The sequence below is a fragment of the Vulpes vulpes genome, chromosome 7, assembly GCF_048418805.1.
Source record: "Vulpes vulpes isolate BD-2025 chromosome 7, VulVul3, whole genome shotgun sequence".
NCBI lineage: Eukaryota > Metazoa > Chordata > Mammalia > Carnivora > Canidae > Vulpes > Vulpes vulpes.
The window spans coordinates 27,571,073-27,715,251 of record NC_132786.1 but is presented as its reverse complement, the minus strand read 5'-3'; the positions used below and the strand labels follow the sequence as shown (position 1 = coordinate 27,715,251).

The window sequence follows — 144,179 nt, the reverse complement described above, 5'->3', positions numbered from 1 at the left end:
TGACGAGGGAGAGGACAGCTCTACAAATGTTTCTGCGACAAAGGCCTTTCCTGTCTCCTGCATCAGGGCCCCAACCTCACAAAGGCAGGTGCGGAGGCCCCGTTCTTGCAAAGGCACCCGATGTGCCCCGCTGAGCAGCCCCAGGAGCCAAGCAGACCCCAGGAGCTCCAAGGGCCAGGCCACCGAGCAACCCTCTCGGCAGGTTGGCCCAGCTGTTGCCGTCCTGATGCCCCTGGCAAGGATTAGGGGTTCCCTGGAAATCTCAGGCTGGTCCTCTCACTTCCACAGAGAGCATCTGGGCCAAAGGAACACGATCCAGATGGAGAACCACAGACGAGCTCGGAAGAAATGCCCCCAGCGATGCCCGAGACCCCGCTTCAGCTCTGTGGGTCTGCAGCCCTCTGCTCGGTGGCAGGTGACTCACAGTGCTCCCCGGGAGGGCCGACACCTGTATCCTCCCCGGTGACAGCTGCTCTAGCTGCAGTCAAAGGCAGGCTGTCAGCGCCCGTGATTTATATGCGCTCGGGAATGGAAATTTCTATTTGTTATGGCTCCTGTGTCAAAACCAGTTTGAGGTCCATAAATTTTGCTTTCTTTAAAAGGAAATCAAAGTGGCTGAAACAAGTGGGTCTTTGGCAGAATCTCAGAGGAAACATTCAATAAAATGAAAGATGAGAGGGGCATGTCGAGGGGAGACGGCGACTGCAGGGTGTCATCACGGAGCTGCTGTAAACAGTAGGGTTTGGTTCCGGGAGGTCAGGAGGTAAAGCTGAGGAGGATCCTGTCAGATGTCGGGAGCTGAGCATGGGGCAGCACCCAGAGGCAGCGGTGGAGGCCGGGAGACAGCCTTCTGGGCTCTTCCCTGACGGTGTGGCCTTGGCTGGGCCGCATGGCCTCCCAGCATTCTGGGAGTGCGCTGCGGATCCTGGACACCGTGTCACTCAGCCCCAGGAGACACCGTTCGACCTCTTCTGTGGGAAGTGCCCCTTCCAGAGCCACCCTGAACGATGGTACTGGGACCTCCTTTTCCAGCGGTGACAGCCTCAGAGCTCCTCTGACCCTGTGGCAGGTGTCTAGCCAGGAGCAGCTCGGGGAGTCCACGTGCTTCCTTCTTCAAGAATATGCGCTGCCTTCTTTTTTATTTAAACAAAGTAGATGAGGTTGTGTGTGACTTCATCAACCCAAATGCTGTGCACCCTATCTTGTTCCCCGGGCACATTCCATACCTGTGTTAGTCCATTCAGCCTGCTACCACAAAAATACCACAGATAAACAACAGAAGTTTATTTCTCCCAGTTCTGGAGCCTGGGAGTCCAAAATCAGGATGCCCCGATGGCCGGGTTCAGGCCTGGTTCCTGGCCTCCTAAATGTCCATCTCCTCATGTGGCAGAAGGAGAGGGGAAGCTCTCTGCGGTCTCTTTTATTCAAGGATGCGAATCCCATTCCCGAGGGCTTCACCCTCTTGACCCGGCACCTCCCAAAGGCCTTGCCTCCTAAAACTATCCCATCAGGCATTAGGATTTCAACAGAGGAATTTGGAGCACAGGCAGTCAGACCCCAGCACAGACGTATCAGGCTGTGCAAAACATGGGGGTGGGGATGAGGTGGGGGCAGGGCAGGGTGACAACAGATACTACTATGAAAAGGCAAGAAAAAATGAAAGAGCTGACCATGTCTCAATACATATTAGTTGGAAAATGTCACAGTGGCTTTCATGGACCAGCGCAGGAGTTGGGGAGCTAGGACGTGGGCATATTGGGCAAGCTGTGGCCGGGCTGTTCGGGCTCTGTGAGGGTGATGCCCTTTCATCCATGCCACTGCGTTCTCCAGCAGTAGTCTACTGAGCATGTGTAAAATTTTGGTGGGTTCTTTTTTTTTTAACTGAATATTTATGTTTCTAGTTCACCACTGACTTCTTGAGGCCCTTTCAGCCTTTTGGTGGCCTGCAGCCTCTTCCCAGGACAAAACAGGTTCTGCCATCTTTTGATCTAGACCCTAGGATGCAGACCAAACTGGGTCTGATTCTTTGCCCTCAAAAGTAGGGGGTGACTCCCGTGGTGATGGGGTACCCCACACCTGCCTGGAGTTCCAATTCCGAAGAAGCATGTTGTGAAGAATGAGTGGCTATCACGACTATAGCTAACAATACTGTGCTGTGTCCTTGGAAGTTGCTATGACAGTAGAGCTTTAATGTTCCTACCATAACAACAGGATGATAATTATGTGAGATAAAGGGTATGCTAACTAACCTTATTGTGGTAGACATCTGCTATATATAAGAGTACCAAATCATCACATTGTACTCCTAAACGTACACCATGTTACGCGTCAATTATATTTTAGAGACACTAGAAAAAGAAGGAATGCCAACCCATGAGCTCTGCATACATGGGCTCTGGAATCCCCTCGTGGAGGGGCGAATCTGCTTGCCTTGAATTTCCCTGGGGTGTTCTCCAGGGGGCCCACCTAGTTCTAGTACCCTTCCCCATTGGAGTCACCCTTCCAGGGGAAGTCTTCATCTGGTGACTTCATCTCCCCGGGTGTCGTGACATATATCATTCACAGGCTGTGATCTAGCCTCGTCTGGCCAGGCTCCCACCCTGGATGAACCTTGGAGGTGGTCCAAGCCTCCTCACAACTTTGGCCGGGGAAAGCCATCTGTGGCTGGAGCCCTCTGGGGGGTTCTACTTGACCCCCTCAGAGGGGGTCTACTCCTGGCAGATGCCTTGGGGGATCTACTCCTGGCAGTCTCTATGTTAAAAATGAAGACACTGAGGTTCAGAGAGGTCAAGTAATTTACCCAAAGTCACATGGCTTGTGGATTGCAGAGAGATGTAGGATTTGAACATTAGTTTTCTGGTTCTAAAGTTTAATTTTTCCTCTACACCACACTACATCATTTGGTACCTTAAGTCCAAACATCAAATCACTTGAAATGTTGCTGTATATTCACTGAGAAATAAAATCACAGGAAACACTGCCAGTTGCCATATTTGGGTTACATACAACTGTAGGATTATGTTACCTTTCCCCTAAATTATCCTTTATGGAAATGTGATTACAGTGGTTAAGATTAAATAACTTGCAGGTTTCTTTTATTTAAGATTTCTATTGATTTGAGAGGGAGACAGAGAAAGGGAGAGAGAGTACAAGCAGGGGAGGGACAGGGGGAAAAGCAAGACTCCCTGTTGACCAGGGAGCCTGAAGCTGACACAATTCCAGGATCTTGGGATCACACCTGAGCCAAAGGCAGATGCTAAACTGGATGAGCCACACAGGTGCTTTTTTTAATTAAAGATTTTTATTTATTAATAACTTTCAGTTTGTGTCAACCAGGCCCTAATCTACATGTGGCACACTGACAAAACTGGTTTCCTCATAAAGACAACTTGCAAAGATTTAAGGGTGACCTTTTGACATTTGAGGCAGACTGTAACTTTCGTAGGGAAGCTCCCAGACACACCATCCAATCCTCTAGGATTCATAACTGTGTTCAATCCTTGTGAAGAATTTGGATGAAGCCCTGGGGAGCAAGAAGAGTGCAGGGTTCATCACCCTCATCATCACCATCATCAACAAGTCTAGTGTACGCTAGCAGGTTTAGCTTTGCTTTTACTTTGATTCCTTGCGCCCTCTTATGGTCAAGAGTGATGTGCGCGCTCAGAAAGCCCCCTGTCAATTCCCGTACTCCATTCCAGAGGCATTTCCCAGTTTTTGGTGGAAATTCCTCATGGAGCAGTACTCCCCTTCTCATAAACCTCCGTACTTCTCCACCTTATGAAAGTGACCTTAGCTATTCTAATTATAGCCAAAAAGCACATTTCCAAATAAAAAAATTTTGCAAAATACAAAAAAAAAAAAAATAAAGAAAAAACGTCACATATACTTTGACCCAGCAGAGACAGTCACTACTAAATTTTTATAAATTCTCTCAATTTCTTTCTATGCAGCTACATATACACACATACATATAGCGTTTATTTAATATACAATATAGTTAATCTATTATCCGCTCCAGAACTCACAGTAGTTAACTAGCATTACTAATGTCTACACCTCTCCACGTGCACCTCTCCTAGCCAGTCTCCCTGTCTGCCTCCCAGCACTGATGTTGATGGTTATCATTCCACTACTTCTTCTTAAAATAAAATTACAACACAACTTGGGATTACATTGTTTTTACTTTTGCTTACTCCCCTTTTTTGCTGAACCTCTTCCTCAGATCATCAAATGTTAATCAGAACAGCGGGCTGTATCATAACCCAGAATATGAATGTATTATAGTTCATTTAATGAATCCTCTAAATGTTGATTATTTAGATTGTTTTTACATTTTTGCTATTCTAAATCATTCAAGTTGTTTAAGAGACGTCTTTGGACACATCTATGATTGTTTCCTCGAGATGAGCCCCTAGACATGGAATTTCGTGTATTGACGGCTTTGATCACTCTCTCCCTCTGTGCTGGAAGCCTGAGCCATTCTGAGACATCATTTCCTTGGAGTAGCCTTCAGCCTCCTCCCCTGGCTCACTGAGGCCCTCTCACCACTGGGTCCTCCTGTGCTCTGCAGCCTCTGTGTAGAACTAGGCCGAGGGATGAAGTTTGCACCTCCTCCTCTTCAAAGATGCCTTCAGCAGCTCAGTAACTAGGGAATCTTCACTCCTCATCAGAATTTTGAAGTCCTTGAAAATAAACAAGTGATCCCTTTTGCCTTAATAAAAATAAACAGGGAATGAAATAATACTGCTGGCTTCAGAATATTTTTTACATTTAGCATAATTGAGCTACTAAATCTTCACAGTGGGGCCTCTGCCCTCAGTTTTTCATTTCTAAGAGTAAAACTATTATTAACCTTCAGAGATTCTTCTATCAATAAGGAAGCTGAGGCAGATTATCAGGCTGTCTTGACTAGAGCAAGTGACTTGTGCTGGGAAACTGCTCTTGATGTGACATGGGCCTCTGGACCCAGAAGCACTGACACATGGGGCTGTTTCCTCTGACATCATCAGCTCTGAGCATGGTGCCCTGCACAGAGCAAGAACTTAGCAAATGTCTCACAAATGAAGGAATTTAAAATCCCTTGCTCTGAAATCCTGTTTCTAGAGATTTTATAGAATAATGTCACGTTACTAGCATTTGGATTGAAAAGGTCCCAAGGGTTTAGAACCCAGTGTGAGTAGGGGAATGGAAACTCGCTGTAGTTTCAAGGTGGTCAAGGTCAGGGTTTTGCTATGGACATTGAGCATGAACCTGGATCCAGCTGAGTTGACAGGGCCAGAGGGACATGAAGCAAAGGAAGGTTTTCTGCCGTGGCAGCTGTTTTCCTAACACTTTCTTTCATCACCTTCCTGACAAAGTCTCTCTGCATGACCCAGGCCTGGTATTGTCAGGTCCTTTCAGAAGAAAGATCTTTGAATAACAGAAGCTGGGGGAAGAAATGTTGCCAAATTCCCATTCAAGTGCTCTTTATAATAGTCTTTAATGGCCTGCTGTATTTGAGGAAGGTCAAATGGCCTGCCAAAGTACAGGGTGAAGTGTGGCTCTAATATATGTATGTGTGCATAGATGTATATATATGTGTGTGTATAAAATATCTGTATAACTGTTAAACTCTTAGAGCATATTTATTTTCATGTTACTAACTAATGAACATTTTCTATATGCCAGGTAGATTGTTATGTGCTAAAGAGACATTATTTTGTTTACTATCCACTCAATCCTCTGAAGTAGATACTATTTATTTATATTTCACAGAGGGAGAGACTGAGGCATGGTGAGGGTAAGTTGCTTGCCTAAGACCAAAGTCTTGGCAGATCTGGGATAGAAACAGCCTCTTTGGATTCTCAAGCTCATTTTATTTAGCCTACTAAGTTATACTGCTTTGTTTATGATATTTATCATATTCTGCTTTATTTGGCAGGTATTGTCCAAGTCCTACATTATGAGTCCTTTGGGAACATTCACCTTACTCATCTCTTATTAGCCTGAAATGCCTTAAACACACCAGGCAAATAATGATATCTGCCTATTGATTCAAGAAGCAACTTGTAGACTGAACGTCAATAACTCTGTGGGGCTTTTTTCTCCCCAACTTTTTATTTTGAAAAATTTAAAACTTGCAGGAAAGTTTCAGGAATAATGTAACGAACAACCATATATCTTCACCAACTGTTAGTGTTTTGTACATGGTATGTTTTTGTCTTTTTTTTCCTTAACCATTTGAGAGTTAGTTGCAGATACATCCTCTTTCACTCCTAAGTACTTAAGCATACCTCTCCTACAAAGAAGGCCATTTCTGCATCACCAAGATACAATTATCAACACCAGAAAATCATACATTGTTGCAATACTAATACTAATATAATAAAGTCAAATTTTCTCAATTATGCCAATAATGTTTCTCAACAGCGGTTTCTTGTTTTTCTGACCCAGGGTTCAGTTTAGGGTCACATTGCTTTGTGGTGCCAAAACTTTCCTTTGTCTCTTTTAATCTAGAACAATTCATTAGCCTTTTTCTTAATCTTTCATGACACTTACATTTTAGAAGAGACCTAGGGGTTGTTTCACAAAATGTTCATCAATTTGGATTTGTCTGATTGTTTCCTCATGAATAGAGATGCATCTTTCGTAAGAATATGACCTTTGTGTCCTCTGCATCACGTAGAGGAGCACATGATGTGGGTCTGTACCATCCCTGGTGATGTTAAGTTTGACACTTGGGTAAGGATGACTCTTTGATGGGAAGGTACTCTTCTACTTTATAAGGAATCTGTGGGCTGGTACTTTGGAACTGTATGACTATCTTCAAATGTCTAGCATCTATTGATAATTTTCGCCTGAAATCGGTGGATCTATATATCTATATTTCTATAATTTCTTCTATATTTATTCGTTGGTATTGTCCTCTAAAGAAGAGTTTTCTCTGCTCCATCTCCTAAATCTATTGCTACCTGTGTGATCCCGAATAGCACGTCATTCACCTCTGGGAACCCACGTTTACTCATCCTGAAGATGGGATGACCTAAGGGCACATTCCTGAACTGTAGTGGGTCGGGAACGAAGTTCCCTTAAAGATCTGCTGGGCACCGGAACGAATAGGTCTGACGTGCTACGCCACAGCAACCATCAGCTGCGTCCCGGGTCCTCTCCCTCCAGCCTCACCCGCGGCCCCTCCCATAGCAACAGTAACTAGTAAGCTCCGGGCGTTCTCGCGAGAGGAGCCCCTCCAGGCACGAGGGTGCGGTCCGTAGGCCTCTCCGCCCTCGTCAAGCCCCACCCCCGCCCCCTGCTGGCTGGGCCGTCCCGCGCACGCGCGCACTCCGAGCCAGGCAGTTGGGTTCGCTCCAGCTGTTCCCGTCCGCACTGAGACCCGCGGCGCGCGACCCCGGCGCGACTCTACGGCGCAAACGTCGTGCGCGGGGGGCGGGTAGGGGCGCGCAGGCGCCGCGGGGGCAGTGAGGCCGCGCAGGCGCGGACGGCGTTGGTTTGAAGACCTTCAGCGTTGCCCTGGCGGAGCGGAGACAGGCCCTCTAGTTGGAGGTGAGGTGAGCCGGGGCAGGGGCCGGGCGGCGGGGGCCGCGCCGAGCCGGGGTGGGTGGCGGTCGACCCCTGAGCGGGGGTCCCGCGGGAGGCGGGCCTAACGGAGGGCTCGGCAGGGTGAGAGCAGCGTAACGGGGCGCGGGCCCGAGGGGGGGGGGCGCGGACGACACGGGACCCTGCTCTCCTGGCACCTCCGGGGATGGCGCCGGCGTGGGGGCAGCGCTCGGGGCGCCCGCCCGCGGCCGCTCCCTTCCTGAGGCCCCACTGGACTGTCCTGCTAGGCGTCGGGCCAGAAGGAGGTTGGTTTCGAGGGAAGTTGGACCCTCGAACCCCAACCCCCCCCCCCCCCCCCGCCCCCAGCTTCCTCTCTGGAATTGTCCAGTATCGGGGAGCTCCTAGCACTCCTTGCCGCCGAGGGGAGGAAGCTGTAGGTGCACCTGAAAAAGGCGAGGCGAGGGACAAAGGGGGCCTTGACTGTCAAGTTAGTAACTGTGTCAAGCAGTATTAACCCAATTAACGCCCCCCCTTCGCCCTCGCATCTGAAGCCACCTCGGACGTCTTACATGCCAACCAACAAGTGCATTTGTAGAGCCCACAGAAATGTATGATGAAAGCTTTACTCTCGAGTGACCTGAAGTCTCTGGTCGTCTTTAGTTTTTGCTTGATCATACCAGCAGGGCATTACCCATCAGAACCATGGGCCTGAGAAAGGAAGCTTGAACTAGGCAGAATTGAGATCAGGTAGTAAACTCAACCGGCTGCACTTTGGCAGTGTCTAGCAGTGGTTTTGAAAAATAAAGCAGAATGCTAAAAGACTTAGTAGATGGATGTTTCTGAACATTTAAGTATATTTTTTCTCTTGTCAGCAGATGAAAACCCAAACCGTGAAGGCTGAACGTTTCTCTTGGAATATAGTGTTCCTGCATTTTTATACTAACCTCCCCACATTGAGACTTCTGGCAGAATTTCAGCAGATACCAGCATTGGTTGAAATAATAAACAGTAATATCAAATTGCATTTGGCAGTGTGTAAATAGTCTAGAATTGATCATTTGAATGTAGGGAATTAAATTGTAAAATAATGGCCCTGGAAGTGAACTCTGACACCCTATGGCTTAGAACAGTTTTATTGTGGTATGAGTCGACGTTTATACTGTCTTTCACCTCTACTCTACTCTTTTCTCTTTATATATATATATATTTATATTATACGCTGCCCTCTTAACGTATGTCTGTTGTATTTGATAGGTTTACACTAAGGAACAAATTTTAAATGAGTTTACAGTTAAAAAGTGCATCATAAGCGTGTGTTGTTTCAGATATTATGGTATAGGCAGAAACTTAGTAGAAGGCCAGGTTAAGAGCCAGGCTAAATAGAAGTAGGTGCTAGTTTGATGGTGTGGATAGTTCAGGCATAGTTATTGCATGGGCTAGCTGGTGCTCTGGGTTTTTCTGGTATATTAATTGGCTAATGTGACTGCTTGAGATGGTTCTATAGTTGGTTAGACATGGCCATTGAAGCCACTGCAGGAAGAGATTTCCCATTATACAAAGAGGGCAGAAGAGTGGTATGTTTATTCATGCTGTTAGAGCTCCTGAGAACTTTAATGTGAGGACCATATCAGCAGTAGAAAAACTGTGTGAATACCAAGTAGGCAAGAATGAAAAGTGAGGGGAATCCCTGGGTGACTCAGTGGTTTAGCGCCTGCCTTCCACGCAGGGCATGATCCTGGAGTCCTGGGATCGAGTCCCACATCAGGCTCCCTGCATGGAGCCTGCTTCTCCCTCTGCCTGTGTCTCTACCTCTCTCTGTCTCTCATGAATAAATAAATAAAATCTTAAAAAAAAAAAAAAGAATGAAAAGTGAAGGCACCTCTGGGTTTTGAAGGCTTTAACTTTAGAGTATACACCAATTTTTGGTAAGCAGAATTACTGCAGGTAGAATTTATCCTGTGTGTAGTTAATGGGTAAGATTATATAATTTTATTTTATTTTTAAAAGATTTTATTTATTTATTCATGAGAGACACAGAGAGGCAGAGACACAGGCAGAGGGAGAAGCAGGCTCCATGCAGGGAGCCTGATGTGGGACTCGATCCCGGGACTCCAGGAGCACGCCGTGGCCAAAGGTAGGTGCTAAACCCCTGAGCCACCCAGGCTGCCCAGAAATTTCTTTTCTTTGAAATGTATTCAGAAAGATGATCTCTGAATCTCGTGAAAAAAACCCTTTTATTATCCAGTGTTCTGGAAAGTTCTTTGTAAAGAAACAGAACGCCTTCTCCTAACTTTGCTTGCATTAGGGTATAAAGGATGCAAAGGAAGAGAAAACTGTCTACCTCTTCTTACTGAACTAAATACTGGGACTGTGGGTAAATATTAAATGGCTGTTTTTATTCCTTTGTCTTTATAAGAGATGTGTAACACACCGACTTACTGTGACCTAGGAAAGGCTGCCAAGGATGTCTTCAATAAAGGATATGGTAAGTATGCTATTGTACATTTCCAATTTTGGTAGGGTTAGTCTTGAATGCTTACTATATGTAGATGCTGTGCTAGTATAATGAGGTTAATGTTAATCTACTTCGCAAGATTTAAGGGGATAACTGTCAACAGGTTATTAGAATTGACTCTTTAGAGGTAGAATGCCTTACAAGCATTAAAAGCAATTAATTATATACATACATACATACATAATATACATATTTAATGTTATCTCTAAGATGAAGCAATATAAATCTGTAGTACTTACGTCTCCTCTGGCTAGCCCTGGAGACAGTTAAAGTGGGTGGTACGTTTTTTCCTCCTCCAAATAATGACAGTATTTTCATGAAACACAACTTTTGACTTCTTTGGAGTAAAATATTCTTGATCCTGAATGGTCATTTTTTAGTTTTTAAAATTTAATTTTTGTGTTATATACATTTGAATTTTCTTATTAACTGTATAATTACTTAAGTATATAGTTATATAAGCATGTTTTCTGATAATTTTTGTTCTTTGAGAGCTTAAAAATTATACTTATTTCATTATAATTCAGTTTTTAATGGAACTCTTACCTAATCAGGATACTCTGTAATTTCCATATGGAAGATAGTGTGCTATCCGAACTGCTTTCATAATCTCTAAGTTGGAAAAACTGGAGTGAATGTCACATTTTGTGCATTGTTTTTATTTTTATCTAGGATTCGGCATGGTCAAAATAGACCTGAGAACCAAGTCTTGTAGTGGAGTGGTGAGTACCCAATATATTTTTAAGAGATGTAGCATAATTAACTTAAAGGAACCTGTTAAAATTGTTTTGTCTAGTTATGTGAGTCAGTGTACATTTGGCACTATTCTATCTTCCCTAGCTTTGTCATACTCTTAGATTTCAGTGAGCCTCTTCCTGTTAGCCCTAGACAATGCAGTTAAATTTTGGTGGAGAACCTTGTGTCTTTCATAAAAGAATATACTGAGTCTTACTCCCAGGATATATAAAATATACATATATTTTTGACCAGTATATATCTTTATGCTTTCATGAATACATATATGGTTACTAAAAACTTTAGTTCTGTTATAATGGGTTCATGTAAGTTTTATTGCCCTTACAAAAAACAAATTAATTTTAGTCTCTATCCCTTCAGCATTGGTCAAAACAAATGTAGAAATAAAAATACATGTAAAAGATCAATCTACAGTTTTTATTGATATTCATAATGTCTTTTTTATTGAAAGTTAAGAATATAGTAAAGGATATAAGCATATTTTGAAAGTATCATTAACCAGGACTTTTATTCACTAAATCTGGCAGATAGAGTAACTTTACATTCACCTCATTCTCTTATTTCTACTCATTGGGAGCATATCTTTTTGGTATCTACCTATCCAAACCAATGCAAATTTTATTTCCAGATATAATAATTTAATTAGAAGGTCTAAAGGAATGTGGAAATTCGTATGATACTTTGTCTTTGTTTCATATGCCACGTAATCCTGGTTTGTCACTATCATTTTTTCCTGGGTTTTCTAATGGTAAATAAACATATATGCAGCTACCTACTAGGGTGGGCATATTGTTATATGTTCTGTTAAAATAGAAAAATTATACTAACTTTCAATAGGGTTTCAGAATTTGTTCAAGTTAGGTTTGTGTTGCAAAAATCGACTAAAATTTTATCTCCCTTCCATGCTGCTGTGGTGTGGGGCTATTCATTCAGATGGTAAGAAAAACAGAGCATATTTGTGTGCGTCTTTTTATGGCTGCTTTTGGTCTCTGGTATTAACTTAGGATAAATTTCATACATTGCTCCAAGCAGTTCTTAGATTGCACTTAATATTTTCACCATATGCCATCTATTTAACATATTTATGGTGGTTTTGTTGCTTACTAGCATTCATTGTAAAGCTGTAGATGTTATATGCATGTTATAAATGTATTTTGCACTGTTTGAGCTAATGATGAAATTAGAGGAAAAACTGAAGCAATTGTGAGCTAGTTCTAATTTTTTATTATTTTATTTTTTGAAGATTTTATTTATTTATTCATGAGAGACAGAGAGAGAGAGAGAGAGAGAGAGAGAGGCGGAGACATAGGCAGGGGGAGAAGCAAACTCCATGCAGGGAGCCCAATGTGGGACTCGATCCTGGGACTCCAGGATCACACCCTGGGCTGAAGGCAGGCGCTAAACTGCTGAGCCACCCAGGCATCCCTGATTTTTTAACTTAGAGAATATTCTGGGCTTCTCTTTTAAGCTTTATACCTCTGGTATTTTAGACTTTTGTAAGAGCTTCAAAGTAAGAAATGATGGTAACAAGGAAAAAGTGTAGACTAAATACACTTTTACCTTAATTTTGTGTGTGAAATTTTCCTGACACTAAAATTGAGGTTTATCTATGTTATACTTCCAAGTTTATGAGAGGTGTATGTAAAAAATAAAACACTGGATAGTTTGATCTACTAAAAGAAAGCAATGCTCTCATTAAATAATTGTGTGGACTGTTAAACACGGCTAGCATTCTGTCATTTTGTACTGAGGCCTTGCCCTAAAATGTGCAGCATGATACTCTCTTGGAAAACTTCTTGCATGGTGTTGATAAACAGATCATAGTTTCCCAGTTGTTTCATCAGCCTGTAGAACTAGAGGTAGGGAGCAGGCTGTTTGGTAAAGGGAGGGTTCATATTGCGGGCAGTGAAACAGAATTGCTTAGGCCTGGCAGCACTTAATGACTTTTGGCAGTGTTCTAGAAATGTTCCCTAAAAACGGGGCCAATCAGAAGGTTTTTTCCTTGACAGTTCATAGATTGTCAGTGACAGGTGTTGACTGTTTGCTTCCTTTTAGAGGGAGATCTGTTTCCTATTGCTCATTGTCATATGACTGAAGGGACACCTACCTATGAAGGAGGATATATTTTAAGGTGTTCATAGTAACTATTTGATAGAAAGCACTTTAAAAGGTAGATGGGGAGAAGGGAGAAAGGGGCAAGTTATAACATTCCATTTTGTTGTGAAAAATGGGTACATAGTTCCAAATATTGTGTATACCTAAAGTTCTACAGATAGTTTTGTGGACCAAAGCAATAAAGTTTTCATGACAGTGTAACTGTACTTAATGCAGTTGAACTGCACACTTAAAAATTGTAAATTTTATGTTAGGTGTATTTTACCACAATAAAAATAAAAAAAAATTTTTTCGATGCACTGAAGTTTTATTAAAAGAGGATAGGGCTGGGTGACTTAATTGGTTAAGTGTCTGCCTTAGGCTCAGGGCAGGCTCATGATCCCTGAGTTCTGGGTGCCCACATTGGGCACCTGCTCACCAAGGAGTCTGCTTCTCTCCCTCTCTCTCCCCGCTTCAAATAAATAAAATCTTAAAATTAAAAAAAAAAAAAAAAAAGAGGGTAACGTAGTCCTTTCTAGTGTTTGGGGATTTTAAATATCTTAAAATTAACTAATAGTTTGAAAGATATGATAGAGAATGAATAATCTTTTTCAGGTCATGAAAGTAAAATGTTTAAGATTCAATATTTTTGTGTTTTTAGTATAGGCATTTATTTTAAGTAAAGATATTTCTCTTTTAAAGGAGAGAATTTAAGATTCCCATTTTAGTAAGAGAGTACATGGAACCAGAAGTATCAATGAGAGAGATGGAATAATGGAAAGATTTGAAACTGGTTAAACTTTAGAAAGGAGAAAGCAGGAAATAGGTTGTGGTAAAAAGTAAACTGAATTGGTTTCTGATGGCATTGAACATTACTTTCTGAAATGAGTATTTTCTATTTGATGAGGTGATTTTAAAGTCAATATTTTTCTTGCTTTTCAGGAATTTTCTACTTCTGGTCATGCTTACACTGATACAGGGAAAGCGTCAGGCAACCTAGAGACCAAATATAAGGTCTGTAACTATGGACTTACTTTCACCCAGAAATGGAACACAGACAATACTCTTGGAACAGAAATCTCTTTGGAGAATAAGGTAAGAGAAAGCATTAGAAGTTATGTGTGGGTTAAATTTATCTTGCAGATAAAATTATCTGTAAACCCCAACTACAGTGTGAATGAGATCTTAGAACCTCTATAGTAGCCATAGTTTTTCTCTGCATGTGGCCTTCTTGATATGTCTTACATTTCTAGAAAGTAAAGCTTTATGAGTCCATGATTATCACCTTATATCTTTGTTCTGACCAGTTCTGCTTGTTAACTGAGCCTTTCCTAGGGAAACCAAGCTGTTTACAGTGAAGTAGTTTGATTTTAGTTTGTAATCGTTGCAAAACTGGCTCCATAGGAAAATGTTTCTAAATTCTATAATGTCTTCAAAGGGAAAAATGATCAGCAGGGATTTGTGAAGTATTTGCTATGCACTGTTTTTTTGAGGCATGTCTACATGCACATTACCATAGATAGATAATATATATGTGTAGCTGAATAAATTCCTTCGGTTGGCTTGTTAAATGTCAGGTTATCTCATTACAGTAATTTCAAGAGAATATCAAGATTACTTGGTTGTATTGGAATTTTATTGTTTTTTACTGTAATTAATATTATTGGCTGTGATAGAATTTGACCTACACATTTAAACCTGGTTTTTGGTGAGAGAGTCTGATGAAACCTGGGATAAGGGAGGATAAAGATGTAATTTAGTAAGTAACTTAATATTTGACTTTCTTTAATGACCCCCCCTTTTTTTTGTTGTTGTTAGGCAGTTAGAAAAAACTTTAGAATTGTTTTTTTTGGGTCAAAAAAATAGAAAATTACTAACTGTTTATTTTAAATCTTTGTTTTTCAGTTGGCTGAAGGGTTGAAACTGACTCTTGATACCATATTTGTACCGAACACAGGGTAATTATCCAAACCCCATTTTCTGAAATGTTTTTGTTGCTTGTAGGGATAGAGAGCTTTAGATTAGGGAATTGCAAATAAAAACTTAGGTGCAGGGAGAACTTAGGAGGTTGCTGTTAGGAATACCGGAGACCTTGTATATGTAGTAAAGAGAAAGGAGGACTCCTTGAAGCAGGTTAAACTTTTGATTTGAAAATTGAACAGATGAACAAAAATATGAAGCTAGTCCATGGACAGCCCGGGTGGCTCAGCGGTTTAGTGCCACCTTTAGCCCAGGGCGTGATTTAGTGCCACTGTTAGCCCAGGGCGTGATTCTGGAGACCTGGGATCAAGTCCCATGTCGGGCTCCCTGTGTGGAGACTGCTTCTTCCTCTGCCTGTGTCTCTGCCTCTCTCTCTCTCTCTCTCTTTGTTTTTTATGAATAAATAAATAAAATCTTAAAAAAAAAAAAAAGCTAGTCCAAAGAGGCATGTAAAAGGAAAAGTTTAGGAGCTAGAAAGGTTTGAGACTAGATATTTCTTTTTCTTTTCCTAAGATTTTATTTTTAAGTAATCTCTATATCCATTGTGGTGTTCAAACTCACAACCCTGAGACCAAGAGTCACACACTCTGAGCCAGCCAGGGGTCCCAAGACTAGGTATTTCTTATTCTTAAACTGTTCTTACATGGTTGTGGTATTTTGCTGAGAAGTTAATTTCATAAGAAAACAGCGTAATCTCTTGACTGTGGGACACTATAAGCAGTAGTTCTGCTACTGATGTGTTTTCTTAGCCTTTAAAAATCCCCCAACCTCTCTGTTTCAGTTTCTTCATCTAAAAAAAGGAGATCATGTTGTTTCTTATCTGCCTCACACGGGCAGTGCTAGAAAAAGGCAAAGTGGAATTTTTCTTCAGCTGTGTGTGTCATTCTTGCCACACACTTAGTTTTCTTCCAGACAAATATTCTCAGAAGAACCCTAATTAAATAGGACAAGGATTATTAAGAACCAATTTCATGTTCTCAGTATTGTCCTTGAAAAGTGTACACTTGTCTTCCATTCATCTAATGTCCAGGGGGAAAACACCCTAAAGAAAATAAATACGTTTACTAAAGGACTGTATCCTTTAAAAAAAATTCTCTTCTCTTCATGATAGATTAATAACTTAGAAGTGCAGTGTGTCAGGTGTTAACGTTTTGTAGCATTTGGGCATTTAAAAACATTTAAAGAAATTTGGAGGACATTTGAGTGACTCAGTGGTTGAGCATCTGACTTTGGCTCAGGTTGTGATCCCAAGGTCCTGGGATTGAGTCCTGTATTGGGCTCCCCACAGGGAGCCTGCTTCTCCCTCTGCCTATGTCTCTGCCTCTCTCACTATGTCTTTCATGAATAAATAAATAAAATCTTTAAAACTTTTTTGGGTTCTCATGAATATGTACATATTCAGATTATTAATTTGGCACTGAAGTACACTCCTTTTTATACTTTTGTCATGCTGTCATGATATTAATCATGTCATTTGAACCTGTCATTTGAACTATAGTGAAGAATAGGCAAAAAATAGTATATGCATTTTTTTTTTTTTTTTCTAGATTTTCTTTATAAGGGAGAGCATGAGACAGAGCACCAGCAGTGGGGGAGGGCCCGGGAGAGAGGGAGAAGCAGACTCCCCACTGAGCAGGGAGCCCAACATGAGGCTTGGTCTCAGGACTCCGGGATCATGACCTGAGCTGATGGCAGACGCTTAACTGACCGAACTACGCAGGCCCCAGTATATGCATTTCTAATCCTAATAATGTTATATGTGTAGAGCTGTCATTTGAAACTTTATGTATGCCATCTACCAAAATAATATTCACATTGGGAGAGAGGGAATCTTAATCAAGAGATTTCTGGACAGTAGTAGAAACTCGTGTTGTTTTCATTGTGTTGTTTTATTTCTTACAGAAAGAAGAGTGGAAAATTGAAGGCTTCCTATAAACGAGATTGTTTCAGTGTTGGCAGTAATGTTGATATAGATTTTTCTGGACCAACCATCTATGGATGGGCTGTGTTAGCCTTTGAGGGTTGGCTTGCTGGCTATCAGATGAGTTTTGACACAGCCAAATCCAAACTGTCACAGAATAATTTCGCCCTGGGTTACAAGGCTGCTGACTTCCAGCTGCACACTCATGTGTGAGTGTTTATAATTCATTCCTCCTTTAGTACTAGTGCAGTTGCCCAAAAAGATGGTAGCTATTAGCATGTTGGTAGCTATTAGCAGGTTAGAAATGATGGTACTTGCATTTAATATGTTTTGGTGGACATCCAGACTCACTGTACTATTTTCCTAGTTAGCAAAACATTGCCAGAGGTTAGTGCACTTGGGGCATTGTACTGTGCTACTGGTTCATAGCCTCTCAAACTTGTACCCCAGCCTCTCAGCCTGTACCCCAAACTTTAGGAAGGCCTAGAATCTGTACAAGAACCCCTGGGAGGGAAAGAGCCTGGGTATAGGTTACTTCCTGATAAAAGGGATCCTTTGGAGATATTTCTGTTTCCTCTGGTGCCTCAGTCAGTTTGGCAGTATCTGGAAGCAGGTCTGGATCATGAAGATCAACCACCTAATTGATCTGAACATCCCCAGTAATTCTGTGGAGGTTTTCAGGTACCCTTGGTTGAAACCTAACCACCCATGTTGCATTCAGAAGAAGCAAAAGTCCTCAAAGCAGTCCTGGATTCAGTTCTGTAGGCTGCATCCTATTGGTTAACTGTATTTGAACTGTTAAATTGTATTTTATGTCTTGACCTACTGGGCACTGTTACTATACCAGGAAGAAAAAGCACAGGGTGAACTACGTGTTTTTGAAGTGTTAGAGATTGCTCTTCACTAGATGTTCCAGTTCACTATGATGTGTGAAATAAAGTCAAGCAGTGGTATAGACAGTGGCATTAAAATTGATAAAACAGGATGATCAGGAAAACCATGAAAATTCAAGGACTAAGTTCTGGGATGCTTTTAAGCAATAACGTAGGCACTTCTCTAGAGCAGGACACCCTAGGTATTGTGGGGTAGTGCTTTCTGACTCTAGGGTTGTTTAAAATGAAATCCAGAATTGGATTTATTCCTGTACTTGTACTCCTGGGTTTTTTTGTTTTGCAGAATCTTTATTTATCTTTACTTCTAGGTTTCTAAATTCTCTGAGCATCTCAAAGACATATAGATCATATTTACCTGAGGCATACCATTGATGCCCTTTGTGCATAATTATGTCTAAGAGATTTACATTATGGAAGAACTGAGTACATGAATCACATGTTAACTACATTTTAATTAGCTACTAATAAATTACATAACTGGATGTAATTCCTTGTTTGGTAGTCATTTATACTAGAAGTTTGTTGAAATAGGTAGTTGCAAAATGAGATTCTTGTCTAGACAGTCTTAGAATTTGGTTTCCATATCATAAGAATTGCACAAACTAGATATTTATGACTTTTTCTTATATTATGAAAATAGGAATGATGGCACTGAATTTGGAGGGTCTATCTACCAGAAGGTTAATGAGAAGATTGAAACATCAATAAACCTTGCTTGGACAGCCGGCAGTAACAATACCCGTTTTGGCATCGCTGCTAAATACAAGCTGGATTGTAGAACTTCTCTATCTGTAAGATTGGATCTACTCTTAGGGTTTCAGCTAAGTTGTAAATGAATGTTGTGATTTGGTTGTTGTGTGCATGTTCTTTATTAACTTTAGTGAGCTGGTCATTGTGTAGTGAAATATTATACCTCAAGTCCGAGAATGTGAATTCTAATTCTAGTTCCTCTTCTATTTGGCTGTTGACCTTCTGGAGTCATTTTATCTTTTTGGCCTCAGAATTTGCTTATCTGTAAATCCATGGGATTTGATTACTATTCCTGTTGCTGTTAGTAATTCTTACTAATAATGACACTAATTGAGCTCTTAAATTTCAGGTACTGTGCTAAGGGCTTAATGTGTAATATCTCATTTAATCCTCCCAACTACTCCATGTGGTGAGTAGTATCCTCATGCCCATTTTATGGATGAGGGAACTGAGACTTGGAGAGGTCAGGTAACTTGCCCAAAGTCACAAAATAAGTGGCAGTGTCAAAATTTGAATCCAGATCTTCTCTCACTAAGAATTCATGTTCTAACCGCTGTCAGAAGTTGTAAACTGGCATCTCAAAGAGTTTAGTTCACCAGGGGTGTTTGGCTGCACAGTATTTTAAAAACTTTGTTTGAGGCCTTTAAGCATGCATTTTTGAGTACTCTGCTATCCGTATCAGTCCTCTTAACTGAAGAGACTTACCTTTGTGTTCATTAAATTTGCAGTTTTAGTAGTTCTAGATTGGCCTGAAGTTGCTTTAGTTTTGGAAAGCTGATGCATGAAATAGTAGTTGTACTGAACTTACATATTATGAAATTGATTTTTTTCTAACTATTTCTATTTCCTCTCCTACTCTTAGGCTAAAGTAAACAATGCCAGCCTGATTGGACTGGGTTATACTCAGACTCTTCGACCAGGTGAGTAAAGGAATTAATAACAATGGGCATGGGTAGGAGGTGATGGAGGAATACTGAAAATAACCTATAAAACCTACAGTCAGCTGCAGGTCGATTCAGACCATTTACAGTTGGTTAAAGCAAAGCAGATCAGGTGCTTTTGCTTAAAAAGTATTTATATGTTTCTAACTATAATTTGGTCACTCTGGCTAGTAAGTTTATTTGGTCACTCATTATTCTTAACCCTGAACTCCAAATGGAAGTTTGCTGTGATTATGCTTTGCTCATTGCAGATCAGATGATTCTAGATAACCCTGTGTTGACTTAGTCGTACCTGAACGCTTGTAACTCTTATACTCCGCTGTAATCCATGCCCTTGACTCTATCCATTGTTTCTTGAAAATGAAGATATGATTGTAATACTTGTTATGAGTAACATTGTGGTGTCTTCTTCCTAGGAGTCAAACTGACCCTATCAGCTTTAATCGACGGAAAGAACTTCAATGCAGGAGGTCACAAGGTTGGGTTGGGATTTGAACTAGAAGCTTAATGTGGTTTTGAGTAAAGCATCCGATTTGTCCCCGGAGGTGAAGAGAACCCACTATGTTTTGGCCTTAAAATTCTTCTGTGAAATTTCAAAAGTGTGAACTTTTTATTCTTCCAAAGAATTGTAATCCTCCCCACAATGAAGTCTAGAGATCGCAAGTCCATCCTGAGGGAGGTACTTGAAGGCATGCCTGGAAGTTGTCATGTTTGTGCCACATTTCAGTTGAGTTCCGCAGTGTTATTTTAAATGTGTTCCTCAGCGACAATGTAGTGTCACGTTACAAAGGAAATGACCCAACCCTCCAGTTTGTACATCACGTCCTGCATGTCCCACACCACTTTTTCATGACCTTTTAATAATATATTGGTCTCTGTGCTGTAGTGGATATCTTTGGTTTTGCATCAGAGTAAAATAAAATAAACCCATCACATTTGGAACATAATCGCTTATCTGATTTGCTAGTGGTGGTTTTCTTACACTTGGCATGATCGGTTTTGTTTTGAAAAATACTCGTAGGTGATGAGTGGGATCTAAAATGGTATGTCTGAAATACCTGTGCTAAAAAGAAAAAAAATACCTGTGCCCGTCCCTTCCTCTCTTGTCATTCTGACTGCTCTTCTGCTCTCAGGCCGTGGAGTGAAACAATGAGTTTTGCTCCACTGGGCAGAAGCACATTTGTCTGGGTGCTTGCTCTGTGGTAGAGCAGGATCATGCGGGTAGTTGTGCAAGTGGCTGAGAGTGTGTGTGTGTGGGGGGTAAGTGGGCAGAAAGATGGGCAAAGGGAAGAGTATAATTGGGGAAATACTGTGGGAAAAGATTGGTAGGAGGAGGCCAGTGCTGGAGGAGGCCCAGCTGTGGCTCCCCTCAGGACCTCGGGAAAGTGCTTTCGAGTACTGGGATCTAGAGAAAAGATAACTAAAGAATGGAGATACTAGCTTAGAAAAGAAATGAGTAGGCTGTAATACCTTCAGGGCTTACTGGTAAACATCTTCCTTTCTAAAAGAATTCTTTGAAATCTTCGTCTAAAAACAATATATGCTGGTTGCAGCAAATTCAGTCGTACATTAAAAAAAGTGAGTGAAAATTCCCATTTCTCTCTCCAGTCCTCCTTTCTGCCACCTCTAGCAGTTTGATGTATATCCTTGCAGAGATTTTTCAGTGTCTTTAGAGATTACATAAGTATCTTTTTATATATAGAATGTGAAAAAGCACATCTTGTTTTGTTATATATTTTTATTTATTAAAGATTTTAAGTAATTTCTATACCCAACATGAGGTTTGAACTTAAAACCCCAAGATCAAGAGTCGCATGCTCCAACTGCCTGAGCCAGCCAGGCACCCTGCAATGTATGTTTAAATTTAACATATCAGGGTCGTCTTTCTATTTGTTCATATAGATCTGCCTCACCTTTTTTATTCTACTTGACTATAAATGTGATATTAACTTTCTCCTTTCTACTGTATTGAATTTTTTGCTTTATAAACAATGCTGCATTGATTATCTTTGTCATCTTCTGTAAATATTTCCATAGCAGCACTGCCCAGTAGATCTTTCTTTAATGATGAAAATGATCTGTCTTTATTGTGTCATATGGTAGCCAGTAGACACATGTGGCTGTTGAGCACTTGAAATGTAACTAGGTCAGTGGAAAAACTCAAAAAAAAATTTTTTTTAAGTAATCTCTGCACCCAGCATAGGCTTGAACTCAGAACCCCAAGATCAAGAGTCACATGCTCTATCGACTGAGACAGGAAGAACTCCACTTTTAAGAAATTTTATTTAAGTTCAGTTAAACATATATTACTGGTTTCATAGGTAGAGTCAGTGATTCATCTGTCTTGTATAACACCCAGTGCTCATTATATCACGTGCCCTCCTTCATGTCCGTCACCCAGGAGCAACCCTCAGTTGGTTTTCAGTTGGTTTTCTATAATTAAGAGTTTCTTGTGGTGTGTCTCCCTCTCTGATTTTGTCTTTGTTTTATTTTTTCCTTCCCTTCCCCTATGATCCTCTTTTGTTTCTTAAATTCCACATGAGTGAGATCATATAATTGTCTTTCTCTGACTGACTTATTTCACTTAACATAATATCCTCTAGTTCCATCCATGTCATTGGATGGCAAGATTTTTTTGATGGCCGAGTAATATTCCATTCTATCTATAAACCATATCTTCTTTATCCATTCATCTGTTGAAGGACATCTGGGCTCTTCCCACAGTTTGGCCATTGTGGACATTGCTGCTGTGAACATTGGGGTGCAGGTACCCCTTCGGATCATTACATCTGTATCTTTGGGGTAAATACCCAGTAGTGCAATTACTAGGTCATAGGGTAGCCCTATTTTCAACTTTCTGAGGAACCTCCACACTGTTTTCCAGAGTGGCTGCACCAGCTTGCATTCCCACCAACAGTGTAAGACGGTTCGCTTTTCTCCACATCCTCACGGTCTGTGGTTTCCTGACTTAATCAGAATGGTTAATTTTAGCCATCCTGATAGTGTGAGGTGGCATCTCATTGTGGTTTTGATTCAAGCACTTAATTTTTAATTCTATTTCATTTTAACTAAATTTAAGAGATTGCTAAATCATAGGGCATGTACATTTAATAAGCAGTACACCGCTGTCCTTTGGAAATTTTATACCAAGTTAATTTTCTACCACTGGTGGTCGAGTGTCCATTTTCCACTTTCTCCATAGCATTGAATCAAACTTCAAAATTTCTACCAGGTTTAGAAATGAAAAATGGTATCTTATTTTAATTTGTATTTCCCTAATTATCAGTGAGTTTTCATGTGTTTACTGATCATTTATAATTCTCTGATTTGCCTGTTCAGATTCCTTGCTCAGTTTCCAAATGAGTCATCTTAAAAACAACTAGACACGGCTGCTTTTTGAAAAATGTTAGTGCTGCAAGATATTTTTCCCTGCCATCACCAGAGATCATCTTTACTTGCACCCAAATTCCAACCAGCACTCCTTATGTTGGAAAATATCTGTGATACCAACACATGATGTAATTTGATTTTCTCATTATCTTTGTGGGTTGAGCCACCATTCCAGGAGATAAAGTACCACAGGAAAGGGAGTGGAGAGTACACAATGAATCTGTTCCAGCTGCTGAACGTGAGCACTGGTGGGGCCCCGAGGTGGGCTGCAGGTGGAGCTCCTCTGTGTTACGGAGCGGAGTGGGGCGGGAGCTAACTGCTGAGTGTTAGTGTAGCTCCTGGGAATTTCCTTTCAGTCTAGTGCTAAGGGTGGGTGAGGAAATGGGGGGTGAGGGGCATAAGGAGATTCAAGGAAATACCGATGAGATGCACCTCTAATTCTTTAGTTATTTATCTGATGAATTAGGTGGTTAGGAGATTGCTGAAGGTTGTTTTCCCTTCTTGTGCTATCTTTCCCTTTTAAATTATTCATTATTGCAAAGCTAAGGAGCCAAATTTGGTGTTGGTCGATTAATCCAGATATGAACATAGGTGGCTTAAATTCAGCCTTTATTCAGTAGTTGTATTGAATCCTGTGGTTGCCTGGGCTCTTCTAAGTACTCTTATCATTGTGGAAGCCATAACTTGTAGCAGAAAGGAGGGCACACTTCTTGAGCTTATGTGCCAGGTACTGTAGTGGTCACCATGTGTGACATCATCTTCATCCTTGGAACAGTAACTGCAGATACTTGGAGTCCAGTAGTCTGGGAAAGAAAGCCCTGAGAGATGTCTTAGGCTAGAGCAGTCCGTTGTGCTTTCTCCCTCTCTCCCCTTCACCCTCCAGCTTTCTCATTTTCCCTGGTCCTCTCTGCTTTCCCCTCAGCCTATTACTCCTAGGGCAATCATTGATTTGGTTTTATTTATTTAAATTTTATTTTATTTTTTATTTTTTTTAATTTTATTTATTTATTTATGATAGTCACAGAGAGAGAGAGAGAGAGAGAGGCAGAGACACAGGCAGAGGGAGAAGCAGGCTCCATGCACCAGGAGCCCGATGTGGGATTCGATCCCGGGTCTCCAGGATCGCGCCCTGGGTCAAAGGCATGTGCCAAACCGCTGCGCCACCCAGGGATCCCTATTTATTTAAATTTTAAATTGATTTTAAATCATCAGATGCAGTGCGTCTCATGGATGGTCTGTGTGTGTGCAGCTCAGCAGATGAAGTGTCCCCTTGTCTCCGGGCACAGTGAGCACAAGGCATTGGCCAAGGCAGGAAACACTAGGGGCTCCTGCCGCCCTTAGGACAGTTACCTAAATAGACCAAAGTATTGGTGTTTCTTGTGATAAGAAACTAATAGGCATGAGATTTTTTTTATCAGATTTTGAGAGATTAAAGTTTATATGTCATATTTTAAATATTAGTTGTTCAAGAGGTCAGGAAGACAGCGCAGTGCATTGCTAATGCATCTGCACATTCTGAGCATCACTGCTTAAGGAACAGAGGAGGATGAAACAGCCCAAAGTTTCATTCAGTCACTAAGTGTCTGTCCTTGGAAGCTCACCAGTAACATGGCCAGCCTCAGGTTCTAGAACCTTGGAAGGAGGAGCTCTAGGACGGTGGAGGCCGTTCCTGGGCTGCCCTGCCATGCTTGTCTACACTCACGAGGGTTGCTGTGTGTTCTGCATGTGAGGACCTCCTCCCTTTGAGACGATAGCCTCTGATTGTGCATGCTTTGGGCACTCTGGGTCTGCTCCCTCCGCCTGTTTCCCTTTAAGAGTCAAATTCCTCTTTTCTTTTGCCCTCACTCAAATGGGGAGATTCTAACCCCAGCCTTCTCTAATTCTACACCCAGGTGTTATGTTGGTGTGAGTAGCTTTTTCAGATGACATGTGCCTGCCCTCGGAGATTCTGATAGCCTCACAGGCCTTCTGGGAATAAAGGTGGTCAGATAATAGCACCATTCTTCTTCACTCAGGTTTTAAACAAATTGTAAATTAGGACACGGTGTCGGATAGAAGCTGAAAGCTGCATCTTTTGATGAAGGCTGCTTCATACTTGCTTAGAGTGAGTGACAGCAGTGTTGGGCCAAGGCAGCCCTCTCTCTGGCACAAGTTTGGGTGGAATGGAGAAGGGAGATTTCAAGTGCTTCCAAGAGGAGGATGAGAGGAACTAACTCCAACATTCCCAGTTCAGTTTTCCCAGAGGTCCTGTTGACATGTACTCCTTGGCTCTGGGTAAGGAGAGGCCAGAGTGCGATGCTGATGGTGGGCCTGTCATGTGGACGGAGACCAACCTTAAGAACAGAACACAGCGTTCATAGCGTGTGTGCTTTTAACCATGATCAACCCTCACCCCCTCCCAGAGATTGGGTTTGTCCACTGAGGAAATGTATGCTGACCTCGAGGTGCTGGGGTGAGGGAGTATGGGCTTCGGTGCAGCCCCTTGGGGATCCCCACAGACCCACTGCACTTGGCCCTCGAACATGCCTGTTCTTGTCTTCCTGACAGCTGCCTCTGCAAGCTGTTCCAATGCTGGGCGCCGACTAAGTTGGCCCTCGTGACCTCCAGCCTTTCCTGCAGGCTGCCTGCCAGACCCTCTTCTTGCCTAGTCTGCCTGCATCTAAAAACTCCAGTTCCCACACTGAACCTACGCTCTCACTGTCCACTCTGCACTTGAAGTTTCAGCCAAATCTCTGCCTCTTCCGTGAAAGCTTCCCCAAGGCTCATCTGCTCTGTGCAAACATTCTCGGGGTGGCAGCAATCACATGGTATTGCACTTTTGCTTACCCATCTCCCCTCCTGCCTGTGACCTCCTAGGGGCCTGTATGTCTTCCTACCTCCAGTGGCCAAGCCAACACTTGGACCCAATAGGTGTTTCCTGAATGATGCAAATGAGCCATCAGGCAGGTGGGCCTAGTTTGGCTTCCCAGTCGTGGGGCTCTCTGCATACCGACAGGTTCTCCTTTGGCAAGTCCTCGTATTTTCCTGTGGCCATCAAAGAAACAATTGACATTTCTAGCAACTCTGAGTTATGAGTAATTATTCTGGGAGGTGACTTCACAGATGGAGTTTAAAAAGGTTCTGGGAAGATAGTCACGATTGCAATTGCACTTGACCCCACGGGATGTCGCTGTTGTCACTGCCAAGAGAATAAGATGGCCTTGCTGTGGAGTCCATGCCTTCTGGCCCGCAGGCCAGGCAGGCTTCCCTTTGACCTCACTCCCTTCCCCAATACCTACCGACGCCTGTCTGGAATGTCTACATTCGGGGTTTGTTTGAACCTCCACACGTCAAGCCTCAGGGAAAGGCAAGGAATGGTCCATCCTGCTGTAGCCCAACTCCCTTTCGCTCTGTTAGGTCCTCAATTTGTTCCAGTTGGTAGAGATCAGAGAAGATCTGGCCACCTTTGCTGAGTCTGAAACTCGTTACTTTAAAACAGATGGCATTCACACATTTCCTTTATAAAAACAGAAGAAACCTCTCACCCTTTCTCCCGAGACTTCCAGGTTCTTTTTTTTTTTTTAAGATTTAATTTATTTATTCATGAAAGACAGAGACAGACAGACACGGGCAGAGGGAGTAGCAGGCTCCATTCCATGCAGGGCTTCCAGGTTCTTAATCCCCTACCAGTGTTCCTTCTGGCACCCTCATCCCGGGCCTCAGGCACAGTCCTTTCTCTGGAGACCATAGTCGTGGACACAGCCTGACAGCTGCTCAGAGGGAGAGGCTGAGAGGTCGGGAAGCCTGACCATTTGTGCCTTAGTTTCCCCAGTGCCGCGCCAGCTCCAGGCATTCCGAAGACTGGTGTCTCAGTGTGGGGGGATGATGGTGTGTAGGTGACTTTTCCCTTTTTTTCATAATATGCTTCAGGGCTGTTTCGTTGTCTCTTCAATAGTAAAGGATGAAGTGCTAGGAGAATATCTAAAAGGCTGACAATCTAAGGACAGGGCTACATTTCCCCTACATGAGAATTTAACCGGACTCTCCAGGTCTCACCAATCATTCTTCCTCCAGTTTCTCTGAGTCTCTGGCTGTTTTGTCTTGTTCAACTAACTGTGGCTTATTTTCTATTCCTTTTCTCCATCATCTAATTGAATGTTTTCCTCCGAGCAGTCCGCTTGATGGGAACCATCCACAGAAAGTTCCCAGAACATTAGCGCTGGAGCCCTACTCTGGGCCAGGCCCAGAGCGGCCCCTCCGTGACCCCGTCCCTGGAATCCCCCTCAGCCCCACGGGAGGCCCTGGTCCTGGGCTGCCAGGACCCCAGCTGACTGGGTAAGGGCGATCCCACCCCCCCACTCCAGGAGCCTCTCCCACAGGAGCACTTGAGGGCGGTGGGCAAAGACAGCCTCCCACGGGGCGGGAGTGAGCCCCCCCCCCCCCCCCCCCCCCGAACACGACCGCCCAGGCCCCCTTCCCCACCCACTGCGGAACTGAGCTCACCGATGCCCCAGAGCCTTACGTCCCACCATTCTCTGAAGGATGGGATGGGTTTTTATTCTGCAGCTGATTCTGAGGAGACAGGAAGTCTCACCTCAAAGAATTATCTTAAACGTGTTTCGAGATTTGCTCAAAAGCTCAGTCCTTTCGGAAAGGCGAAAAGTGAAGTCAAAGCACATGGTCCCAGGAGCAACTTGGGTGCTGGCCTCTGGCTGCCTCTGCTGCCAGCACGGAAGGTCTCCGGCGAGCTCCTCAGCCCGGCTGCCCCCTGCGCAGGGCCATGTGACCAGACCCAGTTAGGGTACCTGCGTCATCAGTCACCCTGGTCTGAGGGGTATTTGTAGCTTTTGAGGAGGCGGCTGACGATGATGAGCTCACCCCCCCAGGTGACCCATCCTCTGCTGGAGCTCAACCACCCGCCCTTGGGGGAAGGGCTGGGGCAGGGCAGGGGTGGGAGCTTCTCTGTGGGACAGGCCTGGGAGGGGTGCCCTGGGCAAGGCCTCTAGCCCCATACCCCGGTGATGCGGCTGCTTAGTCACTCGAAGGCTCAGTGTGTGTGTGACCTTTGTCCACTGTCCCCTGGGCCTCTGTCCCCCGCAGCCTGGCTGTAGCCCGGCTGCCAGGGCCACACTTGGGCAGGAGTGGTGGCCCCCACAGCTTGTCAGCTGACATCCGTTAGCTGTCACTTTTTTTTTTTTTTTAAGATTTTATTTATTTATTGAGAGACACACGAGAGAGAGGCAGAGACACAGGCAGAGGGAGAAGCAGGCTCCCTGCAGGGAGCCCGACGTGGGACCTGATCCTGGGTCTGCAGGATCACACCCTTGGCTGAAGGCGGCGCTAAACCGCTGAGCCACTAGGGCTGCCCAACTGTCATTGTTCTTATAACAAATTTAGGAGGAAATCAAACTTGAATCTATGGTTTTATCAGAAGTGGGGAATGCCACTTTAAAAATCAGAGAGAGCAAATGTCTTTGTGGAGATGAAGACCTTTTCATCCCTGGTCATCCCTCATTCTGTCACCCTCCAGGCTCCAGAAGGAAACGGAGGCTGCACCCTCTGCTGCAGAGGCTGGGGAAGTTTGCTTCTGAAGCTCCAAGTAGGTGTGTGTGTGCTTTGGGGCTGCTTGAGCCATGAAGAAGGAGGATGTGCATTTTTCTGCTAGGCCCTTAGTCCTGGACATGTGAACCCACGGCCCCCCACTGCCCTCGAGGGGGCAGGTTCAGAGTCAGGTGGGAAAGGCTGAGCACTGGGGTGGGATACGTCCTTTAACAGAAATCCCATCCTGGGGCGAACCCTCTCCTGTCAGTTCTTTGCGGAAGAATCAGTGTGTGTGCTAACAGGGAATTTCAGGATGCTGGGCTGTGTCCCTCATGCCCTCCTTCTCTTGCTCACGTGTATCCTGTGAACAAACATGTAAAAGTGGTAAAATAAGAAAGTTATTTGAAAAATCGAATATAAAAATAAGAAAGTTATTTGAAAAATTGAAGTCAACAAATTATGTGGCTTTTATTTTTGTGGAACTTGAACAAACCACGATAAAGATATTTAGAAAAATACTTCAGAGGCAAACTTTTAAGGGGCATTTTTTATTATAAATTTAATATGGTTGATTAATGAAAAATCACAATGAAGTACCAAGAAAACGTTTGTCAATATAAAAATTTTAGCAGCATTTCCATAGTTTCAGGCTCTAACATTAGTCATACTTCCTCCCGCTATCAAAAAAGAATCCAATGGGACTACAGTAGAGCATCAAGATGTTCAGCTTAGTAAAGGCCTCAAGGAAATCCTCAAATCCAGTGTATTGTCTAATATTTCAACTCTCCCTGCTCCTGAATTCCTAGACTGTCCCATCACTCGCCTTAGTGTTTGAGACAAGAATTCTGTTCTTCAGGCTGCCGGGGGAGAACAGGGGTGAGAATTTAAACTGGACTTGATATGTGGTGCCTGATGACACGTCACGCACGTACATCCTCTGCACGGACGGCCACGGACGGCCACACAGGGCTCACCGGTGTCCGGCATGGCGCACGGGCCCCGGAGTGGGACACGCTGTGACCAGGTGCTGGTGCTCAGGGACCCGGCCGTGTCGCTGTGGCACAGATTAGCGGCAGGGTTAATGAGAAGGGGAGACAGACGATATGAAAATATAATACTGGCAAACTATTCCCCTGCTTCTTTGGTACTTTCCAAAAATTCTCTGATCAAAAAGTGTAAGGGAAGCACGCCATTAAAAAATTATAGCTTTAAGTATTTACAGAAGCAATTCTGATATATTACATAATCGATACACAGTTTATGAACAGATTCCTCAGTGAAAGCACTTGTGAACTCCTGCCACATATTATTCAAGAGCACACCTACGACGTACACCTTCCCTAATGGGCACCATCCATCCCAATTCTCACTTCTAGTATGTTCAATGGGAAAAGTATCACTTTCCAATCTATACTCTCCTTTTAAAAGGTTCTTACGATTTGCCACTGAAATCATTATGTACAAAGATTTGTTGAATATTGAATTCTAGGCAATACATCTCCACTCCCATTTTGAGTATGTTTGAAATAATGCTAGCTATGCTATGTATACATATATATTTAACATATAAGTAACTGCACCACGTTATGTCACCACAATACCAGTTTAATGCACATCATTATGTACAGTAGTTAAGTTAGCTCTGGAGGATGACTCTCTACAGTGCAGGTGAGCAGTGTGGCCTGGAACCATATGAAAGGGACACGGAGAGGCTGGCGGGGAGGCAGCCCGTGCACGGGCAGGATGTGTGTCAATGCCACCCACTCATCCCCTCACCAGACTACCCCTTGTGCACTGGGTGGAAGATGACAGATCACACGTATGGAAGGATCCCGTACATGAGGAGAGCCATGATAGCAGCACTGAACAACCCAGCCACGGGCACAGTCACAAACCAGGCCACGAAGATGTTCCGGAAGAGGCGCCAGTCCACAGCCTTCCGGGAGCGGATCCAGCCCACGGCCACCACTGAGCCCACCTGTGGGAGCACAGACATTGCAGTGTAAGAACAGATGCCGCAAGTTTAAAAGTGAGACACACGATCTATATTCAACCAATGTAAACTGGCTGATCTCAGAAGGAAACTGAGTTTAATAAAGTCACCAATTCTTTCCCCTCAATTTGTTAAAAAGTTTTAAAATAATTTCGATTTTATGTATAATTACCTTAGGATTATTCTCCTCAACATATAGTTCCCATATGAATTCCCACCTATATTCTGCTCTATTTAAGTGGAACATCAGCCAATTACACGATTCTCTTCTCTCCACGGCTTATAAACTAAAATTTTTAAAGCTTTTATTTATTTATTCATGAGAGACACAGAGAGAGAGAGGCAGAGACACAGGCAGAGGGAGAAGCAGGCTCCATGCAGGGAGCCCAATGTGGGACTCCATCCAGGGTCTCCAGGATCAGGCCCCGGGCTGAAGGCGGCGCTAAACCACTGAGCCACCCGGGCTGCCCTAAACTAAATGTTCTTGTTCTAAATATTCCACAGTGAGGATACCGCTTACCACAATGTATAAAACTGCTTTAATTACATGATGGAACGACAATAATGTACCCTTATAACATCATCGTAAATGTTGGAGCTGGAGAAGACCTTTGAGAATATCCAACCCACATCATTCATTCTTCAGAGGATAAAACAGATCCCGAGATGATTCAGGGGCATGAGCCGGTCCTATAAATCACAGCAGACCGAAAAGTAGAACTCAGGCCTCTTGATTTCTTTTTTTTTTTTTTTTAATTTTATTTACTTATTTGACAGCGAGAGAGCACAAGTGGGGGCAGGTGTGGCAGAGGGAAAGGGAGAAGCAGATTCTGCTGAGCAGGGAGCCCGATGTAGGGCTGGATCCCAGACCCAGGATCATGACCTGAGCTGAAAGCAGATGCTCAACTGACTGAGCCACCCAGATGCCCATGGGCTCTTGATTTTTTTTTTTTTAAGATTTTATTTATTTATTCATGAGAAACACAGAGAGAGGCGAAGACACAGGCAGAGGGAGAAGCAGACTCCATGCAGGGAGCCCGATGTGGGACTCGATCCCAGGACTCCAGGATCATGCCCTGGGCCAAAGGCAGACACTCAACTGCTAAGCCACCCAGGCATCCCTGGCCTTTTGATTTTAAACTTGTTTTGTCCTCTCTCTCAAACTGTCTGGCCATCTTTGTACTTTTGCTAGTGTCAAGTGTATTAAAAAAGTAAAAAGCAAAGTAAAATAAAATAAAATGGAGCACAAATATTGTGGGATCTGAAGTCATGTGTCACTAAATGACAGGTATGGATACTTGAAAATCACAATGTTAATACTGATTCAAATCTTTTCCTAAACATTCACCATTAATTTTACAGTTTGTTGAAGTTTAAAAAGTAAAAAAGACTCAACTTTATCCTAAAAATGAAAATTGTAAGAAAGTATAATGCCTGTAACATCTCATGCCTCACTTAGGCTCTGGTGGGGCTCAGAGTTCAACAGAATGCCTTATCTGTGGGCTGCATTTTTAATATCCAGATCCCCAGACCAAAGAACAGGCTTTGTTTCTATGGATCTTCAAATACTCCAGAGTCCTCAGTGGCCAATGAGGTTCAAAGAGCAACCGGGTCTAACCACCAGAAAAAACAAAATCCAACACTTTAGATTGTTTATGGATGCAAACTACAACACCAAAACCAGCAGTATATTGAAAGGCAGTTAATCTGACATGTGCCAACCCAAGCCATGATAAGCCAACAACACATCCAGGACAGTAACTAACATGCAGGAGGGGCCTTCAAAGTGATTACTGTATTAAGAGTCTTTGGCGCTAACCAGTACCCTGTCTGAACCTGATAATCTGGCTTAGCAGTTCCTACAGCATGAGAGACAACCGAGGTTTTTCTGCTGCCTAAGGGATCAGCTGGTTCCTGCTGGTCCCCTAACACGGTCAAGTCCACAGGCACCAGCTGCTGTTATGCAGCATTGTCTCCCGGGAGCAGGTTTTAGTGCCCCTCTGGTTGTTCTGGACTCCCTTAGGGAGGACACGCTCAAGTTTCCATGTTATCTCTTCCCTCTTCCTTTCTTACAATGCTTTTTAAAAAAGCATAAAGTTAGAATAATAATATAGCAAGTTTATGTACTAGGAGGAATGGACAATTATCCAGATCCCCAGACACTTATTGTCTTATTTACATATTCCTTTCTTGTATTTCTTTATCAATATACTTTTATTTGTAAATAATAGAGCACATTATTTCTTTTATTAAAAAAATTAACATTAGGGCAGCCTGGGTGGCTCAGCGGTTTAGTACCGCCTTCAGCCCAGGGTGTGATCCTGGAGTCCCGGGATCGAGTCCCGCGTCGGGCTCCCGGCATAGAGCCTGCTTCTCCCTCTGCCTGTGTCCCTGCCTCTCTCTCTCTCTCTGTCTCTCATGAATGAATAAATAAAATATAAAAAAAATTAACATTATATTACAGGCACCCTCCCATAGTGTTCACAGTCTTTATGATTATCACAAAAAGCAGCATGCCCTTTAGATGGATATACCTTAATTCAACCACTTCTCATTTGCTTCCAATTTTTCTCTATTGAAAATGGTTCCATGATCAATGTATTCATTCATATAGCTTATATTTGGGCTTAAAAAATAATATTCCCTGAAATGGATTACTAAAGGGGGCATTTATTTAGTTTTTATTATTTTAATTCCAACATAGTTAGCATACACGGGTATATTAATTTTAGGTGTACAATAGAGTGATTCAACAACTTAAAGGGTGCATTTGGAAATTACTTTTGAAATAATTTGAAACTTGGAGGAAAGTTGTAACAACTCCATATACCCTTTACCCAAATTCAGTTTTTAACCTTCTGTCACAATCTATGAAGAAACATTTTCATACTATTAAAATACCCTGTTCCTCCTCAACCTCCCTCCCCACCTCTGCCAAAGACTCAGCAATTCCTGTCTTTACTACGATGGTTGCAAAATGGTAATTTGCCAATTCCCTGCCATGTATCAGATGGAGTGCCGCTTAGAGGAACAACAGGATCTTATTACATATTGCCAAACAGTTTTAGAAACAGTTGTAAATGTACAAGGTCATTCATAATTTGTGAATTTCAGCACACTGTAATAATCCTGCAAATTGTTCTGTTTTGCTAACCAATCAACAAAAACGTGTTACTGTTACTTTAATGTGCATCTCTAATTACTCCTAGGCTGAACTTTTATTTTTCCAATTGTACACCAATTGTACACTTTACTGTATATAAAATTATCTCTCCATGTATTTTGACCAACTGGAATCTAAATGTGTCCCCTTAATTATGTGGGGTCTTTATTGAATGGTAATATTAATTCTTATTTAATGCAAATATTTTCTTAATTCACTATTTTGCTTTGTTTCAAAGTTTCTAATTCCATACGACAAAGTATGCTGCACTTTTGTCTTGTGATCTATCCTTGAATATTTGATAAATATTTAATTCCATTTTACTGTAAATTTTCTAAAATAAGACTGTTTTATTCTAAATTTTAAAATGTTTTCAAAATGCTATCTACGCCATCAGATATATATTTTGAGAGTTGTGTTTCCAACTTTGTTTTTCTAGACTGACAGCCAGCTACCCAACATCATTTACCCAACATCATCAAACTATATGCTTCTATATAGTAGGTTCTATCTCTGGACTATCTACTGTTTTTATAGAAATATCAAATATTTTCATTGTGATAAAATACATATAAAATAACATTTATCATTTTAGCCATCTTTAAGTGTACAACTGAGTGGCATATTTTCACATTGTTTTGCAACCATCAGCACCGTCCATCTTCAGAACTTTGTCATCTTCCCCAACTCAAACTGTTCTCATCCACACTGTTATCCTGCCTCCATGTACTTTCAACTTTCTCTCTGGTTAGGTTAGTCCTTCCTCACTATGTTTTTAGGTCACTTTATGTTCTTGCTAATTTAACCTACCAAATTCACTTTGGTCTCCTTTTGTAAAATTAGAAGAAAAATTTGGTTGGGGTTGTGTTTGCGGGGAACATATATTTTTATTTTTTATTTAAAAAAATTTTTAAGTAATCTGTACAGCCAACGTGGGGCTTGAATTCATGATCCTGAAATCAAGAGCCACATGCTCTTCGGACTGAGCTAGCAGGTGCCCTGCAGGGAACTCCTATCTTTATAAAATTTAGTTTTCCCATCCAATAAACTTAGTTTTCCCATTTAGCTTGCTTGTCTCATCTGCAAGTCTTCTTTCCAAAGTTTTGTGTCTTTTTTTCATATATCCACTCACATTTATTAGGATTATTCAAAAATATCTTTTTGCTGCAATTCTGGAGGTGTTCTTGTTCTTATTACATTTTTGTGCTAGCTATTGCTGACAGACAAGCTCTATAGTTCTGTATTTTTATGGTGGGTTTGGTCATCTTTACAGATTTCTAGCAGTGTTTTAGAAATACATGCTGAATTTCATCAAATGTGTTTCCAGCTTAAGGCCATCACTGGCACCAGGAGCAACAGAATTATTGAGGAGCAGGGAAACCAAAGAGTAAGAATTAGAAAATTAAATTAGAAATTATAATATTAAGTTAAAATCAGTAGTGTTTCCTAAAAGCAATTCCTGTCCAAAGGCTGGCTAAGTAATCATTTATGTCATCAATATAAATGAACAATGTGGGTAATTCACAGAAAAGAATAATCCCAAACCATCCCTCCCATGGAATTAAGCCATTTTTGGATAACACCACCACTCTGAATCACTGTTAAAAAGCTCACAAATGCGGGGGATTCCTGGGTGGCTCAGCAGTTTGGTGCCTGCCTTTGGCCCAGGGTGTGATCCTGGAGTCCTGGGATCGGGTCCCACATTGGGCTCCCTGCATGGAGCCTGCTTCTCCCTCTGCCTGTGTCTCTGCCTCTCTCTCTCTCTCTCTCTCTCTCTGTCTCCTTTGAATAAATAAATAAAATCTTTAAAAAAAAAAAAAAAGCTCACAAATGGAGCACTTGGGTGGCTGAGTCGGTTAAGTGCTTACCTTCAACTCAGGTCCTGGGATTGAGCCCCATGTCCCATTCCCTGTTCAGTGGGCAGTCTGCTTCTTCCTCTGCCCCTTCACCCACTTGTACATCCCCCCTCCCCTGCCCCGCCGGCCAAATAAATAAATAAATAAAATCTTTAAAGAGAAAAAAAAGCTCACAAATGTGTTCAACAGTGGCTACTGTCTGCTGTAGCCAGGGCTGAAGACCAAAGCTGATCAAGGCTCACCAAAGGGAAGAGCAATGAACACGTACAGAAACATACATCTATGGATACTTTTATTTTCAAGAGTTGTTTCTATTTTTTTTTAACTAAGGCTTTTAACTTTAACCTGGGGTACTGTCCCAGGAAAATATCTAGTGAACTGAACTCTCTGATGTAAAATACAGAAAGGTATGACACCGAGAGATTTATAGAGAGCAAAACTTGTCTTACCTGTGCCTTCTGAAATATATTATACTATTACATTTTTCTGGATAATAAGACTTTTCTAATTATCCTTTTCCAAATGAAACATTCGACTAACATCTGTATCACTTTGTGGAGGTTTATAAATGTTTTAAAAGGGGGAAAATAAAATTTAAACTATGCTCTTAGCTATGTAGTACACTTAGGAAAAAACATGAATGAATTAAAATGCACTCAGATACATTCAAAAGCTTATTTTCAGCAATGGTTTCCATCTTTTTTCCTGTCAAGTTCTTAATGTTTGCCTCCCTTCTGCAGAAGGTGGCTCTAGGCAAAAAACCTAACACGCAGCTAGGAGAGGAAGCAGGAAGCTGGAAAAATCCAACACGTGGTGTGATTATTCCTGAAAACACAACGGCTTTCAGTCGAGACTTTACGTGGAGGTCAGCGCCCTCTGGATGTTTCCAGAATCACGGTGTTGCACACACAAGCCTTGTTCCTAGCGCCACGTCGTATTGCTCATATTCCCCCCTGCACCTGCTGCGTGGGGCTCAGGGAGGGCTGAGCTGGTGCTGCAGGAGGTCGGGTGCTCTGTGGGAGGCCTGGTGATGGGGGTGGGGGTGATCCCAGGGGTGGGGAGCCAAGTGATCCCGGGAGGCCAGACACTCTGGGGGAGGCCGGGTGATCCTGGAAGGCCGGGTGTTCTGTGGGGGGGCCAGGTGCTCCCAGGAGGCCGGGTACTCCCCTTGAGGGCAGCCCCAAGCCCTTCTCAGCGTCTCACCACCTGGGCTTCAGGCTCCCATCTGTGGTGAGGTTTGGAGAGCTAAGATCCTGACTTTAGTCAAGCTACTGTGGCGCCTAGCTCTGCGCTTTGTCCGTCAGTCCATGACAGGTGACAGTGGTGAGACTGGTCAGGATCCAAGTTGAGGTCTGGCTCCTGTCTACTTGACAGCTGACATCAACTGTGGTCTCGTGTCAAGGAGACTTCATTTTAAGTGCCAACCAGCTATCCTAACTCAACTTACCATCAGCTCTTAGGAAACAAAACCCATCATGTGATTTATGTAGATATTTTAGGATAATGATGACATATGCATTTATTCATTAAGGTCCTGGACAAACTGAATATAAATCCCTTAGGAGCATCTCCTCATTATAGTATAAATATAAATATTGGGGGAATGACAAAGATAAAAACAGAGAGTATAGGTTTTTATGGGCTCATTATACTTTTCATCTATTTCTATAAATTTATTATAAAGTTTAGTGTTTTTTTTTTAAGTTTAGTGTTTTAGCAAGAGAAGTATTGTCAATTATAACACTTTATACATTCATATAGGTTAGACTGCTGATAGGTAACGGTCCAGGGAAACCAAACTTGGTTTTTCAAGAGATCTTTCAACTGGTGTGAAAGAGGTGGCCCTCACTAGGCTTGCTGACATGCAGGGTTAATGATTAAAAAGACAGTAGCATTGATTTAAAAGCAGCCCCAAAGACTCTTCACACCTGCAGAAAAGTTCAAAGCCTATTTCTTTGGGAGAAAAATATATTTTTAAGGGGCATTTCCTCTATGCTCCCATGCACCAGTGGATTGAAGTTGATGTCGAATAAGGCAGAAGATGATCACTTTTCATTCCACAGAGTTTTGTATTGTTTGAGATATTTCATCGAACATGTGCTTCTTACAACTAACTTTTCAATAACTGAAATCAGAACAGCCACAGTGGCGGGAGGGGAGGAGCACACCACACTTTTCCTGCCTTCCTTCTTTGTACTTGACAGGTGCGCAGGGCAGGCTGCTGGAGAGCACGGTGGGGGCCACCCTGCCAGGTCAGGACCGCAGTCTGGGCCCCTCCCTGCTTGTTCGATCTTGGGGACGTCACTTAACTTGTCTTCAGTTTCCTCATTGGTGAAACTGAGGTCATGTTAGCACTCACCTCAAAAGGTTCTTGGGAGGATTAAACGAGTTAATATTCACAGGGCACTTAAAACAGCACCCGCCCCACATGTCCTAGCTGTGCTTGGTCACCATTACCAAGATCACTGTGACAACTAGGAGGCACAGAGCATGAGGTCAAGGTCTGAATCCTGGCTCGAGCATACACTAAATGCATGATCTTGGGAGAGTGACCTAACTCGGGAGGCCTCAGTTTTCTCATCTGTAAATTGGTAATGACTACCAATCTCATAGGGTTGCTGTGGGATTAAATGATGTATTTATTGCACATGTAGGAAGCCCTAAACACAGTGCTTGGCATATCCCAAGCACTCAGTAAGTGCTGGTGATTTTCATAATGAAAATTTGTGGAAATTGAGGATTTTCTATACACTGTTAGCAAAAAAGGACAAAACAAGGAAACAAAAAGCCTTTTTTCAATGAGGCTGATTCTCCATGCAACAGGCTCCAGATTTGTCAGCTGGCCCGCTTAAAATATCCCCATAAACACCACCTGACATTTTAATATTTGAAGCACCAAGCCTTTCACATTTCATGGTATTTGTTTATAATAAACATTGTTTATTATAATAATATAATAAAATTGGTCGGCATTTTTAAACTGTGTGCGAATGCAGATGGCTGTCTCTGTCTAGGTCACTGCAGTATCTACCATAGTGCCTCACACAGAGCAGGTACGAATGACATGAACAAATGAACCTAGGAAAAATCTGGAAGTGCTTTTTGCTTTGTTGAAGTTAGTGAATATTTTTGTATGTAGGAGGCCCACTGGGTATGTATGACCATTCTCTCCAGATACTGGGCAGACCTGAGTTCTAGTCCTGGCTCCTTCCTGGGTGACCCCAGATAAATCCCAGAAATGGTACCAAGACCATTTCCTCTTCCTTAATATTTTGAGTTCCTTGCAGCTCCAACACTCCCCATTCTAAGGAATTCCATCCTGCATTTGCACAACCAACCCTACACCAGGCACCTCCAGCTCTTCTCAGATCTGCTGGGTGACTGTGTACCAGCCCCAGCAGCCCGACGGACACACCTACCTTGCAGTGTGTGGTGCTGACGGGAAGCCCAACGTTGGAGGCGATCACGACTGTGAAGGCAGAGGCCAGCTCGATGGTGAAGCCGCTGCGGGAGGGGCACAAGAGACACGTCACAGTCACAGGCACTCTCTGTATCAGCCCCACTGACATCCCAGGGCCAGAGTCTCACCAGAACATTCTTTGGGATGACTGTTGGCTGCTGACTGGGCCAGATGACATTAACAGAAAAGGAACTGCTGCATCAGGGCAACAATTCACACTAAAACTGTGCAGTATACTGTTTACAGCCCTAAAAAGCCACCTTTTTCTTATAGGTTTTCAAAAAACACACACTGTAGTAACTGGGTCAGAAATCCCTGCTGTGTACAAAATGCTAAATTAGTCATTTCTAAAGCGGTAGAGAAAAAAAAATGTCCTCCCATTTTTTCAATGTGTACTTACTGCAAAAAAGGGAATTTTGTTCTCAGCTCATTTTTCTTCAAATCAATCTTAAAAAGAGTCTTTCATTACAGTGGGTTTTAAAGGGGAAAAGACTTCTTAGGACAGGTAGTTCCAAGTTTCACTGTATTCTCCAAGTTGTCCTGTGTGTGTGTCCTTAACCCCTAGCGTATGAAGGTCACACACGGAGCGATTGTGTGTGGGGGTGCCCTCCGGGGCTCTGAGCTGCTTCGATCCTGCACGTGAAGCTGGCGTGGCAGGGAACTTTCAGCAAATGCAGACCCTGGGCACAAGGCAGTGTGCATCCCCATGGCCTCCCCCTCCCAAGGGGTGACACCGGAGGGGAGCCTGGCCTGGGCCAGGCCTGGGGCTTCTCTTCCCCTTCCCTCCTGCTCCCCAAAGGCTCTCCCTCCTGCTCTCCCCACCTCGCACTCTCTCCCTGACCTGCCCCCATGGATGGAGGGGGTGTGCGGTGCATCGGGGGCGACCACGGTGCTGAGCCCTTGCCTCACTGGGACCTCGGCCTGGGGCCTCAGACAGGACAGTGGCCCTGCCATCCTGCCAGCCCTCAGCTTACCTGGAAGGCGTGATGGGCGTGAGGTCCTTGCCCATGGTCTGGATCACTCTTCTGCCCCAGACCCACAGGCCTGTACAGATGCCAACTCCTCCATAAAACAGCAGCCAGACAGGGGTAACTGCCTCTTGCAGGACTGCGCCTTGCTCGTAAATCAGCCACAAAGCCACCAGGGGACCAATGGCATTACTGAGAGGGAAAAAGAGACGAGTGACACACATGTGGTGGCGCACAAGGCCCCGTGCATGACACACGGTGGCTGCCGGGCTGGAAGAAAGTCCATCTGACTGTGTCTGTGCACCGCCCAGGCAACCTAGTGCTGACTGAAATGGTTTATTAACTTTTTTATTATGGTGAAAAAAAACCCTGGACTTACTACTTTAACCATTTTTAAGTGCACAGTGGAGTCATGGTAAGCAGTGCACACCACTGTGCAGTGGATCTCTAGGACCCCCTCACCTTGCAAATCTAGAATCTGGCACCCACAGAACAGCTGGTTCCTTGGCCCCTTCCCCTGGTGGCTCACCACCACCTTTCTGTTTCTAGGGGCCAGACTACTCTTGGTACCCCACAGAAGTAGAAGGATTCAGTACGGGCCTTTTGGTGACAGGCTTATTTCACTCTGATGATGTCCTCAGAGCTCATCCATATGGTAGCACAAGTCCCCTTTCAAGGCCAAACACTCACTGGATGTACAGCGGCATCTTGTGCAGTGTTCACCTGCCACGCGTACTTGGCTCACTCCCGCCCCTTGGCTACTGTGAATGATGCCACATGGACCCGGAGGTGCAGATACCTCCTCAAGACCCTGCCTGCAGTTCTTCTGGGGACATACTCAGAAGTAAGCTTGCTGGATCTTTCAGTGGTTCTACTTTTCATATTTTGAGGAAGCTCCAGACTGTTTACCACAGCAGCTGCACCGATTTACACACCCACCAACAGTGCACGAGACCTCCAGTGTCTCCATATCCTCACCAACACTTGTCATTCTGTTTTGTTTTGTTTTTTTACAGTAGCCCCCTTCCTGGGTGTGTGACTTACTAATTTTTTAAAGTACTGAAATATCACAAGTGGATACAAAAACTCAGTTCTTTTTTCTCTTCCATTTTTCCTCTATTTCCATTGTCATTACCAGCATTGCTACTAATACTGGCTACCGGTCGGGCAGCTGTGTCAGCACCCATGTGATGGACTGCAAACACCGTCTCTAAACGTGACTTCTCACACCCACCCTGCAACTAGGTATTGTTGCTTCCATTTTACTGGAGCAAATGGATGCCAAAGTCTTGTCAGCAGCGAGGCAGGACTCAGGTGCTCATGTTCTTTCCCCTCAACCCACTGTCACTCAGGCCCTTAGCAGGCACACGTGGACTGATTTGGGGGATGCCACAGTTTTGTTTTGTTTTAAGTAGGCTCCATGCCCAGTGTGGAGCCCAACTAGGGGCTTCAGCTCATGTCCCTGAGATCAACACCTGAGCTGAGACCAAGAGTTGGATGCTTAGCTGACCAAGCCACTTGGGTACTGCATTCTTTGGTGAGGTGTCTGGTAAGGTGTTTGGCCCATTTTTTAATTGGGTTGTTTGTTTTCTTATTGTTGTGGGTTTTTTTAAAAATATTTTATTTATTTGACAGAGAACACAAGCAAGAGGAGCTGCAGAGGGAGAGGGAGAAGCAGACTCCTCCTGAGCAGGGAGCCGGACATGGGGCTCAATCCCAGGACCTGAGCTGCAGGCAACAATGAACAGACTGAGCCACCCAGGCGCCCTTATTGTGGAGTTTTAAGAGTTCATTGTATATTACTATTCTAGCAGATATGTCTTTTGTAAATGTTTTCTTTCAGGTTCTGCCTTGTCTTCTTATTCTCTTGACGCCGTCTTCCACAACACACAAGTTTCCAATTTTAATAAAGCCCAGTTTATCTAGTATTTCTTTTATTGACTGTGCCACTGGTGTTTTATCTAAAGAGTCATCTCCATACCCACAATCATCTATGTCTTCTCCTGTTTTATCTTACTAGGAGTTTTATAGTTTTTCACTTTACATTTAGGCTTGTGATCCATTTTGAGTTACTTTTTCTCAAGGCTGTAAGGTTTATGTCCAGATAGGGTTTTTTTTTTTGCACATGGATGTCTAGTTGTTCCAGCACCGTTTGTTGAAAAGACTCTCTTTGCTCCACTCTATCTCCTTTGCTCTTCCTTTATTAAAAATCAACTGACTATATTTATGGGGGCCTATTTCTGAGCTCTATTCTGTTTCACTGATTTAACTAACTATTCTTTTTACCAATACCATACAGTCGGGGATCCCTGGGTGGCTCAGTGGTTTAGTGCCTGCCTTTAGCCCAGGGCGCGATCCTGGAGTCCTGGGATCGAGTCCGGCGTCGGGCTCCCGGCACAGAGCCTGCTTCTCCCTCTGCCTGTGACTCTGCCTCTCTCTGTCTCTCTATCATGAATAAATAAATAAATCTTTAAAAAAAAATACCACACAGTCTTGATTACTGTAGCTATATTCTAATAAGTCTTGATGTTGGGTAGTATTGGTCCTTCACTCTGTCCCATTCCTTCAGTAAGGTGTTGGCTAATCAGAGTCTATTGCCTTTTTTTTTTTTCCAGGAGCAAGAGGGAGACCACTTTTATTGCCCGCCCTAGACTGGAGCCCAGTGTGGGTGGGACAGGAGGGATTATGACCTGCTGTGGACAGTAAAGGTGCCCTCAGCAGATGTGGGCCATGTCGCTAAGAAAGGGTGCAGAGCTGGTCCATCCAGAGCAGTGCCTCATGCTGCAGGGGCGTGCAGCTGTCTATCGCCTTTCCTTATAAACTTTACTGTTTGTTGATATCCACAAAATAACTTGCTGGGATGGTAATGAATTTATAGATCAAGATGGGGAGAACTGACACCTTGACAATGTTGAGTCTTTCTATCCTTAAATGTGGAAAATCTCCCCATTTCTTTGATTTTATTCATTAGGTTTGTAGTTTTCTGCATCTAGATCTTATACATATTTTGTTAGATTTATACCTAAGGATTTCATTATATAAACAGTATTCTTGATTTTGTTGTTGTTAAGGTTTTATTTACTTGAGAGAGACAGAGAGTGAGAAAGAGAGCATGAGAGAGGGGAGGGTCAGAGGGAGAAGCAGACTCCTCACTCATCTCATGGGGAGCCTGATGCCGGGCTCAATCCTGGGACCCTGGGATCATGACCTGAGCCAATGGCAGGCACTTACCTGACTGAGCCACCCAGGTGCACCCAGTACTCTGTTTTTAATTTCAAATGCCACCTGTTCATTACTGGTATGTTGGAAAGCAACTGACTTTTGTCTATTAACCTTGTGTCCTGCAACCTTGCTATAACTGCTTATACATTTCAGGAGTCTGTTGATTCTTTTCCATTTTTTTACATAATCATGTCATCAGTAAAGACCATTTTCTTTCTTCCCGGTCTGTAATCCTTGTATGTATACCTTTTCATCTCTTATTGCATCATCTAGAACTTAGAGTACATGTTGAAAAGGAGCGGTGAAAGGAGACATCCTTGCCTTGCTCCTGATCTTAGTGGGAAAGCTTTCAGTTTGTCATCATTAATTATAATGTGGGCTGTAGGTCTTCTGTGGATATTCTTTATCAAGTTGAGGAAGTTCCCCTTTATTCTTACTGAGAGTTTTTACCATGAATAAGTGGTGAATTTTGTGAAATGATTTTTCTGCATCTATTGATATGATCATGTGATTTTTCCTTTTTAGCCTATTGATGTGATGGATTACATTAACTGATTTCTGAATGGTGAACCAGACTTGCATACCTGGGATAAACATCATTTGGTCATGGCATGTAATTCTTTTTATACACTGCCGGATTCAGTTTGCTAATATTTTGTTGAGGATTTGTACATCCATGTTTGCGACAGACACTAGTCTGTATTTTCTCTTATGTCAATGTCTTTTCTGGCTTTGGTAATAAGGTAATACTGGCCTTACAGAATAAGTTAGGAAGTACTCCCTCTCCTTCTATATTCTGAAGTAGACTGTAGAGAATTGACATAATTTCTTCCTTAAATGTTTGGCAGAATTCACCAGTGAACCCATCTGGGCACGGAGCTTTTTTTTTCTTAATTTAATTTTTTAATTTTTTAATTTTTTATTTTTATATATTTATTTAATTTTTTATTTTTCATTTGGTGTGGAGATTTCTGTTTTGGAAAGTTATTATATGATTAAGTTCTTTAGTAGATACAGGCCTTTTCAGATAGTCTGTTTCTTCTTTTGTGAGTTCTGACAAATGGTGTCATTCAAGGAATTAGTCTTTTTCATCTAGACTATCAAATTTATGGACAAAGTGGTTCATTACTGAAGTCTGCTTTTTCATTTCTGATATTAGTAATTTATATCCTCTCTTTGTCTTAGCCTGGCTAGAGGGTTATCAACTTTATTAATCTATTCAAAGAATTAGCCTATGGTTTCACTTATTTTCTCTTTTGATTTCCTGATTTCAATCTCACTGATTTCTTTTCTAATTATTTCCTCTGCTTACTTTGGATTTAATTTTCTCCTCTTTTTCTAGGTTCCTTAGATAGGAATTTAGACTACTGATTTTATATATTTGTTCTTTTCTAATATATACATCCAATGCTATAAATTTCTAACCACTGTTTTTGCTGCATCCCACCAATTTTGATGTGTTTTCATTTTAATTTAGTTTAAAATATTTAAAAATTTATCCTCTGATCCATGTATTATTTAGAAGTGTGTTATCTCCTCTTCTTGTATTCTGGGATCTTCCAATTATCTTTCTGTTATGGATTTCTAGTTTAATTCCATTGTACTCTGAGAGCAGACACTGTATTAGCTCTGTTCTTTTAAATGGGTTCGGGTGTGTTTTATGGTCCAAAATATAGCCCATCTTGCTGAATGTTCCATATAAGCTCAAAAAGAATGTGAATTCTGCTTTGTTAGATGAAGTAGTAGTCCACAGATGTCAGTTATATCCAGTTGATTTGATGAGTTTATTGAATTCAACATATCCTTACTAATTTTCTGTGTCTGTTCTGTCTGAAATTAATATAGTAACTTCTGTTTTCCTTTGATTAGTGTTAGCATGGTACATTTTCCTCCTTCCATTTCCTTTTAAACTGAATGTCTGTCTGTCTGTCTCTCTCTCTCTCTATATATATATTTTAAAGATTTTATTCATTTACTCATGAGAGACACAGAGAGAGAGAAGCAGAGACACAGGTAGAGGGAGAAGCAGGCTCCATGCAAGGAGCCTGATGTGGGACTCAATCCCGGGACTCCAGGATCATGCCCTGGGCTGAAGGCAGGCGCTAAACTGCTGAGCCACCTGGGATCCCCAGAATGTGTCTTTATATTTAAAGTGGATTTCTTATGGCAACATATATTTGGGTCTTGTTTTTTGACACAGTCCAACAATTTCTGTCTTTTAATAGATGCATTTAGACCACTGACATTCAAAATGATTACTGATGTAGGAGGATCAATATCTACCAAATCTGTTACTCTTTTCTATTTGTTGGCCTTATTGTTTCCTATTTTTGTCTTCCAATTTTTTTTTTGCCCTTTAATTGAGCATTTTGTATGATTTCATTTTCTCTCCTCTTGAACAGTTCAAACTCATGTTGTTCAAAAATCAATTATATATACATACATACATATATAGTTATCTATGTAGGTACATATATACATATACAGTTGTGTGTATGTATGTATGTATGGATGTGTGTGTGTGTGTATAGTTTATTCAATTGTGGTCTGAGAGCAGGCATTGTATTATTTCTATTCCTTTTAATTTGTTGAGATATGTTTATATATTAAACTATATTTAGGTAACTGTATACATAATACATATTAGCATACATAACTGAATAATTGATACACTGTTAGAATCATTTTGAAATGTTATCTTTTAGACCAATTAGGAATAAGAAAAACACTTATTTTTACCTTTAACTTAATCCTTCTGTGATGTTCTTCCTATCTTTATGTAAATCTGAGTTTCTGAGCTATATTATTTTTCTTTTCTCTGAAGAATTTCTCTGAGCATTTCTTGCAAGGCAAGATATTTCTCTGGCAACAAACTCCCTTAGTTTTTGCTCACTTTAGAAGGTCTTTCTTTCCTTCACTTCTGAAGAACAATTTCACAGGGTATGTAATTCTAGGTTGGTGGATTTTTTTTCCCTCAATACTTTGAATATTTCCCCTTATTCTCAACTGCATGGTTTTGAGGAGAAGATGGATGTAATTCTTATCTTTGTTCCTCTGTAAGTTTTTTTTCTTCTGGCTTCTTACAGGAATTTATCTTTCATTTTCCTTCCTTTTTTTTTTTTCTTTTTTAAAGATTTTATTTATCCATTTATCCACATAGGCAGAAGGAGAAGCAGGCTCCCTGCAGGGAGCCCAATGTGGGACTTGATCGCAGGACTCCAGGATCACGCCCAGAGCCAAAGGCAGATGCTCAACCACTGAGACACCCAAGTGTTCCAATCTGATACTCTAGTTTGAAAATGATATGCTTAGGTATAGTTTCTTGGGGGCATTTATCCTTCTTGCTACTCTGAGCTTCCTGGACCTATGGGTTGGTGTCTACATTGCTTTAGGGAGAGGGAGAGGAAGAGGGAGGAGAGAGAGAAAGAGAGAGCAAGCACAAGCAGGGGGAGCAGCAGGCAGTGGGAGAGGGAGAAGCAGGCTCCCCACTGAGCAAGGAGCCTGATGAGGGACTCGATCCCAGGACCCTGGGGATCAAGATCCAAGACAAAGGCAGATGCTTTACTGATGGGGCCCCCCAGGCGCCCCCCAATGAAGAATTTTAGATCAGGAGGAGGAAGTACAGTGGGGCTAGGTGTGTGTGGGGGCAGTCGAAAAACAAAGGACAGAATACAATGCGTCAAATACAATAACATGGCAACGCCTATATAACAGTGAGTGGCACCTAAGATGTCAGTGCCTCTTGTCTGGTAGGACAACTTCTTTTAAGAAGAACAGAAATTGAACTGCACGTGGCTAGGCAGTGCATGGAAACCCACAGCTATTAAATGGAGACTCTTGTATCTGGGCAATAAGAAATACAACAACAGCACATTTTCCTGATTTGGACAGAAACATGAGGCCTGATGATAATCATAGTAACAGTAATAGTAATGAAGAAAATACGTGGATCCTGACCATGGGAGGAGCACTGTGGTAAGCACATTAAATAAAACATCTCACTTAATCCCCATAGAAACTCCCTGAGGCCAGTAGTAGTTTTACTCCCGTTTTACAGATTGGGATACCAAGGCTTTCAGAAAACAAGTGACCTGACTAGGGCTTCTCGGCCTGTACGAAGAGAACAGAGACTACATATTTCAGTCCCCTATGACCCGCTGCCTTTACTGTCCATGCTGTCTCCCTCCTGCCTCCGCCTGTGCACCTACTGTCCTCGGCCCACGCTCCCACAGATGCCCAAGCTGATCCGGCCCGGCACCCCCACCTACTCCCTACCTGCGCACTTCCGGGGCGGGGTCGGCACCCCGACACCCAGACACCCAGGACGGCACCTGGCACCGCTGCGGAGCCACAGGTGGACCTACCTTACATCATTGCCACCGTGCGCGAAGGACCCAAAGCAGGCGGTGAGGACCTGCAGGAAGTGGAACAGGAGGTGGACCTCGGCTGTGTCCTTCTCCTCCTTCTCGTCCTCCGCAGGGTCCTCTCGGGGCTGGTCGGGATCCGCCAGCTCGGACGCCAGCTTCATTTCCACGCCTCCCTCCTCCGCCTCGATCTCGGCCTCCGCCACGGCGTTGCAGTAGCTCGAGTAGCTGTCGTAGCGAAGCCTCTTCTTCGAGTAGGACACGGCGTCACCCACCAGCTTCTCGCTGTCCTCTGCAGCCGAGGACGACTCGGCGGCCTTGAAGGTGGCGTGCACGGGCAGCCCACAGATGGCGGCGGTGTAGCAGGTGTAGCTGTTGTTGCGGCGCAGCAGCCGGACGCTGCTCTCCTGGGTGGGCCTCTCCTCGGGGCCCCTGTCCGCGTGCATCCTGTGCAGCAAGTCCTTGTAGAGCCCCGAGTCCTTGTGGACCGTGTGGTACACGTGCCCGTCGCCCCTCGCGTGCCCGTCGAAGCCGAAGGTGCCGTTGGAGATGGGCGAGCGTGCGGAGCCGTGGGTCATGGACAGCGCCCGGCCTGGAAGGTTAACGAGAGGCTGCCTGTCTCGCCTTCCAAATATACCCCGCTTCCGGGAGGAGTCACTCCTCCCTCCTTGTGGTGTTGGTTATCTCTGGAGATGTGGGTTATGGGGCACTCTCAATTTTTTCACATGCTTTCTTTTCCAAATTAACTATAAAGGACATGTAATATGGTTGAAATAAAGGAAACTTGGAAACGTAGGAATAATATGGCTTTTGAAAATGATGTGATTTTTCTCCTAAAAAGTGTCTTCCAAAAATGACCACAGCCCTTTTTTCCTGGTTCTAGTGCCCAACAAAGGGAGAATCCTTAGAAGGAACTTATTTTGGGCAAACTTCATAAATGAGGGACAAAATCCAGTTCACTGTGAGACAGATACTCTAGGTGCTCCTTAAAGGCTAATTAAGTTAAGTGGGGCAAAAATTCATCTGCTTTCTTCGGGCCAAGTGTGAGACCACACCTACGGGAAGCGGAAGTAGGTGCCAGGTCCCCATCTTGCAGGGAAGTGGGCAGGCCCGGACAGGCCTGGCAGAGGCTGGCACTCGCCAATCGGTATCCACAAATGTTAGAAGATGAAAGACCCCCTTCTCCCCCCCACCTGCAGGACAATAGTAGATGTTTCCTGAGGTGTCTGTGATTCTACAGCAGGACGACCTCCTTGGTTCAATTTCAGTTTCTCCTTGTGTCTTCCAGGAGGGAGGCAAGCTTATTAGCAAGCTGGAAGGGCCAACCTCCAGCAGCTGGGTGCCTGCAACCCAGGAGATGCGTGGGGCAGTGTGCAGGGTGGTGCACAGGCCCCTGGTGCCACTGATGAGACTACACAGAGGTCTTGGAAGAAAAGCACAGGACCAGAGTAAGCCTGCTCTGTTGACTGCATGGTCTCCTGACACTTCTTTACGCCCTGGGTTCTCCCAAAACAAAACTGGGGAACGCTTTGGTGCATTACAACCTAGCTATCTGGAGGCAGGACCAGCTGGTGCCCACCCCCCTACCCCCCCCACCCCCGCCAGCAGCCCCTAGGACCTGCTCCCCGCCACCACGCAAACCCAGATCCTCTGCCAACATCTTACCGTAGGAGGCCCGGGGGTGGTTTCCCACTGTTGTGCCTTCCGAGGTCCCAGCTGGCTCCTCAGCCAGCCCCGTGAGAGGGACGGTGCTGTCGTCATTGGCCTTGGCACCTGGTAGCTCTTTAAATACTGGGGACTCCACTTCCTGAATTTTGCTGAGGCTTTCATCAGACACTCGTGATAAAGCAGCTTCTTTTTGTAATTTGCCTAAAGAAAATATAGTCATAACTGCAAGTTTTAAAATATAAAAATGAATATTTATCTTTAGTACTTACTTTGGAAATGAAAAAAATAGTTATAGCTAGATAGAAAAAATAAAGTGTAGAGTTTAATTATCTGGGAAATGCAAGCCAGAAAATTCAGCTACTGAGGACAAGAGTGGGGCTCAGGCCTCAGCTATCTCCTCCAAAACCAACAGAGAGAGCTAGATCCAGTCCCCATGGTCCCTTCCAGGGCTAACATTCTGTAATCCTACAACCATCTGGACTGGTCTTCTATTTTCTTAAACTAAAATCAAAATCACTGAAATATTTATCCTTTTTTATCTTCAGAGATATTAGTTATAATCTTTGGTTTTCTTCCATTCAATAAATCATTGATCTTTGACTTCTTCAGGTCACCAAATATTAGGAAACAAGTAAATCATTTTCCAAAAAGGAACAGAGAGATTCTACTCACTTTTGAAAATCCTTTACTTTCAAAGAGAAGAGATTTTTTTTTTAAAGCTGCTTTAAAGATCTACAGTATTCTTTTAAATCAGATCTGAGATATGGTACGGCTAATTTAATGATCTCGCTGCTTGTAAATTCTCCTGGGCAAATTTCTAAGCTCTCATGTATAGAACTAAAATGCACTATCTTCTCAGTTCTTCTGCTGGATACACTCACAGAATCTCTATCACACCTCTCTCTCTCTCTCTCTCTCTCTCTCTCAGAAATACAGACCTTCTAACACTACATTTCTGTTATGCACTACAGGAAAAAAAGGTACACACAGATCTCTGACCACAAGGTGCTTATAATCAAAATGAGAGAAGATAATATTTATAAAGATACAATAATAAATAAGCAAAAAATGTTAACACTTACAAGAGACAGGTTTCATTATTCTCTGCTTTTTATTAATGGGCACACTGAGGTACAGAGAGATGAAGTCATTTGCCCAGAGTCACCAAGGGGGTAAAATGCAGACAGGTTAGCTTTATGGTCTGTGTCCTTTTTTTTTTTTTTTTTTTAATGGTCTGTGTCCTTAATCACTAATGTGTACTTAAAATAACCAAACAAGAAATATATACTGAAATATCAAAATATGGCATTGATTGAAAAAACTAAAAACTAAAAAACTCTTTCGGAAGCCAGAATGGGGAGCAATATTAGTTCCCTGTTGTCACAGTATAGCCTGAAGCTGGAATGTAAAGATTTTTATCTTGTCTTTGATGAAAATGTTCTGCTATTAGGAAAAGCCTTTAAAAGTCAAAGCATTTAAGTATGTGGTTAAATCAGACAAGCAGTATGTTTTAAGGGGCTCGCCTTAGGCTGTTACTCTGTATGAATGGAGGAGGTGATATTTATTCTCAGCAGAGAGCAGGGGGCGGGGTTAACTTGAGGGAAGCCAGCAGCTAGTTTTCAATCCATTATTGATGTGGCTTTACTATCCAGTCTGAAGTAGTATGCATTAATGTGGATCTCTTTACTATTAACTTTTTTAAAAAAAGATTTTATTTATTTATTCATGAGAATACACAGAAAGGAGAGAGAGAGAGAGAGACACACACACACACACAGACACAGGCAGAGGGAGAAGCAGGCTCCGCGCAGGGAGCCTGACGCGGGACTCGATCTGGGGTCTCCAGGATAATACCCTGGGCTGAAGGCGGCACTAAACCGCTGAGCCACCTGGGCTGCCCTACTATTAACTTTTAAATTTACACATAGTAAGTTGACTACGTGCATATGCTTGTCCGTCCTGATCCTCAGACATGTTTATACCCGTGTAACCCCTACCTGGATCAGGATACAAAGAGGTTCTATCACCTCCCAAAGCTGCCCGTGTAGTGAGATCCCCTGCCCAGCTCCTTGGGAGCCACAGACCTGGTCTCTGTACCTGTAGTGTGGTTTTGTTCAGAATGTCATATAAGTGAAACTATAACATTTATAATTTTTATAAAAATTTTAAAAAGGGAAAAAACTTTTGTGAATGAAACAAAGAGTTTTTAGATGTGATACCCAAAATACAATTTACAAAAAAAGAAGTTGATAGACTGTGCTTCATCAAGATTAAAAACTTAACAGTATTTTGCTCTGTGAGAAACACTATAAAGGGAATGAAAAGACAAGTTAAGATTGGGAGGAAGTATTTGCAAATCCCTTGACAAAGGACTTGTATTCAGAACATAAAGAGAAATCTCTGAAAAGAGTGGTTATAAAATGAGCAAAAAACCTGAACACCTACTCCATCAGTAAAGCTATACAAATGGCAAATAAGTACATGGAAAGGTACTCCATGTCGCTGGTCATCACAGAAGTGTACATTAAAATCATGAGATATGGGCAGCCCTGGTGGCGCAGTGGTTTAGCACTGTCTGCAGCCCAGGGCGTGATCCTGGAGACCCTGGACGAGTCCCACGTCAGGCTCTCTGCATGGAGCCTGCTTCTCCCTCTACCTGTGTCTCTGCCTCTCTCTCTCTCTCTCTCTCTCTGCATCTCTATGAATAAATAAAATATTAAAAAAATAAATAAAATCATGAGATATCACAATACACCAATTTGAATGGCTCAAGAAATATGGACAAATATTATACATTTTATTTTTTTCCTTAAAACTCTTACTACTTTCTATTTTTTAAATCTATTTTCATTTAAATCTATGATGTGCTCTGAGTTAACTGTTTTTTACAGGTGTGAGGTTAAGTTAAAGTTCTTTTTCTCATATCCAGATGTCCAAATGTTCTAATGCCATTTGTTGAAAGACAACTTTTTCCACTGCAGTGCCTCTGACTTTGGTGAGAATCAGTGTGCCATATTTGTGCAGGCCTGTTTCTGGACTCGTCTGTTCTAGTAACGTGGGCTTCTATCTCTTCATTGATACCACACAGTCTGGTGGCTTTATATTAAGCCTGAGTTGAGTAGTATGAATCATCCCACTTGTTCTTCTTCAGAATTGTTTCTGGCTATCCTAGTTCCTTTACTTTTCCATATAGGTTTTATTTTTTAAATTAAAATTTATTATTATTTTTAAAAATTTTATTTATTTATTCATGAGAAACTCAAAGAAAGAGGCAGAGACACACACAGGCAGAGGCAGAAGCAGGCTCCCTGTGGGGAGCCAGATGTGGGACTTGATCCCAGGACCCCAGGATCACATCCTGAACCAAAGGCAGATGCTCAACCACTGAGCCACCCAGGCGTCCCTCCATACAGATTTTAAAAGCAGCTTGTCTAAATCTATAAAATATCTTGCTGGAATTTTAATTTATATTGTGTTAAGTCTATAAAGCAATCTGGTAAGAACGGGCATCATAACTATACGGGGTCTCATGTGTTTTGCTCTGCTTTGAAATGTGGGTTTTCAAATTCAGATATGTCCACACTAAACACACTATAAGGCACACGCTGAGGCCAAAAGTAAATACTTCTTTTGAGAGCCCTTATTAAAAACATGTGGCCTCAAGCCTTGGAATTATGTTGTTAATGTCAGAAAAACAACTCTGGCAGCTTTCTGACCTGGTGCATACTCTTTTGTAATCTGGCTTCTTTTGCTCAAAATAATGTCTGTGAAATTCTTTATATTATGGGCCGTTCATTCTCTTTAGTGCTAACCAGGCTTCTACTGTATGAATATACTACAATTTGGTTACCTTTTCGCCTATTTAGGAACATTTGGATTGTTTCTAGTTGTTATAACAGAATGGCTGCATACAATTCTTTTTATGAATGTGTGTTTTCATTTTTCTTGAAATTACTGGGTAATGTAAAGATATGCTTAACTTTACAGGAAATTTCTCATTTCTGGAGTGGTTGTACCATTTTCCATTTCACCATAAATGCACGAAAATTCTAGTTACTCCACTTCTTCATCAATGCTTTGAAATACTAGTCTCCGTACTTTCGGCCATTTGTGTGGGTATGAAATGGTATCTTACTGTAGTGTGAATCTGCATTTCCCTGAAGACTACTGTTTTTCATCAGGCTGGTAGAACCTGACTGAATAGTTAAGTTCCAATTATCCGAGGCAACCAGGACTGTATTGCTGACCCAAGTCACAAGCTACTACGAAAAGTCTGAGCTGGAAAGCAGTCAGGAGCAAAGAGAGGAGGATGGGGCAAGTAACTCCGTGCTATGTTCCAGTTTCCTGTGTTAGTAAAGGTACCTGTGGATTATACCTGAAGCCCCCAGGAATGAGGGATTTTGTAAATCAGGAGAATAAAAAAGCCCTTACCTGCTATTTTCCTCCGCATCCATGGACACACAAAGAGCCATACAAAAAGGGCAAACAGCAGCGCGACACCAAACGAGATGAGTGCTATTGCCCATATGGGAAGGACCAGACCAAGCACTGGGGAGAAAGGACAGCAGTGGTGTCAGTGGATATGTTCTGAAAGGTCAAGCCTCATGCCAACATACTTTACATTTCCTAAATCCAAAAAAATCACCTGGATTTTGTATTTAATAAAAGTCTCAACCAAAAAAAGTGCTACAGTTTTTGGGGGTGGGAAGCTGTGTGTTCAAGACTTGCTACACCTTGTTGCTATGTGGTTAAACTGAGTAGCGAGCCAACTAGTCCCATTTCGCCAATGTGGCACCAACAGCGTATTACGTTGGAATAAACCCATTTACCCATCGTCTCAACATCAAGATGCAGGAGTGGACACACAGAGAGGATTCTGCCACCTGCTGCCTGTCACCAGCCCCTCAGCCCTCACCGCATACTGCTGCCTGCTGCCCATCTGGCCGTCTCAGGGATCGGCAGCCCTGCTTTAAGTGGCCGTGACACTCTGACCACACACATGCTCCTTTTTAAAGTCTGCATGGAAACAAAAGTCTTCTAAAAGGACATGTAACCTTCAAACTCCGCTCTTCTTTGAAGTGTTAACTTGTGGCATCACAACAGAGGAGACCTTTTCATTAAAATTCAGTAATGCACACTAGGTTGCAATTACATTAGCCGATAGAAGGACAGAAGCGCACGCGGCTTAGGAACATCACATTTTCCTGGCACTGTACTGTCTCCAGAACTCATCACTCTGCATTTTGTACATCACGGGTTGTCATGGGTGGCAACAGGCAACGCTTAACCTGCACTCACACGTTCGCAGCTTACACAAGCATGCTTGCACAGGAAGGAACAGACATGTACGAGAATACTCCCATGGCATTACTGGTAACAGTGAGAATGTGCAGGATGAGTATGTGCGTCATGATGAAGATGTGAAATAATTATAGGACAGAGTCATAAAAATGAGGCAGATCTACATCTATAGATAAGGGAAGAGGCCCACGATCTAGTAAATAAGAAAGGCTGCCTGGATGTGTACCACAATCCAATTTATGTTAAAAAAATAAAACCCCATATAAAAAATAAAACTCCTACCATACACACAAATGTATGAAAAAGCTCTGGAATGATACAATGGCTACCCCTGTAGAGAGACAGGAAATTGGAAGGGCTCTCACTTCTCGCTACATATATTTTTGTACTGTTGACTTGGGAAACACATAATAAGCATGTGACTTTTGTAAACTGTTAAACATGTTTTAAAAGTTTTAAAGGAATGAACTACTTAAAACCCTGCCCTTTGCTCTTGGATTAAATAAATCTTTAATGATGTAGACTTTGTTACCCTGTTAACGATTTTATACATACAAACCCACTGAAAGATATTCAACTAAGGTATTATTTTTTGTTTAAAGATTTTATTTATTTATTCATGAGAGACACAGAGAGAGAGGCAGAGACACAGGCAGAGGGAGAAGCAGGCTCCATGCAGGGAGCCCAATGTGGGACCCCATCCCGGACTCCAGGATCACGCCCTGGGCTGAAGGCAGATGCTCAACTGCTAAGCCACCCAGGCGTCCCTCAACTAAGGTATTATTAAACATTTTGGTAACTCTAAGAGGTAGAATAGGTAGGTAGTACTATAAGTGAGAGCCAGGATTAGCATATGTAAATAGGAAAAACAAAAAACCAGAATCACCTAGCTTAATTATAGCTAAGGTGTCACCAGTGGGAGTGCAGACACTTAGGGCCAGACGATTCCCACTACTTGCTCTGACATCAGAAAGCTGTGGACGCAGGTGGGGCTGGGCCCCGTTAGCTGACCGCTCGGCTCCAGCTCTGTTTCTGCCCCTCAATCTGACACTCGTAAAACCACTCAGGCTCACCTTACTAGGCTGTGCCTATGACCAGGCTTCCTGGCTTCTACTTTACCACTTCACGTCAGTGTCTTAATACATGTGATAAAAGATCACACCAAAGCTGTTTCTTGCCAAACTGAGTAGTGACTGTTAATTAGCAACATCAAATTGACCAATTGACATCAATACCCATCACTCTCATAGCTTAAAAGTATTTAGTTTCTGAAGAGGTTTCCTTCATGCCTTCTGGTTTAGCTGATGATAAAATTGTTAACTGTGCTGCTTTTAGCTTCATGTGTTAATCTTATCTAAGAGAGGCAGGCTCTGGATACTGTGGCAAGGAAGAAACAATTTGGAGATATATATAGATATATATAGATATCTTCATAGATTTTATATATTATATATCTATCTATAATCTATCCATCTATCTATTTTTAATGAGTGAACACATTTGCTCTCAGGCACTATTTTTTCCCATCCATGCTGAGCACAGCCTACAACAAAAGCAGAGAAGGGTTGCTTTATGTATTCCTTCCAAGTCCATCTCCATGCATTCTGTTCAAGTCCCATAGGATTCTGCAGGTGTCAGGACCAACATTCATAAGAGAAAAACTAAAGTTGGTTACAAGACTCTTTTGATCTTTGGCAGAGACAATAAGCCACAATACCACCTGCCCCTTGTAGCTCTATCATCACAACCTCCTCTGCCATCAGTTTGGCCTGGGAAGTGACCAGAAAGCTCTGAAGTCACCCTCCTAAGTCACAAGAAACTGGAAGGGAGAGTAGAGGATAAACACATCACTGAGGGTGGAAGCAGAGAAGAGAGTAAAAAATAAAGGAAAATAAAAAACAAAGGAATGCAGGAAAATGGTGAAAAGTCATTGATAATGAGAGCAAAGTGCAATAGAATGAGGACAGAATTTGGATCTGAACAAATTATTCCAGCAATTTGGTAATGTAACAGGGCAGCAAAAGAACAGCCTCTTGTTTTTCACCTGACAGTCATTATAAGCATCTATAGAATAAATACAGCTCCTATAAAACCAATGGGACATTAACTATATTACTTCCCTTATACCCCCACTCCTCAGCTTTTCTTTATAGCCTTTCTTCTGCTGCTGCTTTAATTTTATAAATAATACCTGCTTACTGTGAAAATATCAGTATATATGATGCAGAAATATGAAACTTCCTCATACTCTTCCTTATTGAACCTACTTTCTAGAGAAAATTATTTCGAGTTTCTTTCCAAGTATTTTCTAAATATAAACATACAGTGTAGAATGTTTGTGAGAATCTTTTTCTTCCTTTAAAAAAAAAATGAACAGGGGCACCTGGGTGGCTCAGTGGCATGATCCTGGGGTTCTGGGATCAAGTCCCACATTGGGCTCCGTGCAGGAAGCCTGCTTCTCCCTCTGCCTATATCTTTGACTCTCTCTCTGTGGCTCACGAAAATAAATAAAATAAAATCTTTTTTTTTTTTTTAAAAAAGAACATATATAGAATCATACTGTATATACTGTCCTGTGATTTCATTTTCCCCATACATCATATTGTGGACATCTTTTCACAGACACACACACACCCCTTTAGCTCATCTGCAGGTGCTGGTGCTGCTAGGCTTGGGACCACACTTTGACTCAGAAGTCTGACCAACCACCAGAGGCGTGCTCAGACTATGAGCCCTGGCAGCTCAAAGCAGCAGGCAATGAATTTCAGCACTCATTCTTTCAAAACTGAACAAAACCAAGTCCCGCACAACTGAGGACTTTTTCATTACAAATAAACCTCAGGCTTGTATCCAACCCAAGTGAGCACTTTATTTCCTAAAGTTATTTTTTGCCTCTTGCAAATTATTTTTTTTAAGTACAAGTAAAACACACAGAGACAATTTTTTAAAGTACTCAGTCTTTGAAGTGGAAGAATGACTTTTATTTGAGAAAAGTCAAGTCAAATGCAAAGTAAAACAAATCAGATGCAGCCTAAGACATAAACAACTTCAAAATAATTTAGAAAGGAGGAGCAGATGAAATCAAAACACAGCACTGGAGCTCAACAGCCAACCAGTCTCACTGAAGACCGTGTGTAGAAAACGCTATTTATCAAAAGCTCTTACAGCTGAAAACAGGGTAAGATTAATGCTGCCACTCATTTCTGCTAGAGAATTTCACTCCTTCCTTCTACCTCTGAGCCACCTATTTACTGAACGGACATGTTCAAAGGAGGAAAGGGATGCAGGAGGAGTAAGTTCCAGACCAGCAGGAAGGCAGACGTACTTTGAGAGGAAGTTAACGGAGTCAAGGCTGAAGGGACCCTCCTCAGCTCAGTCTCACCAAACATGACAGCAGCGCCCTCAGGCCAAGAGCCCCCACGGGAGGGAGTAGGCAATGCAATCCTGGTTTGAAGGGCAAAAGTTAACTTTTGTTTAAATAAACAGAAGACCTGGACGCACCTACTGGATATTCTAGAAGTGTGCCCCAGGAACCAAAATATTAGTAAAGTCCTTTTCTGACCTAGTAGGGAAACAAAACAACCTTCTCTTTCCTTCTCCTGTAGGCAAGCCCCTGCCCCCTCCGGAAAACTTCAAGTAAGAAGCTTTCCAAACCAACATGTGTGGAAAAAATAAAAAGATAGGATGACTCAGGACATGCTGGCAACGTAAGGCGGAAAAGATGAGACTACTTATGATGGATGGATGGTAATAAAAGAGCCCCTAAGACGCACTGGGAGTTACTGCGGGCCAGGCACTGTGTTCAGCACTATCTCACATAATGTGGTGGCCCCTCCACAGAAGTCCTCCTCCTGTCCTTACTTTATCATGATGCACAGAGGCTCAGAGAGGTGAGATGTGACATTCCTGACAGCACAGCTCCCCAACCAAAGTCCTTAACATTAACTCCAGCACTGGGAATGCTGTCTGATGGGGTCACTGGATGCCGGGCATTGAGGGGGGCACTGGACGGGATGAACACTGGGTGTTATACTGTATGCTGGCAAATCAAACTACAATACAAAAATATACAAAAAAAAAAATGCTGTGTGTTCAAATGAGGGATATCTTCAAGATTCTTGTACAGATTTTTAAATATCCCTAATTAAAGAGGTAGCTACCCTCTTTACACTACCTACATATTAAATGTATACAAAAAACATTGAACCATGTTTTTAAATGTATTAGAAGTTGTTTTTTTGTTTTTGTGGGTTTTTTTTTTTTTTTTTTTGAGAGAGAGAGAGATTGAGAGAGAACGCTCATGTGTATGAGCTGGGGGAGGGAGAGAATTCTGAGCAGGCTCCACACCCAGTAAAGAGGCCACCAAGAAGCTTGATCTCATGGCACTGAGATTATGACCTGAGCCGAAATCAAGAGTCAGATGCTTAACCAACTGAGCCACTCAGGTGCCCCTATTAGAACCCATTTGTAAAGAGAGTGAAAAGAAGGGAAAGGATGTATTAAGGTTGGTGTATTTTCTTTTTTTAAGTAGGCTCCATGTGCAGCAAGGACTGTCATTAATGGTGACATGAGGGACCAGGTACTGTATACCAGGTGTGTCTCACCCGTGCTGTCATGTGTCACTATTGGCACCCTGCAGGGGGGCTGGACTAGGATTCTCCACCTTCCTAGGTAAAATGCCCTTGGAGACTCAGCATGGCCACTTTCCCAGAGGAGCTCAGGAAACCAAAAGGATTAACTCATGTGTAACTCAGCTCACTATGACTTAGCATTAATTTATATTATTTATTTCTTACAACCTCTCTATGAAGTATAGTTTATTTTCTCTAGAATATTTGCTCCTCCAGTCTGATGATTCTTTCAGCAAATTTGCAGTAAAACTGCAGCAAATGATGTGGAAACAATAAAGAAGAGATGGAAAACATGAGGCCAAGTGCAGGAAAAAGGCAAATTTTAATAAATATCCCCCAGCTGACTTCTGACATTCAGAAGGACCACTAAGAGCAAGAAGAATAGAGGGTAGAAAAAAAAACAAAATGGAGAAATAAAAATAAATCATCCTTATTTATACTGATTCTTATTTCTAGGCCTTGGTATGACTGAGATACCCCCAGCCTCCTTGCCCAGTCCCTGAAATTACTAAGCCAAGAGGTGGCTGCTGACACTGGCTGAGCTTTTTGTCCGATTACCTTATGCTTTGGGAGCCAGCATGTAATTACGAACAAGACTTTGGAGGAGCAGGGAGACAGGAGACACATAGCGGCCCCACAGCAGCTCTCTGCCATCCTGGAGCTCTGGGGCCTGCCCAGCACTCGGTGGATGCTTTGGGACATTCAGACATGGTAGTGGGTTAACTTTGTGGGGTGGAGCTGTGCGCTCCCTGCCTCCAACTGTCGTATGTATTGAGGAGACAGCCTGTGACAAACACTCCCCAGTCCACGAATGACACAACCTTCAGGGCTACCAGGCTGCTGAGCCTACCGTTGCCATCCCTCTCTGGCTCTCCTTGTCCCTGTGACCATCAGGTGACTGTTGGCTTTGTGCTTTCCATGGAACTGAAGGCAGCAAGATGCTCTACCCCAGGGCTCCCACCCAAAGCCTGGGAGTCCTGACCATGGGAATTTAAACCCTGAAGATCAACATTTTGAAAGCTGTAGAGATGCTAAAGCAGAAAGTTACATAATGTCACCATTCATTCAGAAGCAGGTTTTTTTATTTGCAGTACTTTGTACACAAACACAATTAGATAAGTCTAATAAAATCTGAGAGACATGGCCTTGAGGACACCTAGTTTGAGGAATTAATAAGGCCATTTCCTCATTTGGGAAGAGGGCATGTCTCAATGGTCACGTGATATGCCATTTCTCTTTTGAACAAAAAGGGAGATTTTTGTCAGGCCTGTTAACTGAATCTTAATCCATAAAGAACATTAACAAGAAGAAAAATACAAACAAACACAATGTAACGTATCTGCTGACTGCAGATATCCGCACAATAATGGGTATATTCAGGATCTCACTGTAGGCCACTACAAGGAGAAACAGGAGGAATCCTCTCTACCCAAGCATGTATAGAAGCATTTAATGAGAATGCTCACTAATACCGAAATGTTTGCAACAGGAATACCATATTTGTTTTTCTTTAGCCATCCAAAATACAAAAGAAAACAACTTTTAACCCTAAAACCCCAAGCCTCTAAAACCTTATAAGAAAGAACAAAAGCCACCGGAATGGGAAGAAGAATTCTGAAAATAAAATCACCACTGGTTTCAGTATCTTAAAAAGGTGGAGGGTAGCTTCTACTCACTGGACCTTTTGGTCTGAAAATGCCAAAGAGTTTGGCATTAGTGCCACCAGCCACGTGAGAGCCTCCCCTGCATGGCACAGATGTGTGGAGGCTGCTGGTCTGGGGGACCCCCATGTCCCTCCCCAGACTCCTCTGCAGCCCAGGGGGGTACCCGGTGTTAGATCCTGTTCTGAGACTCAGCACAAGAAGTCCACTACGGCTACACAGTGAGGCAAAAAGCAGAACGAGAATTTCAAATTTCTTTTTTTCGCTTGAAAGTTTATTTGTTGCCTTTGTGCTCCCCCTGCATTACTACTCTTTGTACTACTCCATAATAAGCACAGATAAGGCTTCTGACTGTCCGCCTACTGCAGTGCTGGTACCACTAACCAATGCTGTGAGGTCTGATGGCGATACACCTTGCCTGCTGGATTGAAGCTTCCAATGGCTTCTTACCTGGCGCTCCTGTGTACATGATGGAAAACACGTTTATTGCTATTGTAGCAGCATAGAACACTGGGAGTGCCCGGAGGCCATTGGGAACAGGGTCCTCCTGTATGGTAATGAGATAAAGAGGAAGGTCAGGATTCAGAAAGTATCTGGAGCCAACACAGGCAAAATGCTATAAAACACTGTCAGAGACAGCCTTTCAAACAGCAGTGTGGACCAAAGGGCGGGCCGTGCCACTGCCGTGTGATCTGTTGCACATCAGTGTAGGCCGTGTTTCCTACACAAACACTATTTCAAAGAGCACTATTGTGGCCGGCAGATACGTTGAAACGCTAGAATCACATGAGCTGATGTCAAATTTAGAAACAGAGAAGAAATGTGAGTTTAGGCCAGTCCCTGGGGACTGGAGCCCAGAGCTCAGCATCTACCTCAAAACCGGTGGTGCTTGCTACTCCTGCTAAGTTCAGGCTTGGCCCTGAAAATCCACTTGCAACCAGTATTTTGGAACTTGGCCCACAGAGAACACTTTAAGAGAGCCAAGTTACTTCAATACCACTGCATTACTATGAGATTTTACTTTGCTCTATTACATAATACATTTTAGCTCTATTAAAATGTATAAAGCAAATATATTACCATGTGCTGATTTTTAAGATCTTTTCATAAGGCATAGTATTTAACCTTCAACAACTGAATGTTAAAAGAACTGTGGGTCCTTTGTCTAATAAAATATTTAGGGGTGCCTAGGTGACTCAGTCGGTTAAGTGTCTGCCTGTGGCTCAGCTCATGATCTCAGGGTCCTGGGATAGAGCCGGCATCCAGCGTCCAGCATCCCTCTCCCTGTTCAGCAGGGAGCCTGCTTCTCCCTCTCCCTCTGCCCCTCCCCCTGCTTGTTTTATCTTTCTCTCTCTCTCTCTCTTTCTCTCTCTCTCTGTCAAATGAATAGATAAAATCTTTAAAAAAGAAAACCATTTATTTACGACTTTAGGCTTCTGGCACATTCCCTAAACCTTCAACAAGAAAGGTACCACATATGTTTTACACTGACTAACAGCTGAGAGAATATTTGAAATTGAGAGTTTTAAGCAGATCTACAGAAGATTCTTTAAAAAATATGGACTGGGAATTCCTCAATACAGCAGCAACACAAAGATGTCACTTGAATAATTAAAAAAGGGACTAATTTCTAATAAGCATGTTAAGACACTGGTACATGTAGATGAGTCTGCCACCTACCCATGGGAGAATGAAATTTAAAGGTTGCTTGGGCTAAGGAGTAAGGATAAATAGAGACTGTCAAAGATTCCTACTGTCAAATGCAAACACATATGGAAATCAAGTGTGTTAGCAGAACAGTACAACCCATTAAGAACCTATTCTAGAATGTCTCAAGTAGCCATCGGCACTTGTTAAGAGGCTTTAGTTGAAACTAATGAGATGTAAGGGCCAGTGTAGAACATAATGAGGTATAAGGGCCAGTAAGAGCAGGTGAGTAAGTGATTCAACTGCAGGAAAGTCACAGCCAGACCAGTGGGGGAGACAAGAGCAGAGAACAGAAAGAAGCCAGGATCCAGGGCAGGAGCTGCTGATGAGACACAGTGGTCTTCTAACCTGTCACATACCACATGACAAGAACCTAGGCCCCAAGACAAACGAAACACTTACAGATACTCAAATGTCTATGGCCCCTGGTTTCCAAAATGTTTTCTCAGGACAAGAGTTACTAAAGAAAGAGTCCCACCCAGCAACTTCTAAAGGTGTACAAGTGCTAAGTTTATGGGGTTTTTTCATTGAATCACCTTATGTTTTCTCAAATAACTTATTCTTTTAAAAAATATATATATATATATTTTATTGGGCACCTGGGTGGCTCAGTGGTTGAATATCTGCCTTTGGCTCAGGGTGTGATCCCAGGGTCCCAGGATCGAGTCTCGCATCAGGCTCCCCATAGGGAGCCTGCTTCTCCCTCTGCCTATGTCTCTGCCTCTCTCTCTGTGTCTCTCATGAATAAATAAATAAAATCTTTTAAAAATATATTTTATTTGAGAGAGAATGAGTGAGAGAGAGAGCGCATGAGTAGGGGTAGGGGAGGGGCAGAGGCAGACGGAGAAGCAGACTCCCTACTGAGGAGGGAGCCTGACGTGGGGCTTGATTCCAGAACCCCAGGATCACAGCTGAGACAAAGGCAGATGCTTAACCAACTAAGCCACCCAGGTGTCCCCCAAATAACTTCTTTTTTTTTGTATTTATTTATGATAGTCACACAGAGAGAGAGAGAGAGAGAGGCAGAGACACAGGCAGAGGGAGAAGCAGGCTCCATGCACTGGGAGCCCGACGTGGGACTCAATCCCGGGGCTCCAGGATCGCGCCCTGGGCCAAAGGCGGCACCAAACCGCTGCGCCACCCAGGGATCCCCCCAAATAACTTCTTAAAACTCAAATGCCAATTGTCTCAAGACCCGACTTCTCTCCTCCCTCCTGGCTCCCTCTACTACCTCCTTCTTTCCCTCTCTCCCTTCCCTCCCTCCCTCCATCCATTGATCCATCCATCCATCATCTGCCTTCTTCCTTCCCTCCCATCCTCCCTCCCACCCTCCCTCCATCCGTCATCTGCCACCTATCTAAGCATCCATTATTCCCTCTTAGATGCTCCACCAGTGTCTTCCCAAGCACAATGCTGATCACTGGAATACCAAAGTACACAGGACAGTCATGGTTCTGCTCTTACATATCTTATAGTTGGATGGCAACCAGGCCACCATGCAAGAAATAAAATGCCACACAGCACAACAGTGCACTGGTGAGAAAGCACGGACCATTGCAGAAGCATGAGAGAGGTAAAGCAACCAGAATCGTGTGGAAAAAGAAAGGCTTTCAAGGAAGTGGCCTGTGAAGGCTGAGTAGAGCAGGAGTTTGCCAGGCAAGGATGGGTTCCAGGCAAACAAAGTCAGGAAAGTGAAGTGAAGCAGGCAAGAGAGGGTGGCACCTTCCAAGACGTAAATAAATATTAGTATGGAGAAATCCCAAGAGAAGGAATGTAGCTTTGTACAAATCCAAGAGAAGGAGCCCTCCAACAGACTGCGAGGCAGTGCCAAGGGTAAACAGCGGTATCTCCACAAGAGGATCCAGTTGAGGGAAGGCCTGTCCCCCAGAAGCTCAGTGTGTGCCAGGACACAGCCATCAGGGCATGCTTTAGGGCGCAGGAGATACTGAGACAAACCCTTAAGGGTCAGAAAAATACAATCAGGTTTTTTCCCTAGAATAGGGATCTCAGTAATTTCTAATTTCAATCTCATTTCATTTTTGATAAAATGTACCCCCAATAGGTATGTTTTCTTCTTTTTATCCTTTCCTCAGGAGAGAAAAAGTCAGTATTTCAAGTCTGCTTTCTCCATTCAAATATAGAAAACACTTTATATTTGGGAAAAGAAGTTTTCTAGTTGTGTTTCATGAAAGTCTACTTCAAAATCCTTACACTATCACATTGTGTTCTGTTGAACATTCAGGAAATACTTACTCTTCCTTTTTTCAGGTCTGTGTGCAATTCCTGGGAGAGCTGACTAAGGAGGTCACAGGGCATGAAATACTATTTACAATGTTGCTTCCTGAGGGAGCCCCTGGGTACTCTACCTCAACTCATTGGACCTGCTTCATTATTTTTTTTATAAGAATTTACTTTTAAGTAATCTCTACACCAAATGGGGCTCAAACCCATAACCTCAACATAAAGCATCACACGTTCTATGGACTGAGCTGGACAAGCACCCCTTTCTGCCTATTTTAAAATAAAGTCTAATTCGAACTGCAGGGTGCCATGCCTTAATGTAAAAATACTATCATTCCTCTGACTCCCTACTAATTTCTATTGGATATAACTAAAATCAGTTTTAAAACTTAATAAAAACCTAAGAGCCTCACTTACCTTCTTTAAGATGAAAATTCTGATCAGTACAAACAGCACGCCAGACATGAAACCAGACAACAGTGGAGATATAAACCAAGAAGCAACTGAATAATTAAAAAAAAATCTAATGAATGTTAAAATTCTACATAACTCAAGTCATAGTTATACAATATAATGATAGCCCACATACAGTACATACATTAATAAATATTCCTGGAATTATTCACCTTAACTCAGAACCTAATAAACCCTACTTCCCTGGCAGGGCTGACCTTCACACACAAACACAGACTTCCAGTGAGCACACTCCCAGCACACAGTCAAGTAAGGGATCCCTGGGCCTGGTCTCAGAAGACAGACTCTTGTGAATGCCATAGCGCCCATTCTGTCTGTCGTTCTTACCCATCCATATGGAGAGCTGGTCCTTGCTCCAACAGTAAAGGTTATTTAAAAGGTGAGCCACTTTCCATTTCATTTTCCTAGGTCAGCCTGGTACTACCTTCCTATGGCCCAGTTCCCATCTCTGGCTGCATACTGGAAATATCTGGGGGAGTTTTCAAACACCAGTTATGCTCTGGTTCTAACCCCAGAATTCTGATTTAAGAGGTTTGGTTCTGGGCATTGATATTTTTAAATTGCTGCTCCAGAATTGAGAGACATTATTTTAGAAGCCTCCTGGGATCTAAAGTGATTTTCCTGGCCATCTGTGTCCCTGGCTTGGTAGGTCAGGGATGCAGGGACATGTTTCACCTAGAGCTCCTGAGGTCATTGTGATTCTTATATGGATGAGGAGCCCAGAGGATGGAGATGGGGTGAGAGAATGCTACTCAGAATGGGTGGGTCTGTACATAGGGGGCTGAATGGATTTCCCTCTTGCTAAAAGCCAGAGCCAGGAGACAGATGTTCAGACCAGTCAGACTAGTCCTTGGGTGCAACCTACAACTTAGGGCTAGAGTGTCTCCTATGAGGGGGCAGACTCAGGAGACCTCTTGAATGCAATGAGGTAAGTAAGCCTAGGCATGCTCCAAGGTTTCCCCATGACCACCAACTCTGCTTCCTGGACACAGAAGGTATCTTCTTCACCAGAGCCTACCTAGTTTTTCTGACTACGGACTGATTTCAATCAATAAACTTCTTTTCTGTCTGGGAACAACAGATAGATACTACTTTTCAAAGCCAGATGACATCTGAAAAGAGTAGTGTTAAGAAACTAACACACAGAAGTTCACAATCTCCTTTGGCAGAAATCTGAGGGGAAAATGTGTTACCAACATAGATCTTGTTTTCTAAACCTTAACATCTGAAGGGAAAAATACATTATAATGGTGATTTTTTAATAAGACTTACTCTAGAGAATGTAAACTTTGCTTCTGACAGGTAAAAGAAAATGGCAATTACCAATCTTGACGAGTTCCATCCACTGCACACCTTGTGTACCAATCGCAACAAGTGAGAATCCTATAGTAGAACCAACAATGCAATGAGTTCCTGAAATTGGAAGTCTCAGGAAGGATGCAATCAGCTGCCAAACAGCTGAACCTACAGGTTGAAAGATTAGGGGGAAAAAAAAAAAGGTCAGATATAGAATACAGTACGTCAAACAGCCACAAAGGGAAGAAATTCAAGTTTCTGTTTTCCATAACAATATCTACCTAGGGTTGATTTTTTTATGGATTATTTCTTTACAGAGTGCTAAAGTCCTGACAAAAAGTCACTCACTTAACTTTAGTCAAAGGAACATTCTTCAACACTGAAAGGATAAAGATGACTTCTTGAAAGTGTTTAAAGAAAAGTCTATTGACGCCAGTTATTAACTGCCTTTGTCACATTTAAGTATGGGTGCTTGACGATGAACTTGTTCTGATGTGAAGTGTGGCCAAGGCCCAGCAAGAGATTACAGACTCTAGTGAACACAAAGAAGTAAGAAAGGCTGTGTACTGGAGATTTCCCTGTCGTTATGCCTATAGTCACAGAACGAGCAGGGCTAGACACTGGCCATGTCCTATTAGTCTGTAAGAGAGACTGCAATATACAAGCAGTGAACAATTACGTTGTACTCCTGAAACTAATAGAGTGTCACATGCCAACTACACCTCGATAGAAAGAGAAAGTGTGTAATTCCACATTGCTTTTTGTATTTCTGCCTCTCCTAGGATAAATCACAATGAAACTGAACCCACAGGTGGGCATCTGCTCTCAGGCCCTGCCCAGAATGCCAGGCATTTCCTTTGTATGCTTCCTTGAGTCTTCTAATTCTTACCAGTTAAGAAGATCCTTAGCTTTGGCTTTGTGTCCTTTTACCTCAATTTCACCTCCTTTTCCAGGCTTACTGTTTTTTTAGGCTACAGTTCACTCCAGATATTTTCATAAGCAGATCAAATTTTGCAGGGCGTATTAAAAGCATCAGCTGGGCGAGATCACTTTCAGAAACAGTTGTTGACAAGCTTATATAGAACTGTAAGGGAACAAAGGGCTTGGCTGATAAGCAGGGCACGTTATTAATCCCAAATGTTAATTCTGGGAATCTCGTTGCTTGGCAGCAGCACTTTTAAGCAGATCCCTGGCATTTTCTTCAAAAACATCAGAGTTACAGAGGATCATTACTAGCTGTAGAGGCCCTAGTTTGTACAGGAATGCTGACAACTGCTCCATGAGAGCTGGGCATGCCCACCCGTGAGCCAAACGAGGCTCGGACCCTGTGTGTGTCTCTCTGGAAGTATGTGCTGGGAAGAGGGGCCAGCCTCCTGTTGCCAAACTGGTGACAGGCTCTGTGGCAGCAGCCAGGCCTCCCCCTGGACAATTCCTTAAGCCTTCACATCTAAGCCCTGAGCTCCTGAGTGACTGACTAGCTCGTTTTAAAAATAGAGCCAGAGTTTGGAGCATGTTACGTGGCACAGAACTGTAACTTGAAAAACAAACTTTATGATTTCTATTCTTACAAAATTAAAATAATCAAATGATGTTAACAGAATAGTATAAATTCACCCACATGAATTCAGACCATGAGCTTTTCCTTCCTGAAAGCTGCTATCCCTTCTCTGGCAGACTTTATAACATATGCCCTGGAGCAGCAGGGTTTGTAAGGAAAGGTCGGGAGGACAGGGCTGCCTCGCCAGTGGGCAAAAGGGGAGGGGCAGAGGAAAGGAGGGGAAGGAGGAGGCAGGTATTTGCAGGGTGCCTGGCAAAGTGAGAGTGCGGCGAGGCCTCCTAAGCCTTGGGAATTTCTGAAGGCCAATGGGATTATGTTAATGTTAAGAAAAACAGTGAGAAAAAAGATAGAGATATTTTAACTTAAGGTAATGATATCTTATGAAGAGGAAGGGATTAAGTATGGAATAAGGGTGTAAGACAAAACCTAGGGAAAATAGGGGGAAGGTGGGCATCTCTGAGGCAATAATCCTGGGAAGATGGGAGCCTGGCAGGGCACAGGTGCAGGGGCCCCCTGGAAGCAGAGGAGCAGTATGTGGGCTCTCAGTGCAGAGAAGGCTCGGCAGTTAGGGGCGCTTTGTAGTTTGGTTCAAGGAGATGGCTTGTTCACACTATTGTGGGTATTGCTGTGAGAAGATGGTGAGTTCTGAATTCTCAGTAGATTTTTTGAATCACTGGTCGTTTTTACTAAGTGGACTGGCTATTCCTTTAGGGCTGAGCTTAGTTTTCAAAAGGGAACTTGTTCTGGAAGGTTAGCTGGCATAAATAATTTCTTCCACCCAACCAACCCAATGCTACCACAACTCCATCAAAGCACAGAGATCCAAGGGCTTGGGGAGACATTTCTAAAGAAAAGAAAAACCAGAATAGAATAAAGGGACAGGCAGAGAAAAACAGAAGAAATGGATATTGAATTTAGAAGAGGGAGAAGGGGACACTCAGGCATCTGAAAAGAATCAGCTTTGGTTCTGGCCAATAATAATTATACCATAATCTTAAATTAACAAAGCTCTCATCTCCAGGGATCCCAATTTTAAAAATCTAGGTAACGTACACAAATTCCCAACAAAACAGGCTTTGAGATTCATCTACCCACACATCAAAAGAGAAAGAAAGAAAAAAAAGAAAGACTAAAAGAAAGAAACCAAAGCAAACAAAATCAAGTTATTCAAGTGAAACCTCAAATTGCTTTGGTTAACCTAAATTCTAGTTGAGGTAAGTATTTTTCATTCTTTCAGTAAAGAGCCAAAGGCCAGGAGTGGGAGAACTGAAAAACTGGACAAGTCAGACTGCCCACACAAAAAGTGAGGAGTGACATGAAGCTCTCAACTCACAAGGCTTTCTGCCTAAGCTGGGGCCTCTGTGTGGCCTCACTAACAAATCTCTTTGATAAACACAACCATTCTGGGGTGCCTGGGTGGCTCAGCTGGTTAAGCATCTGCCTTTAGCTCAGGTCAGGATCTCAGGGTCCTGGGATCGAGTCCCACACACATCAGGCTCCCTGCTTAGCAGGGAGCCTGCTTCTCCCTCAGCCTCTCTCCCCCTGCTTGTGCTCTCTTTCTCACTCACACTCTAATTAATTAATATATAAATATATATGTGTGTGTGTATATATACATATACACACACACATATTTAAAAAAAAAACCACAACCATTCCTCAGAAGTTTTATCCAATGAAAGGAGAAGTTGCTATGAAGATTTAATTTTCTAAGTGCTTTTCTTTATCTCTTGCCTACTTCAATATTTTTTGCCCATATCATTCTGACTGGAGAAATCTTAATTTCAGCTCATTATGATTAAATCTTAGACACCTATCACGACAACCAAAGGTGATATTTACAAATAATTGTCATTTTTCTAAGGGAAATTTCACTTTTACTGGACTATGATGAGAAACAGGTATCCCATGAAGCACAGTCAAATTCAATCACTGTAAGAGCTGTTGAAATTAAAGCAATTGTGAACCTTACGTCTTTAAAACAGAAAATGTTGAGAAACAGGAACTCCTGAGCATGTATCACCAGCATACTGTGCTCAGTATTTAATACCTTAGAACATCGGTACTGGATATGCATCAAACACCTCAACAACTTCTCTAACTTGCGGTCGCCATCTTACACTTGGCAAACAATGTCCACGTTCTGGGTGCTTCAGCAATACCAGTAATAGTAAATAACTAGGGGCCTTGGAATGTGGCTGTGTTCCTGATACACCAGCGTCTTACCTCCCAACGCAGGACTCTTCCTACAAAGGATAAGTCCTATTGAGAGCAGAAGGTGGTAGGATTCCTCTCTAACCCTCTTCTCCCTAACCACATTATCCATAGAGATCAGCTGTCTGCTGGAACATCAGGTCTACCTAGAGGCAAGCAGAGAAAGAGTCCAGTCAGCAGCACTTAAGCATCCCTGCCCGGATCTTGTTTCCAGCAGCAGCAAGGGCAGTAAGGGAAGTGCCTTCATGTTGATGGTCACCTTGGCCAATGGAGAAATCACATTGTCTGGACAGTCTGCTTATTAACAAATTTCACTGCTCTCAACATTTCTCTCTCATCTAGACAACTTGAAACTACCAATATAAGGTCATACTCTAAACACGTTAGTGATACACAAATGGTCTTCTGGCCAGAGAACAAAACAAACAACCCAAGTGGGGCTCCCAGAGGTAGAATCAGAAAATCAAAACAAAAGCCAACAAAAGGATTACAAATAACATAGAAGACTAGATTTCCTGAAACATAAGCACTTGAAATTCATTTGGTATCTGCTGAAAAACTGAAACTGAGAATACAAAACTTTTCAATAAATACTGGTTTTTGGCACCTACGTTTTCAAAACATTGCATCCTAACTGATGAAAAATCTACAGAAAAATAGAAATCAACTATCGAGGATATCTTATAAGTCAACCTTACAAACACGTTCACTGAGACCCGTTATTTCTTTAATAACTCTCAAACCACTTTAAAATGGCAGTTATTTTATATAAGTATCTTTGTCTGTACTTTATAAAAAGTACTCTTAGCCAAATCAATTTTAACACCAAAGTTTGCCAAAAATTTGAGAAAGTGTTTGCTTGCTATTTGGATGCTAGAAAAAAAATCAAATTAAAATGCAGAAAGCAAAAATAAAATGTAGTAAATATGAAACATCAAGCCAGTTTGAAGTTAAAGCAAAAGTTACACTTATGGACATGACAGAAGTATTGTAGGGAAGTAGGCCAGTGGACACATTTCCCATTGATGGAAAGAATAATGCTACTTACCAACCATTGCACTAACTTCCCCAGCCATGAGTGTTTCTACTGTCTCGTTGTATAGGTTCACATCAATGATACCTTTTCGAATAGTTTCTCCTACTTTGGCTCCCAATAACACTGAACCGGTAGTTTCAAATATTGAAGCCAAAATGCAGGCCTGCCTCAAGGTCACTACGCCAGAGCCCACAGCAGTACCGAATGAATTGGCAACATCATTTGCACCAACAGAAAACGCCAAGATAAAAGCTATGATAAAACCCAAAACGACCATCCACAAATACTCGTCCATGGCCATTTTGGAAAGTGGGCTCTGGGTACTTTTCTTTTACAGAAATAGTTTAAATAAACAAAGCTTGAGGTGATAAACGTCGTAAGGCCGAGAGTTCTTGTAAACAGTGAGTTTGCTCTGGAAAGTGCTGGACAATGTTAGAGCCTGAACAAACTGCTAACTGCTGGTTTTCATACTGTCAGTACAGTTCATTTGGTTGTGTTCAGTCAGCGGGAAAACACATTCCATATTTTTCCTCCCAATCTGGGAAAGCTGTGATGTCTCCTCCTATAACAGAAAAGAAAACAAAAGAAATCAATTATCCTAAGCAACCTGTAACAGTTTGTTCTTTCAGAAATAAATGTTTTAAGCCTACTAATGGGATCTAACTTTGGCATGTGACAGATCTAACCATAAAGCAACTCTAGGAAGATTATAATTAGGTTAACTGCCCACCCACCCCCACCCCCACCAAAAAAAGCTGGTCTCTAGAATATCAGAAGTTGAAGTAGGCTTTATAATTACAGGCTGACAACAAGCCTTAATAGGATATGACTTTATGCAATCTGAAAAATACACTTGGCCATTATTTTCAGATAGAAAAAAAATGCTTCAAATGGGCAAAAGTAAAGAAATGAGAAATTCAGTTACAGACTTTTTTCAAATATGTGGAAGTTCCTTAATTTCTTGGACCGGTGATGACCAAATATGATTCTGTGACACCATAGAGTTTGGCTAATGATCCACCTGCACATTTATGGATAAAGAATGTACACTTTAGGAGCACACCATGCAGGTGTCTGAAAGAAAGTTTATTCATTCTAGTATAAAGTGACTTATCCAGAGGGTGACAAAGGTGGAAACTGAAGGCCCACATAGGAGGAACACAGAAAGTTGCCACATTCTATTGAAACATAATTTGGATCATGTCACTCTTCCATGACTACCCATACCTCACTCAGAGGGAAGGCCAGAGGCTCACCAGGCTGGGAAGACCCTCCAAGGTCCCCTGAGGGCTATGCCCCAGCCCACTGTCCTCAGCTCTTATTCCTCCTTCCTTCATAGGCTCCTGCTATTCCTTGAAAACACCAAGAACTCTCACCTCTGGGCCTTTGCACCTGCTGATCCTTACGCCAGAGAAAATCTCCCCGACAGCTGTGTAGCTACTCCTTATGCTATTTAGGTCTCTGCTCAAATGTCACCATCAGAGAGGCCTTCCCTGACCTCGTGAAAGAGCAGCCCCTTCTCCTATGCCATTTTCCATCCTTCTCAAGCTACTTTATGTCCGTTCTACTTGTCACTGCATTCATTCATTCATTCATTCATTCTTGTCTGTCTCCTTTCAGGAGGGCACAGGGACTTTGTTGGATTCACTGCTGTATCTGTAGGATATAGAATAGTGCCTGGCATGTGGGAAGCCCTAATCAATTTGATGAATACACGAGAAGAAAAGCTATTAAACATGTAGAAAAGTCTGCCAAGCTAAAGAAGTGATGTCATAAAATTAATATATCCATGAAGTAAAAATGTCACTAGAAGCTTTGGAACTGTGGTATTCTATTATTATATAGTCAAGGTACCAAATCTATATTTTCTTTGAATGGTATTAGGCATAGAGAATGGTGCCTACCACAGTGTGGTTCTTCACAGATGCTTAGTGATTTAAACTGGATAAATTAGGCTCATAAGCCATGTCAGAGACCATATAATGATCAATCGACATTAAGAATATTCAGGGGGAAAAACAGGACACCAAATTTTATGTACCTTGTGATTATGGTGATGTTAAATTACATATAAAAAGAGGGGCAAGTAATACACTAAGATCAGAACAATGGCTAAGTTTGAGTGGTAGGATTATAGATAATTTTTTCCTTTCTACCAAAAACTGTAAACTGGGTTACCTGCTTTTCAAATCAAAATAGTATATAATAAATCCATAAGCACATACTGAGAGCCATCTAAACATGCAATGCTATAGGCATATAATGAAACAGTAAACATATGCTGATAGATTTTACCATGTGTTAAGATTTGAAGCCTATATAATTCTGGAGATTTAGATACCATCTGAGACAAATGAAAAGACCATCCTAGAACCAAAGGAGAATATTCGACTAAAAAGAGAATTTTATTAACATCATGGACACATTAAATCTAGAAGTGAAAATACAAACTAGGAATATTTAGGATTTATATTATCTAATCCTAAAATAGACTTCTTGATGAAATCTTGTTTGTCAGGTGAGCCTGCCAACAGGACAAACAAGGACATTCAACGAGTATTTACCAAGAAGCTCCCTTGTGCCAGTCACTGGGAACAGGACCACAAGTGGAAATGGATGTGGGGCCTGCTGTCCCGTAAGGACAACAGATGCTGATCACAGAAACTCACAAATGGATGAGACTCAGCTGTGGCAGGAGGTGTCAGGGCCAGGACAGGGCCAGGTGGGGCCTGGCAGGGCCACCTGTGGGATGCGGGTGACATCGGGGCAGTGTCCATGTGGGAAGGGGCGGCATGGGGTGGACAGACAGGTCCGTGGCTGAGGTGGTCACTGCTGCAGGTCATGGCCACCCCATGGACAGGCGGGTGCCCACAAGATCAGACCTCCACCCTGGACATGTCCCCCCACCATAGACAGGTGGGTGCCCACACGGTCAGACCTCCACCCTGGACAGGTTCCCTGGCCATGGACAGGAAGGTGCCCACACGATCAGACCTCCACCCTGGACAAGTCCCCCAGCCACAGACAGGTGGATGCCCATACAATCAGACCTCCACCCTGGACAGGTCCCCCAGCCACGAACAGGTGGGTACCCACATGATCAAACCTCTACCCTGGACAGGTCCCCCAGCCACCAGGTGCAGAATGGGCAGAACATGAGCAGAGTGCGCTGTGACAGAGGCCAGGCTGCTGCAGGGCTTGGGCATGACCCATGGAGGCCCCAGCGAGGCCTGGCCTGGCACCCATGGAGGAGAAAGGACACTTACAGAGGCGTCAGTGGCTCAAGTCCTGGGTGCGGGAACTGAAAGACACAGATGGTCACTGACTCGCAGAACTGGGCTGAAAAACAGCTGAGTAGGATTTTTATGTTTTCTCTTTTGCACTGTTTCTAGTTTTATTATTTTATTTATTTATTTGGCAGGAAGAAAGAAAGAGAGAGAGAGAGCACATGGCAGGCAGAGAGGGAGAAGCAGACCCACTGAGCAGGGAGCCCAATGCAAGGCTTGACCCCGGGACCTGGGATCATGACCTCAGCCGAAGGCAGACGCTTAACCGACTGAGCCACCGGTGTGCCCCTCTCATTTTGTTTTTATACGTTAGGGTGAGGTTTGCCCTCAGGTTCACTCTGGAACAGGCTGAGCACAGAGGTAAAGTACAGGAGCATCAAAGCAGGTATGTCCTCAGCCCGATGTGGCTTGGAGAAGCTTTTATTTTAATTAAAAAAAAAATTATGAGAGAGAGAACTATCTATCTGGAAGGAAGAAAAACGTTACATCCCTCCCTCAAGCCAAAATAAATTGAAGACAGAAATGTAAAAACTAAAACCTGAAGAAAGTAAGAAAAGCAGAGGTGAATATATACTTAATATTGGGATGGGGGAGCCTGGACCTAATACTGAAGAATCATCAGCTCATTTGGTTTCATAGAAATCATGTAGCTGGGAGACGGAGAGGCCTGATGTGGGGAGACATCGCATGGCAATGCCCCCTCTCCTCCTCAGCAACGGCATTTAGAACTTCCAGCTAATGCCTTGGTTCTTTTCTCTCTCCTGTGAAGGCTTTTCTGAAAAGGGTCAGAATGTGAAGGAGGGTCAGAACAAGCTTCCTAACGCTCTCCTCCTTCCCCTAGTATGAAAGCCCCCATATGGCTGTGATTTACAGGACTGAACGTTCCAGAACATTGTCCAATTTTCAAATGCCACCGACCCCTTCGTTTGAGGAACAGAGTATCTTAGAATGTTTTGAATCATTGGAGGAGGTACTGAGGAGTTTCGTAAGTTCTACCTCCCAAACCTGTGATGTTAACAAGATCCTTACTCTCTTTTCTTGGTGCCCTCCATGTCTTCTGAGCAAGCTTCTCAACTCTGAGTCCCGCCCACCATCACTTCTGTCCCTTAACCTCTGAACCAGCCCTGCTTCCTTCACCAGGTCCAGTGAACAAACTGGCAGGACTTCCAAGTGTTTATAGATTCTCTCTCTAGAATTTCCTCTGTGAGCATCTGCTTCAGCTCTACCTCATACTCACTTATCTACACTAGAAATCTGTATGTTGAAGAAAAAGTGGAAACAAACATTCTCAGAATATTTCTAGATGAACTTTACACTGCTTAAAAATAGGAATGTGGCTGTGCTATAGCACTTAATAGACATCAATGGGAAAAAAAGCTTGGGTGGTAGGCTCCCTGTTCTGAAATGTACCTAAAGGTAACTTCCACGATGACCCCAGGCCTTCCCAAGCAAATGCACTGAGGGGATGCCTGTTCTAGCCCTCCATCTGCCCTCCTCTCTCATCAGCTCCTCAGCTGGCATGGCCCATACCAGACAGTCAGGTCTGTAGTGGACTGTGGCTTACTTATGACTCCCTCCCTGGAACCATGTGGTTTTAAAGGCCTGGCCCACAGCCAGTCTCCCTTCCTTGTGTTTGCTTCTGGTCTATGCTGAGCTTTCCCCAGAGATTTCACAGACTGCAGCCAGGCCAAGTTCTCCCTCCAACAGGTAAAGGGAAGGAGCCAGGTCCCCCATGCAGAGGACTCTGATACTCTCAAGTCATTTTCCAACACTTCCACTAAGACTCAAAGTGCCTCACACCCACCCTCTAAAAACATAAAACATTCTTGGAAGCTGGGGTTGAATCTTGAATTTTGACACTTAGGTAGAAATTTGAATACAGATAATCTTTTCAATGGTTGACAAAATCTAATGACTCTCTGCTACTTGTGGGTAAACTTGACTACTCAGCCATAAAAATGACTAGCTTTTCCTGATAATATTTAAATAAAATGGAAGATTCCTTTTTGAAATCTTACTTACAGAATAGAACAGCAGAAGCAGTTTTTCTTTTCAACATTCAGGATGTAGGTCTTGTCATATGGAGTTTTTTTTTTTTCCATATGGAGTTTTTATCAACACCATCATTTTTGAATAGCTCATGAAAACATCTACTTTACACTCTTAAATCTTAAAATTACTTTTTAAAAAATTTTTATTTATTTATGATAGTCAGAGGGAGAGAGAGAGAGAGAGAGGCAGAGACATAGGCAGAGGGAGAAGCAGGCTCCATGCACCGGGAGCCCGACGTGGGATTCGATCCCGGGTCTCCAGGATCATGCCCTGGGTCAAAGGCAGGCGCCAAACCGCTGCGCCACCCAGGGATCCCAAATCTTAAAATTACTTTAAAAATATCATATTCATGATTAGAAAAAAGCAACTGAGTTTCCTATTTTCACACTAATGATAAAAAATGGAAAAGTGATAAGAACGGCTCCGAAACTTGCTTTAACTACTTTTAAATGGCATATTTACAAATATGCAAAGCAGTCTATGGGAGCACAGGAAACTGAAGAAAGGCAGATGACACTGTGACTGAAGCAGAAGCAAGAAAGGAAGGGGTAGAGAAGAGGGAAAGGGGAGAGAGAGAAAGAGGGAGGGAGAAGGGGGAAAACATGCAAAGGGAAGGCAAGACAATCAAGCCAAATGCTAGACCCAGCTCGGAACACGGGGACATAGATAACAGAAGCAAGAAGTAGCACGTTTACTCAATGGGGACAAAGAGCATGAGTGTAAAGCCTGATAATCTTTATTAAAGACATTCAAAGTGAACAAGCTGCAGATTTAAAGCCTGATGTAAACTGGAAATAAATGGCAAGGACATTTACTAATAACACTCTGTGGCCTGTTCCCGGTGCTGCATGTTCTTCACCTTCTCCTTTTCTCTTGTTAAAAAAGGAACATTGGTTCCTTCTGCATGAAGAAAGGAAAAGAGCACAGGACCTGCGATCAGGGGTTCCGGGTCCATTCCAGTTCAGTTGGCCACTGGCTACACAACTGGGCAAGTCATTTATTTATTTTTGGGGGGCATGTCATTTAAATGATGCATCCAGGAAGTGGGAATCAGGATACACCATGTGGTGTTGGCGTAAAGGCCCTAGCTCAGGGCCAGGGAGCACTGCATGATGACTGTTATCATTGTTAGCAGGTAGAACCCAGGGCCCGATCCTGGCTCTGTTATTAACTAGCAGTGTGACCTTGGGTAAGGCAGGTACACCTTCTGAGTCCCATTTCACCTGTAAAATGGGGATAGTAGTACCACATGTACTTGACATCAAACCTAAAGTATGCGTGTTCTATACTTGCAGTTAGCCTCAAGCAACCTGAAGCAATCAGTACCACTACCGACACAGGAACAACACTTGAGGCTCCAGAATCCTTCTAGAAGGATCTTTCTCCTCCCATAGCCCCCCCCTCCCTCTAATCCTGCTCTTCTTCCTCAATGAACAGACTCTGGCCTTGTCTTTGATTAAAGATCAGTGTACAGTGTGAAGCACAAGAACAGTTTTGAGGGGTGGAGGGAGGGAAATGGAGATATCTCTAAAAAGTGCTAAGAATAAAATATTATGCAAAATGGTAAAGCCATTGTGAACAAGAGGTTGGTGGTTTCCTATAAAACATGCTCATCACATAAATCAGCAGTCCCATTCTGAGGCATATTCACCCAAGAGAAATGAAAACATATGTCTACAAAGGGAACTTTTTATTCTATATTCTGAGTATGGTGGTGGCTACACTACTGGACATGTGTGTCAGAATTCATGAAACTGTACATTTGCAATTGGTTAATTTTATTCTATATAAATTATACCTCAATAAAACTGACTATAAATAACACTGGAATATATAAATATGTGAAGTGATGGATGTATTCATTAACTAGATGGGAGGAAACCTTTTGTAATATGTATGTATATAAAATCATCACGGTGTGCACTTCAGATATCTGACAATTTTGTTGGTCAATTATACCTCAGTAAAGCTGAGGTAAAAAACCAGTACAATACTGGTTATAAAAGGTAATATTCACTTTTGCTGTTTTTCCTGTCCTATATTGCCAGCATTGCCTTCCCCCACTCTCAAGCCCCCTAGGATAAGTTATAAAAGTTAGTTAAAAAGAAAAGAGAGAAAGGAAGAGTAGCTCCCTTATTCAATGACAGAAGGCACATTCCACTCAGACACAGCAAAAGCAGCCAGTCTGACCACTTGAGGGAGGCCTCAGGGACAAAGTGCCACACCTTGTCTAAAACAATGGCGTCAAGAAGCAAAGAACAAACAGATCAATGAGAGGAGGTGGGTGGCTTAGAACTGCCAATTCTAAGTTCATAGAAAGGGACTCAGACACAACTTTCTCCAGGCCAGAGATGAAAGCGGAAGGCCTATGGGGACCTCTCTTCCAACCAGGCCCATACTATTTCCACAGAAAAAGAAAAGCAGGGTGTTCCTGTGGAGACAAGTCTTCAACCTCGCTTTTCCAGAATCTAAAGGGTGGAAACCCATTCATTAGATTTCAGGTTTAGGGCAAATATAAACACTTCAGCTGAGTATCACTGCTATGGAGGCCCACAGATTAAAGACAGTTTAACTTTGGACTTGTGGACACTTCACATACCAAAAGCTTCAAGGAGGTCAATTAAAATAAGTTAGAGTATAAGCAAACTATAAATAAAAGTGTCACCTTGTTCTACTACTCCAATACTGACTTTAAAATCAGTTCTGAAATGTTTTCTCTCCTAAGTACAGCTGGAAATGATTTAAACAGTTCTAAGTAGGAGCATTTATTTTTCCTATGGGAAATGGTGCTTGTTAATGTGCCAGTCTGGGTCAGATGCATGGCAGTCCCAGTACTCTGTCTTGAACAAGAAGTACTCAGGGAAGATATGGGTGTCTTTATGACATTAACCTCACAAGTTCAAGAAAATAAGGAAATAATTTGAAATGTGAACAAATACAGATGTACAAAGATGTCATTTATTATGATCATGAAAAAAGGGAAACCGTTTAACTGTCCCTGACAGGAGGAAAGGCCAAGGAAATTTTGTGACATCTAAAGAGAATTATTATATAGTCGCTAAAATGATATAACTTGAAGGGCGCCTGGGTGGCTCAGTCAGCTAAGCATCTGCCTTCAGCTCAGGTCATGAACTCAGGGGCCTGAGACGGAGCCCCGTGTTGGGCTCCCTGCTCAGTGAGCAGCCTGCTTCTCCCTCTGCCTTTCCCTCTGCTCATGCACACACATGCTCATGCTCTCTCAAATAAAAAATAAAATAAAATAAAATTTAAAAATGATGTTATTTGAGTTATTCATGGCACTGGAACATAACCTGCAAAGGGAAAAATCAGCATGCAAATGGTGTGTGCCATATGTTCTCAACTATGTTTGAGAATGCACCAGCAATGAGACTTTAAAGAAATACACCCAAAGTTAAGAGTGGCTGTCTCTAGGTGCTCTTGACATTTTTTTTCTATTAGCCAAAACTTCCCACCATAAGCAATTACTACTTTTAGCATCGGAAAAATCTTTCCAAACACTACCAAGGAAAGTACACTTTTTTGAGAAGTTAGGAATGTACCACCAAAATATCTTCGCTTTTGCTGATAAAATGAATTTATCATGAGTCTGTTTTCAGCCCAGGCCTCTCAGACAATTCTTCCTTCAAACTTACTTATGACCTACAATTTAAGATATAAATATATCTTCTATACTTTTTATCTTATCTTTATTTTTCACTTTCAAGAACATCCCTTTGGCGTCTGAGCACTGGGTGAACAAGTTGCTGCGTGGTTCAGAGCCTTCTATCATATTCCCATGTACAGGTTTCTAAAGTGCATCCTCAGTCACATCTGATCCTGCTTTAGAATTCTTTGTCTTTTGTAAGCTTTTCTTAAGGACTGGCCATCAGAACCAGACGTTACCCAGAGAGCAAGAAAATGTCCTGATGGTGCCAAGTACCCTGCAAGCCTTTTTACTGAAACAGTATTTGAGGTTAATGCTTACAAGAAACAACCTATGATTGGTCTCTTATTCCTATTTTGGTTCACAGAATTAGAGAATCAGACAACATCAGGGTTTGAAAAGACCCGAGAAGTCATCCGGTCCAATTTTGATCATTTTGAAGATGTGACAGCCATAACTGAAAGTAGAGGTGAGATGATTATTCCCTACAAGTGTTATCAACTTACTGTACGGAAGATGCTCAAATGAAGCAATGTGAGTGGTGTTCCTGGTTGGCATTCACCAGGCCATCTTAATGATACCAGCTCCTATTTGGGGAGCTGAGATTCTCTGGGGTCCTGGCCTATGTTGGGGATGGGGAGGCAGGGACAACAGGGAAACAGGGAACAGGGAAAGAGGAAAGGGGGAAAAAGAGAGTGGGTTTCAAAGAAGGCTACAGAGCTGCAGTCTTTGGAAATGTTCAGAATCAGATATCTTCCAGTCCTGTCCAGCTCAATTATTCTGTATCAACCAGAGACCACAGGACTAAGACGGAGCAGTGTAGTCTACAACTATGAACCACAGGATTGTGCTGTGGGGAGAGGAGGTGGAAATTCCTGATCCTTTCTAGAACAATGCAGTCAACGATCTTCATGAATTTTGGAACATTGCACAAACTCATTTTAGTCCTCTATGTAAAGTTTCCACTGCAGACCCTGGGCTCAGCCCCTCTGGACCCTATTTCTTTTCCAGGCCTCATTCCTGTTGTATTCACTCTCTCTTCTGCATTTTTGTCATTCTGACATTTAAGTTTCTTTTTTGGCTCATAAAGCATGTGTGTTATTTAGAGGTCTTCCAGTAGCCTTTTGCTTTTGGGAAGGCATTGTATGAATCTATTAAGTAAATATGTTTTTAAAAGGATAAAGAAAGAAACAGCAACAATAATGAAAAGGAGATAAAGTTAAAGGAATCATTACAATTTGGCCTGAAGAAGAGAAGATGGAGAAGGCCCTACAGAACCTAAGTGAAAAATAGTTTTTTTTTTTTTTTTTTAAAAAAAACAGTTTTTAAAAACTGAAAGACTGGGACACCTGGGTGGCTCAGCAGTTGAACATCTACCTTCGGCTCAAGATGTGATCCAGGGGTCCTGGGATCGAGTCCTACATCGGGCTCCCTGCAGGGAGTCTCCTCCTCCCTCTGCCTATGTCTCTGCCTCTCTCTCTTTGTGTCTCTCATGAATAAATAAATACAACCTTAAAAAAAAAAAAAACTTGAAAGACTGCATCAGGATATGGAAATGCCATTTCCTTGGAGATGTTCAAATGGAATCTAAATGACTGTATGAGCAATTATTTTCAGAAACTTTAATTTGTTGTTTCTATCTTGTTTTTTATTTTATTTACTTATTTTAAAAAGATTTTATGTATTTTAAAAAAGATTTTATTTGGGGGGGGGAAGGGCAGAGGGGAGGGACAAGCAGGCTCTGCACTAAGCGCAGAACTCAATGTGGGCCTTGATCTCACAATCCCGAGATCATGACCTGAGCTGAAATCAAGAGTCAGGCACTTAACCACGTGAGCCACCCAGGTGCTCCTGAAGGTTTTATTTTGAAGTAATCTCTATACCCAATGTGGGGCTGTCCTACAACCCCAAGATCAAGAGTCACTGCTCTTTCAACTAAGCCAGACAAGTACCCCTGTCACTTCTATTTCAATTTTATATTTTGATGATATCATGAAAAAATTACTATAAGGAAATACATGTTGGCCACTCTTCATCAAATTTAGAGATATAGCAAATAGCCTTTCATTGTACTAAGACTGCACTTGGAAGGGAAGAAAAAATTTATAGCTGAACGGCTTACTGCACACTGCAATGCACTCCCATTAGAAATGTGGAATTAGGGGGAATCCCCGGGTGGCTCAGCGGTTAACACCGCCTTCAGCCCGGGGTGTGATCCTGGAGACCTGGGATCCCACGTCAGGCTCCCTGCATGGAGCCTGCTTCTCCTTCTGCGTGTGTCTCCGCCCCTCTCTCTCTCTCTGTCTCAAATAAATAAATAAATAAATAAATAAATAAATAAATAAATAAATAAATAAATAAATAAAATCTTTTTTAAAAATGTGGAATTAGCCTACATAGAGATTTTTTTTCATGATTCTGACCACCTTGCTAGAGTGTTGTAGGTACAACACTGCTTGAAGGCATGGGACAAGAAGAGATGGGCTTTATACATTTATTCCCCCTCTACGACAGAAATAGCTTCTAATAGCTGTCTGTGTACACTACAGATATCCCCTCCAATATTCTACATAATTTTTTTCCTCAGTCATAACCAAAAATAGATTCGTTTTCACGAGCAAATCACTTAACATCACTTCCATCACATGGTAAACCCAGGAGCACTTGTTCTGATTCTGCATCCTTGAAGCACTGGACTGTTTGGCTAAGCTCCAAGAGCTATATTAGGGAAATGCTTTCTCTTCAGCCACAGTTTAAAATGGAACTATGTATGTAAATAGATACCTTGGTTCTTACATATTTATTTGCTGATTTTGTTCTGATTCCAGTAGAAGCTCAACAGAAATATGAACGATACTTATAAAAACACAGATTCCTGATATTACTACATATCCTTTCTATTAATAGGACTTTAATATAAATAGAAGAGTCGATAGGTGGAGATCATTATCTTAACTATTTTCCATGCTCAACTTACAGCTCCATAGTTCTTATTCTCATTCCAAAGGTTCTTAAGTAATAATAGTTCTTAGGCAGTAGCAAAAAGCAAGAAGGAGCAAATTACTAAATTGATTCAGTGAGACCTTTCCTCTATGCAGTGGAGGAAAGTTGGTTCAAGTCTCTGAAGTGCTTCATCAGAAGTCTGCAAACATGATTCAATTCCACCCAAATTAGTGATATGAACAGTCTAAACATGGCAATAAGTCCAAAAAACTGTTCATCTGGTCAGGAAGTCAGGTGAAAATTTAGCACTTTTTCCTATTGCTGAGACAACTGAAATTGAAATCTGTTTACTAAATTAAGAAACCATAAACATTTACTTGATATCACCTTCAAAGAATGATGAAAATAGCAGTTTAAAAATATTAGAGAGGCATGTTTTTAAGATTTCTTTGAATATTATTTCCCGATTCTGAGAGTGCTCCTCCTGGTACTTAATTCCTTATGAATGATTGAGATGAACTTTCTTGGGCAAGCCACTGGCTGGCTCCCTTTGGCTGTTTTTCCTTTAGAAAACTAGGAAGTAGGGGGGATGCCTTGATGTGAACATAATGAGCTTTATTATAATCACTAGAAAGTAACTAGATAGAAGCTGCTCTTTAGTAATGTTTGAAATCAGTTATGAGAAGAAAGAAGAAATATGTAATTATACAGTCTTGTCATTACCTACTGAACTACCTCTACTGGAGCTCATGTGTGTGTATGTGTGTGTATTTCAATTACTGTCTAGTGTTGTTTGCTTTCAGCCCAGTGAACCTCTTTTAGTATTTCTTGTAAAGCAAATCTGCTAGCAATGGATTGTTTTCATTTACTTGACAATGTTTTTATTTTGCCTTCATTTAAAAAGACTGTTTTGTAAGGCAGAAGATGCTCTCCGCACTTGAACATTGCCTCTCACTGCAGTCTGGCCCCCACTGTTCCTCATGAGAAGTCAGGTGTTAATTTTACTGTAGTTCCTCTAGAATTGAGTCAGTTCTCTCTTGCCTCTTTCCACATCTTTTTTTTTTTTTTTTTGTCTTTCAAAATTTTGACTACATGTCTTTGTCATTATTTCTGTTCTTCAGACTTCATTATCTCCATGGCTCTGCTCTCTCTTCAAGTTTATGGATTCTTTCTTTTGATAATCCAAATCTACTGTTGATCCCTCTAATGAGTTTTTTATTTTGTTATAGTTTTCAATTCCAGAATTTCCATGTTCAATTTTTTTTTAACTATGGTAAAATAAACATAAAATTACCATTTAACTACTTTTAAGTGTACAGTGGCATTATGTACATTTGTGTTGTTATGCAAACATCACCACTATCCATCTGCAATACACTTCACCTTACAGAACTGAAACTCTGTACTCATTAAAAAGTAATTTCCCATTCCTTTTCACCCCAATCCCTGGCAACCATTCTACCCTCCGTCCCTATGAGTTTGACTGCTTTAAGTACATCCATATGAGTGAGATGAGGGTGTTTTTGTGACTGCCTTATTATACTTGGCATAAATGTCTTCAAAGTTCATCCACATTGTAGCATGTGTCAGAATTTCCTGCCTTTTCCAGGCTGAATAATATTCCATTGTACAGATATAACACATTTTGTGTACTCATCCATTGATAGACACTTGGGTTGCTTCTGCTTTTTGGCTACTGTGAATAAGGCTATTAAAATGGGTGTACAGGGGCACCTTGGCTGCTCAGTCAGTTAAGCATCCAACTCTTCATTTAGACTCAGATCATGATCTCAGGGTTTGAGACCAAGACCCTCGTCAGGCTCCATGCTGGGAGAGGAGTCTGCTTAAGATTCTCTCTCTTCCTTTCCCTCCGCCCCTTCCCCCTTTCTCTCCCTCTCTAAAAATAGATTAAATTTAATGGGTCTCCAAATCTCTGTCCATGTCTCTGCTGCTTTCAGTTCTTTTTTGGGTGTATATGCAGAAGTGGAATTGCTGGGTCATGTGGTAATTTTGTTTTTAATTTTTTGAGAAACTACTGTACTGTCCTGCACAGTATGCACACCATTTTATATTCCTACCAACAATGGACAAAGGTTCCAATTTCTCCGCATCCTCACCAACACTTGTTATTTTCTGTTTCGTTTTGTTTTTTAACAGTAGCCATTCTAATGGGTGTCAGGTGATACCTCACAGTGGTTTTGATTTGCATTTCCATAATGATTAGTGATAGAACAGCCTTCCATGGGCTTGTTGGCCATTTGTATGTCTTCCTTGGAGAAATGTCTATTCAAGTTCTCTATCCATTTTTAAATTGAGTTGCTCTTGGCTGTTGAGTGGTAGGAGTTCTTTATATATTCTGGATACTAACCCTTTACTAGATAAATGATTTATAAATATATTCTCCCTTTCCAAAGGTTGTCTTTTCATTCTATTGATTGTGTCCTTTGTTGTGCAGAGCTTTTAATGTTGATGTACTCCAATTTATCTATTTTTACTTCTGTTGTTTGTGCTTTTGGTTCCACATCTGCATTTGGGTGTTTTGTTTTTTATCTTTTCCATCTCTTTAAAAATAGTCTCTATTTGATGATTCACTGCCACTACACCTTCCTTTAATTCTTTAGGAATGGTTTATTTCCTTTCTTTTTTTTTAAGATTTTATTTATTTATTCATAGACACAGAGAGAGAGGCAGAGACACAGGCAGAGGGAGAAGCAGGCTCCACACAGGGAGCCCGACGTGGGACTTGATCCGGGGTTTCCAGGATCACACCCCAGGATGCAGGCAGTGCCAAACTGCTGCGCCACCGGGGCTGCCCTAGGAATGGTTTCTTTTCATCTTTGAACATATTTATAATAGCTGCTTTAAAGTCTTTGTCTGGGGGTGCCTGAGTGACTCAGTGGTTGAGCATCTGCCTTTGGCTCAGGTTGTGGTCCCAGGGTCCCAGAATCAAGATCCACATCAGGCTCCCCACAGGGAGCCTGCTTCTCCCTCTGCCCAGGTCTCTGTCTCTTTCATGAATAAATAAAATCTTTTTTAAAAATAAAAAAATAAAGTCTTTGTCTGCTTTGTTCAATCTGTAGGCCCCCTCAAAAGCAGTCTCTATTGTTTATTTCTCCTGTGTATGTGTCACAATTTCCAACTTCTTTACTTGTCCCATAATTTTTTGTTGAAAACTGGACATTTTATGTAACACAGCAACTCTGGTTACTGATATTCCTTTTATTTATTTATTTATTTATTTATTTATTTATTTATTTATTTATGATAGTCACACAGAGAGAGAGAGAGAGAGGCAGAGACACAGGCAGAGGGAGAAGCAGGCTCCATGCACCGGGAGCCCGACGTGGGATTCGATCCCGGGTCTCCAGGATCGCGCCCTGGGCCAAAGGCAGGCGCCAAACCGCTGCGCCACCCAGGGATCCCATGGTTACTGATATTCCTAGCCCCCAGAGGTTTTGTTGTTGGTATTTGTTTATTTGATCTAATTCTGTGAAGTCAATTTTCCACATAGTGCACAGCTGTTGGTGTCTCTCCTCACATCCCCCCCACCCTATTTTTACATTTTAGTCTGGCTTCCTAAGAATCACCCATAAGCCACTTAAGTGGTCAAAGTAGTGCATAAGCCCCCTTAATTAATTAGATTTTCACCCTTCACCATGGCTGCATATGGAACTTAGAGACTACTTTTCATAGTCTGGGGAGTAAAGGATGGAGGGAAGGTTTGAATGCAAGGTATCAGCACGAGGGTAACCTCTGGGAAGTTTTAATTATTATTTATCGTGTCTGTGCTGGTGATCACAAAACCCTCTGTGTAAAAACTCATGGAAACACAGTGTCACTAGAAAAAGTGAATTTTAAGATATATAATTATTGTTGGAAGTGGCCATGAGTTGCCTTTAGAAAAAGATACTTCTTCACCTATATTGCTCTTCCATAGTTGGATCCAACTGGATCATTTGAGTTCTTAGAAGTTCACTACTTAATGTTTAATGAGGACATAGAAAACAAAATCTTTCTTATTATATTATTGCCAATTGAGGGTTATTTCCTCTCAGAACAGAATAAAAATAAAAATTAAAACTTAAAAACCTTATCATTGTAATACTTAATAATTCGTATAGCAATGTCAAGTTTTTATACCTGATCAGAAGAAGTTTCTTCTGGATTAAGCTTTAGGTCATTTCTTCTTCAAATAAAAATTCTAGATTATTTAATTGTTACTGACAAGTCTGACACAGGCTGAAGACACCATGATTTAAAGATCAAGGAAAAACCAAAAAATGTAAACAAAAAGAGAGATGGCAAAAAACAGGTTTGACAGAAAGATGCGCTGGGCTGGATGCTCTACCCTTCAGGTCCCAAAGGGCACTGAACTCTGCACAGTAGGAACATCCCAGCAGTTCTTTCTTCTTGCTCCAGCCGCCTCTTTAATTTCAAGTCAAGTCTCAAGCAGTTTGAGTCTCAAGACTCAAGTCTCTTTTTAAAACCTTTATAATAATAGATAAGCTCATCTGTAACTCCCAACTACCTCAGTATGCTGAGCACATTCGTATCCTCCTACTTTTGCTTTTAATCTGTAAGGTAAAGGCAAAACCCAACAAAACCAAGAAATAAATGAACAAATGAAAAAATAAAAAGAAAATAAAAACTCAGGCCAAATCTTTAAGCTAAGATCTAGTCTCCTCTTGCTCTTCCAAAAGCCACCCTTTCTCGTGACAGCAACTACAGAGTTTTTCTGCCATTACTTTCTTTCTTTTCTTTTTTTTTAAGATTTTATTTATTCACGAGAGACACAGAGAGAGAGAGACAGAGGCAGAGAGAGAAGCAGGCTCCATGCAGGGAGCTCGATGCAGGACTCGATCCCGGGACCTTGGATCATGCCCTGCCTTTGGCCAGGCGCTAAACCACTGAGCCACCCAGGGATCCCCATTTTCTGCCATTTCTAACAAGTTTACTGTCTCAGAATCTCGTCTAGAAATATTTTTATCTGTTCTATTGCTTTTATTTTTTTTTATATTCATAGAGATGCAGAGAGAGAGAGAGGCAGAGACACAGGCAGAGGGAGAAGCAGGCTCCATGCAGAGGGCCTGACGTGGGACTCGATCCAGGATCTCCAGATCACACCCCGGGTGGCAGGCGGCGCTAAACCGCTGCGCCACCGCCACCGGGGCTGCCCTGTTCTATTGCTTTTAAAAAGATGTTCTCATTTTTCCTTTGAGCCACTCAACCTGCAAAGCATTTGATCAATCAAACCGTAACCACCCATTTTATTCCACCTTGATAGGGCATGTGGCATTTCACACAGCTGTGCTGATGCTGTGTGGGGAGGACTGGTGGGGAGGGCTGGTACTCATCTGCCGGTGTGGACACACTGATACGGTGATCGATTGTACTCTATCCATTGCGTATCTAACTATTGGGGTTAAACAGTTCATCAACATCTCTTTCTCCCCTCTTCCACCCAGAAGAAATGAAGATAAACCCATGTAGGATGTGTCTTTACTTCCCCAAAGAGGCAACAGTGCAGAGAGGAATTACACGATTATTCCTTATCTTGTAAGTACAGGAGAGAGAGATAAGATGATGAAACAAAGGAGAAGATGAAATGAAGAGCATTCCTTATAAGGATCAAAACTGGTAAGAAGGAAACTTGAAAAACCAGCTTTCTTAGTTCCAAGTATTCCAGGAAATACCCTTCTATGAGTAACAAAGGTCCTGAAACAAAAAGGCTATGCCAAAACATGGGAGTTCATATATGCTACTAGATTTCTTTTGGCTTCTCAAGGCATCCTGGCTCTAAATTACGTTTAAGGTATCAGTCCTGTTGATGGTGGATTCCATTCAGTTTCAATCTAAGCCTAGTAAACCTGGTGACAGATTTCTAATCATTTAGGCCCAAACATAGGAAGACACTTCAAAGAGAGTCCCTTTAACTGCAAAAAAGTACTTAGTCTCACAGGTTACCACACAAAATGGATCGAAAGGGAGGCCTGTTGTTTTTGCTCATGATTTTCTTAAATCAACTGCCACCAGTACCAAATAGTTACCCCAAATAACCTTCTGAGTAAGGCCACAAGAACATCCTAGCAGCATTTGGCAGAAATAATTGAGGGAGCCAGTACTCTCTTAAGTGCTATCACTTTTAATAAACACTGGTGAGATACACTCTGATACTACAAAGAGAAGTACTTTGGAAATACTAGCTAGGTGACTTGTTCTTTCCATCATCCCTCATCACTGTCACTCAAAAATATCGTCTGAGGTCTGTAACATATGGTTCCACCATTCACTACTTTATATCTAAGCTCAAGAATGATGGTCCCTTACAAAGTTTAAATGGATAATCCTAATAAAATTATTATTTTAATGACTTAACAAATGCTGGATTCCCCAGCTCCCTATCTTTATATAATATTGAACCTGAGAGCTTATTCAATTTGGGATATTAGAGTTCCTTGAACATCCACAGCTGTAAGTAGTGAAAGCAGATTCTTGCTGAATACCTTTTATGCTGCAGAATTCACAAAATTACCCTTTGTCAATAACAGCCACGCATCCATTTGTATGGGCCTCTTCCCAAGAGCCAAGGTCTCAAGTCTGTCTTAAAAATAAGTCAAATTTTCTCATTATAAGAATAATACAAATTCATATTAAAAAAATCTGATAAACACACAAGAAAGGAAAACAAGGAAAAATGCTGCTAGCTCATCACTGAAAAATAATCATTGTTTTGTGTCCATTTTGGTGTACTAGTTTTACCTATTGGAGTACATGATACTTATGTAAGCCACTGCGAGGCCACTGCCAAATTAAATAAAATATAAAAGTCAAAATCAAAATGAATTATAATAGCGTGTTTTGAAAAGAAAGTTTTTCATTACTACATAATACAGCTCACTGAAAAAAAATCTAACATACAGATAGCCAAAAAAGAGGGTAAAACATCATACATCAGCTCACCTCCTTGAGATAACCACTGCTTACATTTGGTGCACAGCATTCTTTTTTCATGTACATTTAAGTACCTTCCTTTTGAAAAAGAAAATGAAGCCATTAAACCATTAAAAAAATGTCTTCCATTGAGAAAGTGGTTGTAATATGTATTTTGTAACCTGTAATCTGTAAGACTACAGATGGAGCATCATTTTAAATGGCCGCATAGAGTTGCATTATGTGGCAGCACTATCAATTATTTAACTAGTACCTTATTAGGTTGTTTCTGGGGATGTTTTATTGAATCATTAGGTCAGTAATTCTTCAGTAGTCTAATAATAATAAGCAAAGGAGCTTTCCCCCCTTCTTTCTCTTCAAGTTTAATTTTTTTTGGACTGAATAACTATAATGAAAAAAGGCTTAGCCCAAGCCACTTACCCAATCTCATTTTTAAAAAATATTTAATTTATTTATTCATGAGACACACAGAGAGAGAGAGAGAGAGAGAGAGAGAGAGAGAAAGGCAGAGACACAGGCAGAGGGAGAAGCAGGCTCCATGCAGGGAGCCTAAATCTCTGAGCCACCCAGGCTGCCCCCGAATCTCATTTTTAATGAAACATATATAGACTAGGTAAAAGCTTGATTCTAAAAACAAAATTATTTTTACCAAGGTGAAATACCAAAGGGGATGATGAGTCATTTCTTTTTGTGTAGAAATGAAAATAGCCTGTTGCCTGCTATCAGTAAGAACCAAACTGGCCAAACATTTGAATTTTCTATTGGATTTATAGTTATTGAGAGTTTGTTGGTTTTAAAGAGAGCATTTTATATTCAGACTAATTCAGGGTGTTAAAAATCAGCTCTGTCTACCCTATGGATTGGTGAGATACAATTATCTTATCAGTGCCCAACCAGGATTCACCAGACTTCATACACTCTGTAAATAGAGATATAAAGGTAACAGCGAATGTGGCTTAATGCCTGGGAGATCAGTTTTTCCAAATACAACCCAGTGTGAAGATTGTGCAACACTGGTATAGACACTTGCCACCTTTACCCCTCTGTCTCCCATTACAAGGCAAACTGGAGTTTGAGCCAGACTGCTCTCACTTGTCTTTCCTCACTTCAAGGAACTTTTAATACTCTGCAAATGTGTAATTAACTATAGCTATAAAAGTCAAGCATTCTACCTATCCCATTTTTAAGTGCTAAAATATTAGAGGCACCATACCCTGGCCAAGACAGAGTGTGTCTTCTTTGGAGACAGCAGTGTGCTGCTACTCCTGTGCCGCTTTTTAAGCAGCACTGGCCAAACACGTCTGCAGAGTACCCTTTGCTATGACCACGGAAAGCTTTTACTGTATGAAATGTTATACAAGTTATAACAAATAGACACATTCTCAGTAGTTTGTGTTTTCAACCCAGGACAATTCCAGGCAAAAGCACAAAGCAGTGGGGGCAGGGTGAGTAGAGGGACTGGTAGGAGGAGTAACTATTTTGATTGGGAAGGGTAAGGACTGCTACCTTCCTAACTCTAGATAATTTATTACACAGGAGAGGGCAAAACACCTGTGGCCTTGAACATTTCAACTAAGTAATCATTTAATTGCATTAAGTGCCCAGCATGTGTACTATTGACTGCAAGAGCTATAAAAACATCAAGATCAAATAGGTTACCATACTTCACCTCTAGCAGAGCCCCTCCAAGCTGGTACCATTATCCTGTGCTTGCATTGTCTTTAGGTCCTCTCACCTCGCCCCTACATCTAGGCTGACAGATGTAATTCCCTGTGGCAGGGATGAGGAATGGCATTCCTGCAGGTGATACAGCAGCTCACCAATAAAGTTCTCCTCCTGTAGAAGTCCCAGAGTTGGAAAACTGGGGTACAGTCACCTATATTCTGACATGGGCTTCATGAAGAAAGTGACCAATCTAGCCAGCAGTCTGCGACACAAAATGATCACCAGCTAAGGCCCCTTTGACCTCTGCCTAAATTTCCCTTTGGGTGGCTGTAAAAAAGTCACACTGGAAGGAGGGAGTCTACTGAATAACACTGTGATATTATCTGAAAACACAACATTACCATCACATTTTCTCATTTGATTCTCATTTGAAATGGGCAGTCTTAACTACTGAGTTCAGAAAAGTAATTGCAAAATTTTCCTGGTTAATTATTAATCTTCTCTAAGTGACAGAGGAAATCCAGAGCAAAGTCAGGGCTCCAGGGGACTTTGAGAGGTCATTTATCTCTAGACTTCACAGAGAATACTAAAAACATCATAAACAAATATAAACCCATTTTTAGATAACTTCCAGAAAAAGGTTTACATTTTCCAGTATTCAACTTCTCCGTTTTATAAAACCCTGCATTCTATCTCATCCTCCAACATTAGTGTGCATCAGAATCACTTGCAGGGCTTGTCAACACAGGCTGCTGGGCCCCACTGCCAAATGGACAGATCTGGGGCGAGGCCTAAGAAGGTGCATTTCTCACAAGTTCCCAGGTGGTGCTGATGCTGAGGATGCCAGCACTGCATTGTGAGTACCACGGTGCTGACCTAACCTTTGCTGGATTGAACTTTGTATGTTCAATGGAAATAGACACCAGTTGGTCATCATTCCTTGGTTCTGAGGCATATACTTACTTGCCTAACAACTCAAGAGTCTCCTGGTCATTTTTTCCCTCCAGGCTAAATAATAGAAGTTTCCTAACATCTTATTATAGGTATCATTTTTCAACCCTTTAATCGTTTTGTGAGGTTCTTTGTGGAGTCTTCTCCAAGACTCTTGTTGTAGAGCCATGAATAAGACCCAGAACCTTAATCAGCGACTGGCTGAGGCTGTGTATAAAGGGAAAAATGACTCACAGATTCGCACAGTATATTCCTATTTATTAATCTTCAATACCCGAAGCTTGTCTTATTAGCTCCCTTCTGATTCATGTCCTTCTGACTCCTTTATGAGCTGCAGTAATGCCTAGGTGACCTAGGCATGTCTTTCTGTGGAGAAGCTCAAAGCACTCCTCTAATTCAACAGGTGACTCAACATCCTAACCCAGCACAGGGCTCAGGAACTAGTTTGAGTGCATATAAGTTCAGAAGAAAAACATGGAATACAAATTCAGATTTCTAGCCAAATATATGACATTGGGAAAGATGCTTCTTATATTTATTGGACTTCATAAGACACTAAGTTTACCTCCTCCCTATAGAAAGCATTCCAGGAACAGGGAAACTAGTGAATCTCCTCCCTTTTGTGGGGACTTCTAAGAGGGAACTGGTGTTGGGGAGGTGCTTGCTGGGGTCACTCTCATCCATCTCCACCACTTCCATGGCTCTGGAAGAGAAAGGGAAGGAGTACCCTGGGACCTCTGCAGTCTATACTGTTTGGCAGAAGCCCAGGCAATCTGAAAGCTACCCCACGAACTACCCTCCATCCTCCCCACACTCCATTTTGTTTTCCTTTTCTTCCCTATCATACTGTTTTCTGCCAGTTTACTTAGTGTGTTATGTCGGGGGCCCAGTTTCCGTGCACTGCCTAATATCAGCATGTTGAGTCCCTCATGAGTAGGAACTATGCTGTCTTTGTGCATTGTACGTGCTCTGGGGATGTTTAACACAGGCTAAACAATAACAAGAGTGCCAGTTTTTCCAGGAGAAATCACAATTCCAGCAGAGGGTCCAATCCTATTACCATCTACTTGTGTCCAAGGCAGGCAGAACTCAAGGCATCTCTCTGCACACTGTCCCTTTCACTTTAGATAAAAGAGTTGAAATTCAATATAACAAAGCCTAACCCTACAAAATTTCCTTTTGAAAGAGAACATTCTAGGGATGTACTCAGAGTGCACTTATGTTCAGCTCCAAACCAAAAGGCAACCTGTCAGATAATGTAAGTTCCCATATAACCACTCAGTCCAGCTACCTATTAAAAACTTCATGTGGGGCAGCTCCGGTGGCTCAGTGGTTTAGCGCCGCCTTCCGCCCGGGGTGTGACCCTGGAGACCCAGGATCGAATCCCATGTTGGGTTCCCTGCATGGAGCCTGCTTCTCCCTCTGCCTGTGTCGCTGCCCAACGCCCACCCCGCCCCACACACACCGTGTCTGTCATGAATAAATAAATAAAACCTTAAAAAAAAACTTCATGTGAATGAAAGGGATCCCCCCAAAAAGAAGATTCTTTGCTTCCCTGAAAATCTCTTAAAGCTTCAGAGCAGCAGGCTAATTCTCTAGGAACAGAGAAACCGTAAAATAAATCAGCTGCAATCAGGACCCTCTGGATCTGTCAGAGCCTCTGCGTCTCTATTTTAAGAGGCAAAGGGCAAGGAGGCAAGGGCAGGCCCAGGGAAAACAGCTTAAACAGGACTGAAGAACAGAAACGCAAAGTCAACTGCAGTTGTACCCAGTATACGCATGGGGCCATGGGCTGCTTGGCCCTTCCTGCAGCCCCACAGCTGCCCCTGCTGCTCAGCACCTGGACACCTCCTCTGTGACCCTGAGCTGAGCTCACTGTGATGTGTCACACCAACGTCCTAACTAGTCACAGGGACTCTACTAATGAGGGAACCATAATCAGTGTCACTTTACCAGGCACACAAGATAAGGAGTAAAGGGAATCAATGCCCCAGCAAACACAAGAAATTCCCACACTGGCGCTTACATCATTAGAATGATCTCCTCTTTCATTCACCTATATCACACTCTCACAGCACATAAATCACGAAAACCAACACTCAGAAATTGTTTATGGCATTTTAGCAACTCCTCCTAGAACACACGCTTCCTCTAGTAAAAATACCTATGGAAACTTCTTTCTGTCAAAATTTAAAAATGGTTATGTTTTGAACAGCCCTTCTTTTCCACAGGACTAAACTCCAAGGGAGGGAATGAAGAACAGCTTGCAAACCATCTAGTACTAGCAAGGGTGGGTGTACCTTTACAAACACTCCACTGAGATGCTGATGGCGCCTCACTGACAATCAAAAGTAAGAATAAGACCCGGGTTCTTTTCTTTCTTTGGAGGAAAGTATGTATTATGAAGCCAGTATTGGAACAAAGTCCCTTTTACTGCTAAGGACGATTATTATAGACTTTTCTGTTATAATTACAATGAATCTGGACTGCAAATTTCTCTTCTGCTCAATAAAAAAACTTGTTTTAATAGGAGTTTCTTTCTAAAAATAGCTCAAGTACTCAGTTCTGTTTTCCCTTCTTACATTCTTTTCCTACTAAATGTACCACTGAAACATTTCCTTTCATTGTTGACACCTTAGGTCATTTGGATTTAAAAATCAGACTATACATAATAACAAAGAAGTCTTTGAATAAAGCCTGAAAAATGGGAAAGTGGTATTTGAGGGAATGCCTCCCTCTGCTCACAGAGTTGATCTGGACGTGGATGCCTGGGGAGCAGCTACCACCCAACTTATTAGAATTGTTTCAGTAAAACCAATATTCCTACAGGGGATGTGATTTATGTGTTAACTGATTTAAAAAATGTCCTATCTAGTTCTGTTATAAGCATGTTGTTTGGCATGAAGTCAGTGTACTCAGAATTAAAACACATCTCAAACTAAGAAGGTTGCTTCAGGTTTAATTAATCTTTAGTTTTCTTCAGTCTACATTTAAGTTAACAATGACTTGTTAAATTGAGAGCAGTTAAGATTTTAAAAATTTCATGACCTTTGGTTTTTTTGTTTTTGTTTTTTTTGGTAACTATCTTCCAGAGGATGCTTTCAATTACTTTGGAAAACCTTCTTCCTAAATTAATTTTTTAAGTGTTTCTCTTTAGGGGTATATGGGTCTATTTTTAAACATAAAATCCTCTAAAAAATTAAAACTGTCCACCTATACATTTTACAAAGTTATATGACACTCCCTTTATTTCTCTATATAAACTTGTAGGTCACACAGTAAGTATAACAGGAATCTTTCAACTTTTTTTCCCCTAAGAGTTAGGGTACCGTAGAAATAAAGCTCAAAAAAAAATAAGTAAAATAAAAATAAAAAAAAGAAATAAAGCTCAATGAGACAACCATTCCATTAATCAAATATTCTAATAGATAAAAATAAGGGATAATCTACAGACTGCTTTTGCAAAGACAAAACAGTAAGAATCAAGCACTCTCTCTTGGAAAAACCAAGTAAGACAGGTTCCTTGCAGTAGGTTACATGTAAAGAAAAACCTATGCCACCATTCTTAGAATCCCCTGAAGCTCCCACCCCAAAGTTTCCAGTTTCTCCAAGAGATTAAAAAATTACTATAGGAAGATTTAAGGAGAAAAGAACAAAGAGAAATCTTAAAAATCCACCCACTACTTACAAGCACTTTCAAAGGAAATCTGAGCCGCAATTCTTCTGGAGACCGCTCTCCGGACCATAAACACAATCTGAAGTCTAAAATAGATATCCTATCACATTAGGCCGAGAAGTCACATTTCAGCTTACTAACTTCTACTTGGGTAAACAGTTTTACAACTCATAGAACAAACGCTGGCTAAAATTAACCGCACCGGCACAGCAGGCAGGAACTCGCTGATTTGCATCATGTGTGCCGGGATTTATTCACTAGGACAACATTGGTGTCCTCTTAATGGGAAATTCGGCCAAGGGGCGTGCTCTGCTGAACAATACATAGCATCATGATTATGCTAATTACTGAATTCAGCCCAATAATACTAACTTCTTTTAAGTTGTTTTCGCAAGTACTGACAAAGAGAAGAGCAAGCTCTTTTTCACGACAGGCATTCTCTTGATATTTAAGCACATTCAAATCAGACAGAACTTGGACAACAAGGTGGCAGTGCTGTATACTCCTCACAAGAAAAGGCAAAGTAAAAGGACATTCTGTCCGATTCTTTACAATCGTGTGATTAGATATGGTACGATATTAAATTAAATAGGCATCAAATATACATACAAATAAGTCTGCCAACAAGTTCCCTTTTTTCTTGATATATAACGAACTAACATCATTTACTTGCTTTTTGGCTTTGTCTTTTGCACCTCCCAAGGAGTTGCCATGAGGGTCCAGGTTCATTAATAAATTACAACTGAGAACAAACATCTCAAATATTTGCAAAAGGCATCGTCCTTGGCAAGAAGCACTTTGAAGTGCATTTAACTGCCTGGGTGGCTGGAATTGGTAAGTTGTCCTCTCTAGGTGGCTGGCCATCTACAAAGCATGTTGAAACTCAAGTTAACAGCTAAAGACCCCAAGCACACACCTGATATTCACAAGAAAATTCGAAGGAACACAGAACTTTCTTTCCAATATATACACACTTCCTTAAAACGTACAACTTTTATCAAAGCCACAGATCTGCTTAACATCTACTCAAGATGGTTCAGATTAGTTTGTTTTAGACATATGAGTTCTGATGACATACTCTGGTCTGACTGGTCATTTTCTAAAAGATATCAAAACATATTATACACATCAATCAAATCTCCAAACACCTCTGGGAGATATTATCCCCCTCCCTGCCTTTTTTTAAAGAGATGGGTAAAACAGGGAAATTCAATAACTTGTCCAAAGTTTCACTCCAAATCAATGCTGGATTATCGCATCCCCCTCCTAACCTCTCTAGGACACATCTTCCATATTGACCATTTACCTATTATTGTATAGATCTTTTCAGAGCTGTTTGTTTCCCTGATTTTAAAATGTTGTGTCAGTTTAGAATTCAAGAGATTTTTTTTTTCTACTCAACTCCCAAATCCCAAGGCTGTGCTCTAGAGGCTCGCTCCTTGACTCTCTATCATAGGCAGGTATCCTGCAATATGGATTTTATGAAGCACTGTCCACAATGGCACAAATACCCAAAGGTAAACAGGTTGATTCCCACAGGCATGAGCTGGTAACCACCAGCACAATCCCCCCACCTCCTCCACCGGTTGTTTACAAAAACTGCTAAGCTGCTAAACCAGGATTCCACCCCCACTGCCCAACTGTAAGCAGCACTTGCTTCAGCCTCACAAGATGGTAGCTGATGGTGCACTCACCACCACCCCAACCCAAAGTCCCTGGAGGAGGTTGGTAATTGCCCACACCATGCCAAAAGGAAAGAAGTTGCCACTAATCAAAGATGACTAACCTCTGATCAAAATAATTAATTCTTAGTGACCCACAGCAATTCTGGAATTCTTAATGCCCAAAGAGGATGTTGTAAGGCTATTTTTGACACAATTATCCAATTATGTCACAGATCCAAGGAAGAGTTGCTAAGCTAGACCATTATTTCTTCCTTAAACCAGAAAGAAAAAAGCAAATATACCAAGTTTACTTAGGCACTGGAGTTTGCACCACAGAGGAACAACACAATGAATCCTACATCAATTATATGGAAGGCACCAAACGCTGAGCAGTTTTCCAGTTCCTCATGTATCAAATATGCTGAGCATGACTCCACTGTGTCTTTCAACTGTGGCCACACCTGTTCTAAAATGGAAGAACCAGAACATTCCAAAGAAAATAGTGTATCCTCCAATTTACATTAGTCACTGCTGCTTCCTTTTCATTAGTGAAAATAATTTAAGAGTCAAGTGTACTTTTGTTCTAGGCATACTTATGACAGTAGAGAAAAGTCTGTGTGCATCGTAAAAAGCAAGGTAAATTCTCTCCATATGTTCTCATGAATTTTTGGTGGTAGAGGAGGAAGCAGAAGCAGCACTATGTGAGTGGAAGACAGTGACCTATGGGATCTTTAGTGCAACAGAGCCATCCACTTGAAACAAAACCCAAAACAACTGTTTTTATGAACTTGCTGTAATGAATTCACCTGGCTATCAACCCTCTAGAGTAGCCAGATTTATGGTTTTAAATTTTCTCATAGTAAGGTTAAAAAAGTAAAAATAACAGGGGGAATTAATTTTAATAATGTTTTATTGAACTCAATATACCCAACATACTATCACTTCAACATGAAATGAATATAATAATGACTAATGAGCTAGTGGGAGAAACAGGAAGCTGAGAAAAGCTGAAGACCAGAGGCAGCTTGAAAGAGAAGTAAAAATCTAGAAAGAAGAAAGACAGGAGCAAAGGAAGACAAACAGACCTGAAGGAGGGAGAAGAAAAGAATTCCTCCCCAGGCATGGAATTCAGTTATAAATTCACACAGCAGATATTGGAATGCTCCCATTCAGGATTAGGTGCTGCTGATACAGAGAGGACAGACAGGGCTCTACATTTAAGAAGCTCATATTCTGGTGAGGAAAACAGACTCACCTATGCAAACAACATTCTGGTAAGTATGAAGACATGGTTGTATGCACTGTGTTCTGAGAGCACACATGGGGGTAGGGTAGGGGAGAGGGGCAGCTGGTTTTTTAAATGAAGGTTATTTTCTAATGAAATTTTAAATATATGTTCTAGAATATCTCAGGATTCTGAATTTTACTTTGGAAAGTTAGAAGAGTCATGGTGACATGAAATATTTAAAAATTACATTTGGAGCCAGCAGTAAAATTTCCATTCTAAGCTTTTTATCATCTTCAAATTAAACTGGGTATTTGGTCCAACAAATGAAGGTTGCAGAGTAGAGAAAGAGTAGAAAGGGGGGAAAATGCCTCCTGTTTCTCCAGAGTTCCCAGTTTTTCAGGAGTGATATAAAATACTCAAAGGCTTCAGGCTGGAAAAAAAAACCCATGATCAACCCACTAATAATCCAATTATTCTTTAGAAGTAGCTGCGGAGTGAGAAAGACCCAGGTTCAAAATGTAGCTTCCCATGTACCAGTCATATGACTTCAGGCAGCTCAGCTGACCTCTGCAAGTCTGCTTCCTCACCTGTGACAAACAAGGCCTACCTCAAGGGCCAGTTTTAGAGCTCTGTGAGGTGCCACACGCACCAGCACCCGGGAGCTCTATGGGGCTGTAGCCATCACAATCATACTGCTTCTACCAGCAGTGTGGCCCTTGCTGAACCTCAGTTTGAGATATTTACTGAGGGAGGATGACGCTCCCCACTTTTATAGCTCAAAGTTTCAAAGAATAAAAAGCTGAAAGGGGCCTCAAATGATTATTAAGTATTTCAGGGGAATCTACAGTCTATAAATTTTCTCTCTGAAAACTGCAGCTTTGACAGCCTGCTTGTGTGCTCTCTATCCAATCACCTCATGCTGCTGGCCTAAAGTCACAGAGCTTAAGGATACTAAGTACATATGAATTCTGCATCTTGGCAACCTGTTATAGTAATGACCCCCTATTTGTTCTTCCTTCCCTGTATCTACCCTTGGGTAGTCCCTTTCCACACTGACTCTGGTTTGGCCAGCAGGACAAGAGCAAACTTGAAAAGTGCTGACCCATTGGGGCTTGCCCTCTCTTGCTGTACCGTGGAACCCCTAGAACACTACATGAAGAGGCCCTGGCTAGCCTACTGAGGATAAGAAGACCATATGGAACAACGATGCACCATCTGCTGCCAAGGCCCCCACACCAGCCAGCATGACAACCACCTATATGTGAGGGAGGCCATGCTAGACCATGTGGCCCCAGCCAAGCTGCCAGCTGACTGCAGAAGCCAGGCCAGCCCAAACCAAAAGAACCACCTAGGTGACCTATGGAATTGTAAGACATAAATATGCTCATTTTGCTAAGTCACTAGTATTAGGTGATTAGTTACACAGCAAAATCTTACTAATATACATATCTTCAAAAAGTCTGTAAACTTCCATCCCTATATCTCCAAATTAAACCTTTTAAGACTAATTGATGTCTGTTATTCTTAAAATTCCTAATTCTGATTACTATATTTACTTTGTCATAGCAACTATTATGTTAATCGAACTAAAATCAAACAGTGATATGGTCTGATTATAAAACTGCTAAAATGCGAAGTTCTCTATTTATTCCATCCTATAATTTGAAACAAATAGATGTGGCCTTCAACGCTACAACTACACATACATGCTAAAGAGATGATTCTTTCATCCTAAGTTTATGAGTGATTATATCGGCATAGTTCATAGCTATTCAATCTGTCTTAATACTTCAGAAATGGATTAGAGTACCAATTTACCCACACAGGAACAGAAAAATCTAACTTCAAAAGAAAAAACATTTTCTCTTCAGTATTTATTTTTTTGTAAGCTAAACAAACAAACAAAAAAGGACATACATAGTAGCAAACTCTTAAAGACAGTTCTTTTTAAAACCTTGGTATGTGGTTAATTCAGCATGGTTTTATTTTTTTTAAGATTTATTTATTTATTTGAGAAACAGAGCATGCAAGCACAAGCTGAGGTGGGGGTGCAGGGGTGATTATTAAATACTTAATAATCATTTGAGGCCCCTTTCAGCTTTTTATTCTTTGAAACTTTGAGCTAGGTGGACTCCCCACCAAGCACAGAGCCTGAAGCAGGGCTCAATCTCAGGACCCTGAGATCATAACCTAAGCCGAAATCAAGAGTCAGATGCTGAACAGACTAAGCCAACCAGACAGCCCTATTCAGCATGATTTTGTAACATAATTTACATCAGGACTGTGAACTTAAAGGCAGTATTATTACTGCTGTTATTTGAATACTTATTTTAACATAGTTGATTTTTTAAAGTATCTTAGAATAACACAGGGTAATTTTACCCTCTGCATACATTCTTACATTCTTAATGGTCATTCATTTAACAAACATTTGTTGAACAGCTGGTTCCTGCCATCACGAAACTCCCAAGCATCTGCAACATTTATATGAATGTCAGGATGCCCATACTATTTTCTGGCTAGCCAGAAAATTTCTGCTAGCCAGAAAATAGTGTGAGAGACAATTCTGCCTTCAAGAGTCTTATCATCTGGTATAAGACATGACAATAAATATAAGTTTTTCTATCACAGAAGAGAGTAATCAGTAAGTGTCTCAAAGGGTAAAATTTCATTCCATTAGGAGTCTAATTAGAGGCTTCCAGTTGGGTTAATCAAAAAAGGCATCTTGGAGGAAGTGACATCTGAATTGAGCCTTTGCATGCTGGTGAGCTTTTAAGAGCAAAAGGAGTTGAAAGAACACTACACAGAAACAATGACCTAAATGAATAAATAAAAATGGAAGCTATGATGTGTATCTGGGGAATAGACTGGATTCAGAATTCATCTCTATACGTCTGGGTGCAAATTCTGGCTTTATCATCAGTAGTCATTGACCTTGGGCAACAGTGCCTTAGTTTCACCATATTTAAAATGGGGATAGTAATACACACTTCATATGGTTATTATGAAGATTAAACAAGTTTATGTTTGTAAAGCACATAAAAACACTGGAGCTTCATATTTTATTGAATAAGTTCATGTATTTATGCATACACAGCAAAGAAGATAGACAAATGTGCATGAATATAAGATATAGCTGTTCCATTAACAAGAGTAACCTGGTATGTAGTAGGCACTAACTATACTTTTGTTTTCCCTTTGTATGGACATGAAGAATCACTCCAGAGCACAGGGTCAGACATGTTTTCATGTGCCCCAACATTAACCTCCATTCAGTTAAAAGAGCAGAGACCCTCCCTCCTCTACTTTGAAACTAGGAGTTTCCTCCTTTCTCTTGGGGCAGCACTTGCTGATATCAGCACTTGCTGATAGAAGATGCTCTGCTTGAAAGTGCTACACAGAAACAGCCCAGCTGCCAAATTTGAACAAATCTTACTTTATACACCTTAAATGAAAAAAATAAGCATAAGCTTATTAAGTACAATCTGAACTTCTAAAATTTGTATACTTTGTAGTATTCAGGCTAACCTAAAACAGCAAACAAATGTACTGTAATTTGAGATCTTAGGAAAAACAACATTAGATTTAAAGCTACAGGTATTTCAAAAGGTAGGTTAACAAAATCTTACTAATACTACTCTAATTTGGCTTCAAGGTAGGCATATATCCACACATATATAACACATATATTTATACAGTGTTACTACTTGAATCTATCTACAAAATGTTAAACTGAGTTCATTTTTAAGGTGAAAGTACTAAAGATAGTTAAAAAAAAATACTGCTAAAAGTACTTGAGAATAGTCTATGTCAAAATAAGCAAAAATGTTCTGCAATCTCATACTACTTATTTGTTTAGAAACCTCTTTCTCACAGATAATTTGCAGGCAAATTTCACCCATCAGAAATCAAACTTTGTTGCCACTCTAGTGTTGGTGACCACCATGTGAATTAATGCGCTGTGCTGAACTTGATCATAAACACCCACTTCTCCATTTATTTAGTCCAATTATAAGAAAACTATTAAGAATCAGGCAACAAACAAGCTACTGACCTACAAAAGCTATTGGAACATTAGCAACAAATATTAATTTTTGTTATTCCATTTCACACTGCTTCATGGCAACCAAGCTGACTTCAAAAGCATGTAAGAATCTTTTTAGAGTAAGAGCTACTCCACTTTCTGACTTGAGATTTAAGACTTTGTAAGGAACCCACTTCACAGAGCTGTATTGCTAAGATCATCCAAATCGAAGTTTACTAGCTTTGCGACCATTGGTAAGTTACCTAACAGAATTCTCTCCACCCACCTGCGAGATGAGGACAAGAATCCACTTCCAAGGATTGTTGAGAAAATGAGTTAATGCACATACAGCACTCAGAATAGTACACAGCACAGATTTCTATATGTAAAATATGTTTATATATATTATATATATATACACATATATATATTTAGGTATATAAAGTAACAATGAAGGGGAATTCCAGGTTAAATCACTTATATGTTGAGGTTCTGAATTTTGAAGTTCCCTCTCTATTTTATTTCGGATGAACAGGGAACTTGCAGGATAAGAATGAAAGGATCCTCACAGTAACAGTCCCAGGTCACCGTTTTATTATTAATAATTTCAAATATGTTTTCATGGGTATCTGAGCATTTGTAAGGTTTGTTTGAAGGGAAAATGCTCAAGTGTGTGGTAGGACACAACACTTGGTACCAATTTACCAAGAGACTTGGGAAATCAAAAATATATTCTCTAACTTTGATAGCTTTGCTGTCAATGGATATGGTTTGTTGATATATTCATAAGAGATTCTAATTTCACTCGGCTGTAAGAACCCAGTAGGTGGCTAGTTTCTTCCCTGGCAGGGGAAGTCTCTTAATGACAGACATACATAATTATATCTTTTAAGCACTAAATAGTTCATTTAAAACAGTGCTCCAATGAGTGCTCACTTTTCAAAGCAGCAAAAAACCAGAGGATTAACAACTCAGCTCTAAGAATTATAATAGCCTAGTAATTATAATAATCCAAGAAGCCATTCTCAGAAACACCAGAGACTAGCTCCCCTCTGTAGGCCCTGGCTCACCAAAAAAAAAGTGGGCAAACAGTACCAGGATATCTGTGGTTGATTGTAGACTGTAAAATAATAGACAATTATCCATTTTAGACCTTAATGTGGTCATTGTAAGGGTTGGCTTCTTCTTTTTCTTGACATTATATTTTCCTGTCTTTCCAGTTGCCAGGAAAGGGTGAATTTCCCAATTCTTTGACTCACATCTCTTCCTAAAAATGCTCTTAAAAAAATGACTAAAAATTACTCTTTTTAGTTTCACAGATTGAGATTCTTTTATGTGAACATATTTAAAAGAAGGGCTCTTGATCCACATTTTTTTAAGGCTTTTGAAAATATTTTTTAAATAAGATGAATGGAAGCATAAAAGGGCATTTTAATTCATTCCAACTGACATTCTGATCTTGAATAAGAAAAATCTCATCCTTATTATTCAAGCCTGTTAAGATTATAAAATAATAAGAAGCCAGTTAGACAAAGGGTATTCTAGTTGTTTATACACAGCATATCAGAACGATGTACACCCAATTCATGACATCAGACTAGTACTCACTGTTCTTTGTGTAAGTGTTAAATAAGCCATCTCTTCTTCTATGAGTGTAGTGGTGGGTCAGTGTTCAGGAAAAATAATTAAGATAAAAGGCAAATAAACAACCCAAGACATTCTCCAAAAAACATCCAAAAGAATCTGTCTCTGATCTTTTACTAAAGTAATCTCTTCCGAAATCACCATTAAATTAATCCTGGGCACTGAAGAAACAGGAAGAATAAATCACGTTTAAGTTACTGTTCTTTAAAATGTATTGGACAATTCTGAGACACACAGAGAAAAAAAGTATTAAAAATAGCCAACGAAGGACTAGGCAGTCAATAAACATAAAGGCCATGGGTGAGATCAAAATTAGAAACATATAATGTCTGAAGAAGTGTCCTTATAAGGGTATCTTTAAATCAGTAACTAAGTTAGGATAATCCACTGGGAAAAATAAAGTTGCCATGATCATAATTATGGTTGATTCTCCATCTCTCATTTAGAAATCCCGAGAGAGTCTCAGGAGACAAACATGATACAACTTTAAGCTATTACATTTGATAATGTTCAATAGTGTTTGGAGATATTTTGAAAGCTGGTCTCGACGGTCCAAGTCCTAGATGACAAACACCATATATAGATTTCATTGAAATCTTTCAAATGAAAGATTTGAATCTTTCATTCTTATAAAAGGCATGGAAGAGCAACAGTAGAGAATAAAAGGTCTGCTGAGCATTCCTTACCACAGCTAGCATACCATATTTACTTCCTTTCCCCAAATGCACGGATTTCCAGGTTCCCAAGCAGGCTGCTGTTTGTTCACTCATTTGCTCATTCACTAGGCTTTCAGGGAGTTTCTTAAACCTGTGTCAACACTAGAGAAATGAAATAAAAAAGGACCCTACCTTCTAGGAATTCAGTGTAACATGGAAGATGGATAGACAAGTAATTATAATACAGTATAAGCCCTATAATAGAAGTTTGTCGGGATCCCTGGGTGGCGCAGCGGTTTGGCGCCTGCCTTTGGCCCAGGGCGCGATCCTGGAGACCCGGGATCGAATCCCACGTCGGGCTCCCGGTGCATGGAGCCTGCTTCTCCCTCTGCCTGTGTCTCTGCCTCTCTCTCTCTCTCTCTCTATCATAAATAAATAAAAATTAAAAAAAAAAAAAAAGAAGTTTGTACAAAAGTAGGACTGCAATTCTCTTTGAGGGTAGGGGGAAGGTCTTAGAATTAAAATGACCCGGCAGAGCAAGGGTGAAAGTTATCTGAGGCAGAGTGAGCAGTACAGGCAAAAGCCCAGGGGGAGGAAACCACAAAGGCTGTTCTGGGAAAAGCAGTAGTACATATCCAGAGAGCCAGTGATGGGCTACGAACAGGACAGAAGGCAGAAGACCAGGCCGGCAAGGCGGATGAGCATGGGGTGGCTGGGGCCTGAAGGGCCATGCTCACAAGTCCGTCCATTATCCTGTAGCCTGAGGCTCTTAAGTCTGGCTGCACATTAAAATCTCCTGGGAAGCTTTAAAACAAAATATTGATTCCAGGTATTTGTCAGTTTCAATTAATTGATCTAGGATGGGATCTGGGTAATTTTTAAAAGCTTCCCATGTGATTCTTGTATGTGGTCTGTGGGGAGAACCACTGCTGTGGGCAACAGGGAGTCAACACAACCGTATAAGCAGGATGGTGATGTAAAATCGTTAAAAAAAAAAAAAAGTTAACTGGGCATCAGTGTGAAGAAATTACAGGCACAGAGACTAGAGGATGAATGTCAGTGTATATGCTGCTGGATACAGGCTAGAGATAAGAATTGAAGGCAGTAGTTAGTAATATTTGTGGGTCACTGACCTATGTGAAATTCAATGATAAAGGCTAAAGGCCCTCTCCTTAGGGAAAGCACACATATGTCAAAAGATGTACATGTAATTTCAAGGGATTATGAACTTCTTTAAGTATGTTAAATTCAAATTAAAAAACCCTGACCTAAAATCAGTGATGAGAAAGAGGAAAGACTCCTGAGGTCGGACACTTAGGTGAGAGAAAAGAAGAGGAATTAAGGATGACATCACCACTTCTAGTCTGAGTTATAAATAAGAAACGCATATTGTGCACTCACCCATCAGCAATCATACTGAGTACTAACATGTATGCATCTCAAGGAATTTTCCCTATTCTCTAAGGCAGATTGCTGCCATATTGATTTTATAATTGAAGAAACAGATTCAGAGACAGGCAATATGTACTTGTCCAATGCCACATGGCAATAGTGGTAGAGCTGGAATTTAATCCAAGACAATAGGACTCCAGAGCTTGTGGTGTTAGCCTCCTTCAGTGCTACTTCTGGCGAGTGATACCCATGGATGAAAGAGAGACAGGAGGATAGAGCAGGATGGGCTACGAATAGGACAGAAGGCAGAAGACCAGGTTGGCAAGGCGGATGAGCACAGGGTGGCTGAGGCCTGAAGGGTCATGCTCACAAGTCCATCCATTATCCTGTAGCCTGAGAAGAGGAAGGGGTGGAGTAGGGATACAAAAGAATAAATTTTAGATGTGCTATGTCAAGACAGTACAAGACATACAGATGACAGTATCTGCTGAATTGGGAAAAAACAGAAAGGAGATCACGAGGAGAGAGCAGAAGAGACAGGAACAGAACGGGTATGAAGTTTTCCTGATGCACCCAGAATCATGCTTGTCATGATGCTCTAAGCACCATCAGTATCTATCCTTTGCGAGTGGGAAGCAGACATGGAAGTCGAGGCCCCACAGCCACTGAATGGTGGAGCCCACTTTAACCCCTGACCTAAATTTCTAGGGCCTATAAAAATAAGTGTAAACCATGGTGTCCTACATGGCAGCAGCCTCCAACCTCTTTTAAAATTGCTAGTGGGATACACAGGGTTTGTTTTTTTAAAAAAGCTTTGTAGAAAAAAAATGTGGGGCAGCCCAGGTGGCTCAGTGGTTTAGCACCGCCTTCGGCCCAGGGCCTGATCCTGGAGACCCAGGATCGAGTCCCACATCAGGCTCCCTGCATGGAGCCTGCTTCTCTCTCTGCCTGTGTCTCTGCCTCTCTCTCTCTCTGTGTTTCTCATGAATAAATAAAATCTTTAAAAAAAATTAAAAAAATAAAATAAAATGTGGATGATATTTATCCATTTCTATAACCTAAACGTCTTTTATATTGACTATTTGAGGGGTAATAAGAGATATCTCTGTATTAATCCACTTAAAATACTAGAGATCCATTTTCGCAGGGCAATATGCACACTGAGGAGCAAACCTATGTAAATGATACAGCAGGACACCAATTCTCTGGTGTGTTACTATTATCTGAGTCAGAATTCAGACAATTAGTCTAATGGAGATACTGTGCCTGTTTCCTGAGGTCACGGGAAGTGGTGAAATTTCCTTTTTTTTTTTTTACTCTTTCTGTAGTTTGAAAAGAATGTGGTTTTTCTTCTAAGTCACAAAAATAAAATCTTCAATTACACTCCCTCTACAACTCTAGACTAGCTGCTTCAGGCTTAACAACAGAGTAACTCCTATGTCATGGTTTCAGATAAAAACCTATCAGAGTTCAACATGGCAGCACCTATATGGACAATCATGGAGTCTGAGTCAAAAACACTCCTTCTATAAAAGTACTTTTAAAGAGCCTACAATATTACCTGGAAATTGGCTCTTGTTTTAGAATTAAAGTACCTAAGAGAAATATAAAATTCCAATTAACAGAGTTTTGAAGTCCTGTTCTTCTACAGCCTGTCATGAAGAAACAGGACACCTTTTATGGCCCGACCCCAGTCCCCCACTGGGACTGAAGGGCTCCCCGTGGAACTCACTGCTTTCTAAAGTAGCCCAGACCACTACTGGATAACTTGTACCAGAGCTTAGGTCAAGTCAGAATCCTCTGCCTGTAATTTTCATTCATTCATCCATCCATTCATTCATTCAAACATTTACTGGGCATATTCTCTTGTCTTCCGGTTCCTTAACCTACAAGGGTTGCCACCATTGTTCTTTTATACCTTTTCCTTCAGATCCAACAACCAAACTCCTCTGGCAGTGGTTCCTCACGTGACTCAATCCACTACTATACTTGTCTCCCTTCTTTGTTTGCAACCCACCTCAAATGTTTTCAGACGCAAACAGGATGCATCAAAAGTGGTCTGACTTGCTCATATTTGCAAGAGCCCCATCGCAGAGACAGCTCACACCAGCCTGAAGGCAAATCAATGAGCAGCTCTTTCTCATCTTAGGTACATCGGAGATTGCCCTCCATGCCTGAGCGTTCCTTGGCTCCTGATGTTTATCCTTATTATCTTTCATCTTGCTGATTTTAGAAGGTTATTATGACCTATTTGTGTTATTCTGAGTCTGGAGTCCGCTAGCTATGGCATGAGCCACCTCTCCTAGGCTTACGTCATCTGAAAATTAGAAACTTATTTCAATCTAGATCTTTAAGAAGACATTGTAATTAAAAATGTGCTCTCAATGGCAACTCAGTACTTTACAGGTTCTGTAGACTACGTACTACTCTCTGACACCTGTTAATACCAATTTTTAACATTCTGAGGGGCAATAAAAAAACCCTTGAAAATATGATATAACTATAAAATGTATAGTTTATACACAATTTTTCAATCAACATCAGATGGTTCATGGACCCCTGTGAAGCCCATCTGTTGACCTCCCATTATGGAGCTCTACCTGAGGGATTCTAGGACCTATGAAAAACATTTCTGGTCACTAGGTTTACTAATATTCATTTCTAAAATAAAATTTCTGATCCACTGTCCTATCTAATGCCCAACTTAATACCCAGGAACCAATTAACTGGAAACCAATTGACATTATTAGCTAATTCTCAGTATCAAAGTAAGTATCCAGAAACTAAGAAATCTGACCGAAACCAAACCATGGATTATAAGAATACTTTAAAAACAAAAACAACAGTATCTAAGCTTATATACGCAAAGACACACCCTTGTTTGTGGTAAATTAAGAGAGAGAGAGAGAACATTCTGAATGTCCATTCACAGGCAAATGGATTTGCTCAATAAATTATGGCATGCTGAAAATGTCATTCATTTTTTTGAAAACAAGAATTAGATCTATATTGAGCTAAAGAAACATCCATGGTATTTTAAGGAAGAAATACTTCATAATAATGTATAGAGTATGACCCTGTTTTAAAAGCAAAAAACTCATAAACCTGTTGTTAAACATACTTTTACAAATATAGAAAAAGGTATAGAAGAATTCACACTGGGCTGTGAACATTGGTGGAGGATTGATTCTTCTTACCTGTATTCATCTTTGCACACTCTCACTTCCTACAAGTAAATATCACTTTTGCCAAGTAAAGATTAAAAGAAAAAAAGAAAATCTAAATAAGGCTTGACAATAGGATCTATCAATAAAAACAGACCTCTCACCCCAACATCCCATGCAGATTTTCTAAATGCCCAATTTCCCCACAAGTGTCCCACCCATAATATGCCCCCAGATGAAACCTAGTTTCCTTTCAACTTTTCAATGACTCACTGTTTGGGGTATTTCATTCTAAACATAGGCACCCTTCTGTTACATCTGTTAAAGTTGTGTTACAGTTTCAATATGTCCACAATTCACAAGAGTGGTCCCCCTCCTTAGGAAAACTGGTATCTCCACAGAGCCATAAAAAAGGTATGTGGAACCCACATTAGTCCAATACATAAGAGATGGATGCTTGCAGCACAAACACTATCAAATTTTAAGGTAAAGAAATATGAGCACGGAAGCCATTCCTGTTGGATTAGTGGTTCTCAACATGGGCTAAACATTAAAACTATCTGGAAACATTTTAAAAATACCAACGCCTGGCACCACTTCCAGAGTCTATTTAACTGGCTCAGGGAAAGGTGCTTGTTTCACTTTAAAGGTTTTCTAGATTATTCTAATGAGCAGTCAGAGTTGAGAATCACTGTTTTCTACATTTCATTTTCTTTCCTTCTATCAAGTTTTACAGAGCTTTCCCTTTCTCGGTTATTTTAAGGCTATTAGATCTATTTGGGAAAGCCAAAACTGATCAACCAGCTAATATCTATCCACCACACATAATTTATATTGTCCTTCTGCTGACTTTTGATGCCCAACTTCAATAATGTATTCTCATTAGGAGCTCTTCACATATCAACAGTATTTGTAGCTTCTTCGCCTTAATAATGACATCGTTTATTACTAACCTTGGAGACAATGAATTTACAAAACATCTTTAGACTTTAAACATTATGTTGGTAAACGAAAGTCCAACATTACTATTTGAAATATTTCTGGATATTAATTAATGGACTTTTTGAAATTTCATGCTCGCCTTTACAAGTATTTCAAAATTGCAACATTTACCGCATTGCAAAGAATTGATAAAGAGAAAAAATGTTACTTGAAGTATCTCCCCCACTCGAATTTAGTATCTGAGAACAGTAATATACCAAAGAAAAATATCAATACAATATGAAAGGGGATTCATTAACAAAATGAAATATTTATTTAGTACATATTGTTTTACAGTACAAAAAGACCCCAAACTAATAATACACTGTATGTTAATTAACTGCGGAGTTTAAATTAAAAAATTAAAATAAAAAAATATATTACAGTACAAAAAGACAGGATTCAATACTTTGGACTGATGCTGCAAATTTTACAGAAACATATTTTAAAACAAAGGACACTGTATATTATTTATAATGGCTGGCATACGAAATAACTGCTTTTCTATATCTGCATATGGCATTAGTATATATTTTCAAAGAAGTTTACAGTGGTCCATTGAAAAAGTTCTGATCCAGGAACTATACTCCTAACCATTTATCCCAGTGAAATGAAAACTTACATCTATACAGAACACCTGTACACAAATGTTCACAGCAGCTTTATTTGTAATAACCCAGACTGTAAACAACCCAAATTTCCTTCTACTGGACAAATCATTAAACTGTGGTGCATCCTCACCATGGAACAGAACTCAGCAATAAAACACACACAATAACTTGAATGGCTCTCACAAGCATTAGGCTGAGTAAAACAAGCCAATCTCTAAAGATCACATGCAGCATGACTCCAAGGGTTTAAGGAAATTCTAAAGGAGAGCAAGAGGAAACCGAGGGTTGTTTGATGAGTCAGGGATACAATCTCCTGTTTCTTGATTATGATGGTGGTTACACTAACACACATGTGATCGAACTGCACAAAACTATACACACCACACACACAAAAATGAGTGCATGTAAAACTGGAGAAACCTAAATAAATATAAGCTCCGGAGGCACCAGTGTCAATTTTCTGGTTTTGATCTTGTACTATAGCTACCTTTGGGGGGAAATGGTACCTCTCTTTATTTTTGCAATTTCCTATCAATCTGTAATCATTCGAAACTAAAAGCTTTCTTACAAGTTTGAGGAAAAGAGTAAAAGTTCAAGGAAAATGTAAAGGTGGTCACTTATTTAAGATATGTACACCATTTTCCCTAATTGAAGTGAAGACATAAACAAATAAGGGAGAAAGATATAACAAGGATGGCTGGAAAGAAAAGGATGGCTTAAATAGTAACTTTGGAGTATTTATTATGTGCCAGGCACCACAGCTTATCTCATTTAACTCAACAATCCAATGAGGTAACTGCTGATTAATATCCTCACTTCTCAGATGAGAAAACTGAAAGATAAGAAATCCATTTAAGATCACATACTGACAAGTAGCAAAGATGTCAAGAAAAGACCATTTCAAAGCAAAGAGGATTTTAAGAAAAAAATATCCTTTATGTATCAAGAAGAGGTTTATTAAGTAGCTTAAAACAGACAGAGTAGATAAAATGCTACAGAGGTAAACCATAGCACAGGATGCTGACTACTATGTCCTGCAAGAACTTAAATTCTGTAACACACATTAGCCTAGGAAAACTGAATCATGCATTTGACCAGATGTATTTGAAACTGGTTATTTTTTTATTAATCTTTCAACTTTTGCTTAGAAATGAGAAGAAAAGTAACAATGCTTTCTCTTCTTTAAAAATGTGCACGGAATGAAAACAAGTAGATAAAGTAGGCCAAAATTCAGAAGTAAGACAAATAGAGCACTCAAAATGGAAAGAAAATTAAACGGATTGACTATAACAAAGCCTGTTCACGAAAGAAAATGGAAAGGCTGTAACACTGTCAAATGCAAGGCAGAAAAGTTTAAATTAGGTTAGAATAAAATATGAATCTGCATATAATGAACAATATGGGCTAGCAACATGAGTATTTATTACCAATAAAATAGTTTTAAATAAAATTATGCTGTTAGGATTGGTTTCAGTCTGGCTTAGAAAAAGCAGAAGGAAAATTTCAGCCCTCTTTTTCATTCCATCTTCAATTTAGATCACTGCATATTTTCACAGCACATCAAATTCAGAAGCCATTCTAGGATAAATTCAATGCAAGTAAATGGGTATTTAAGAGGAAGTTTCCTATTCCGGTTGTAAAGCCTCTGAGACAGGGCTGTCTTTCTAGAGGAAAATAACATGCAATTTTAATTTTAAAGATCAGTGAAACCACAAGAAAATACGGTATTTAAAATATTGGAAAAAAATAAAAAATAAAATATTGGGAGTATTAGCCATCTTTTTAAATTGTAGACAGTCAAGTAATTCCACTTAGTGTGCTGCTCAAAGTAAATAGATGATTGCAGTTGGTTCTGCCTGTAGGATCATCTCTAATATAAAAGGTTCTCTTTCCTCTTAAATTACCTTCTTAAAAGCAAGTGAAAATGCAGTGATGATGTCAACATGGTGGTTCTCTTAGAAGCTTTGTAAACTCCTAATTCAGGAAGTAATATACAGGAATTTTACTCGACATTCAAAAATCTCTCTACAGCAGATGTGGAACAGAATGGCCATACCACTATATTCTTATCCATGGCTTCAGTTAATATGATAAAATCTGAAAAAAGATTTTATCCTTGGAATTTCTTTCCCATGCACAGATAAAGAGTAAAGAAGGGCCAAAAGCAACTGTGTACAATTGGGGGATATCTATCATACATTCTTTATGGATTTCTGGGCTCTAAAGAAATCTCATGAGAGAGTAACTTATTTTTTTCCAGTTAAACCCTACTACATTTTTTATAAAACTCATAACCTAGGCCATTTTGTAGGGTGTACAGATATACATTAAAATCTCTCTAGGGGCACCAGTTAAGCATCCCACTCTTGATTTCGGTTCAGGTCATTATCTTGGGGTTGTGGGACTGAGACCCACATTGGGCTTCATGCTCAACGGGGAGCCCACTTTTCCCTCTCCCTCTGCCTCTCCCCATGCTCGCACATGCTTGTGTGTTCTCTCTAAAATAAATAAATCTTTTTTTAAAAAAAATCTCACTTTAATTTTGGGGGATCATACCAAGGAAACCTATTTTCAGTAATGCCAGATTCTAATCCATGGTGAATATAAAATTTTTAAGTTCTTACAACTAAATATCCTTAAATAGAAACATTTTTAAGGTATGATAATGGTACTGTCATTGTGTTTTGAAAAAGATTTCTTGAACATACTGAAATGTTTACAGATGAAAAATATCTGAGATATGCTTTATTTTTTTTTAAGATTTTATTTATTCATCATGAGAGAGAGAGAGAGAGAGAGAGAGAGAGAGAGAGAGAGAGAGGCAGAGACACAAGCAGAGGGAGAAGCAGGCTCCAGGCAGGGAGCCTGACGTGGGACTCGATCCCAGGACTCCAGGATAATGCCCTGAGCTGAAAGCAGCACTAAACCGCTGCACCACCAGGGCTGCCCCTGAGATATGCTTTAAAATAATAGGGAGGTGGGGGCAGTGGATGGGAGTTTAAACAACACTGGCCACAAACTGGCAAGTAAAGCTGAGATATGGGGATATGGGGATGAATTATTCTATCTTGTCTTCTTTGGTACATGTTTGAAATTTTCCAACATAAAAACTGTGTATATCCTTGCAATAGGATATAAAATACACTCATGTAACAAGGAATTCTAAGCAGAAATTCAGGTTCTTTTGTTGTTAATTTTTTGAGAGAGGGAGAGAGAATGCAGGTGGGGGGTGGAGAAGATGTGCAGGGGAAAGGAAAAGAGTCTTAAGCTGATTCCACGCCCAGTACAGATCTCACAACCCTGAAATCATGACCTGAGCTGAAACCGAGACTTGGACACCTAACCACCTGAGAAGGCTATAAGTGGCAGTCCCTTTAATACAGCAATCTTTCCTGAGTAATTATCAAATATTACTTTTGTAAATAGATTTTGAAGACTTCTCATCACAGTATTGATGATACCAGTGAAACATCTGATACACAGATTACCATCAGTCATATTTTAGTGAAATGTATCATTGTACATCTTAAAATGGAATACCATGCAGCTATGCAAAATATGAAGATACTACCCCACAATGATAGGGGTACGGAAAAGGGGTACAGGAACCAACTGAAAGACTCCCAGTGGCCACAGCTAGAAAAATTAGAGCAATAAAGTTATACTGGATTTAACTCAAAGTATCAATATCCACTAGTCCACACTGATACAAATAAATGACTCAACAGTTAAATGGGAGAGGGTAGATAAATCTCTTGTGCAGAAGTATTCCAAAGAACCTATGCAGAAACTCTGCTTCTGCCCTTCAGAAGGTGGAGCATAACTCCCGCTCCCGAAGTGTGGACTGCCTTTCCCCCAGAGAGCACAATATGGAAAGTCTAGAAAAAAAAAAAGTAACTTTACAACAGAGACACTTGACAAACACTACCTTGGCCAGGACACCAAGGTCAGTATCAACAGTAAAGTCACACAGATAGGATGCACCCTTGAAACAATGTGATAAAAATAGCATTTTGCCTCTGTGGCCTCCTCCAGTCTAACCCCACATAACCCCATTCTAACCATGAGAAAAAATATCAAACAAACCCAGCCAAGAGGCATTCTACGATATCTGACCAGTCCTCCTCAAAACTGTCAAGGCATATAAAACAAGGGAAGTCTGAAAAACTATTACAGCCACAGAGAACCTAAGGAGATATGACGACTGAATGTTGTGTAGAATCGTGGATGAGACCCTGAAACAGAAAGTCATAAGGTAAACACTAGGGAAATCTCAATAAAGCAAGGACTTCAGTACAGTTTGGTTCATTAACTGAAACAAATGCACGACACTAATGCAAGAGGTTCATAATAGGGAATTTGGGAACTCTATCATCTTTGCAATTTCTCTATAGATCCAAACTGTGCTAAAATAAAAAGATTATCTTTAAAAAATGAAAAAAAATTTAGTAAGATACAAACTTACAATGATGTGGAAGGATGGTTGATATATAACAAAAGTATTACTAGACAATAGCCATGCTATTAACCTATTTTTTGTTTTAAAAATATACATATATAGGGTCCCTGGGTGGCTCAGTGGTTGAAGCTCTGTCTTTGGCTCAGGGCGTGATCCTGAAATCCTAGGATCGAGTCCCACATCGGGCTTCCTGCATGGAGCCTGCTTCTCCCTCTGCCTGTGTCTCTGCCTCTCTCTCTGTGTCTCTCATGAATAAATAAATAAAATCTTAAAAAAAATACATATATGTATTTTATTACCAAAATGTCTGCATGATGATACATCAAAATGTTAACACCTCTGGGTGGTAGAATCACCAGTGACTTTCACCACCTCCTTTATACTTTTCTGTATTATCTCACTTTGTTCTTTCCACTAAGCATTGATTACTTTGAATATCGAGCCTTCCTTGTTTATAAACTATAAACAAAGTTCTTTTATTTTAGGAAAAAATTAGGCATACAGTACAGAATTAAGTGCTCCTTAGTCTAAAATAACATGCACTTATAAAAGAATAAATTTTACTTTTCCAAGGGGAAATATTTTATTTTTTAAAGATTTGAGAGAGATAGAGCATATGTGTGAGCAGGGGGAGGTGGGGAGAGAGAGAGAGAGAGAGGAAGATAAGCTGACTTCCCACTGAGCACGGAGCCTACTTGAGGCTCTTTCCCAGGACCCTGAGATCATGATCTGAGTCAAAACGAAGAGTCTCAAGAGTCTATCCTTAAGTGACTGAGTCACCCAGGTGCCCCAAGGGGAAATAATTTAAAAGTCAGTGTAGAATGAAAGCATGAGATTTAACTGGACTTCACTTATATTCCTGGTTTCACTCTTGGGCAGTTCAATAACTCTTAATGTTCTCATTTTACGGTGGGAAATATGTTAATACAATAAACCTATTGTTCTGCAGAACTGCCCTAACGCTTATCTACTTATCAATATAATCACAAATTATATACTATATAAGAACATATAGTTCTTATATAAAATGTATTTCATGATATCAAATCTTATTAGAAAGAATTACATTAATAGTAGCAAAGAGTTCAATGTATGTCAAGAGTCTCGCCCTACTGAGGATCCATAATGGCAGCCATTATTCTTATTGGTAATGATAAATAAAAAGCCAAGAAAGAAATAAAATACTATTAGAAAAATTTTGTTTCTCTAAGAACATAACAGGGACAAAACAGTGAAAGACAAAACCATACCTCAGCTCATTCTATGTCATCTGCAGCAATTCCCCAAACATTTCTGCTAACTAAATATTATGGGGATTAAAAATGTCATTGGTAACATGCCCATAGACCTGAGAATCTTCCAGAGAATACAAGTGAAAGTCATTTTTCTAATCATAACCAGCTTAAACTAAGCTTTGAAATATTAATACATCAAGTTTCCCTTTCTATGGAAACAGTTTTCCTATCCATGACTGTAATGTCAATAAAAAGAAATACCAGCTGTAAGATACAAACTAAACTTATTTAAATCTCTTGATTTAAATCTCTTGATTGAGCCCCTGGGGGGCTCAGTCGGTAAAGTGTCTGCCTTCAGCTCAGGTCATGATCCCAGGATCCTGGGATCGAGTCCCATGTTGGGCTCCCTGCTCAGTGGGGAGTCTGCTTCTCCCTCTCCCTCTGCACTTATGCATTCACTCTCACTCTCTCTTGCTCCCTTGCTCACTCTCTCAAATAAATAAAAATTTAAATAAATCTTAAAGAAAAATCTCTTGATTGTAAATAATGAGCTTTAATAAAGAAGCTCTAAACAAAGACATATATTTTGATCTGTAACAAAATTCTTGGCTGGTTGTGTTATCTCAATACTGGCATCTTTAAATCACAATGATAGACAAGTCTAATCACGCTATAACCTAATGGGACTTTTATAACAAGGCCAAATGACCCAGATCCAAAGAATCAATTTGTTTCATCAAGTGAAAAGTTTACCCAACCTGATTTATCATACAGTCTAGGACAAGACCTTTAAAGAACTGTTAATTTAGGAGGAAATTAATCAACCACTAACAAAATAATATCAAATTACTGTGCCAATTTTTTCTACTACATAAGAAAATGCAGATTGGGGATCCCTGGGTGGCGCAGCGGTTTAGCGCCTGCCTTTGGCCCAGGGCGCGATCCTGGAGACCCCGGATTGAATCCCATGTCAGGCTCCCGGTGCATGGAGCCTGCTTCTCCCTCTGTCTATGTCTCTGCCTCTCTCTCTCTCTCTCTCTCTCCATCTGTGTGACTATCATAAATAAAAAAAAAGAAAAAAAGAAAAAAAGAAAAAAAAAGAAAAAAAAAGAAAATGCAGATTGTTCAGTTTGGTACTGTTAAAAGAAGTTAAACACCTTTTTAAATAACAAAAACATAGATACAATTCAGGAAATATATTCAGGTTGGTGTATATAATCCAGTGTGAAACAAACAAACAAAAAATCCAGTGTGGGATTATATTATATATATTATAATCCAGTAGAGCTACAAAGCCTGATTTTATAACATATTCAAAAGCTTTTCTAATAAATCTTTTTTTTTTTTTTTAAGATTTATTTATTTATTTTTTCAGAGAGAGCGAAAGAGAGGCAGAGACACAGGCAGAGAGAGAAGCAGGCTCCATGCAGGGAGCCCGATGTGGGACTCAATCCTGGGTCTCCAGGATCACACCGCGGGCTGCAGGTGGCGCTAAACCGCTGCGCCACCGGGGCTGCCCTCTCTAATAAGTCTTATCCCAACTTTCCCGAAAGCAGTCATTACAAAGACCTATTCTAATGATATTGTCACCTTCCTAAATACTTTAGAGGCCTGTGGCACACTTTCATCAAATAGGTTTAATTGTAGCAAATTTTAAATTCTCTGAGAATAGACTGGATTTATGGGAATACACAACCGTCACTGAGAACTACAACTGGCAGACAGATCTTTTGGCTTAAGAAAAGGGAGACTGACTACAAGGTTTTAAAGAAGTTTAGTTTTCTTAAAAACTATTGAAAGCAATTTTATTTATTTTTTTTTTGAAAGCAATTTTAAAATAGGAATTCCAAGCATTGTGAGTAGCTATACTATCTATGCAATGAGAGTATAATCCTAGATCATGTTCTCCAAATTCTAAATACTTGAATAAGGGACCATACTAGTACCTCCTATATATTATCTCATTTAATCCATGTAACAATCCTAGATAATTATCACCATTTCAAGGGGAAGATACTGAGTGTGAGTGATTTAAGTAAACTGCCCAGGTAGTAAGGAATACACCAGCAATTACATCACAGTCAGAATTTTTATATGATATATATACACACAATTATATATGTATTATAGCTTTTTTAGGTTTTTGACTTACACAATTAGCCTGTTCCTATAATAGCTGCTACATATGTGTACTTTAGCATTTGCCACACTGTAATGCAACTGTTTACTTACCAATTTTCCCTACTCAATTATGAGCTTCCAGAGAGAACGGACTATATTCATCTCTGTCATCCCAGAACACAGTCCTGTACTTAGTACATCTACATAAATTTCTTCTTAGTAGATTATCTATGGTTCTGATGTTATTTTTATTAGCTGCTCACAGGTGATGAACATTACAGAAACATTATTGGACCATTAGCCATTCCTTTGGCTTCAAGATGCCCAACAACCCCCGCCACAATTAGAGAAGGCTTGGGCAGAAAGAATGTTCAATGTGATCAACCTTAGTTTGTATGGTTATTCTTAAAATCTGAAGCACTTCCTTATATGCAGTAGAAAGCTCTTCATTTTTAAGTTTTATAAAGCTGCATCTACACTTACATTAGTCTACTTCCAGTAGCTTGTGCACATAGAAAACTCCAATTACAGGATCGCTCCATATTCATAGCATATACAAGAATTACAGGAAAACATAAAACAACATAAATCATCAACAGCATAAAATAAAAGTTTGCCAATAAGCTACCTTTTCATTACAACATGACTACAGAGTCCAGAGGTGGAAAACCATCCAATTTATATGCTTTCCCCCCACAAGAAACTAACAAAGTCAGATGTTAATGGCATTTTGAGAATGTTACAGTCTAATTATAAAATGACACAGGTTAATATTTAAGGTGACATCAAGTCTCTCAAAATGAGTATCTACAAGATCAAGTTTTTGTTAAACATTAATAAAGGTATTAGAACTTAAATGGAAATGTAAAAATACAGATGACAGAATTACTTATATTTTTCATTCTGTTAGGGGATCTTTTACTTAATAAATGTTAAAGCATGTGGTGTTTTCAGTTTTCTTTCCTGTTCTAGAAATTGACTATGAATCCTTTTCTAGTATTTATCTTTCTCTTCTCTCCTTCTACCTACTCCTACTCCAAATCTGGTTTAGATATCTTCTTTAACCTTTCAAAACACGGGAGTGACTTCAAATGTCATGAACTCTGGAATAAAGAGTTAAAGTGATAGCATCATATGACTATTCTGACTCTCTCTAAAGTAATATTAGTCTTCTAGAATACCAATCTAATTCTGAGAGGCAGAAAACACAGGAAGCTCGATGTTCCGAGAAAAGTTAATAATAATTGATTCATCTTGGCTACCCAGGAAATACACAGCAAAGATCTGTGTTCTATGCAAATACTGACAACAAATCCATCTAGTAGTACCTACCACCCTGTGACAAAAAAAAAAAAAGAAAAAGAGCTCACAGGGCAAATACACAATGGCCATAGAGAACAGAAAGAAAACATCAGCAATTAAGAGATGAGAAGGGATCAGAGCTGCACGAAACACAATAGATCAGTTAAGCTTCTTACAGACAGACAGACCGAGGCAGTGGAAGTGACAAGATCACCACTGCTGGGAGATGAGAGTGGGATGCAAGTGGACAGGAAGTGAGATAGACGAGATAAGGGGTAACACAGGCAGGAGCCAGAGATCATAGGAGTTGAATTACAAGAGATTTAACAACAGAACACTGGAGGCAGTGACTAGGAAGGAGGCTCACCCAAGGAAATAGATGGTAAGGAAAACAGAAATTACTTTTATTTATTTATTTTTTTAAGATTTTATTTATTTATCCATGAGAGACACAAAGAAAGAGAGAGGCAGAGACACAGGCAGAGGGAGAAGCAGGCTCCATGCAGGGAGCCCGATGTGGGACTCAATCCTGGGTCTCCAGGATCACGCCCTGGCCTGAAGGCAGCCCTAAACCGCTGAGCCACCTGGGCTGCCCCAGAAATCACTTTTAATGGGAGGCTGAATCACGGAAAAGACAGTAGGCAAAACACAGGTACTAAGCAAGAAATTCTGGAGAGATGAAAAAAATGTAGAACTGACAGTAGGTGATAAGAAGACAGGGTAAAAAGGAGATAAAAGGGTGAAGTAAACAGCCTACTAAGGAAGGAAATACTTATAAAAAATGGTTTCTGGAATTTCATTTTATTAAATTAAAATTTAAAAGCTGCTCTTTTGCTTATATTTCTCTTTTTTGAGTACAAATTGATTCGTAAGAACAGAGTTGTCCTTAACGTACAAAGAAGAAAATTATGGATCAGGTCAACTGACTCAGTCATCAAAGTAAAAAGAGTTGAAAACAATAAAATTTACTATTAGTTAACAATCTTAGTTCTAAGCCACAAACTAATTTTTATACTGACGATGTGTATATATACACATTAATGACCAAATGCTTCATTTGTTAGGTACAAAAGCTTTCTCTCTCTTTCTTTCTGCACTTATCAGCATTTGGAGAAATCCCTGCTTCTCACTGCTTCCCCCAAAAAGGAAAGGGCAGAGTAGGACGGTCACATCTCCATCAACATTGCTTAAAAGAAGTTTGATGGAGGTTTAAAACAAGTTGAAAACAGTAATGGTTAAAGGATGTTGTAAATTTCCTATAAATTTCTATGACCTATGTTATTCTGGTCTCCTAGATAATTAAAAGCACAATATAGAGATCATCCTTCATCTCCACCCAAAAAGAATAGAGGGAAATGAAACTCTGAGCAAGAATATAAAAGTAATAAAGGAAAGCAAATGTGAAAATGAATGGAAATATTCTATTCTTGATCTTAGAAAATAACTTAGGGTAGGAGAGAACTATACCAAAGGTCTATTTATGAAGATATAATTCTTACTTTTTAAATAAAAAAAAATATGGTCATTATATCTTCAGGCTAAAAAATTGTACAAGAAAATAGGGGCACATAGAGAGGCTGAGAGTACATAAAAGAAGATGAATCTAAAGCCACAAATGCTGTGAACAAGCAGTAGTACATTATGAAGAAGCAATTCATCAACATCCTATCACTTTAGTAATTATCTAGCCAGAGCTGGTTTCTGGGGCCAACATCCCAATGAACTGTTCCCATTTCTCCTAATGTAGCTCTATCCATCCAAAATAAAACTCTGATCATGAGGGGACTACCAGCTATTGTAGTAGAGGAAAATAACTCAAATTATATACAAAATAAGCTGGGTGAACAGAAGTCTTGTAAGAAACATGTAAAGACATGTGTTAGAGTCTTGTCACTCGTATTTTCAGAACTATCTTCTTTCAATTCCTCAAAAATCCTAAATGATATTTGGGTTGCTTCTTGAAATTTGCCTTTTCTTCTCTCTCTCTCTCTCTCTCTTTTTTTTTTTTTTTTTTTTTTTTTTACCATTCTTCCATGAATATCTTAATGAGTCACTTGGCCATATAGTCCATTCACAGGCATCACGAACATATCATTATCGACTTCTGGAAACAGATGCTGCTCCACAGGCTTTAGAAGACTTCTTGAAGGAACAAACCTGGTTCTTTGGTCTCTGTTGAGGACATGTTCAAACTACGATTCTCTCTCATACTCAGAGATGACATGGAAGCCAAACTGTGCTGTTTCCAAAACAAGACGCCTTAAAAAAAAAATTTTTTTTTAAGTTAAAAATCAACCAGGTTTTAAAAACACAAAACTCTAATAAAGCAGCACACATTCTCACACAATACTACATCTTAGCTAAGATTGAAAAATAATTCAATTAAAAATATTAACTTTCACTTGTTTTAAATATACATACTCTATTCTCAAAAAACTTTAACAGTATCACAAAGTACACAATAAAAATACTGCAAATAATGGACAGCTCCTGAAATTAATATAAAAACATCTGTTAAAATTGCAAAGGAATTCTGTTGATTGACACTTTAATCTTTACCATGGCCAGGATAAAAGACAGTCCCTGAGAAAACATAATTTTTCTGCATTCATATATTACTTGGAAATTCTATGAACAAGTATGGTTTACATTAAGCTGTAAAATGAACTACTGAGTTGACTTGGAAAATTTCTTTCATCCATAAAATTCTGAAATTACATGTTATCTGATGATACAATCTTGGTACCACTGAACCAGCTCTAGGCAAGTCATCTAACTTTGCCCTAATTTTCTTATCTATAAAGCACAAAGCTGGTACTTACAGGGGGAGGAGGGCACTTGAGGATAGTTTAAAATGCAGATGCCCAGACCCAGGTCTAAAGAATTTGAATCTCTAGGGTTAGGCTAAGCTGTTACTTTCATTAAAAAACCCTGGGTCATTCTGATGAACACTCCTACATAAAGAACTATCACACTAGATCACGTTGAGGATTCAGCTGTGCAACCCTAAAATTCATTAAATGGGTCAGTACAGATTTCATGAAATTATCCCATACTGATAGAACTAAAATAAAAGCACAGAACTAAATAAATCTGTGCTTCATTTTCTCTTTCCCTAAAACCTCCCATTCAGAGAAGAACCTGAAATTAAGATTAAAGCTAATGTGACAATTGTATAAACACTTCAACATAGATTATTTTAACTCCAATTATTTTCTGGGATGTTTAAAAAGAATGCAAGGGTATGACAATATCTGTAGTTATAAGCTGCTTCTCTGACAGGCCATCTCCAAGTATGTGCTGATATTAAAATGACGTTAGTAGGTCATCGATGACCTACTGACTCAAATTATACAGCTACCCCCAAGACAAACGACAGACATGACCACCTGCCCAACAGAAACAATCTATAACACAGAATACTATACCTGTAGCATGTGTGTCCTCCCTGGCTGCTAACCAGGTTTGTGGCCCATGCTTCATTCAAGGGCACTTCCTCCTCTGATTCCTGGACAGTGGGTATGTTGATGTATATACTCGCCTATCTCTGCAGTCGTTTAGATTCAGTGACTCTGTTGATGCCCAACACCCCCAAAATAATAGTGTCAGCTCCTGACAAAAGGGACACAAGAGTGGGTTTTCGAAGAATCCCATTTTTCTTCATCTTGCTGGATTTTGTTTGCAGTCCCTCATCTAATTCCACACAGCTTCAAAACAACTTCACTGCAGGTCTGTCACCCAACCAACGGCACCATTTTACATTTTTTTCCACCAAAGAAGTATTTCTTGGTTTCCTCCTGGCCCCAACAGTGTTCCACGTAAGGACAAAGCAAATGGATAGAAGTACACAGGAAATGTCCAGTAACACTCACTTCCTGGTAAACTGTTATCATTAGGGATTAAATCTAGTAACTGTTTAAAAAAGAAAAGCAGTAAGACATCAAGTATCATTCAATATTATATTTTGTAAGTTTTTTGACACTAAATTAATAAACAGTTATTGTCCTATGTCCCAGTGAATCACTGTACTAGGATTCAATACCTATAAAGAGTTATAATCCTCATTCAGCTCTGAGACTCAAAATTCAGTTTCTCTCCTTTTGCCTTTGGTCATTTCAAAACACAGTACCCCATAACCATTTATCAACCTCTTCTCTTTGGAAAATCCACAGCACTGTTTCTGTAGCACAATCACTGCAATCTTTTATGCTACTTTGAAATCTGAGAAAGAGAGCCTTTTACACTTGAAAAAATAGTGTCAATTTTAGATCTCTCCTCTTTGAAGTAAATTCCCCATAGAAATTGACCCTGACTTGGGGGACAGACTACCTGAGTTCATATCCAGTCTCCCTCACTATTTGCATTGTGGCATTCTTGAGGCAAGTGACTTAATTACCCTACTGTGCCTCAGTTTCCTCACCTTAAAAATGGGATTCTAACCGTACCTACCATGTCAAAAGACTGTTATGAGAGATTCATAATAAATTAACAGCCAAAGGCTCCTGGAACAGGAGTGTATCTGCACATGTGTATCTGTACATTTTAAGCACTACAAAAATGTTAGCTATCATTTTTATTTTGTTTTATTTAGCTACAAATTCTCCTACTGTATACATTTGCCCCACTAAAATATTACCTACTTGAAGATTGGAACCACATTTTCGGTATCTCTGACATTTCCCCTATGGTATCTAACATCAACTCAATAAATATACATAAACCTACTCTGCATTTATTGTCATACTGGATAAACAAGGAAACATAGTACCTTATAAATACATATTCTCTGCCCTCAAGCAGCCTCTATTTTAGGTGGAGAAACAAAACACGGAAATGCTTATGTAATAGTATAAGGCCATAAAGGATTAAATGCCAAATTGTGTCACATAAGCAGCTAACATTCAAAGGGCTTATTGTGGGCTGCAGATTCTGTGGAGAAGTCAAAGCTGGAGTGGCCCGGCCCCTAATCTCTTCCTCTCCCAATCTCCGCCATCCCAATCTCTTTCTCTCCAACGATGGACCACTAGGATCAGGAGACAGGTTAAGTCGAATATACTTTCATCACAAACTAAGACACATTTCCAAGCCCCTCTGCTGTCCTCTCCCATCCTTTTCAACTACTTCTACTCTCACAAGATGCAAATTGTTAGACTTCACTATCAATCTCCTCACTGTTATGCCTTTACAAATCTCTAGATTGCATTTTTGGAAACACTGTCAAAAGAAACTTCTTGATTAAGGAAGTCAAAACTACTCAATTAAATCCAATAAAAAATGCTAAAACTTCCCTAAAGTTAAGTAGGATCTTCAGCAGTGGAAAGAAAAGAGGATTCCAATGTATTTTTGTTTATTCCACAAATAGTCACTGAGTACCTTCCATATGCCAGGCCCTGTTCTAGGCTCTGGAAATATGGCAGTGAGTGATAGAAAAGATCTCTGCACTCTGGAGCTTTAGGGCACTCCATGTGAGAGCCACATTTTGAAGTAAGGAATGAGAAGAACTTGTTTTCCAAAATGATTAAATGCCTTCCACACAGGAGCCAATGCTGGCATCATGGTTGCTCTGACTTTCTAATGATGACAAACATACAGAAACGGCTGCCATGAAAAATTCAGAAACTTTCATGTACTGCGTTCTAAACGTTCTGTTGTTTATAAAACACATCAAAGGGATATTCTCCATATTTCTGGATACAAATAACATATAAGAGATTTTAAACACACAAAGTTAATACTATTGGAATGATTTTTCATAAGAGGCCACCAGAGGCCCAGTTCCCATTTTCCCCAAATGAAAAAAGCCTATTAATGTTTTCCTGCATATACCCTTGTGCTCTGTCTCTACCTCAATCCACTCTCTTTTCCCTTTCTTTACTCGATCTACTAGGGGCTGCCCACAAATATCAAATATCTACCGTGAAAATGCCTGAAGATGCATGTGGTAACAAGATGGCACAAATCAATTAGTCATGATGGGTGGAAGTATTAACTCCAAAAGAAAATGTGTGCATTTTTTTCTTCTATCCTTCCATTGAAGACAACTCTCCACTCATCCCCTCCCCCAAAGACAAGGCCTAGAGATAAAGGAATCTCCTTATAAATACTGACTGGCAAAGCATTCCTAATCTCTTCCTCTCCAACGATGGACCACTAGGATCAGGAGACAGGTTAAGTCCAATATACTTTCATCACAAACCGAGACAAAACACACAAATGCTTATGCAACAGTATAAGACCATAAAGGATTAAATGCCAAATTGTGTCACATAAGCAGCTAACATTCAAAGGGCTTATTGTGGGCTGCAGATTCTGTGGAGAAGTCAAAGCTGGAGTGGCCCGGCCCCTAATCTCTTCCTCTCCCAATCTCCCCCATCCCAATCTCTTTCTCTCCAACGATGGACCACTAGGATCAGGAGACAGGTTAAGTCGAATATACTTTCATCACAAACTAAGACACATTTCCAAGCCCCTCTGCTGTCCTCTCCCATCCTTTTCAACTACTTCTACTCTCACAAGATGCAAATTGTTAGACTTCACTATCAATCTCATCACTGTTATGCCTTTACAAATCTCTACATTGCATTTTTGGAAACACTGTCAAAAGAAACTTCTTGATTAAGGAAGTCAAACTACTCAGTTTAATTGAGTACTACTCAATCAAAAATGCTAACTTCTTAATGCACAAATTACTGGATTTATGTGCTTAATGCATAAAGCACAAAGTGCTTATGATATTTAAAGGGAAACTGAAAAGTTAGGTAGAGACGCTACAATACAGATAATCCAACATTCTTAACATTCATATACCCATGAATGTTAGACTTATCAACAAAGTAATAACCAACCCACTGATTTGTATTTCCTTGGTTCAGTATCGAAAAATTACTCTTCCTGTTTCACTATCATTTGTCAACCTAATCAGGAATGTCACTTAGAAAAATATGGTAAGAGGGGGCCCTGCAGAACGGTCATTACGACTTCCCCAACATTTCTCTTCTTTCAAGGTCCAATAGCCTGCTCATCGGGTGATGATGACATGTTATGGGAACTTGGATAAATGAGACACAGTGCTTTAGAAACTACTGAACACCCAAATAAAGGCACCAATTGCTGTTGAATGCAATTTTAGAGACATCTTCAGGCTTGAAAAACACTTTAATTTACTGAGTCATTTTATATTGCCAACACTCTTTTTCACAAAAGTAGAAACAGAAGTAATTAATGTACTTACTCCCCATTTAAGACATCCAAATCAAACCCATCTATTCAAAAATTTCTGAGCAACCTATGCCTATGTGAAAGCTATCCCAGGAGATTAAATGAAATAAACCAGGTACCACTGGGCACACGCCTGGCAAACAGTACTCAACATCAACCATTATCATTGTTTCTAATTTTCCAACTTCAGAGTCAAACTATAAGGTTATAAAGTATGTTCGTGATTGTGTATCTATAATACATAAGAAACTAGTACTGTAAGTAAAGTTAGTACCTTATTGTACTAAGTAAGTCTCTTCAGACAAACGTGAGCTTAAATGAAAAAAGGCAGGGAAAACTTGCTAAGGGCTTTGGGTTCAACGTTAGCTCTTACCTCTGCCTATTAATTAAGAATAATCCCACAGTCCCCTTGGGCCCTGGCGAACAGCCCCTTTCACGTGTAGTTGCTTTTTAGAGGAGGAAGGGGCGGGGCGGGGGATAGCTGTCAGTCACCAGCCCTTAAATAAAGCGGCCCGATGCAAAAACAAAAACAAAACAAAAAAAAAGAATACAACTTCTACCAGGTCTAGTATGAATTACAATGAACAGCCAGCTGACCCTAGGGAACCAGTTCGACATAAACAGTTAAGACCTCAAGCACGTGGACAAGGGATCATTTATTCTCAAGGCTGCTACCGACCAGTGAAATCTCAGGACGTCCACACTGATGCTGAAACCCTGCGTAAGTTCATTACGTCTCCTGCTAGAAAAGATACTGTTCAAGTCCCTATACACAATGTTTTTTTTAAAGATACACAAAAATCACTTCAACGGACAATTCTGCAGCATCCTGGGCACATTCCGTTTTTAGGACACCTCAACAGCCTCGGCCACGCATCGCTTGATGCGTGATGACGGTGGGACGGGAAAGACCACTCGCAGAGCCTACGCCTTCCTAAGGAGTTACCAGAGGGATTATTAAAGTCGGTCTACGTCCTCGTCGTGACAGCAAACACGCTGGCGTCTCCAGCTCCCGCCCGGCTCGTGGGACCATGCGCACCCCCTCCCGCGCTCTGAGTCACGGCCGGGCGCGCAGACGCGGGGCGGGACGAGCACGGCTCCGGGAACGGCCGGTCCCCGCTGCTGCCGCCGGTCCGGGCGCACCTCGGCGACGCCCGCGAGGACGGGCCGGCGGGGCGGCGGGACCCTCCCGCGGGGCGGGGGCCGGGGGCGCGCGGAGGGCGGAGGGCGGCGGGCGGGCGCGGGCGCGGGCGCGGGCGCGGGGGGAGGGAGCCCGGCTGCACTCACGCGCCGGGGGCGGCACCGGGGCCTTCGCAGCGTCGCTCGCGTTCCCAGACAGAAAGGGGGACGGGGGCGGGGGGAAAGACCTGGCTCCTCGTTCCATCCGGAAACCGGCGGGCCGGCAGGAAATGACGAAGGCAGAGGTCGTGCAGGTCCGTTCGGTGCCCGGGTCCCTCGCGTGCGGCCCCGACTCGGGGGGAAAGCGCCCCGCGCGGAGCAGCCTGGCCGCGCGCCGCCTCGGGAGCCAGCAGCGTGAGTGGCCCCGCGTCTCCGCGCCTCCCGGGCCCGGGGCGGGTCCGCGTCACCCGGCCCCGCCCCCCTCGGCCTGGGCGCCGCCCCGCCCCGCCCCTCCGGGCCCCTCCGGGGAGGGGAGAGAGGGGAAGGGGCGCCGGGCCCCCGGCCCCCGCGGCTCCCGCACGCCTGCGCCGCTTCGAGCCCTTCGGGGCCACGAGGATAAAGCGCCGGAGCAGCCGTGTGGGCCGCGCGGGCGCAGGAGGGGAGAGAGAGGCGGCGCGGGGCGAGGGTTTCCAGACGCCACAGCCTGCGGGCGGCGGGGAGGCAGGTGTGCCGGCGGTCGGGAGGCTGCCGGGGACCACTCCCGGGGCCGGGGCCGGGGCGGGGGCGGGGGGTGGGGGGTTGTACTTCCTACCCGCGCGACCGGAGGGCCGGGGCCACGGCACCGGCGTCCCCACGGGAGCGGCGCGGGTTTGGGCGTCAGGTGCACGGACAGCGGTGCGGCCGCCCCCTCCCGAGCCGCGCTGCTTCGGCCACGTTACGTAACTACCACCACCTCCCCGGCTCCTTCTGTGAAATGGAACTTCGGTGCCTCCCAGCCGGCGGGGTGCAGAAATTCAGCGTGTGCACTGCCCATCACGAGGCCTCGGATTGCCCTTCTTCCTCTCGGCAGAAGGCCTGTTACTTAGAACCTTTCCGCTTTAGGAACCCAAACCTCCAGTGTTTCAGAGGACAGAAAAAGGAAATCACAAGAATGCTGTGAATCGTGTTGTAAGGAACTTATGAGTGATTTTTTTTTTTTTAAGATTTTTATTTATTTATTCATGAGAGGCAGAGGCAGGGAGAGGGGGAGAAGCAGGCTCCCTGCGGGGAGCCTGATGAAGGACTCCCAGGAACCCAGGATCATGACCTGAGCCGAAGGCAGATAGATGCTCAATCACTGAGCCCCCCAGGGGTCCCTGTTGGGTGATTCTACCCTGAATTTGTGTCAAGATCGCAAAGCTCTAAGAGACAAATATGATAACCTTGGAGGCATAATGACAAGTGATACTCAATTTTAGACATGGTATCAGGAACCTAAAATCAGGAAACTAATTTTGAAACGTGTGATGTAGTCACTTGATCCCTGGAAAACCTCTCCTAGTTCTCAACTTAAAACTTCATCGAACTAAAACCAAACTCTACTTGCCATATTTTGGGAACTATGTCTCTGGATAATAATGTTTTACTTGGGACTTAATTAAGCTCATCCTAGAATCTCCTCACCAAAATTGTTTAAGCATTCGCCTCCAGGAGAAATATGTAAAAAAAAATATAAGTTTTTCTTAAAAGAGCCCTGAGTGAGGATCCAAGCATGTGGCCAGCTACACTGGTGATCTTGCTGAAATATTAACTTGCCAGGAATGAAACATTGTAACGCGGGCAGCCCCGGTGGCGCAGCGGTTTAGCGCCGCCTGCAGCCTGGGGTGTGATCCTGAAGACCTAGGATCGAGTCCCACGTCGGGCTCCCTGCGTGGAGCCTGCTTTTCCCTCTGTCTGTGTCTCTGCCCCTCTCTCTCTGTGTCTATGAATAAATAAATAAAATCTTAAAAAAACAAAAAAGAAACATTGTAACGCCCCTGGGCACTTCGCTGTAGAAGGCAGTGTGGTATGAAGTAACTGGTATGTGTGTAGGCTTGGTTAGACTAGCGTGCTGGGAGGTGACGGTCATAGTTCATGCCACATGTGGGCCGTGGGTCTGTGCTATGACTCTGGACAAGGCCATTTCTTATTCCTGGCAGTCTTGCAAAGTCACACCATTGGCCATGGTGGAGAACTGAGCAGGAAAGGCCTACCCGTGGTGCAAATCTTTCACAACTACAGTACTAAAAATAACTCAAGTGCGTGTCCCTGAAACTGGAATGGTAGTCTCATTGCATACCAATGATGTTGTATAATACATGTTATTTAATACACGTTAAGATTTTAACACTCTGGGTCAGTAGTAATGACAAAATCCTTCTCTAGATACAATTAAAGACTGGCATATTTGTGGCAGGATGAAGACAAGCTTTGTAGGAATATACCACTTATCAAGTGGCCCATGAATTTTGTGAGAAATCGAAGCAAGAAATTAACCTGGCTCAGATCCATTCAGGTATTAGAAAACAGGTAGGAAACATTTCTGTAATTTGTCAGGAAAAGGATACCTGCAAAATGTTCTAGTGGCTATTGCTGTATGTTCCCTCTTTCTTCCCAAAGTCTTAAGAGCTCCCAATCCTGAAACCTACCACCCTGTGGCATGATTGTCCATGGTCTTCTACAGCATCTCAAATCAGACACCTGAAGTCATCTCTTTTTGCCAAAAACACATTCGTTGTTACTTTTTCAGCACCAGCAAAATTCTAGATTCCATAAATCATAAAGACAATTATAGTCTGTTGTCTTCCAAAAGTTTCCATTTCTAAAATAGGCTGATTACTTACTATGAATCATAATGTTACTTTCAGAGAAACTCTGGAGTTCAGTTTTAAGAAATAAGAATTAAATAACAATGAAAAATCTCCCTGTGTCTCCTACTCACTTAAAAAAAAAAATCCATAGCCAGTCTTTAATATCAAGGAATTGGATATGGTATAATGTTTAAATAATATTTAGATCTTACATCTATAAATTTTTATGATTTTAAGTAAGTTCTGTTTTTATTACTACTTGGCTAATTTTTACAAGACCAGTCTTTATATTCCTTAGATACTAATAGATCTTTTTAAAGAGATCACTTTTGACCTCAGTGTCTAAAGTTAAATGATCATTCATGATATTCACTTTGTTGTAAGTGAAATACAACATGTCCTCTACATCTGACAAAAACTTCGGAGTGAGAACAGGGAAAACATGCCACCTGGCTTAGGAGTAGAGTTATGGGAACATTTCATTTTTATGCAGAGGTAAAATAAAATTTAGTAAGTTTTATTAAACTTATTTTAAGTTTAATAAGTTTACTTATTACTAAGCCAGATCTACATTACAGAATATTTTGGAGGCTCACAGGAGGTTGGAAGATATTTTAGTGCAAGAATATCTGTTAGGCCTTCATTGTTGTAGGATGTCTAGAGAAAAATTGCAAAATAATTTCTTGGACAATTTCAGATACTCTTTTTCTTGGAGTTAAAAAATGACTGCCTTATTCCTAGAAAATACAGTACATTTATCCCTATCACTTGTTCAGTTTTTCTCCCTCTTATAGAATGTCTAAAACAATGCTTTTGGTTTTCTTTCTCATATTAGGTCATTTTACTTATTAGATTTACCTTTTTAAAAAAAAAAAAGATTTATTTATTTATTTATTTATTTATTTATTTATTTATTTATTTATGATAGAGAAAGAGAGAGAGAGAGGCAGAGACACAGGAGGAGGGAGAAGCAGGCTCCATGCCTGGAGCCCGATGTGGGACTCGATCCCAGGACTCCAGGATCGCGCCCTGGGCCAAAGGCAGGCGCCAAACCACTGAGCCACCCAGGGATCCCATAGACTTACCTTTTATATCCAACACAAGGGGTAACTTTCTCTTTAAGGAGAAATTCAACTACCTCTCAAACACAGAGAGGACACCATTACTCTTTTACTTGCTATTTGATAACACTTGCTCTTACTACTCTTATTTTCTGTGGGAATGTTCAAAGAATGCATTTCCTTGAAGTCACAGCTGTGTAAATAGCAAAAAGTAACTTTTTATCCCATACCTTCTTTCAACCACATTTGGCTAGGAGGCCAAAACTAGATAAAGCTCCAGACATTTTCCACTTGCATGGGAGGCCAGTGGGAGAAACATTGCAATGGCTGTCTCATCTTTCCTAAGCTGCTGTCGTGAGCACGACATGATTTTTTTAACATCATAGCCAGTTGTCTGGATATGTGTTTTAAAATATTTGGGTGCTTTCATCTGGGTGATAGTTACAGTTTAGAAACTGTACAAAACATTTCAACCATATATCCCTTTTGTAATATTATCTTTAAACTCCAGTTTTCACCTTCATGTAGAAGGTAAAATGTTTCAAAATCAAAGTAAGGGGAAATATGTTACACGCCCTAGTTATCTAAGCCAGGAGTTGGCAAACTTTTTCTTAAAGGGCCAGATTGTAAATATTTTAGGCTTTGAGAGCTGGAAGCAAAAATCAAGGTATTATACAGGTCTTAAAATCACTCAAAATATATCTGTTTATAAATGTAAAACCATTCCTAGCTCCTGGGCCATCCAAAAACAGGTAGCATGCTGGAGTTGGCCAGAAGGCCATATGTTTGCCAGCCCTTCTCTTCAGACAGTGGTACCACCCCTAACTAAGAAAACCCCTGCTCTCTTTTCTTTCTTCCAGCCCCATGCCTGGAGGTTACGGGGTGATGGGTGACGATGGCTCTATGGATTACAGTGTTCATGAGGCCTGGAACGAAGCCACCAATGTTTACTTGGTAGTGATTCTTGTTAGCTTTGTTCTCTTCATGTATGCCAAGAGGTAAAGTTTTTAGTATTTTGGGATTGATAAGAAACTGGGCTTTTAAAAAGGTCACATTTTTGTTTGTTCTGAATTAAATGCACAAAAATAATTTCATCAGCATTTTTGTTTCTGCTATGAAAGCACTGTCTACTCGGGTCTGTTCTGGAGCTCTGGACACCAGTTTGGCTTTGAAGAGACTGTTGTTTTAAGAGTTGGAGATTTAGGGGATCCCTGGGTGGCTCACCGGTTTAGCGCCTGCCTTTGGCCCAGGGTGTGATCCTGGAGTCCCGGGATCAAGTCCCACATCAGGCTCCTGGCATGGAGCCTGCTTCTCCCTCTGCCTGTGTCTCTGCCTCTCTCTCTCTCTCTCTATCATAAATAAATAAAATCTTAAAAAAAAAAAAAAAGAGCTGGAGATTTAAGTGCAGTTCTGGGCACTCTGACTGGTTTTGCCTTTTCATTCTATTCTCTTTTCTTTTCTTTTCTTTTCTTTTTTAAGATTATATATATTTGAGAGAGAGAGAGAGCAAGAGATCACAAGCAGGGCATAGGGATAGAAGGAGAAGCAGATTCCCCACTGAGCGGGGAGCCCAATGTGGGACTCCATTCCAGGACCCTGGGATTACCACCTGAGCCAAAGGCAGATACTTAAGCCACTGAGTCACCCAGGTAACCCCCTTCCAATCATTTCTAGTATAGCTCAATTTTATCATCCAGCCTGGGTTCACTGTCACTCTTGGATGAGCATATTTTTTTGGCCCACGTCTGTGAAATCCAGAAACACCAATTCCTATGTATTTAGCAATTCCCTCTTCACACATTTAAGATTTCCTTTCTGATTCTCATACACGACCATATCATAGCCCTTACTGAATAATAATGGTATTATCTGACTATTTGTCCATCCCACAAAAACCTTAGTTCCTTCAGAACAAGGACTTTAACCTTTAATCTTTGTGTCCCTGCTGTGTCACATCATGTAAATCCTCAATAAGTATTTCCTGCTTTAATTCCAAATGTTGTAGCATAGTTTAACTATTCTTTTCCAAAGAGAGAGAGAGAGGAAAAGCAGTATTAGTTGGACTGAACTGCTTCTCCTTATAGCCATGTGCTTCTTGGTATTCTCTACTAAGGTTAAAAAAGCATTAGTTCAAAGTAATTAGTAATTGAAAAATAACTTATGTTTGGCTTGGGGAGCACCTGCCATCAGACGAGCAGGTTTCCCCTTCCAGGCTGTGTGACCCCTGGAACAGCTGGCCCATTGGCAGCCTGGACTCAGGGGTGGCTGAGAGAGGGCTCCATATATCATCCCCCATCCACTTGCAGGTAACAGCTTTTCTCCAAAAATAGCCACCACCTCCTCTCCACCCTCCTGTTTTAAAAACAGAGACACACTGTTGTTAATTTTAAGTAGACGGGCCCACTAAGGCCATGCTATTGTATTTAAGAAATGTGATGATTCATTATTTTCCAAAATTAAGATCTCCTCACATTCTGTTTATTTTCTAACCCAGTAATTTAGCTTTATTTGGATGACACCAGAGGGAGGAGAAAAATAAGATGTTTTCTTGTTTGTGCATTTTTCTGTATAATACTTGGCTTTTGATGGGGGATAGAAGTGAAAGCATGACAGAGGTACTTCATGTGGTTGTGTTAAGTTTCTGTATTCAGCTTTATTTTCTTTCTTCGAGCCCTGTGGCCATACATGTACAGCGTCATACTTTGTAGTGAAAGCAAGAACACTTGAGCCAAGAAAGCATCTCACAGAAACAAAAGAGATAAGCTCATTGTTACTTACATCCTTTTAATGTAGCTTCTGATTACTATAGTCACAAGTCCATTAACAGTCCTATAGATATTAATGTAAATCTCTCTTCCCTATTGGTTTTGTGTCTAAGGAATAAAAGGAAAATTATGAGAATATTCAGTGTTCCACCTACAGCAGAAACTTTATCAGAGACCAGCTTTTATGATACAATAAGCAAAATTCGTTTAAGACAGCAACTGGAAATGTACTCCATTTGTAAGTATGTTTTGTGTTGAATATAGTCATATTTAAAATAGATTTTTTTGGAATTGAGTTCAATTAGCAAAAGGTTATCAGAAATAATTGGTAATGAAAACTTAATGCCTTTTTTAGATACTTAGCACAGCATTAGCAAAAAGTAGATCTGCCATGAAGTTGAAGCTTCAGGACCCTCTCTGCTTATACAGCCTGGCAAAGTGTTCATATGATGATACTTTTATAAATTTTGCAGAAATTAGCTATTTTAACCATCAGTTAAGACTGCTATCTCTTTTTGCTCTAATTTGCCCTCCTCTACACATCCCCTCATGTGGAGTAGCATTGAAGTGACCAAAAGCATTTGGGGATCTGGCTGAGGGGTAGCTGGGTTGGAGCTGCCTTTAGTTTGGGTTTGAATCTTGTATTTATGGAGTTTGCAGTCATTTCTAGTATAATTAAATTACTGTAAGCAAAAACAATATAAGAATGGCTTCCAGGGGCACCTGGGTGGCTCAGACTGATAAGCCTTCAACTCTTGATCTCAGCTCAGGTCTTGACCTCAGGATCGTGAGTTCAAGCCTCACATTGAGCTCTACACTAGGCATGGAGCCTACTTTAAAAAAAAAAAAAAAAGAAAGAAAGAATGGCTTTCAGGAATATGGCATGTGATATCAATGTACAAGCCAGAGGTCATGTCTCAATATTCATATATCATACAGTACCGAACACTATGAGTATGTACGTCAGGGAGAAGAAATAAAGTTTAAAATATATGGAGCCAGAATGAATTGTACATCTAAGCCACAGCCTTTTATGCCACCATTTAAAAGAATGAGTAGTGGTTGGCTCCATAGCTCAGGAGTTAGAGCACTGGTCTTGTAAAAGAATGAGTTGTGGTTTTCCAAGGTATATTATTAAATGAGAAGAATAAGATAAAATAGTATGTATACCAGGATGCTATTCTTTTAAAATCAAATGACCAAAGTATCCCTTGTTTAATCTATGTGTAATATAATGTTTTATGTAATTATGTAAGCATGGAGGAGGGCTTGGAAAGTTATGCATCAGATTATTAACATTCCTTAAATTGATGGGACTGTGTGGGATTTAAGGGGAAAATACTGGACATTTTTTAAAGAATGCCTACAGTAAAAACAAGTGTGTGTATACATGTGTGCGTGCATAGAAAAAAGCAAGAAAGAATGATTGGCAAGATATCACTAGTATATGTCTTGGGTAGAATAGAATTTCAGGTTAAAAATAGAAAAATATATGTGTATGTACATACACACACACACACATATATATACATGAATAAACACAAGTAGAACCTCTAAAGTCTTAAGCATAAGTTTTCTCCTAAGAACCTCTTCCTTTAGGAGAAGGAATTGGGTGGGTAGCTGCAGGATTGATCAGGTAGGAGGAAGATATGCTTTTTACTGTTTCCTCCTTGTACCTTTTGCATATGTTACCAGTTCACAATGAGAAGTAAAATTTAACACAGCAGCATCGTTCACAATAGCCAAAAGGCGGAAACAACCCAAGTGTCCCTGACAGATACGCAAAATGTGGTATAGAAATACAATAGGATGTTAGTCAATCTTTAAGAGGAAGGAAATTCTGACACATGGTATACAGCACAGATGAACCTGAGGACCTTATGTCTCATAATTATTCTTACTATGAAGGGAAATACACCAATCACAAAAGAACAAATATTTTACTTATAGGAGGCAAATTCATAGAGATAGAAAATAGAATGGTGGTTGCCAGGGGCCTGAGGAGGAGGGAGTGAGGAATTATTGTTTAATGGGTATGGAGTTGGGGCACTTGGGTAGCTCAGTGGTTGAGCCATCTGCCTTCAGGTGAGGTCCTGATCCCAGAGTTCCAGGATTGAGTCCCGCGTCAGGATCCCTACAGGGAGCCTGCTTCTTCCTCTGCCTATGTCTCTGCCTCTCTGTGTGTGTCTCTCATGAATGAATGAATGAGTGAATGAATGAATGAATGAATAAATAAATAAAATCTTTAAAAAATAGGTGTGGAAAAAAAAATTAAAAAAAATAAAAAAAATAAAAAAAAAATAGGTGTGGAGTTCAGTTTGGGATGATCAGAAGAGTTCTGTGGATGGATGCTGGTGATGGTTGCACAGCAATCTGAACATACTTAATACTACTGAACTCTACATTTAGAAATAGTTAAAATGGCAAAATTTATATTTTACTACAATAAAAAATTCTTTAAAAAATATAAATACTAAACAACAAAAGTGCAGAGCTACAAGCTCTATATGGAAAATTATGAAGAATTAAGTTTCCATTGATGCCTAGCCAAAACAAAGCTATTTCCTATGAGTAATACACTCAGTAACATATCATATAAACATATAATCCAAGTGCACAGGTTTTTTCTTTGATGAGAATGCCATAAAATATAATTTATCAGAATTCCTGTGTTTGTAAGGCATGTCAGTTTTCTACTGCTGCTATAACAAATTACTACAAATCCTGTGGCTTAAAACAAATGTATGATCTTACAATTTCATAGCATAAAAGTCCTAGAACAGCCTTACAGGGCTGAAACCAAGGTGTCAGCAGCATACTCTTTCTTTCTGAAGGTCTGGAAGTTCGTTCTTTTTTTAAGATTTTATCTATCTATTTAAGGGAGACAGAGCTGGAGAGTATGTGAGGGAGTGACCACGAAGGGGCGGGGAGGAAGGGCAGAGGGAGAAGCAGACCCTCTGCTGAGCAGGGAGCTGTACAGACTCTCTGCTGAGCAGGGAGCCCTACTCAGGACTCGATTCCAGGACCCTGAAATCTTGATCTGAACCGAAGGCAGATGCTTAACTGACTGAACCACCCAGACGTCCCTTTTCTGGAGGTTCTAGAAGAGAACCTGTGACTTTGCCTTTTCCAGCTGCTAGAGGCCACCCCCATTCGTCTGTTTATGGCCTGCATCTTGGGAGCCAGCAGCATTTAATCTTTCAGATCATTCTTCCTTTTTTATTTCTTAGTCTTTTCTCTGAACTCAGGAAAGGTTCTCTAATTTTTAAGGCCCATGTGATTAGGTTGGGCCAGATAGTACAAGCTAATCTCCCCCTCGAAAGGTCTTTACCTTAATCACATCTCAAAGTCCTGTTTGTCCTATAAAATAATGTAGTCACAGATTTTGGGGGTTAGGATGCAAACATCTTTAGAAGCCGTTTTTCTGGGCAGCCTGGGTGGCTCAGCGACTTAGTGCTGCCTTCGGCCCAGGGCGGGATCCTGGAGACCTGGGATCGAGTCCCACGTTGGGCTCCCTGTGTGGATCCTGCTTTTCCCTCCGCCTGTCTCTCTCTCTCTCTCTCTCTCTCTCTCTCTGTGTGTGTGTGTGTGTGTCACTCATGAATAAATAAATAAAATCTTTTAAAAAATCCGTTTTTCTTATAAATACTATATGTGTGGAATTGCACATTTAATGACTCCCATCACATTGGATCACTCTTAGTGTTTTGTGACCTAGGTAGTCCTGACAATCTGGTGGTTCAAGAGGAAATAGCAAACAAAGTTCTTTTTCTTAAAGAGGACTCCCAAAATTGTACAAACTTTAGTCCACAAAAATTTGTAGATGCACCCTGAGTAGCATAAATAAATAGTATCTCTTTCTTGGCCAGTGAAAACTTAAGGAAGAGAGTGAAAGTTTTAACTCTAGGTAGTGAATCACTTTCACAAAGATTTTAACCATGTACTTTCTCTAGTTGCAGGTTAAAACCATGCTTCTTCAATAAACATTTCTGAGAAGTACAAAAAAAATACAGAATGCATATCTGTCTTTTCTTCTAGTTTATATCAAAGACAACGTTCAATAATAGGTCTCTTAGACTGAAAAGTAGAAATACAGATTCCTTATGCTATGAACAAAAGCATTACTATTTACTTAAGGTGGAAGTGGGAAATAAGAAAGAAGGAAATGATAAAATGTTAATTTAACTTGGGGCATTTGGTGGCTCAGGTGGTTAAGCATCTGACTCTTGATTTCAGCTCAGGTCATGATCTCAGGGTCATGAGGTCGAGCCCTGTATCGGGCTCTGTGCTCAGAGCAGAGTCCGCTTGTCCTTCTCTCTCTGCTCCCCTCCCCTTATGCACATGCACTCTTCTCTCAAATAAATAAATAAAAATCTTTTAAAAAAAATCTTAACTTTAATAGCTTAATGTTTACCTTCTATTTTAAAGCTCGGAATAACCCTGATATACAAATAATAATAGTAAATATATAAAAATGGATATCAACAGTGTTGAGAAATTAGAGGATCACAAAGTATAATATATTTCCTTTAATGAAAAACATTATTTAATTCTAAGCTAATTCTTTACTGAGAATCATGACTTGACTGTGATTTAATGATGTTAGCTAATAATTATTTTGCTATTTTTATTAATTTTATTTTTTTGTTGTTGTGTTTTGTTTTTTAATAGCAAGGAAGTATGACTATCAGCAGCCACAAAACCAAGCTGACAGTGTGCAACTCTCATTGGAATGAAATCACAGAAAATGAACAAACAACCTAAGTAATTGTTGAATAGTCTGGTAGTAAGCTTCTAAATATACTAAGTCATGAACAGCATTTCTTTTAAAACCTTATCTTCATAGAACCATTTTACTTGTCATTTTTTCCCATGTGTGTTATTTTGCTTTTTAAAATTGCATCACCATGTTATTTGTTATACTAAAAAGGGGGGGGGGGAGGGTCAAAAGACCTGGACGCAGACCATCTGCACATACTTAGGACCTTTCATTTCTTCAGGATACAATCAGAAATAAAAATACATCTTTGGAAGTGAGAATCTGGAGCTTATGCTACTTTGATTTAAACGTTTTTGCAAAATTACAAAGTAAAAATCCAGTCATTGGAAGAATATCATCCTCTTCAGTTGTATTCTGTGATAAATGTCATATGGATAATGGATGAATTTGTGTTCTTACTGCTGTTGTTACTTTAATTGAATTAGCGATCTTTGCTTCTTCTAAATGAACTCGCACAGGAGACTGCCTTTTCTACTCTTGTCATGAAGCATTCCCATCTGCTAATTGTGGAAGCTTTTTGTGATTGGAATGTTTTCCCTTCATTGTGTTCCCAAGAGTTTGTTTTCTTTTTTCTTTTTTTTTTTTTTTTCAATCCCATAGTTCTATTCCCACCAGAACAGTCTTCTTTGGACCATACTGGAGCCATGCTGCTGAATAAATGGACACGTCTATATTGGTGTTGGCAACTTGCTTTTTTGATCATGTAACTCTCGAGTTTAATATAACTGTCTGGTTACTTACACTTTTTTAGCATAATAAGCTTCACTGAAGACTCTCATATCTTGTACCTTACGCTGAAATGTTTTTATCTAATTTTTCATATTTCTTTAGATAAAAGTTGGTGGGAGGTAGTGGCAAGGGAATTTCCCTGTCCACATCCCTGTCCAAGAAGTTTTTGAATCAAAGCCATTCCTAATTTTAAGAGTTAGAGTTAATATTTCAAGCATTGTTTCCTTTTCCCTTTATAATTATGAAGTAAAGAACATAAATTTTAAACGGAAAGGTTTAGACCAAATGAAATTATTGAGGGAAATTGCATTTGCTTTTAAATTTTAATTATATTATTCAAAAATGTCTTTCTTGTACAAGGTGAATTGCTGACTAATGGAATAATTCTTTTTTGACTCACAGAAGAGTTTGAGTGCACTGCAGATAATAGAATGAAAAACTGACTACAGGATTGTAAACAGTCATAATTACAGGCAGGGGGTAGAACAGCATGGGGCCGATCTTACACTTTGCTTTGCTCTTAGGAAAACCACCATATATTTCTGTGAGCAGAAAATGTAATTAGGAGCAGTTTACTTGTATCACTGACATGTTGCACAATCTGGACGAATTACAGAAACTGGCTATCTCAGATGATTTATAAAAATATTGTCCCTAAATAAATGTACATCACAATGAAATTGACTGTGGTTGTTTTTTATTTGCATCCATTAGATAGAGATAGTCATAACTAAAAGCTGGTATATCGTTTGGTGAACATTAAACCTTGGAAAGGAAGAGGATGAATTCCTCCTCATTTTTTCCCTAAAGCCAATTGAAGGGAATCACAACCCCCCACCAGCAGTAACAACAGCAAGTCTGCCTTTGAAGTTTCTCTCTGCTTCAACAGCTGAGCTGGGAAAGGGATGGAAGCCCTGCCACCACACTTCAAAGCCACGCCAGCTGATTATCCTGCTTCTGCCCACCACACCAGCACCATCCGTGGATTCAGTGGAACTATTTTCTTTGGAAGAAAACTGAAATGACTAATAAACTGCTAACCAGCACTTGTGTTCTTTTCCTCATCTATCTTTTAGTGCATGAGATCTTCAGTGGTAAGCACTGGGCAGCCTCTATTGGTGCACAGCTGCATTGTGGTAAATCATTGGATGTTTAGCTAATGCCAGCCAGCTGCACTAAAGGAAGAAGTTTGCCTCCAGAGGGTATAGATGTTTGCTCTTGACCTATTCAGGTGGAGTTATTTATGATTGATAAATGAAATACAGAGTTTATCATAGAATTGCTATAATGTCAACTATTTCAAGTATGCGGTAGAAAAAAAAATCAAAGGTAAAAGCATCATAATAAAAAATTTCTGTTATTAAGATAAGAATAAATTTAACTTAGAAAATATAATTAAAGAGAGAAGGGACAAAATTATATTACATGGAGCCTACTACATAGACTCTAGGCTGGCTGTATGTGATCTAGAGGCTATTCTAGTCTACGAACAGAATCAGAACAGGAATAGGGGCTGAAAAACTAAATGGAAATAGAAAGGACACTTGGCTCACCTCCAACCTGTATGCAAAATTGTGAGGATCCCAGAGTAGGAACTCGAGCTTAAAGTTTCCCCCTGGACCCCCCACTAAAGCCAAAGCCAATCTTCTACAAAATATACAAAGCAAAAAAATTTCCAACCCTTCTTCTTGTCCCTCTTCAGCCCCCCCGTAAGTCTGTGCGTGGCACAGTCTTGCATGAAGATGTGAGAATAAGGATGAGGCCAGAGGCTCCAGAACCAAGGTGATTAAACCCTACTCAATCCTGAGGCATGTATGGAAACCCAGCTTCTCCTCTGTCTTTGACCTCTCACCCCAAAGTAAATGAATGGCATTTAGCACTGGATTTCATACCAATGTATTATCCACCTTTATTTTATTCAGATATAGTAAAAAACAAAAGCCAATTATGGAGATTAGGAACATTCCCCATTCTAGATAGGAAGGGGAGAGAAATCCAAGGGGAGGCTGGCTGCTCACTGTCCAGACTTATTGGTAGTAGTTTAGACCCTGGTTTGATGCTGAGGGCCCACTGTGTGGTTCACTTTTATTTGGATATTTCTAGTTCCCCAGTGTCTTCTCTTCCAATAGAGAAACTACAGGGGTTTCACCATGAGGAAGGATGGCTCCATTGCAGGGATGTTTATGAAAAAACATTTGATGCATTTCAAACTAGCTGAAGAAAGTTGGGTTTTGTCTTGTTTCCTAGCTTCAAGGGGTAGAATTTAGTGATACATCAGTTACATATAACACCTGGTGCTCATTCCATGAAGTGCCCTCCTTAATGCCCATCACCCAGTTACCCCATCCCCCCCCCACCTACCTTACCTCCAGCAACTCTCTGTTTCCTAGAGTTAAGAGTCTCTTATGGTTTGTCTACAAATTAAAATCACAATGAGATATCACCTCACATGGTCTGAATGGCTAAAATGAACAAGTCAGGAAATAACAGATGGTGAGAATGTGGAGAAAGGGAAACCCTCTTACACTGCTGGTGGGAATGCAAACTGGTGCAGCCACTCCAGAAAACAGCATGGAGGTTCCTCAAGAAGTTAAAAAGAGAGCCTCCCTGGGATGCTTGGGTGGTTCAGTGGTTGAGTGTCTGCCTTCAGCTCAGGGCATGATCCCTGGATCCGGGATTGAGTCCTACATTGGGCTCCTTGCAAGGATCCTGATTCTTTCTCTGCCTGTGTCTCTGCCTGTCTCTGCCTCTCATGACTAAATAAATAAAATCTTTAAAAAGAGAGAGAGAGAGCTTACTTATGACCCAGCAATTGCACTACTGGGGTATTTATCCAAAGGATACAGATAGGGATTCAAAGGGACACCTGCATCCCAATGTTTATAGCAGCAATGTCCACAATA

The 144,179-nt window shown here is 41.0% G+C and overlaps 3 protein-coding genes across 53 annotated transcripts; 2 read left to right on the top strand and 1 right to left on the bottom strand.

Moving 5' to 3' along the window:
* Positions 1–7,294: 7,294 nt before the first annotated feature.
* VDAC3 (voltage dependent anion channel 3) lies at positions 7,295–20,330 on the top strand. Of its 2 annotated transcripts, none has more exons than XM_025993671.2 (9): positions 7,295–7,544; positions 9,950–10,018; positions 10,721–10,770; positions 13,841–13,993; positions 14,804–14,856; positions 16,781–17,008; positions 18,333–18,483; positions 19,305–19,362; positions 19,800–20,330. In XM_025993671.2, the coding sequence occupies exons 2-9, from the start codon at positions 9,952–9,954 to the stop codon at positions 19,889–19,891; spliced, it is 852 nt and encodes a 283-aa protein (XP_025849456.1). In that variant the 5' UTR covers positions 7,295–7,544; positions 9,950–9,951; the 3' UTR covers positions 19,892–20,330. The 2 variants fall into 2 exon arrangements, with proteins under 2 accessions (XP_025849456.1, XP_025849457.1); XM_025993672.2 differs by having other exon boundaries at positions 7,402–7,539.
* Positions 20,331–28,825: 8,495 nt separating this feature from the next.
* On the bottom strand, positions 28,826–130,257 carry SLC20A2 (solute carrier family 20 member 2). 39 transcript variants are annotated; one of them, XM_072763418.1, is made up of 14 exons: positions 129,925–130,004; positions 124,205–124,388; positions 122,934–123,035; positions 71,119–71,668; positions 70,083–70,216; positions 66,326–66,466; positions 64,946–65,031; positions 61,031–61,127; positions 53,419–53,535; positions 48,985–49,188; positions 47,320–47,911; positions 39,740–39,925; positions 38,725–38,809; positions 28,826–30,271 (listed from the first exon to the last, which is right to left on the bottom strand). In XM_072763418.1, the coding sequence occupies exons 5-14, from the start codon at positions 70,180–70,182 to the stop codon at positions 30,107–30,109; spliced, it is 1,773 nt and encodes a 590-aa protein (XP_072619519.1). In that variant the 5' UTR covers positions 70,183–70,216; positions 71,119–71,668; positions 122,934–123,035; positions 124,205–124,388; positions 129,925–130,004; the 3' UTR covers positions 28,826–30,106. The 39 variants fall into 39 exon arrangements, with proteins under 39 accessions (XP_072619519.1, XP_072619516.1, XP_072619513.1 ...); XM_072763415.1 differs by lacking the exon at positions 129,925–130,004 and adding an exon at positions 129,362–129,539; XM_072763412.1 differs by lacking the exon at positions 129,925–130,004 and adding an exon at positions 129,362–129,527 and having other exon boundaries at positions 124,205–124,688.
* On the top strand, positions 129,026–141,956 carry SMIM19 (small integral membrane protein 19). Of its 12 annotated transcripts, XM_072763435.1 has the most exons (6): positions 129,422–129,527; positions 130,215–130,280; positions 131,548–131,660; positions 133,863–134,000; positions 135,881–136,005; positions 140,439–141,956. In XM_072763435.1, the coding sequence occupies exons 3-6, from the start codon at positions 131,593–131,595 to the stop codon at positions 140,501–140,503; spliced, it is 396 nt and encodes a 131-aa protein (XP_072619536.1). In that variant the 5' UTR covers positions 129,422–129,527; positions 130,215–130,280; positions 131,548–131,592; the 3' UTR covers positions 140,504–141,956. The 12 variants fall into 12 exon arrangements, 8 of the variants coding, with proteins under 8 accessions (XP_072619538.1, XP_072619534.1, XP_072619535.1 ...); XR_012002549.1 differs by lacking the exon at positions 130,215–130,280 and having other exon boundaries at positions 129,026–129,527; positions 131,548–131,646; XR_012002547.1 differs by lacking the exon at positions 131,548–131,660 and having other exon boundaries at positions 129,026–129,837.
* The last annotated feature ends 2,223 nt before the right edge of the window (positions 141,957–144,179 follow it).

Excerpts from the sequence above, each read along its gene's own strand:
- VDAC3 (XM_025993671.2), top strand. The coding sequence starts at position 9,952 with ATGTGTAACACACCGACTTACTGTGACCTAGGAAAGGCTGCCAAGGAT. Across the intron at positions 17,009-18,332 it reads TTCCAGCTGCACACTCATGT|GAATGATGGCACTGAATTTG; the intron begins GTGAGTGTTTAT and ends TTATGAAAATAG. Across the intron at positions 19,363-19,799 it reads TACTCAGACTCTTCGACCAG|GAGTCAAACTGACCCTATCA; the intron begins GTGAGTAAAGGA and ends TCTTCTTCCTAG.
- SLC20A2 (XM_072763399.1), bottom strand. The coding sequence starts at position 71,407 with ATGGCCATGGACGAGTATTTGTGGATGGTCGTTTTGGGTTTTATCATA. Across the intron at positions 65,032-66,325 it reads GATGGAACTCGTCAAGATTG|TTGCTTCTTGGTTTATATCT; the intron begins GTAATTGCCATT and ends TTAATTATTCAG. Across the intron at positions 49,189-53,418 it reads GATGCGGAGGAAAATAGCAG|GCAAATTACAAAAAGAAGCT; the intron begins GTAAGGGCTTTT and ends TATTTTCTTTAG.
- SMIM19 (XM_072763433.1), top strand. The coding sequence starts at position 129,404 with ATGACGAAGGCAGAGGTCGTGCAGGTCCGTTCGGTGCCCGGGTCCCTC. Across the intron at positions 129,838-133,862 it reads TGCGGGCGGCGGGGAGGCAG|CCCCATGCCTGGAGGTTACG; the intron begins GTGTGCCGGCGG and ends TCTTTCTTCCAG. Across the intron at positions 136,006-140,438 it reads ACTGGAAATGTACTCCATTT|CAAGGAAGTATGACTATCAG; the intron begins GTAAGTATGTTT and ends GTTTTTTAATAG.